This window comes from Achroia grisella, unplaced genomic scaffold (assembly GCF_030625045.1).
Source record: "Achroia grisella isolate CSIRO2021 unplaced genomic scaffold, CSIRO_AGI_Agris_v1 utg5968, whole genome shotgun sequence".
NCBI classification, from domain to species: domain Eukaryota; kingdom Metazoa; phylum Arthropoda; class Insecta; order Lepidoptera; family Pyralidae; genus Achroia; species Achroia grisella.
In genome coordinates this window covers 104,908-249,086 of record NW_026712957.1, presented here as the reverse complement: position 1 = coordinate 249,086, position 144,179 = coordinate 104,908, and the positions used below count along the sequence as shown (strand labels likewise).

Below are 144,179 nucleotides of genomic sequence, written 5' to 3'. Positions count from 1 at the left end.
TACTTAGATGAAAAAATATCGAATATATTCAAATAATCTGTGTGATTCAAAAATTATTTTTTACACGAATTATTTCGATATTTTCACACGGAATAAAAATTAGTCGTATTTTTTGGAATATTAACATATATTAGAATTTTGTAAGATTTAGAACATTTTATATTGAATAAATTATTTATATAGCAAACAATGAATCTTAATTTAAATAATATTATAAACGCTAAAGTTTGTGAGTTTTGTTTATTACTCCTTTACGCAAAAATTACTGAACGGATTTTGATGAAACTTTACAGTAATATAGCTCATGCATCAGAATAACATATAGGCTATAAATTTCACGGGGATGAAGCCGCGGGCACAGCTAGTAATTACATACATGAACATTCACTGATTTGAATAATAATATATTTTTTCTATTTCGTTTATTTATTCACATCCCTAAGTTTAATGTGAGTACATTGCGAATTTGTGATATCTCTGCTTAGTAGGACGGGCTCATATCATCTGGGACCGGCGCTGCGCTCGGTGAATAAGAAAAATAAAAAAAGAAAAAAAGAAGACTTTTAATTTCCCAAGACAGTAAAATATTGAATGCACTCCTTATAAATATTTATACATTGTTATATTATTTATAATACAATTGATTTGAATAAAGACATATGTGTATTAGACTTATGTGTACGTCATATTCGTGAACGAGCGCTGCTTGTAGGAACTGGTCTACGCTAATCACTACGACTTCAATAAATTCGATTTCGATTTACGATTATCGAATTATGATTCAATCTTATTGTGTATTTGTGTCGGTCTGGGTATTTTCTATGTATAATATGTATGTATTTACGAAAGAAAATCTATTTTTTGTATCAGTTATCTAGTATCCATAACACAAGCTTTATTTAGATTAATTTGGGACTACACGGCGCTGTATGAATTGTTCTAAGAATATAATTTTTATAATGTAAATGAAAACAGATTAAATAATTTAAAATTTAAAAATAAAACTATAAATTCCTACCAACTTACAGATCCTAAACACAATATATGAAAGTATATTAGTTCTATTTTTATATTTTGAATCGTTTAATCTGTTTTCATTTACATTACATCTAAATTATTCTAATAAAACATGTTAACATGAAAACAGAGTAAAACAATATCCAATCGAGTATGAATGAGAGTCCCATAGTAGGTTTGTGTAGCCCTTACTAGGCACTTAATGTTGAGAGCTTTATAAGATTCGGTGCGAATGACGCTGGAATATTCTTCTAAATGACATTTCTGTGACAGCAGAACATTTACGTTATTTCATTCTAATATTTAGTACTAGTCGCTCGGAGTGCTATAACGAGATTCGCTACTTGAGAGTACGATAGAATTTGCAACGAAAGTACAGAGTAGACGTAGAGAGTAGACTGCTTGGGTAACTCTTTGTCGTATGCTTCTACAACTAAGCAGCTCTCTTTGTAAGATATCGGTTGAAAGGTGAGACGTAGCATTGAAATCATGGATAACATATTATGATGTTGAAATGTTTACATTTGTAAAACTGTTTTATTATACTATGTTGACTATATCTTGCACATCTTTAAAACTACGCAACGCATTTTAATGCAGTTTAGCAATAGATAGAGTGATTCAAGAGGAAGGTTTATATGTATAATACATATACAACCGGAGCGGGTAGATAATATAATATAATTTTTGTATTATTTTGTTTCTATTCTATATGTTTCCTTGCTAACAAAATATCTATATCTTCTCTAAAAATATCTTTCCAAATTAACCAGCATATTACTCTCTTACTCTTTCATTTACAAATATGACTATGAAGAACAATTGCTAATTCGTTTGATTTATAAAACAGATCGTAAATATAACACGATAAATATGTATATAGCCAGTGTCATACACTTAAGTGTAGCGAAATAAAAACATAATTGTGTGTAGGGTTGGAGACGGGACCATAAACAACGATGACAGTTTTATTTTCATTTATTCGAGCAACACGTGCATATTATGGGACCACATTGTGTGATATTATACGTCGTTAGGAGACACAGTATTGTGTATACGTGCTATATGATATGAGATTACGGAATTTGCAAACGAAATTTAGGCGTTTTGCATACGGAGCGGCGTGGCTGCGCGGTAGCCGCTGTCGCTTGACCGCGCGAAACCATCTCAATTAATCACGGAATTCTTTCGTCGGTGGGCTGTAGGTAAAGAGAGAGAGGGACGAACTTATTAGTCAGAGTCCATCGAGCGACAGAGAGGGAAATTCCGACCAGTTCCCGGGACTTATGACTTAAGTTTCAGGAGCCACTTACCGACGTACGACAACTGGTCGAAAGGCTTTCCTTCACTGCTTGTGTTTCTCTCCTTGCCCAGCCAAATCTGGTAGGAGCCTGCTAGTGCAGTTTTAGATATACCTTCTAGTATAGAATGTAGTGAGGTTTCTAATACCTAGGCATAGGCGTAATATCAACATAGACACGGAAATTTGCTCTGGGAGTTACCTTCAGTTAGTTTCAGGTTCTGTCATGTACGGGAGGGATATTGGTAATTAGTTCTAGAAATTTCATGTAGACGGTATTATATTGAATATAATCAGTTTCAAACAAATTCAATCAGTTCAAAACAAATTGTTATGACTATTCAAAAGTGCTTAAATTAAGTTTATTTGAATAAATGATTTTCTATTCTATTCTATTCTATTCAGTTGATAATTACATAGTTACTAACATCTATAAGTAGAGTAATACTTATTACTCACTCATAGTGGGATGAGGCAGAACGAAAATCGTTGTGTGGGTCTATGATGAGAATTTGAAGAGTACTGGCAGAGGTTAGTGAAATACTCCGCATCGTATACCAACGCACCTCTTGATGTCCTCAGTGGTCTAGCGGTTGAACGCATGACTTTACTTCGACACACGCGGCTTCGATTGCTCGTATGTTGTAAACAATTGTATTCATGAGTATGATTGTTTGTATCTATAACATATAATATAATATGTATGTATTTATAAAAAAAATATCTATATATTTGTATCAGTTATCTAATACCTATAATAGAAGCTTTAGCTAGCTTAACTTGGGACTAGGTGGCGCTATATAACTTTGACGGTTCTTCGCGACAGAACGCGGTCGTTAGACGCGTCGTGTGCGAACAGCCTTATCTATATATTAAGCCCTATTATTAAGCTTCCGTGTTATTCGTATTAAAATGAAAGAGGTCGTCAACAGATAAACAACATCTGTTTATCTCTTGACGTTTTAGTCGTGGGGCAATGTTGTCTGGGTCCCTTCGTTTCTAATGCTTGCAGCGTTAATATAATATATATATATATATATATATGTACTATTTATTTCTCTATAATAATAATAATCCAGGACAATTTACACGCCGTCATCTAATCTCAAGTTAAGCAGAATTTGTGTTATGGGTACTAGTCAACTGATGTAGTAGTCTTGTACCGATAACGAAAGCTTTGCTTAGCTTGGGACTAGATGGCGTTATGTGAAATGTCCAAGAATATTATTATAATTAGGATAAATTCCCTATCGATGCCGAACAGTGCGATGGCAGATAGTAAATTGCCAAATAATTCCTCAGAACACAAACTGTTGTATATGCGGTAGAACATATAAGATTCTGAAGATAACCACAGTGAGTAAGTACAACCGCGCTATATAGTATAGTTTATAGCTATATAAATTGCTTTCAAGTATAAACTATGTAAGTGTATACAATACCCATCCTCTTCTCGCCATTCTCGCCGAGTGAAGTGAGTTTCAAAATCGATCACTGAACAATAAGCCCATATCCCACACTGGCATAACGGCTTGGGTCTTTGTTAGATCACGCGAGAAAGTTTTTTTATAGCCCGTTTAGAGCGCCTATTACACTATCATGTATAAAGGATTATATTAATACTAGCTGTGCCAACGGTTTCATCTGCGTGAATTTTATAGCCTATATGTTATTCTGATGTATAAGGTATATTACTGTATAAAAATCCGTTCTGTAGTTTTTGCCTGAAAGAGTAACAAACATCCATCCATACTCACAAATTTTCGCATTCATAATATTAATAAGATAGTAGTTAGTAAACAGCGACTTCGTATCCGTGGTAACTATAACTAAAATAGTTTATAACGTCTTTATATGTACAGTTAGAAAATATCACTGGATCTTACCACGTTTTATTTATTTTTATTGAGTTTCGGATATTTCAACAGTGTTTCAATCGCCATGATAACGGTTGTGCTATTTTAAACATTGCCGAATAGCCAATTGCTCTGCACAATTAATACAGCGCCATCTAGTCCCAACATAAGCAGAGTTTGTTTGTACTAGACAGCAGATATAAATACTAAGATATTTTTTGTAAAAACATAATATACATATAAAACATCCGATACAAACAATCATACTCATGAATACAAATATTTGTACCATGCGAGTCAAACCCGCGACCATGTATTATACATGTAAACCTAATTCATCACTCTATCAATTGCTAAAAACTGTATTAAAATCCGTTGCGTAGATTAAAAGATCTCAGCGAACAGACAGCGACTTTATTTTATACTATATAAAGTAAATAAATATATACTAATAGTGCAAAATATGAATATACAGGAGTACATCATATATTTTAAAATGCAATAGTAAAACAAGAAAAACACCTTTACGTAAAAGCGGGTAAAATAATTTAGTTGTTGCATCGTAACTGTAGCGCTCTAAACTACACTAAACCCCACGTTCAAGATTTGCAGTCACTGCATGTGTATACATTATTCATTGTAGCACAGCCGGCACCAGAATACACAATACATAGTTATACACAGTTCCAGGAAGTCGCCTGTCACTTGTTTATTTAGTTTTGACCTTTTCGGGCGGTCATTTTTGTTTATTTCTTTACTACATGTTCCGGTCAACTTTGTATCACTATTTTTTACTACAACGTACCTTCAACGACTAATAAATTTTGGTCAATTATTGATTTAGGTTGAAGTTGTAATAATTAAAAATAATCAAAAAAGTACCCCATAGCTAAGGCCATGTAATTAAATGACACTAGACATTCAAGATTTCATTAAAACATAGCCGGCACCAGAATACATAATTTTCGGAATCTGCATATCATTTTTTTACTTAGTTTTGTACTTTTCGAGTCGTTCATTTTTATTTATTCCTTCACTGGATATTCTGGTGAATTTTGTATCATGTACATACATTAATATATTTTAGTATAACCAAACTTTATTTCAACGCCTAATTAATATTGAATAATTATAATAGATTCAGGTTGAAGTCGTAATAATTAAAAACAATTTAAAAGCTAATGACAGTTTGATATATCGCCTGATAAGTCCACTCGACCCCGGAGAACAGTTAATTAAACAACACTACTACTAGACCTCAAGGTCAAGATTTCATTATAGCACAGTAGACACACGAATCCACAAGACATAGTTATACACAGTTTGCGAAAACTGCTTGATAAGTTGTGACTAAATTTGAAAATGTAATCTAATTTAATAACACAACATACCTACATTTATTGCAGCACAGCTGGCACCAGAATACACAATACATAGTTATACACAGTTTACTGCAGCTGCTTGTCACTTTTTAATTTAGGCTTTTATTATGTTTACTTTTTAATTTATTACTTTAAAACTAGAATAGAAAACTATATATTCATAAAAAATTATATTGAAGCAACTTTGAATAGTCATCACCTATTTTTCTATTTATATACTCATTCGGAAAGCTGTCTCATCATAAGAAGAACGAATATGATATGCGTGTTGTTCTTTTAAAAAAATTAGGCGTATCTTTACATTTTTAAGCTGAAATTTGAATACAAACTATTAACTGGCACTAGAAAGTTTCTACCGAGTAATAATAGTTTTCAAATAATAAAGATATATCAAAATTAGTTGTCATAGAATATGAGGTTACACATAAAAGACGGTTGAGTATAACATGACGCTCGAAACTAACTGAATAAAAAACATAATGCCTTAGTTTTAAAATTGGACAGTCGAGTTCTTTGTGACTTCATTTCGAGCACTCTAAGCACTGGATGTTTATTTGTTTGAAAGCCTGTTCGGTTCGCTTGAACGTTGGCAGCCATGACGCAACGGTACTTTGGTCAAATGAAATCCAATTTATAAAAAGCAATTCAAAGCGCCGTCATCTCCACATCTGCCTCTCGCGACCGTCAACTTTGATTCCATGTAACCAACCTGATGTTATAAACAACTTTCCTCTTTTTAATAATACAAAAACAAAACGAACAAACTCAATCTGGCTTTGGAAACGCTTTCCTTTGTAAAAAGGACTTTATCCCGTTATTGTGTTACGAACTCGAGTTTTGGGTTTAGGCGCTATACAAGAGGAATGAATTGAAGTTACATTCACTTATTAATACTTAATAAATAATATTTAAATGCAGGTTTTGTAGCATAATATTATAGTAATTTAGTCATCCTGTACAATTCACATATCGTTATCTAGTTCTAAGTTAAGCAGAACGTGTGTTATGGGTATCAAATAAGAAATAGATTACTCGGTTACGTTTTTCTAAATACGTACACAATGTACATACGAAACAGCCAACAAATAATTGAAGTAGGTATTTGAAACGTGTGAGGAATCGAACCCGTGACATAGGAAATAGGGCGGTGTGCTAAATCGCTAGACTACCGAGGATGTCATATGATAACGTAAAATCATTGGCTAGAGCAAAGTTTCAATTTGTTTAGTTTTGTGCTATTTACGAGTATATTTTCAAAAGTATTTTTTTTTTGTTAAAATATAGACTTTAAATGAAGAATTTTCAGTTGGAAAAGGTGTTATACAACTGGTCGTACTATGGTTGATTCCTCGAACAATTATTTTTTAGAAAACATCGAATTGCTCGTTAGGGGTTATTGTGTGGCAGAGATTTTAAAAATGGCGCCCGATAAACGTTTCGCACCAATACGCAATGTCAGTGAAAACCGTTCAAATTTCGAATACAAAAAAAAGAAACTTGTCAGAGTAAAATTTTGTGTGCAAACTTTTTTTTAAAAGCATTAATTAATTAATTTTTAAAAGTAATAAGTTATGAGAATAGAACCAAAATTTGGGTTCTATTCTCATAACTTATTACTTATATTATTCGTTATTTTATACTTGATCAGTGTTAACATAAGACATATTAAATAACACTGGACGATTCACACAGCGCCATCAAGTCCCAAGCTAAGCAGGACTTGTGTTGTTGGTATATGTAGGTGGATATAGACAACTGATATAAATATTTAGACAATTTCTTTGTAGATTTATACAGAATTAATACATAGAAAACATCCAGATCAATACAAAAAATTACAATAGTGTTCCTTTGTATAATATATTATTTTCTTATTAATATTATAAACGTGAAAGTTAGTGAGTATGGACGGATATTTTTTACTCTTTCACGCAAAAACTACTGAACGAATTTTGATGAAACTTTACAGTAATATAGCTTATACATCAGAATAACATATAGGCTATAAATTTTCCATGAGTGAAACCGTGAATTTAAAGCACAGCTAGTATACAGTATATGCATCTTACAATTACCTGGTTTCCCTTACCGCCCAGATTACATACCGCTTATATATTTTGATAATCATACCTGAATATAAGTCTTTGTACAACGTGAGGAATCGAACCCTTATACGTACTAAACCGTTACACTACCGAAGGCGTTAAACAGCTAAAGTTTTTGTTCATAAATATGAAATTTGGATTATCCATAGACAATAATATAATTCGTCAGCAATAATTTGTATGGATGGCAGAGTCTATGGTCGTACAATAAAGCCGTAACGACTGTAGGCAGCCGATCCGTCACGAAATGCCAGTCATGGTTACTTGTGGTCTGCAACAGTTTGCCAAGTAATTTACTTCGGGTGTTTCAGACCCACAAACCGCCTTTTTGTTATAAATTTGAAGTAATTTGAACCGACGATACGCATTATGAAATCAGACAGCCAATGAGGGTTTATAGACTTTTTTTGTTAATTAATAAGATATATTTTTGCAAATCATTGAAATTGATGTAGTAATTAGTTTTGTTTTATTTTTTTGGAGTGTTTACATAATATTTTGCTCTAGCGTAGAGATAGGGTTCGAGGATGTAAGTGTTGCATCTTATTATATTAGTGTATAGAAAATACTTTGTTTCACCAAAACCACGATACATCCTAGACACACCTCATTCAGCTCCAGGATTTAGGTATAAGAATTTGGTGAGTTCCTCCATAGTAAGGCCGGTAGAATATCTATTTATGTATAAATTTCTACTTTGTACAAGATATACAGACAATATAACATTGGCGCATGGTGTTGAGTCCGCCAAATGTACTTTAGTAAAGTACATTTGGCATAAATGTGTTTTGTATATTGTGTGTATTGAAGTTAAATAAATAAATAAATAAATAAAATAACGTGTTATACGTTTGAGTATTAAAAAAACTGACATATGAAAACGATACGATCATTTTCATATATCTTAATATAGCTTTTTTAATCTGTTGATGTAAAAGTTGATATTATATCTTACTTACTCTTATAATATTTATAAACGCGGAAGTTTCCGAGTGTAGACTGATGGATATTTGGAACTCTTTTACGTAAAAACTACTGAATGATTTTTAATGAAACTTTACAATAATATAGTTTATACATCTGAATAATATATCTTATATATAAAATTCTCGTGTCACAGTTTTCGTTCCCATACTCCTCTGAAACGGCTTGACCGATTCTCATGAAATTTTGTGAGCGTATTGAGTAGGCCTGAGAATCGGCCAACATCTATTTTTCATACCCCTAAATGTTAGGGGTAGCCCCTAATTTTTTTATTTTTATTTTAAGGCAAAACAACGTTTGCCGGGACAGCTAGTGGTGGAAATTGCAGGCAGTCGATTAGTCAGCAATATATTTTATAAGGGTGGAGCTTGTTACGCAAATGATAGGTACAACGTTTGAGTGTTACTGTCTTGTTTATAATAATCAATCCTTATATAATACTTACTTACTAATTATATATTCATCCTTACAATTTAATAGTACTTATACATGAATGTAGTCGATGTAGACTCAAATATTTAGTCGAATACGTAAACAAACATATAAATAACTCGTGTATCTGTGAAATATATCTTCCAAATACTATAAAAGTAATATTTGTCATATCATGGATGCTTTTTGATTTGATTTCGATTCGATTTCTGCAAAATTCCGCATGCAGTTTCATCCTTTTCCGTGATACTATATGGTATGGGAAATAGAAATGTAGGTACTGCAGACGGTAACGATTATACAACCGAATATTATAGTAAAATATCTCAGGACTAATAATAATAGGTACAACTCTAGACACTTCACACAGCGCAATCTAGTCCCAAGCTAAACATAGCTTGTGTTATGGGTACTAGACAACTGATATAAATACATAGATACATTTTTTTTGTAAATACATACATAATATATGGTAAACACTCAAGACCGATACAAACATTCATACTTAAGAATACAAATGTTTGTACCGTGCGAGGAATCGAACCCGCGACCATCAGAAGTAAGGTGGTGCTAAACCGCTAGACCACCGAGGCCGTCATAGTTTATGGATATTTGTTTTTTTTGGTAAAAAGGTTATACTAACTTTTTTATTGTCTCTACACTGATTGTTTAATATTATTAAGCAAAAATGTGAATATTTTTTTTAATTTTTTTTTTATTAATAATGGGATTGTGCTTGGTCTTACCTCATCATGATGATGGTAAATGATGGCAAGACCTAGGATGTAGCGCGCTTACCCAGAAGATATCTATTTACCATAGACTTGAAGAATCCGGGGTTGTATTTCTCCGGGAACACAAAAGCTGGTAGTGTGTAATTGTAAACTAGAAACGTTGTAAGAGGGCAGATAAATCTTTCTGATCGGATCTGCTGGGCGTTTCACTGCGAAATTAATGTTTCTATTATAACGTAATCCAATTTACCGGTGAGAGATTTGAGTACACTTGAAAGATATGTGAATATTCCGCATCGCACGCGATGTAGAATTTAGTTAATTTCTATACGATTACTTTCCACACTGCACTAACATACAACTCACAAACTTGCCAAATACAACCTTAAGTCAAAGCGTTAAAGTCGATTTTATCGTACCTGTAGATTTGTAGTTAATACAGTTTACTATTGAGCGTGCGAATCATAAAAACGTGCGCGAAGAAACTTATATTCAATATGTAACGTCAACAAAAGCGGCGGCTGACGTTTCGACGGGGGTAAGGTTGTGTGGTGAATTTTTCCGGCGACCTTATCTACCTTCCTTGTAGGGATGGCCTTTGAAAAGGGTGTGGTATCAGAAGAATAGATCTGAGTTAGGAGGCGAGCGGCGGCAAGTGATAAACTCAAGCGATCGCTTATTCCCCGCTAATGTATGTTTAGCTATATTGTTACTTATCATTGGAAGTTGGTCCTGTAAGGGATTGACGGCTTTTTTATTGGTAATACCTTAGATAAACGTAAAGTACGGGAATATTATTTGAATCTATAACTTTTTCTCTTCTTTAAGTTCTCTTTTTTCCACTTAACTCTCTTTAGTTCTGTGACTGTCAGACTATTTGGTATATATTTAAGTTTATTGTATATATATATTTATGTAATATATTATTACATCTCTTAGGTATATATATATATATATTGTATGTTTTTTGTTCTGTTTATATTTTGTTGCATATTGTTTACGTTTATCATTTTGCACCGCCAACAATCATTCTCTGCACCACCTATGGTTGCCTGGTAGAAAATGCCGCATGGTGTTAAGTCCGCCAAATGTACTGTACTATATATTGTATTGCGTGCATTAAAGTTAAATAAATAAATAAAATAAAGCCACCGTGAACACTAAATTATAAAGTTATGGTACGAGTTTACCATGCCACTCATTTCCGATTATTGTCGGTTCGATTCTAGCACGATACAAATATTTGTATTCCTAAGCAAGATTATTTGCATTGGCCAGACCGATACAAACAATATAAATTACCTAACAATATGTATATAAAAATACTAGGTGGAATTTATCAAAATCCTTTCTTAGCGGATGCCTACGTCATAACATCTACCTGCATGCCAAATTTCAGCCCGATCTATCCAGTGGTTTGGGCTGTGCGTTGATAGATCTCTATGTCAGTCACCCTCGAGTTATATATATTTAGATTTTGTAAGTTCTTAATTAGCCATAGTAAAAGCTTTGTTCAGTTTGGGATGGCGCTATGTGTATTGTCGTGGGCTAATTATTATATGTCTATAGTCGTGAGTTAATTATTATTTGGCTATAGTTAATTTGGTTTGCCTGTATCTGTGCTGTCACAATAGATCTACCATGTGAAACTTTCATCTGGTGGGCCGTTAGACTGTTTGCCAGTTTCGTTAAGAAAATGTGACATATTTACATATTGTCCTACTAGTTACCTCTATCGGCTTCACACAATATATTAATTAATATAAATTATGCGTAAAAAAACCTTAAAGAATTTTACTTTCCTAATTCTTCCTTAGAAATTATTATAATGAATACCTCATAATATCTGTCCAATAGTCTTTGTGATTATACTGTACAGACAGACGTCACGGTGGACTTTGTTTTATACTCAGTACATACACTGATAGTGTAATAATGACACCTTAATGATTATTTGTACCACTAATGTTATATAGCAGAGTGAGCAGTTTCCTTGGCTCCTCAAATCCGAGAGCGAGCTAAACGATGTAAACACTGGCCTCTTCAATTATTTACGAGTACACCCGCGATCTCGCCTCCTCGCCGTGATCTTAAACAAATCCCATTCTTGAATACAGTTTATTGACCTAATTCCGACTGGAATTAACGGTTTTAACTTTTAATTTATTTTTAAAGCATTACGCGTCTTAGAATTATTTATCACTGTTCCTCTCTTACGAGTAATTTAAGTTATAAATAGAATGAATTAGTCATTATCCGAGACAATATATACTTTCTCTATTTTCTTCTAGATTACATAATGCTGAACATTATTAATTTACAAAAAATACAAAATGCATGTTTTGTTTATTTTGAGAGCGTTATAACATAGAGAAAAGATTAAAACTAATGTATACAAAAAGTCTATTAGTCATTTTGTATACATTAGTTTTAATTTTCAAGGTGTTGAAATGAAAAAATTACAATGTATCTATGATATATCTTTAGTTAAATTTCATTAAGATTCGATCAACTTTTTAGTGTAATAGTGTAAATGTAACAAGCGGACAGATATACATCTTGTCGCATTTAAATTAATGCTATACAATAAAATATAGGTTCAATAATTAATTTTAGTTCAACATGTTTAAAATAGGACAAGTTTCTAAGAGAGGTAATTAATATTAGTATATTAGCTAGCAGAGCAAACACGTAAAAGCGCAGGAATATGGCATTAGAAAACAATCGGTATTTAAAAACAGAACGTCAAAATATAATATACACGAATTAAAAAAAAAAATATCAAAAAGGTTGCCTTCAACAACATAACGTATTATATCAATACTAAGGCATAAAGAAAAAAAGAGAAAAAAAAAACTAAAAAGGCAAAGGTAAACATCACGTCGAGCCTGACCAATCTCTATGAATACGACGCCATTGATCACCGTTCCCGCCAATTTTACCATCGAAGGTGCAACATGTCCGCAATAAATAAGTTACCAGACGTGGAGAAGCCTTTGGAATACTTGAAATGTAATTTCGTTCGAAATTCTTTTGCGTTACACATATGGACAATATATTTGTTTTTATTATTATATGTATTATAAAGATAGAGAGAGAGAGAGAGAGAGAGCGCGGATTTTGTTATGACGAAAGTAAACTTTGGAATCACCCTGGTTCAAAAATGATATCACTTATTTATTTATTATTTTTAAAAAGTAGATAGATAGATAGAATATACTTTATTTGCAACGTACAATAAAGAAGAAGCACAAACAATATAACAAAGGACACATGTATCGTTACAATAAGGCGGCAAAGTACTTTATTCTAGAGCGATATAAGGATATTATTTTAAAAACTCCTCTCGAAATCATTCCGACCTAACAGTAGATTTGACATATTATAAGAGTCTGTAAAAGAACTACATGAATAAATATATTTTGAATTTTAATTTGAAAATGAGTCTTCTTATACATTGTTTATTTTGTTATCAGGGTCTTAACACGAATAATTTTATGATAAATAAAGGTATTTACATCTCTCGATGTCTCGATTAGATTGCACTAGCAGTGGTCACGAGCTGACTGGAGTAACAGCGATGTCAATGTAGATATGTAGGTTAGCAGTATAGCAGTTTTCTCTTCTAGAGAGCAGTTTTCACTAGATTGTCTAACGAAAGTTCGCGAAACACAGCACTCACGGTATCCGTACACTTATTGACTGTTGATGCTACTAAACTTTGAATTTATTTATGACTGGATTCCACGCAGATTTCACGCCCAGAATTTAAGCCATCCTCTCTTTTGAGTCATCTTCTTCTTTGCACTATCCTACCATCTTTTCTAATTTTGTAGCGTCTGGAAAATCAGTCCTAGGTTTCGGTCGTGATGGCGAAAATTTGTGATAATAATACTATAATATATAAATAACTAAACAAAATCTATGTACATATATAATTTATGTCATGTTAAAGACTCATTTTGACGACTCAACAGGTAATTAAATATTCTAGAAGAATAACTACTAAAAGAAGTAAAAATTCGATCAATAGACGCTAGAGTAGATTTCATATGCTTAACCAGGCAGATCCTTTAGTACTCAAATAGTGACATATTTATTAATGTGGCAGAACGATTAATTTTCTATTACTGTTAGGGTACTAGAGGATATCCATTATGTACACGAGTAATAGGACTAATAGAATATTATTTCCATTCTCTCCTCCAACGACCTCCGCCGTTTCCACCTGTGAAAAGATTACTCGCACATTTTCTAAGGCCCTTTAAAATTTATCGTTTCGGAAGATTCGTTTCTATCGGGATTCCTTACGGATTTTTTTTTTATTTCTTTGAAATATCTTTATGCGAAGACGGTGTAAAATATAAATCATGGTAAAGCGGTCGAACACGCATATTTCGCGCCAAATACATGTTTGCCGCGACCGTCATATTGTTTAGTTATGAGCCATAAAGTGTCCCGCGGTGAAACGGAACGGTGGACCAATGCTCAGTCCTGTCACGTTGTATTTTATAGCGGAGATAATGATACTTATGTTTAAATAAATAGATGTCATATTTCAAGAGTTGCATATTACGTAAGCGAAATTTGGCGGGTAATTTTGTTTTTATTCTTTGACATACAACACATAGCGCCGTACTTAGAGACATCAAATGGTTACTGAAGCAGTTACTTAGTGTAGATTTAACATATCTTCTACTCTGAGATTGAAAATAGTTGATTAGTATCAGATAATAAACAAAAATATTATTAATAAAGTATGATAATTCCAAATAATTAATATTAAACGCCAATAAATTCGCCATATAGAGTGTGTATAGGTAACAATTAAGAAACTACTTATACATATGTATAAAAAAATATAGACATATAAGTATCAATATATGATAAATATCAATATCAGAAGCTTCTGAGATTCCCCTATGCCTATCAGATTTTTTGTCATTTTGGATTTACAAAAGACCGTTTCTTTACATCATTAGTTCCTATATCCGTCCTAATTACATGAAAGGGTACATTTCGAATTAGGTTTCTTTGTGGATATTGTTGTAGACAACACCGACATGTCGATGTTAGCAAAGATTTAACATCGATGTCAAAATATCGACAAAATTAGTTCGTCCCTATGTTAAGAATTCTTCATCCTTATGTTGAAAATCCTGATTGTTAGTTCCACCTTAATTGTTATATTCGGTTATTTGGTGGTTAGTTTTTTTTTATACTACTATGGTGGCAAACATGCATACGGCCCATCTGATGGTAAATTGTTACCGTAGCCTATGTACGCCTGAAACACCAGGGGTGTCACGTGCGCGTTACCGACCCTTAAGAAACAGTAATATACCCTTCTTGAAACACCCCATGCTGTAGTCTCGTGAGAAAACCTCGGCAAGAAGTTCATTCCACAACCTAAGTGTAGTGCGGGAGGAAGCTCCCTCTGAAACCGCACTGTCCGAGACCACTTAGGTTCCAGCGTGTGGGAATGAATTCGCTGTCGATGGGGAGCGGTGCGATGGTAAAAGGTGGCCGTAGGCATCATGTCGAACAATTCCTCAGAACACAGTCCGTTGTATAATAGTTAGTTATAACTTAATTTTTTGTTTTTCTTTTTTCTTTCAATTAATTCATTATTAAAGTGCACCGCCTTATTATCTCTGATCAACGCGACGGTTGACTGGTAGAGAATGCCATCAGGCATTAAGTCCGCCATGTATACATTTTTGTGTGCAAAAGAATAAATAAATAAATAAACTTAATTTTTCTTTTGATATATAGTTAGAAAATTTAAAACATTAAATAAGGACGAACGTAACATTTTAGATAGAGCAGAACAACCGCTATATTTTCTACAAAATCGATTGCTTTACGTTTATTTAAATATTCATATAAGCTATGGTACTCATTCATAATGAAGATTTTCATAAGTGAAACAATTTTTAAAATATGTATATTTTATGAAGTTGTTGAATATATATTATGTGTTTATGAAGTTATATATAAAGTGATTGAATTTCCATTTTTTTTAATATTTTAAAACTGTTGGCCGCAGATGGCCATAATAATTTAACCATTTCATTGTTGTTATATTGATAAAAAAGCGAAATCTTCTTAGAAAATGTATATTATTATATATTTCTTCCTTTTTTTATTATTTACTAGCTAGCTGCCCCGTCTTCGCCCCGGTGTACATGTATTATACATATAAACCTTCCTCATGAATCACTCTATTTATGACTAAAAACTGCATTAAAATCCGTTGCATTCTTTAAAAGATCTAACCAAGCAGACAGCGGAAATGACTTATTTTTGTACTGTATAAAGATACTCAAGAAAAATACATTAATTTGGAGATACAGGTATTTCTTATTTCTTTTTTTTCCATAGATCATTCATTCATTCATCAGATTTCAGATAGCCATTTAGACCCAAGTTAACCTAGTTAAAGCTCGTGTAATGGGTAATAGACAACTGATACAAATACATAGATACTTTTTTTGTAAATACATAAATTATACATAGAAAACACCCAGACTGATAGAAATAAGCATATTCATGAATACAAATGTTTGAATACAAATGTTTGTGCTGTGCGAGAAATCGAATCCGCGACCATCAAAAGCGGTGCTAGCTAACTGCTAGACCACCGAGGCTGTCAAAGGTATTGTGTTGGTATTTTTCCCGTCAAATTTATTCAATATTTCAATGTGGTCTCTATAATTGTAGACTCTCGTTATATGTAATAACTAGCTCTACCCGCGACTTCGTCCGCGTGGAATTTAACTTTATTTTTCTAAAATAAAAGTAGCCTAAGTTACTCCTTATTACATTACTACCTGCCAAAAAGTCGGTCCAGCCATTTCAGAGATTAAATTTAACTTTTTAACGCGAATAAAGGGTTGTAAGGGGTTGAAAAGGGAGATGAAGGGTTGTATGGAAGTATCATTTTTAAAACTAGGATTTTGAAATTTATTTTTAGGCTGTTCATTAAATAGTATAAATAAATATGACTATGTTTATAAAATTGTTACTTCAGGGGGTAAAAATAAGGGATGAAAGTTTGCATAGAAAATCGTCATTTTTGAATCTATAACGAGGAATCCTTTTTCATTACCTTTTTTGGGTTAGATTATAAAATATTTTTGCTATATTTGGTCAAGGTCACTATAACACGCGCATGAGGTCGCGGGCACAGCTAGTATATATATATATTGATATATAGGCATGATAACAATGACAGTCTGTACATAATAATATTGTTTACGAATCCTGTGAACGTCTCCTGACGTATGTATTGTATTTGTAAAACAATACGACCCATTGATATTTTGGGAGCACTGCGGACAGATACCCTATTCCAAATATAATATAATCTACAATATATACATATCTGCAGATACGATAAAAGCAGTTTTTGGAACTATTCTATTGAATAATATGACGTATACAACGAAATATCGATATATATGTATATATACTAGCTGTACCCGCGACTTCGTCCGCGTGGAATTTAACAAAAAAGTTAATACGAGAAATTTTCTAAAATAAAAGGAGTAACTTAGGCTAAGTTACTCCTTAGTACATCAGCTACTTGCCAATAAAAACTGGACTTTTATTGATTTCAGAGATTAGCCGGAACAAACAGATAGACAAAAATTGTAAAATATGTTATTTTGGTGTATGTACCGTATTTATATTCATTTAATCATAAATTTGACGGCCTCGGTGGTCTAGCAGTCTAGCACACTGCTTTACGTTCGATGGTCGCGGGTTCGAGTCCTCGCACGGGACAAATATTTGTATTCATGAGTATGATTGTTTGTGTCGGTCTGGGTGTTTTCTATGTATAATATCTATATATTTACGAAAAAAAAATCTATATATTTGTATCAGTTATCTAGTACCCATAACACGAGCTTTAGCTAGCTTAACTTGGGTCTAGATGGCGCTGTGTGAATTGTCCTGAGATTATTATTATTATAAATTAATATTTTCTTTAACAAACAATACAACAGAAATGATATTATTCCTTCAATTTGAAGGGAATTTCACTTCAATGTCATTTAATTGGTAGAACAAACGCACTTTGTTTTGGACAAAGTTTCCCGATGTCAGATTGTGAGATAGAAATGAATGCGCAGATTGTATACAAGATATCAGTCATTATATCTGGTGCCTTACAGGCGAATTATCAAACAAGACACCAAGAACAACAAAGTAATTAAAGTATTACGAACTGTGTTACCAGTCTAAAATAAAATTAATTGATGTTGAGAATTTTAATCTGGCAATTTTCTTTTAATAATACGGGTGTATATATGAAAGAGTTAATAACTTCACTCGTATGGTATAGTTTGTTTTATCTGTGAATTTCTAGAAGTGTAAATAGGCAGACATATAGGAAATATAAAAAAAAACAAAAAAATCAACTTGAACTATGTCTATAACGAACTATGTTACCACTCAAAAATAAATATAATTGATATTAAGAATTTTAATCTGGCAAGATTTGTTTTACTGATACGGATATTTTCAATAGAGTTACAAACTTCTCTTGTAGAGTAGAGTTTGATTTATGTTTATTTCTAAATTAGTACATATGCAGATAGACAGGAAGTTTCTGGAATATATGTTCAGTTTCGGAGCCATTCAAACAATCAAACCTTCCTTCGTTATAATATTAGTATAAGTTGGTAGTTCTGTCTGAAAGACAATCAACTTATGTCTCATTCTAAATATATAAAATGTTAATAAAAAAAATATTTAAATTTTTAAAACGTTATCTATAATATATAAAGCTGCATTACGGTGACTCACTCACTGATTGACATAGTTGTTCTCCCAGAAGGAGCGTCCGGGGGTCGAGACGATGTATGGGGGAAATGTTCCTTTGGCTAGGGTGACCACGAGAAAATTCCGAAATTTGGGAAAATCCAAGATGGCGGACAAAGATGGCGGCTAACTTTTACAGTTTCGCTCGGATCGATTCCGTTCAAAGAGTGATTTGGCACGTCTCGGCGGGACCCAGAATATGGCGTAAAAACAAAAAATTAAAATCCAAGATGGCGGCGAAAAAATTGCCAAAAACTGGTTGAAAATTTTCTACAGTTTCAAAAACCGAAATTCCCAGGGTAGTTGCGGGGGTGCTGGCGACTCCGGTTGTGGGGCATAGGAAACTCGAAGGACCCGACCTCTAGGGAAAATTATGAAATTTGGAAAATCCAAGATGGCCGCCGAGTTGGGGGCGTGTGAAATTGGTCCTAAAAATCCGGATTATTTTCAAAGTCATTTTTTAGGTACAGGGCAACCCCGCAGCGAGTCGGCTTCTATGGGGCGATGATGGGTCTCGGTAAGAAGTATTGCCAGCGCTAAAAAGAATTCCCGAATTTGGGGTAATTTGGGAGAAATGGTCCAAAAAGTGGGAAAAATTTTTTTCGACATTTTTGACAAAAGAGGCATCAAGCCCTATCGAGAAACATCCCCTAAAGGGTTTTAGATGTGTTTTGTTGGAATTTGCTGGCAACACCCATACATGGTTTGACCAAAATAGAAATTGGGGTGTCTCTCCAAAAACTGAAATTCCTAGGGTACTTGCGGGGATACTACCGATCCCTATTGTAGGCCATTGGGAGGCTGAAAAACCCGGCCTCTAGGGAAAATTATGAAATTTCAGAAATCCAAGATGGCGGCCAAGCTATGGGAGATTTAGTTTTTGGAAAAATTTTGGCTACAAATTTTCCCCGATATTTTCAATCGCGTTTTTGCTGCTCATGGCAACCCCGTAGCTAAACGCCACCTACTGACATGGGTAAGTCTCAGTAAGAAGATTTGCCAGGGCTAAAAATTTTCCCCGATTTTGGGTTAAATTTGGAGAAAAGTCCCATAAAGTGGGAAAAATTTTTTTCGACATTTCAAATGAAAAAGTCTTGTTGGTCTACCAAAAATCGTCCCCTGAAGGGTTTTAGGGGAATTTTGTCAGAATTCGCTGGCAACACCCATACATCATGGGACAAATATTGAAATTGAGGTCTAGCTTTAAAAACTGAAATTGATAGGGTACCTACGAGTGTGCTAGGTCAACGCACTGTGCGGCGTCGGATAGCCGAAGGACCCGGCATCTAGTGAAAATTATGAAATTTTAGAAATCCAAGATGGCGGCACAGATAGGGGAGTTTTGCTTTTCGGATAAAATTTGGGACATTTTTAAATGTTGTTTTAGGACACATGGCAACACCGCAGCGAGTCGACTTCTACGGAGAGATGATGTCTATTGACACAAAGTATTACCTGGTATGAAAATTTTCCCCGATTTTGGGGTATTTTTTGAGACAGGTCCTAAAAAGTGTAAAAATTTTTTTTCGACATTTCAAACTAAAGAATGATGAAAATCTGTCAAAAGTCATCCCCTTAAGGATTTTTGGTGGTTTTTGTCAAAATTATCTGGCAACACCTCAGATCAGTTTTCTTAGGGAATAGTACAAGAAGAAGTCACCGAGGCTCTACATAATGTATGGACGAAATGTTTCTGTTACTAAGGTGAATACGTCAAAAGTATTAAGAAGTAAAAATCCAAAATGGCGGCAGAGATAGGGGAGTTTTGCTTTTCGGAGAAAATTTGGGATATTTTTAAATGTAGTTTTAGGACACTTGCCAACCCCACAGCCAGTCGACTTCTATGGAGAGATGATGTGTCTCAATACAAAGTATTACCTGGTATAAAAATTTTCCCCAATTTTAGGGTAATTTTTGAGATAAGTCCTAAAAAGTGGGACAATAATTTTCGGACATTTCAAACAAAAGAATGATGAAAATCTGTCAAAAACAATCCCCCTATTGATTTTAGGTGGTTTTTGTCAGAATTATCTGGCAACACCTTACATCAGTTTTCTTAGAGAATAGTACTAGAAGGAGTCACTGAGGCTCTATACAATGTATGAACGAAATGTTTCTGTCACTAGGGTGAATACGTCAAAAGTATTAAAAAGTAAAAATCTAAGATGGCGGCCGAGTTAGGGTACTTAATTTATGTTGACATTTTTAGGGACTTTTAAAAATTCAATTTTGGGGTACCACTAAACGTTGCAGCGAGTTGACTTCTATAGAGCAATGGATATTCTCGGTGGGAAATATTACCTGGTCCAAAAAATTTTCCCGATTTTGGGGTAATTTCGAAGAAAAGTAAAAAAACGTGGAATTTTTTTTCGTCAATTTGAACAAAACAGTGATAAGCATTGGTCCAAAATTATCCCTCAAAGGGCCCTAGGTGGTTTTTGTCAAAATCTCCTGGCAACACCATACATCGATTTTCATAATAAACCGTACTAAGGAACTCTTAGGTGTATGTAACCTGGGCTCTGTACAATATATGGATGAAATGTTTCTATCACCAGTGTATATGTTAAAAGTATTTAAAAATAAAAAATCCAAGATGGCGGCCGAATTAGGATACTTTATCTATGATGACAATTTTAAGAACTTTTTAAAATTCAGTTCTGTGGCATCATCCCTGCAACGAATTGACTTGTATTGAGGAATGGAAACTCTCGGTGCGAAGTATTAACTAATTTTCATAGTAAACAGTACTAAGGAACTACTAGGAGTCACCTTAGCTCTGTACAATGTATGGACAAAATGTTTCAATCGCCAAAGTGGATAAGTTAAAAGTATTCAAAAAGGAAAAATCCAAGATGGCGGCCGAGTTCGAGTATTTTATCTCTGATGATAAATTTAGGACTACATTTTGGGGTACCTGGCTTCCCTGCAGCGAGTCGGCCTTTATTGAGCCATGGTAGATTTCGGTTTGAAATATTATCTAGGCTACAAATTTTCCCCGATTTTTAGGTAATTTTGCAAACCCAAAATGTGGGAATTTTTTTTTTCGACATTCTAACATAAGAGTGACGGGGATCTATAATAAATCTCATCTTAATAGTTTCATGCGATTTTTTTGTAAAATTAGGTGGCAACACTAAGCATACATTTCTGTATACTAATACAGAAAGGTAGGTAATGTGAGGTTTTGTATTGTGACCATTGCAATAAAAATTAAAGCCACAGAATAATATAGTAAACAAAAAGGTAGGTTAGGTTAGGTTTCGTATTATGATCTCTACATTAAAAACTTTGACCCTAGACTAATATAGTATACAGAACGGTAGGTTAGGTTAGGTTTTGTATTGTGACCATTACAATACAAAGTTTCGCCACAGGATGGTACACGTGAAACAAAAATTCACTGTTACAATAGGAAGTCACCTAATCGTATCAAAACAGACAACTCTACTTGCCAACCAAGTCTATTCGAAAAGAAAACCGTCTGCACAAAAAAAAATCAACGACAACGCCTCGCGGGCCTCTTGAGGCCCGCGCAAACACGCACCCTCTAGTTTATATATAAAAGTTTATGTTTGCGATCACAAACAGCCATATAATGTATTTAAAAATAAATTAACAAAATTTGAAAATAGAACGTCATGAATGGAACATTGGTATTGTTTTGTTTCTTTTTATGAACTTTCACTTTATCTCGAACATTCCGCGGCGTCACCATTAAATCCAGTGTACAATATATTTTTTAATAATAATACGAATATTCCTCCAAACAATCCATATATTTCATAACTTCACAAGTACATTAACAGAAGCTGGAGAGGATAGTGACAGATCTCGCATCCCAACAGTACGGACCGAACTTAACGAATACGTAATTGATAGGCGGGGGGCGGCGGGGGCGACGGGGAGGGTCACGTGAGGGAAACGGTTGAAAGGTGGAGCTGACACATTCGCTAATACTATTCGAAGGGTGGTGAATAGGTGAATGGCCGAGCGCTGGGTTTGGTGTGGACATGTCGTAACCAGTTCATAAGCATTTTCTCTTTAATATTGGATATTTTTTTTGTGAATGATAGTGGAATGGTGCACCCGCCTGCGCTAACGGTTTACGCTGGCGGGGCACCAGTGGAGGATGATAAGATGAACATGAGGTCAGGTCAGTTAGCCCATCGTGACAAATTCACCAGAAATTTATCTCGATGGTTTCCAGGGGAAACCGCGTGGAGGTCTACTAGTAATGGGGTTATAAGTCCACATTACTAGCAATCCCCATCCCCTAATATTGGATATTAAAGAGCCACTCTTCTAGAGTCAAAGTCCCCATATAATTAAGCTCGTATTTTGCATAGTGGTCTACAGTGAAATTATTGGCCTAGGGATATGATTCATAATTTCTTTTCTCGTTTGTTCAAGTGCGTGCGGTTCTGAGTGCCTTTACCTTCCCGAGATATTGTTCTTTAAGATTTATTTAATTTTTTCCACTCTTACAATGATGACGGCCGCTGTGGTTTAGCGGTTTAGCACAGCGTTTTATTTTTGTTAGTCGCGGATTTGATTCCTCGCACGAAAAAAGCGTTTATGTTTGTATCGTTTTGGATGTTTTCTATGTATATTCTGTATTTACAAAAAAATCTAAGTACTTACATCACTCGTCTAGTACTCATAACATAAACTCTACTTAGAACTAGATGGCGTTATGTGATTTGTCCAGGGTTTTTGTTATTACAACTATTTGCTATCTCTAACTACTTCTTTCTTATCCCATAGATATGTGCGAAGAATTTATTTAAAAAACTACAGAGTACTGAATATAGCTTAGCTTCTTGTCAGTTGTTCTCATCTCGAAATCATTCCGAACTGATGGTAGATTTGATATATCAAAAGAGTCTGTAGTAGACCTACATGAATAAAAATATTTTGAATTCTGAACCGATCGTACTACACCACTGGACCTCCGAGGTCACTGTCATCAGGAAGACAAATGTCATGTATCTATACCCTGTAATTTCACTGCCAATCTCATCTTCGAACTGAAACACAGCTAACGAAATGAGCCGATTGATGCCAGAATTAGACGAGATACGGAGAAGTCTATGTACAAAGACTATGTCGATATTAAAAATAAATAAGTAAAACTTTCATTTTAATTAAAAAAAAAGCAGTTACCACTCGTTATTTAAGACACTGGTAACATTTAGAGTTTTTTACCATAAATAAATAGAATTATTTTTTTCTCAGATAACTGCGTTCCCGTAAAAGAATTCTGTTGTGTTCCATAACTTTGTATCGCTAGAATTTCCCCGTAATAAAAATAATTTTGCCTTTTATTAATTGTCAAAGTTTTATGTGGAGGTATTTTAAAATTATTTATAGTCGACTTTGTGCCACTTTTTCTTTTATATTACCAAGTCTATATAAGACGATTTTATATCAGTTTAATAATTCTACAAATATGAAATTAGAAGAGTCATTAGAAGAGTCATCACATTTTTTTTTTTCAATCTACCGCTCAATTTTCATTTTTCGATAATTACTAAAAATAAATTGTTTTGGACAATTCATACATATTAGAAATGTTGACTAGGAGACTCATATTATACCATGTTAAGTTGACCTCCGTGTTGTTCCCCCTGGAAACAATGTGGTAAATTGCCATTGGTACAGACGGACTAACTGACCTAACTTCATGTTCATCTTATCATCCTCCACTGGTGCCCCGCCAGCGTAAACCATTAGTGCAGTTGGGTACATCATTCCATTATCATCCATAAAAAAAATACCACCTATTATTACCTATTTTAACATAGTATAAAAGGAAGTAGGGAGGGGACGCCCTAAGAAAAGATGGATGTCTGAAAGATGATATGAATAAAAGAAGTGTATGCTCAGATATGACGACCGATAGAGAGCAGTGGAAGAGAATGATATACTGCGCCGACCCCAAATAATGTGATAAAGGCAAGGCAATGATGATAAAAGGAAGTCGCTTCCGCTGTCTTTTAAACGAATAATAGACTTAGACCCGTGCGAAGTCGGGTAGTTAGTGTTATTAATGGGTATTACAATTTATAATAAGGTACCAAAGGATATGCTATAAGTTTAAAACATCTGTTAAATCATATTTATTGAGCAAAGCCTATTTATTACTCACTAAACGATTATTTGAATGACGAGCGTGCATTGCAATAATTGTTCATGCACGGGATTTTCATTTAATGTTACACATAGACACCTACATAAATACACATTGTAAATAAACTGGCTTTTAAAAAAAAGAACTACGCAACCGATTTTAGTGCAGTCTTAGCTAATATATAGAGATTTTCAAGAGGAAAGTTTATATGTATAATCACCGCCGTCTTAAACTAGGCTGGGGCCCTTGGGTACACAAGAATACGGGGCCCTTTTGGAAAGTAAAAAAAAACTCATTAGGTATAAGAACATTACTGATTTGTGATAAAAGTGTAGTGTGCCCGACAAAAATATTTTGAGAAAAATTGACAGTTCGGGGGGCCCCTGGGAAGGGGCCCCGTGTGCCTTTATGGTAAAGACGGTATTGTGTATAATACATGTATTATACCTTCCTACCATGCGAGGCCGGGGCGAGTAGCTAGTGAATCATAAATAGAGGACTATGTCCATTTGTTTCTAACATAAATCGAGATTTAGTAAATACGGATGATTGCAGAGCACGGCTGTGAATGTCTCATCGTGCCATAAGGACTTTTGTCACACTTGCTGTTTATCCTGTCCCTTTATCCGTCCGGTCCGCTACTTCTGTGCAGTGCTGTCATCCGCTTAGCGCAATTGTGAACGGATTTCATATGCTTGTCATAATACTGTGTTACAACATTTAAAATTTCTCTCAATATTCAAACTAAAGTTTATTTTTTAACTTTGGAAAGCATTTTTATAGTTATTATTATTATTATTTTTTTTTTATTCTTTATTGCACTATAAAGAGTGTACAAGAGGCGAGCTTAATGCCATATGGCATTCTCTACCAGCTAACCTTTGGGTAGAACTAGAAAGCGTTGTAGGGCAGTAATGGCAAAAATTTGTGATATTAATACTGTACTAAATAATTAGGCAAACAAAATCTATGTACATATATAATTTATGTTATATAAATATAATATATACTTTAAACATACACATATATATATATATTAAAATATATAAATTATAAAGAATAAATACATAAATACGCTAAATATAGTTGAAAGTACCTACTTAACTCAACGCCAAACAGTTAAAGCTCATTTTGACGACTCAACAGGTAATTAAATAGTTTCGTTTTAAAAATGGTCTTACTCGGTGCTCTACGCAGGTCTACAGGCATTATATTCCAGAGGTTAATTGCCGTAACTGTGAAGGAGTTTGACATAAAGCTTGTATGATGGGAAGGAGTAGAGAGAAGGAGGTTATGAACTGAACGGAGGTTACGTGAATGAGAGTCGCCAATGAACCGAAATCTATTTTTCAAATAAGTGGGAGATTATTATTTTATTCTATATTTATTATTAACATTTTATTAACTTTGGAAAGCATTTTTATAGTTATTATTATTTGATGTACATGGTGGACCGCGTCGGTTATTGTTATTTATTACTATCTGTGCTCGCAGTTTCACCCACATGTAATTTATAGCCTATATGTTATTCTGATGTATAAGCTATATTACTGTAAAGTTTCATCAAAAACCGTTCATTAGATTTTGCGTGAAAGAGTAACAAATATCCATAATTACAAACTTTCACGTTTCTAATACATATTATTAATATGTTGGTCCAATGGTTTAGCACACCATTTTACTTCACGATCGTGGGTACGATTCTCACACGATATAAACATTTATTCAGTATTATTATCATAGTATTGATCTGGATATTTTCTATGTACCTACCTATATCATTTATATGTATATATATAACTTTCTGTATGTAAGTATTTCTAACAATCATTTAGTACACCTATATCAAATTTATCTAGTTTGGGGATACAGGCGCTACTTAAATTATGATGACATATTAAAAAAAATTGTTGAAATATTACTTCCGAAGATCGCGGGTTCTATTCCTCGCACGGTGCAAAAATTTATAATATATAATTTGTGCTATAACAGCAATTAAAAAAAATGGTTGATAGAAAATCCATAATACATTTAATTTTAATGTACAAATACTTGTGAGATTGAACTTCTTATCTTAAGAAAACAAAGCAGTATTCTAAACCACTTAACCACTAAGGCAATCAATTAAATTATACAGATGTTGATTTTGAACTGATTACGAAGTTATGACGTAACAGTGAGTGATGGCCCGTGCCCGGGCATACCCCTGGTAACATTACGTCTATATCCCAGTCCCGAACTGAATCTCATTTGCAATTCATTAAGTTGTCCTGTGCAAATTGTGTTTTATTAAGGGCTTCTATGCACGACACGATTTACCATCCGATCGGTTGGTCGATATGTCGGATATTGAGAAATTACTTGTCATATACCCATGTGAATTAATCATCTTATGGAGAAGTGGGAGGGGAGTATTCTACATTCAAAAATCGTTATCAATCAATTTAAATGCGCAAATGACGGAAATATGTCTGTCTCTTTTTAATCAATTTGTCCTACTCACGTTTCCCTGGTTATGAGTGTTTGAATTTTTCACAAAATACTTTTTAATAATTGTTACATAAAAAATAAATAGTTATTTAATGATAGGCACGTCATACTCGACGGGTCCCAATGGGGAATGGAATTCATTATTATTTCTAATCTTACTCAATTAATAACTTCTATAAATATAAATATGAAAGTATTAGTAGTAGAATTTATTTCTTTCTGCACACTCTGTAATTAACCTGCTAAGGAACTTTGTATATGTACCTACATATATAATTATGTTATTATTGTTATTCTTTTTTACGTATTTTTATATAGCTATATATGTTAAAGTCAGATCCGTATCTTTAAAATCTATCTACTCATTTGTACAAAAGTTTTTGTTGTAATGATTATTATATTTTTGCATAACCCAATGTCACAGTTGTTCGAACATGAAACTAGACCAGTAATCACTGTCATAAATTCAGATAGCAATCAGTACGCGACATTAATCATCCACGGTCGAGATGTGGCATAAAAAGGAATAAGGTTTATCGCACAAAGCGAAACTATCGGTGCGTTAAACGAGGCGCCGACATGTTTCCTGGTCCCCATGCTGCGCCTTAATAATGACTTTATACGACCTCGTTGATTTCAATTGGGTATTTTTTTTTCTTAATATTTAAGACTCAGGAATAATCATATAGTGCCATCTAGTCCCAGACTAAGTAGAGCTTGTGTTATGGGTACGAGACAACCGTTAGAAATACTTAATAATAATAATAATAAAGTGTAAAAAACCAGCAAAATCTGAGAAAATGAGACAGTGAAAATAATAATAATCTCAGGACAATTCACATAGCGCCGGCTAGACCCAAGTTAACCTAGGTAAAGCTGTTGTTATGGGTCCTAGATAACTGATACAAAATACTTAGATTTTTTTGTGTAAATACATACGTAATATACATAGAAAATACCCAGACCGATAAAAACAATCATACTCATGAATTCAAATGTTTGCGCCGTGCGTGGAATCGAACGCGCCACCATCGGAAAATATGATATGATAATAATATTTATAGGTTTTATCATATATATAGACGACGGTAGCCACTTACCATCAACTAGAGTGTCAGTTTAGCATTACAATAAAAAAATTGTTCTGAAAAGAAAATCGATGAAGTAAGGTCTTTGGTGCTATAGATTAGATTACAAGTTATAGTCAATAAATTAATAAAATAATCTGTTTAAAAAAATAACTTACAACAACAACAACTTTAAACAATCAAGAAATAATTTTCTACTATAATGATGTAATTAAATTACCGCAATGAATCTGGATTATTCTACCACAATTCAAATATGGAAACTAAACATTCCTAATCTACCTATTTCAAAATAATTTATACAATGCTGTTGTATTCATTTTCCATTTAATGTAGTCGTAATCACATTAGTCGGGCTCAACGCAATTATTTCGTTCGAATTTTAAATATGGAAACGAAATATTCATAATGTATTCCAAAACTATTTATATAATGATCGTAGATATCCATGATAAATTTTCAAAGTGAAATTACTCTGTTTGAATTTTAAATATTGAAACAGAATGTTAGAATGTTGTTAGTGTTCGAATTTTGAAATTAATATAATTAAATTATTGGCATTCATCTCAACGTTTTTTATAGTATATTATGATATAAATGTGTTATGATGGTTAAAACATTCGAAGCGAAGCCGTAATAGAGTCGAGTGTGTTAAATACGCACGTATATTGTACGACGATTTTTAACACACTTGCGAGGGAATACAATACAAATTTTGATATTATTTTAAATTATTATGTAATATTAATGTGATACATAGTTTTTTTAATTGTTTTCATTATTAATGTAGATTTTTTTATTTTAAATAATCCTAACCATAAATCTTTGATGCAAACTGTTGCTTTCCCGCGGTTTTACTTTTTTTAAATAAGCGCACTGCCTACTGGCTGGCGCCGCGCGGCGGACAGTTCCAAATTTAAAAATAAGGAAATAGTGCGGTTATGGAATATAACTACACTATATGCATTTATAATGCAAGCGTGTTTTATGAGCTGCTTTATAGATCCACTTTCCGAGCAAGTATGTTGATAATTACAATGTTTTTGACTTTCGAATTTGGAAAATAAAGTAATTCAATTATCGGCATTAATCTCAATTACTTTGTTCTAATTTTAAATATTATTCTGTAATTAATTTATAACTTAATATAATTGAATTATCGGGATCCATCTAAATTACTTTGTTCGAATTTTAAATGTGTAAATAAAATGTTGATGACGTATTTTAACACATTTACATATTCTATAATGAATTTATAAATTAATATAATTAAATTACCGGGATCCATCTAAATTACTTCGTTCGAATTTTAAAATGTAATGTAAATAAAATGTTGATGAGACGTATTCTAACAAATTTACATATTCCGTAATGAATATATAAATTAGTATAATTAAAATACCGGGATCCATCTAAATTACTTCGTTCGAATTTTAAATGTGTAAACAAAATGTTCGTGACGTATTTTCATCGCACGTCCGATACTCCTAAACTTTATGATATATCGTTGCGGTAAGTGGACTGTATAAAAATAACAAAACATCCCCCGATCGGTCCCGTGGCCCGGCCCGTGTTCGCGTCATGGGCACGCGTTGTGTAATGTTACTACACAATGCCGTGTCAATAACACGTTTGTGTTACATCAATTTGTGTTATTGATGTTTTGTTTTGTTATTCAAATATATATCTAAGGAGGGCATTTGCTAGTCCATACCGAGACTGGTTTTCCTCCGCGCGATTTCGTAGTAAACGCGTGGTTAATTCGCTAAGATGGGTTAACTGACTATTACTTTATATGCATCCTATCATCCTCCATTGATACCCCGCCAGCGAATATCGTTTGCGCAGGCAGCTGCACTGTTATTAGTATTCCTACCTATTAAAAGAACAAAATTAGTAAGTTTAATTTTAACGGGTATAGTATTAGGTTAGGTTAGAATATAAATTCGAAATTTGAATGAAGATTATATAATTTAAATTCAATTAAAATTTAAATTGGCTAAACGTCAAATATTATTCTTTCTAATAAACAAGATTGTTTTTGTTGGGTTGACATGTATCCTACGTTTTTCTCTACTCTAATATGTTCACATAGTATATTCTAATATAGAGTGGAGAATATCTTTAGATATATATTAACTTTATATAGTATGACATGAAGTTGTTTCTGCTGTCTATTCGCTTAGATTTTTTAAAGTACGCAACGGATTTTAATGCAGTTTTTAGTAATAGATGGAGTGATTCAAGATAGTTTATATGCATAACACATGTACGTACGAAGTCGGGCGGCTAGCTAGTGCTATATATAATATAAAATTAATATTCAAGTTTAGTTAGGACTTGAAAATGTAAAAAATAACTTATATACTTGTATTATCAGTTAGATTACTAGTGAGATAATATATAGGCACCTCCCTTGATAATCTGTAGATAACGGACCAACAGTTTAATGATATGAAGGGAATAGGAGGTTAACTTGAATAATACATAAGGTTTGAGTTCACCAAGGCGAAATACGCTTGTCTCAACTTGGATAGATTCGAGACCCGCCCAGGGACTGTCCACGTTACCCAGTACTTTGTGGATTAACTAGTTTTAAATTATCTCAGTAATTAAGTTGTTATAGACAAATATTGAGACGACCTCGGTGGTATAGCGGTTTAGCATACTGCTTTATTTCGGGTGGTCGCGGGTTCGATTTCTCGCACGGTGCGAACATTTGTAGTGATGAATATCGTTGTTTGTATTGGTCTGGGTGTTTGCTATCTATATTACGTGTGTATGTACAAAAACATATCTATGTATTTATTTCAATAGTCTAGTACCAATAACATAAGCTCTGCTTCTGCTACCGTGGGACTAGATGGCGCTGTGTTAATTGACTACAGTTATTTATTTTATTTTAATTATTCAGAACTAATTCAATTAAATTTGAAAATACATGCTTATTCTTTCAGTGCGTAATATTAAGCATTTGTGCAGTGTTTTTATATGAATATTTTTTGGCAAGGGTTTAATCCTAAACAAATATAACAACCTACACTTCAATAATAATCAGGTGTAGGTTCATACTTACTGGACTAAATGAAAAAGAATAAAAGTAAAAAACAATGAATTACATTCACATGCAATTTTTTTTGCTTAATTTTGACTTGACATAATGATTTGTATATTACCGAAATTTATATTTAATGTAGTTTTTAATTAATTCTTAAAAACGATTCCAATAAATATATTTATCAATTTTAGCAAAGTCCTAACTCTGAAAAAGAGAAAAAAAAATGAACGAAACTAACTAATAACTTATACAAAAATGTACCGCTTTAGTTTTTTTATGCCAGTTCTTTTCAAATGAAGTAGCTAACTGTACTGGACGGTAGGGACAGTGAAAAAAATTATGACGTGCATAAGAGGCCGAAAAGTACTACAATAATAAAAAAAAATTGTTTAGATTTGTACAAATTTAAATATTGTATATATTTTATTCTGACTACTGCATTTTCTATATTAATAAAATAGTATATTTTTCAATTCTAGATGAATCTTTACGTTGAGTTGACTGTATATATCTCTCCATACATGTCTGCAATCGGTATTAAAGCTGTTACGGTAAACCGTAGCACGTGCTACGAGGCTACGAGCGTCAAGTCCCATTATAACAGTTTTACGATTCTCTGCGCGCTCCTCTCCAGGGAACAAATTATTTCTGTCTCCCTCTCCCATTACGCTTCATTGCGAAGTGGTTACAAGCGTAGGTACTTTGATATTATTTCTAGTTTAACCGCTACGTCGTAGCACTAAGTCGTAGCACTTGGCTACGATGGCTACGCTTGTCTACGGGCGATAGACGTAGTCCTTTGTTACAAGGAGGGATTACGCTGAGTTTTTCCCGTCACTGACTATTCTTTTGAGTTGCACGATTTAATAGCGATTCGTGCAATGTCATATTTATGTTAGATATTTGTGTCTTTGAATTGTTTTCTTGTTTTATATTGTTTTCTGTTTTGCGTTCTGGTATGCTAAATAAAGTCATCTCTTATGTAAAGTGATAATAGTTGGCTACATACATGAACAGCACCTAAAATATCATATCATGTTATGTAACGCCTGTATGCTTGTAGATACCTTAATCCTCAAGAACAATAAGTCATGAGTGATACATAATACGTTATTAAAGAAAAGTACCTAGCGGTTTCTATACTTATTGTAGCTCATCCTTGTTAGTGAGTACTTATTTAAAAACAACATTATTTGAAAGAGCTACATGCAAGTTTCTTGCACATTCTTCTTGGAACGTAGACTTACGTTCCAAATGAGTGGTAGAATAAAAAAATATATTTAAAAGTGCTTAAATTATTTGGATTACTATTATTATTATTTCTATTTCTACTATTCTTGAAGTTATATCGCATCGCATGTTACTGATCTAACCCATTCTTCAAACCAGAATTCTGCTTGGAAATAAACTGTTGATTGAAATAATTGAGATATGTAGAGAACTGTCCAAGCAGTTAAGAGTATTAGGTTTATATTAGCTGGTAGAAGTACGTCACAGAAAATGTTATTTATATATATATATATATAATATACATTTTTGAAATAATGTGTCTTACTAATATTATAAACGCGAAAACTTGTGAGTATAGATGGATAGTTTTTTTTTATTCTTTTACGCAAAAACTACTGAACGGTTTGATGAAACTTTACAGTAAAATAGTTTATACATCACACAGCACTGGCTGGCTATAATACAAATGAAACCGCGGGCATGGATAGTTATGATATACGCGTATTTAGGTCACATCGTATACGTAACAAAGGACAAGCGTATGAAGTCTTCCCAGTTTAGTATTTCCTTGACCATCTCTCTAAGACTCTAAAAAAACTTTTTAAAGATATCAAGATTTATTTACTATTTTATTTTTTACTAGCTGCCCCGTGTAACTTCGTGTGCATCGCACTTACTTAACGTTTATCATTATATTTCACCCAATTTACATAATATCTTTTTAAATTATAGCCTATGTATTATTTTGATGTATAACCTATATTACTGCAAAGTTTCAATAAAATCCGTTTGGTTGTTTTTGCGTGACAGAGTAACAAACATCCATCCATACTCATAAACTTTCATGTTTATAATAATAATAATAAGATGCAATCGGGTACTTATTCAAAGTCAAAACCATTTAGTCAGAAAATTTTTTTGGCATTTATATACCTTATCATTAAAATCTGATAGCTACTTCATTTGAGAACTGAATGAAACACCAGCAAGAGACTCAACTGATACATTTTGATTAGAACACATTCATCAATTTATTAAAACCATTCCATCCATTTCATCACCAACATTATTTCATGGTTTCATTTCCTTTTAGTGTTGATTAGTTTTCATCGATACTGGAGCAATTTCTCATAGTGCTGTGCAGTGCAGCGATATAAATTTATAGTATCACTTCATCATCTCACATTTTATTGATTAATTTATATATCCGTTTGAATATTATAAATTGTAACTTTTAGCAGAATTGAATAAAGATAAAATGGAATCGCTAAAAGTCTCGTTAAAACTCGAGAAGGGCTGAACCGATTTGGGTAATTTTAGTCTTGAAAAAAACTGTTACAAAATGTGTTAACTAAGTTTTTATACTCAGTAGGTGTCTGTAATGCGTGTGATGTAATGCGCGTATATAGGCGAAGATTTACAAGAAAAAATAAATAAATAAGAAAAATAGTTGCAATTAGAAAGATATAAAAATACTAAATATATATATATATATATAATGTTGTGTTATACAAAGTACATATAAGATATATCTTATATGTATATTATGTTTATGTGCATGTTACGACTTTAATTCCACTTACATTACCCGTTTAATCTGAACTTAGTTGTCAGATTAAACGAGCCAGATAACCTCCCGTCTAACGAGGTGGGTTTTAATTAATTAATTTTCAATACACTTTATATTTATAGGTGTGGTCTAGATTAGCTGGCAGATGAAACGGCGCGTCTGCTGAGCGCTCTACATTTATTATGCTTCAACCGGCGGTGTTGAATAGGGTATAGGGTTCATAAAAGTGCAATGAAAACGATATTACATTGTGCATTTTAGATTTCACTTCAGTTAATTTAAAACTGATAAATTTACATATTATAATTGAAATCGCAAAGATTTTTAATATTACCTGTGGCGTACAGGTAAATGATTTCAATCTTTGTAATAAAGTCTCCGCTGTTATACGCTTAAATCTTTTATACAATGTTTTTAATGCAGTTTTCAGCATTAGAGTGATTCAAGATGATGTTTTATATTCTATATATATATTTAATTTAAGAAATTCTAAAATATATATTTAATGCGAAATTTTTCCTCGTAAATTCTGTAAAAAGGGGACAATATTTTTGCTTCACATATTCATATAAAGATTACATGTATCTTACATGCATGTTATAGTAGAGAAAAGAAATTAAAAAAAATATATAATGCGTCCGTGTTAAATCGAGGCGAGAGCTGCTAGGAGCTTATATATATAAATAGTCCATAATAATTTATCAATATAGTTAACCAATTTTATTATAAGGAAAGTAAACTCAAAAGGATTTGAGAAATCCTTTTCTTTGTGTAAATACAGAACAGGTTAGACAACTTGTTTTTTGTTTGTAAGGTGAGATTTGTCAGTAGAATTAAAGGGACAGATTATTGCTACCTCCATCTTTGGAATTATATCATGGGCTGAAGTCATATGACCATGATAACGCGATATCCTTGGTCCTGTACTGTACATATAAGTAGGCGACTGTTATGATTTAGTTAATTTAGATCAGTTTCATTTCGGTTACATAAAAAAATATTTATAAAGTATCGGAAAGAAAATTAAAAAATAATAGGAATAAAAATAATCTTAATTCTAATAAACTCAACACAAGCACTTTTAAATACTCATAATTTTTTAATCTACCACTCATTCGGAACGCAGATTCATCACAAGAAGAATGAGCAAGAAACTTGTGTGTCACTCTTTTGAATAAATACTGGAAGTGATATACTTTTGAAGAAATAAACGTCAATACTGATTTTTGTCAGGATTAAAATTCGTAATTCAATATTCGAGCTAAAAGCTTCTGTATAGGTATCGTTTTACGATCTTTTTGCTACAATTTAATTACTTATCGACTATCTAGGCAGACGTTTCAGTCTAATTGGATCAGATTTCTAAGTAACAAAATCTTAACTCAGGTTTAATTGATTACAAATGCCGTCAACAATATTTATTGTCAAAGAAAATTAAACAAACCGACACGAAATCCTTTACTCTCCAATTACTATAAAGCGAGTTAATAGTTTACATTAGATGTATCCATACTAATATTTTAAATGCAAAGTCTATCTGTTTGTTTCTTGTTGACGATTTGTATATAACGGGGCATCCAGTGGAGGATGACAAAATAAGTACGAGATTAGATCAATTAACCCATGGTGACATCGTGACAAATTTAAGAAATTTATCACGATGGTTTCCAGGGGGAACCGCGTAGAAGTCAACCTGACAAGGTAGATTATTGATTGTTAGCAATTGTTAGCCCATTGTGACAAATTCACCAGGAATGTATCACGATGGTTGCCAGAGGGATCCGCGAGGAAGTCAACTTGACAAGGTAGATTGTTAATCATGAGATCGTTGGTTCAGATTGTTAAAAATCCCCCCACCCTTCTTATTGACAATTAAACTATAGTAATGTGAAGATAGCTTGTATCACAAGGACAGACATAGCTACAGACATTCAACCGTTAAATAAAAGATATTCCATCTTGTGTCTCAAAAATTAATGTAGAAGGGGTTGAAATAAGGGATGAAGGTCTGTAGCTAGTACTTATATAAAAAAATAGCGAAATGGATTTGTATTTCATTAACGTTGTACGAGATAACAACTGGACTTTAGCGTGGGAGAGCGAATTTCTCTCGTGGTAAATAACCGCAGCTGAAATCAAAGTAAAAAACATAGACTCCGGATTGTACGAGATTCGAGCTCCAGTTGGCAGCAATTTACGCGAAATACTATTGTTTTCCTCGTAGCTGCAAATCCGTTTGGTAAATGGCAACTTTTTGGAAGGGATAAGTGATTTAAAACATATCATTTAAACGATTCCTTGGCAAACTATCTATATTACATCATAATGATAACCCTGGTCAATTAACACAGCGCCATCTAGTCTATGAATTCATCATCATCATCATCATCATCATCATCGCAGTCCGGAAGACTGCTGGACATAGGCCTCCCCCAAAGATCTCCACGACGATCGGTCCTGCGCTGCTCGCATCCAATGCCTTCTAGCGATCTTAACCAGATCGTCGGTCCACCTTGCTGGAGGCCTTCCCACGCTGCGTCTTCCGGTCAGTGGTCGCCACTCGAGGACTTTACTGTCCCAACGGCCATCTGTCCTACGAGCTATGTGCCCTATCTAGTCTATGAATTATGTATAATTATAATAAAAGATATCTAAGTATTTATATCAATCATCTAGTAACCACAATGCACGATCAGCTTAGCCTGAGACTAGATGGCGCTGTGTGAATACTCAATATTTGTTGCTTTCCATAATGTTTATAGTTACAGATTTTAGCAACACAAATCGATCAATATAGACCCTTGTTATTTCAAACCAAGTATCGTCTATTATTCTCAATGATGCGGTTTAAATAGACCATTTATGGCAAAATCTAAAAACAAAATACACTAGATTATATTATTAGTGTTGAGAAACTCTTTTGATATTAATATATTTAAAGTTTTCTTGTATTCTTTAATCAAAATTATAAAAACAAAATTATATAATTGTTACTTCACTGTCTACCATTAAAACATTTTTCAAGTCATAAATAGTTTCATTACACATTTCTACAATAATTAGAAATTGCGTAAACCTATAGAAAACTTTTTATATTATGTCTATTTTTATACCATTTTTATTAAACTTCAATTCAAACGGACGAGTAGTTGTGACCGCTTCAGTATTATTACTGTCACACGGTAGCTCTGTAGGATTAAAACTTTATATCTACGTGATCCTGGCTAATCTAAGCCAGTTGAGACTTAGATAGTAGTTCTGTTACCAACTCCCAGTAATATTTATCCCTAAAGCTACACGCAAATTCCCTACAATCGCTCTATATGATTATAAAGCTTCTAAAAAGTAATATAACTCTGTCGGAATGGCAAATCATTATCATCAACTGCTTCTTCCTTATCACATTTATTTGGGGTCGGCGTAATATGTTTTCTCTTCCGTTAATCCCTGTTCACAGTCATTTCGTTATTTACTCCCATTCTTACCATATCATCTTTGATACAGAAGAAGAAGTAATGTAATGTAAGAATAGCAATTAATATATATTAATTAATGTAATAAATGTTATTCTATTCTATTCTATTCTAATTATCTCTCCATATACTTCGAAATCTTCCTAAAAAATCTGTAATAATAGTAAATACTGTATATTTACCTTATAAATTCGGAGATAAGTTCCCTAAGTTGTTGTAGTTCTTCAAAATACTAATAGCACGGACGTACTCTGAAATATAAAGTTTTAGTTCGGCGTCAAGTGCTTTTCCTTTTTTTAAATTGTTGAAAAATCTACCAAAGATTTTCCCGGCAAGTGAGGCAGCGATGGAGGTGGGTTGTGCGGGATTTTTGCGCACTAAAAAACCATACGATATGTTCCGATGTTGAATTATAGTCGAGGAGCTTGTGGAACCTGTAAATAACATTTCTTCTATAAGGATAGAATTTGTTAGGTGATGAGTCATAGTATGCTAATTGCTATTATCACTGTTAGACATCAGTTCTGGATGTCATCATTCCTTATCTGACTAATATTAAGTAAGGGAGTGAAAGTATTAAATTTGTGAGTATAGATGTAGGGATGTTTATTACTCTTTCACGCAAAAACTATTGAATGTATATTGATGAATCTTTACAGTAATATAGCTTATATATTAGAATAACACATAGGCTATAATTTAAACAGATATGATGTAAATTGTGCGAAATATAGTGAATATTTCGCCCAATTTATCTGTTTAAATTATAGCCTATGTGTGTGTAAATGTCAAGTAAGTGTGACGCATACGAAGTTGCGCGGGTAATATACATAGTTTATACTAAATTATAAAGTTGAAAACTTTATAATATTTTTAGTATAAACTATATTATAGTATGTCTGTTAGTTTGTTACCTAGTCATAGCTAAACCTCTGAACGGATCTTAATGAAATTTAATATGAAGATAGTTTGTAATACGAGGACAAACATAGGCTATCTTTTATGGTACGGTACGGTAGGGAAAAAAATAAAATTATAATGTAAAACTTGACATTCACATTATAATTTTAACAACATTAACTAATATATCCTAAAAGAATAAATGATTTTTGAATTTGAATTTGAATATGTCAAAAAGTATAATAAAGTTGCAGGCAACAATTCGTTTTAAAGATTAAAAAAAATATAAGGTTGTCGCTGAAAACTTGAAAGTTTTTATACGATTTACTACAGTATCATGACTTGAATTAGATTTATGAATCTCATCTGGTTGACTATTAATAAAGACCAGTTTAATACATTTCTGGTTTCCACTGTAATGTTTTTAATACACTGGATCGCAATCTAAAATAGGAAAGATAATTTACAGGTGATTTTGATGAGCACAACTAGATAGATCTGGCAATATGAAGATTTTAATATATTGTAAAAATGGATGCTTTTAAGACTATTAAGTATAGTTTTTTTAATGATGATGATCGGGTCACCAGTCCCTATATGTAATATTATCTTATCTCTGCTATTTGCCTTACGATTGTGCCTTACTGACGATGCTCCTCCCTCTAATCACAGTAGTTAGAACGTTAAGTTCGCTCTACCAGAAGTAGTCTACAACAGTTGCGCAATTAATGAATTCTAACTTCAATATTACTACAAGTATCTCCCATGTATGCAATGTAACAAGCTGCCAAGTTGAATTAAACCAAAGTTAAATCCAACAATAGGAGGCTGTTACAATGGTCTCAGTATAGATACTATATAACAAGATATTACAGGCGGGGAGAGATTGTACCTATTGTGGATTATTGGCTGCATTGTTAGCTATATACCAATTAGGTCGACCTTAATGTGGTTGCTTCTTCCTGAAAACCATTGGTTTTTATGTTTCATCAGATTTTATAGTGATTCTTCCATGTTTTATATCATTATTACACATAGAGTCACTTTCTAACACAGTTTCATGACTATTATACATACTAATGAGTATGTATAATATATGCAAAATTGGCTGTCAGTTTGTATGTATGTTACATTTTCATGTTTCTACTAAATCGATTCTAATGATAGAAGTGAGATAAATTGAATGCATTTTCCGGACATAGAATACTTTTTACACTTATACATATATGCAGACAATATCGAGGTATACCAGTTAATTTCAAATACTCATATACATAAAAAAAAATATTTTCGATTAGAACTGCTTTCTGAAACTTAAAAAACAAACGGTTAAACAAAAAAATATATATAATTATTCGTGTTATGACAACGTTAAATTTTTTTGATCCTAATGGTTATAGTGGCATTGACAGCTGTCGAGGGAATCAGATTTTAAATTTTGAATATAAATCCTTTACATAGTCACCAACAAAAAATACTTTTTACATATAAATTATTCGGGGAATTTCAAAATGTCCCCGGGGAATAGAATTATGAAATATTTCTGATAAAAAATAAAAAGAGTGCTTTTTTTTGTATTTTGTTTTTCGATATATTTTGATATATGCGTATTAATATGTGTATTAAATGCGACAGTATCTGTCCGTCTATATGTACGGATCTTAATAAAAATTTTCAATATATGTCATATTGAAAATTTTCATTAAGATTGATAGAGATATGCTATCTTTTAGTTTAAAATAATATAGTAGTGGTTAAAAATTATTGCAGATGAAGCCGCAGTTAAAATATAGTTCCTTTTTTTATAATAATGTCTTGCTACAATTTACACAGCGTCATCTAGTCTCACACTAAGCAAAGCTTTTGTTGTGGGTACTAGACAACTAATATAAATACATATACACATTTATTTGTAAATACATAATAAATAATATACCCAGACCAATACAAACAGTTCATGAATACAAAAGTTTGTATTATAAAGGGAATCGAACTTTTGACCTTCAGATGTACAGCAAAGTGCTAATCCGCTAGACCGCCAAGGCCGTCTAGTTACTTTACATATTAAGAGAGAAACTTATAAAGTAATAAAATAAATTAAGCAATATCATATACTGAATTCGAATATAAGTCAATGATGTTATTCGTCTGAGCCCAGTCGCTAGCTAGCAATCGCTCCGTCCTATCCCCTCGTATCTGGGGCAAAAATTGAGGTGGCCGGTTACTATGGCAACGCTCCCACTCACCCCCTTCGCACAGAGGCTGTTGCTTCGGCTGACAGATTTCACTCTTAAATAGATACTAGCTACTATTAATTGAATGGTTCATTTAATAATTGTCGAAAGCATATTTGTGTAGGTGTTAAATTTAAGATAAAACTTAAATAGTTGGTATTGTTTCAGTCTTTAGATACCTATTAGAGTTTATGACATTTATGTATTGTTCATATCACACTAAATGTTATAATATTAATTGTGTTTGACGGCCTCGGTAGTCTAGTTTAGCAGCCTGCCTTATCTCCGACGGTCGCGGGTTCAATTATACATAAACGGCACGGCATGAACATTTGTATTTATGAGTATGATTATTTGTATCCGTCTGGGTATTTTCTATGTATAATATTTATGTATGTACGAAAAAAAAATGTGTATTTGTATCGGTTATCTAGTATCCATCATACAAGCTATAGCTAGCCTACCTTGGAACTAGATGGCGCTGTGTGAATTGTCCTGAGATTATTATTATAATTGTAAGTTTAATATAAATAATCCTTGTTTATAAATGATATACATACCGACATTATAACAGCCTCGACGGCTTCGCGCTTTAACACGCTGCTTTATTTACGACCTTCTAGAGTTCAATTCCTCGCACAGTACAAGCGTTTCTATTCACGAGTATGATTGTTTGTATCGGTGTGTTTTCTATGTATTTACTAAAATAATTATCTACTTTTCATATTACTTGTGGACCTATAACACAAGTTTTGCTTAACTTGGGACTAGATGGCGCTGCGTGGATTATGATATATTATTATTATTACGCGAAAGTCTATTAGATACCTTTTCACAAACAAATAGCTAAATGGATTTTATTATTTTACTCCTTAAATGTAAGTTTAAAGTAAATAATTTTACTTATTTATAAATTAATCACATACGATGTAAGATGTATAAATAAATAAATGTATATATGTTCTACAAACGTTATTAAATCTACAGTTTACACATAGTTATATGTAACATAGTATGTATAAGTGGAAAAATACGAATCGAATTGGGTACGTCCCCTTAGAAGGTGATTTAGGATAGATGGTCGCGGTTTAATTATTGTACGTACCAACATATCTCCAAGCTGGTCATTAAAACACTTAGTGTTGCCAACTCAAAGTTTTAAGATACTTGAAATTAAACAAGAAATAAATAGATTTTCGCTATTATATGAATTAACTAGCTGACTCTGGGCGGAAAACATTTCCGACCAATTAATACAATAATTACAAATAATTTTTACAGTAGATCCAGAGATTACCACAAACTCACAAAGTTACCTCTTTATTATATTCTTATGGATATTAAATAATGTACTACATTTCTATTTGTATATCTACCCGCTATGAATACATTTTCAACGTTCCTTGTTACAATTCTTGTATTTTGTTTATAAACTTGGCGATAAATACTGCGAGGAAAGTATTGTATCAGTTGTCTAGTACGCAAAACAGAAGCTCTGCTTAGCTTTGGACTAGATGGCGTTGAATTGTTCAGAATGATTATTAGTATAAATTGTGGTATATCCTATAAAACCGTGAAATATGGCAACACAGGAGCTATTAAAAATAAGCATAACAGCGCCCAGCGGTGCGTCGAAACATGAAAAGCATAACGTGCACGTGGCAATAGCTACCCATTCATGTCCCGGGCCAGCCTCCCCGACACTCACACCCCTGGATTCACCCCCAACCTGTTTCAATCCCACGCCCTCATCCAAACTCACGTGAGGTCTCGAGAAATGTTGCTCAGAATTTCGTTGGGAGCGTCGAAAAATTCATACTGATTTTATTACTTACCCTGAACTAATGCGTAATGTGATTTCTCTCGTAATGTTTGTATTGGTATTGTTTATTTAAGTGTTATGTAATTTTAGTAATATTATACATGCGAAAACTTGTGAGTATGGATGGATGCTTGTTATTCTTGCACGCAAAGATTAATGACCGGTATATATCTTATATATCAGAATAACTATATCTTATACATAATAGATATATCTTATACATCAGAATAAAACGTAGACTAATTTTCACGAAGGTGAAACAATGGGTAGAGCTATTGTATGTAATCACAGAATTTTTAGTAATCATGTAAATATTTACCTAGATTAATACGTAAGCAAAATCTTAGTATACTTTTACGTTTGTAGTAATTTATGTTTGTGATGTTTGCTCTGGTCAGGTATTTCACAGGAATTTTATGTGCTCTTCAATGAAATTTGTATTTTATAGATTATAAAATTAATGTGTTATGCGAATAGAAGTATGACATCGATATCTTGAATTATGAAAAAAATAGGCTACGTGACGTCGAATCTGATTGTTGAATTGGAATGACTCAACGGTCACCCATCCATCAACGAGTCCCCGTCTCTTGCGCATTCGTAAATTGCGTGGATGGAGGATATACCATTTCGCACACTTATATGTAGTTTATAATAGAAAAGGAGTGCAGAACGATATTACTATTATTTAAGCTTTTGCTTCACGTATTGTTATATAGATATCATTTACAAAAATAATGATGTTTCTAACAGTTTCTTAGGACCCATAACGTGAACTCTGCTTAGCATAGAGCTAGATGGCGCTGTGAATTGTTCAGGGTAATTATTTATTTATGGCATAAATAATTTAAGATAGATATCCTAGCAAACTCTATTTAGATTGGAACTAGACGGCGATGTGTGAATTGTTCAGGGTAATTATTTATTTATGGCATAAATAATTTAAGATAGATATCCTAGCAAACTCTATTTAGATTGGAACTAGACGGTGATGTGTGAATTGTTCAGGGTAATTATTTATTTATGGCATATATAATTTAAGATAGATATCCTAGCAAACTCTATTTAGCTTGGGGCTAGAGTATGCTGTGTGAATTGTCCAAGGATTATTATTTATTTATGGCATAAATAATTTAAGATATATATATAGCAAACTTATTAAGTTTGGGGCTAGATGACGTTGTGTGGATTATCCAGGGTTATTATTTATGACATATATAACGTATGATACATATCCGGGTTTATGCCCCTGGGTATAACTATCTGTATTTGAACAGTGAATTGTCCAGGGATACTATTTATTTATGACATAGATAGGCCCGTATATGCCCTGGTAGTTCCACTGTCGGTGCATGAGGGCTGTGTTGAAATAAATCGATCATAAACAACTTATCGGCAAAATACACAGGTGTGAGATAAACTGCCGCGCGTCGCTAACACCGTCCTGTGAACTTATTTGACAGCCGTTAACCCATCCCCGGGGTAACATTTCATTCAGGCACCGTTACGGTGCGCAGTCAGCTATAAAAATTACTAGTTCTTATTTATTGAAGCATGAGGAAACGTGCCGCCTGTATGGGATTGACTCTCCTTATAATTTGACGAGCATCATTAGGAAGCCGGAAACTCTTGCTTTTTATGATGCCCTGGTCAAAAGTATTATTTTTAAGTTAAAATAGATCAACAATACATAAGTATACATTGTACACATACGTAAACTCAACTCTTAAATATTAAATCTATTATATATATATTAATATAATAATTGATATATAATAATATGTAATTATGAAAATATGTATAGTAATAGTAATAGTAACCCTGAACAAATTCACACAGCGCCATCTAGTTCCAAGCTAAGCAGAGCTTGTGTTATGGGTACTTGATAACTGATACATATACATAGATTTTTTTTGTAAATACATACATAATATACATAGAAAACACCCAGACCGATACAAACAATCATACTCATGAATACAAATGTTTATACCGTACGAGGAATCGAACCCATGACCATCGGATAGTAAAGTGGTGTGCTAAACCACTAGACCACCGAAGCTGTCACTGTTACGTATAACATAATATAATATATATATATCCTACAGTGAAAACTTTCGCTGTATTAAATCGCAGTGGGAGCCTAAGAATGTATAAATCTAAATATGTACATATTTACTAAAAAAGAAAACTGTGGAATAAATAAAAAAAAAGCGTATCGTTACTGGACTGCTACCTTTTGCCTTGCCGACTTTATATATACAAAGTTTTCAGCGTGAGCACTTTAGCAATGGTTGCTGTGTAAGATGTTTCGGTTGACGGGTGTTCTAGTGAATATTCATGAGTATGATTATTTGTATCTGTCTGGGTATTTTCTATGTATATTATGTATGTATTTAAAAAAATATATATGTATTTATATCAGTTGTTTAGTATCTATAAAATAAGCTCTGCTTAGCTTGGGAGTAGATAGCGCTGTGTGTCCTAAGAGGTATATACATGTGGTTTGGTTGGCGTGTTGATAACAGGAGTGAATAGTAATGAAAGATTTTATAAATGACGAGGTATATAATATCAGAATAATATATATAGAATAAAAATAACTAATAATAATTAATGTAACAACTTATTTTAAATCAGTCATTAACAAGCGAAACTATTTGACATTTTGACTATATACTTTTCAGTAAATGTATCTGTGTTATATGGCTAGTTAGTGCAGTGAGGTTGGTATCCTACATACATATAGTTTATTTATTTATCTAATTCGGGCTACTAATGACTCTTATTACAAATACCTTATAGACTAATATACGACATAATAATCTTATATATAAAATTCTCGTGTCACAGTTTTCGTTCCCATACTCCTCCGAAACGGCTTGACCGATTCTCATAAAATTTTGTGAGCGTATTGAGTAGGTCTGAGAATCGGCCAACATCTATTTTTCATCCCCCTAAATGTTAGGGGTAGTCCACCCCTAAATTTTTTTTTATTTTAAGGCAAAACAACGTTTGCCGGGACAGATAGTAAACTATAAATTGTCTCAGTGGTCATGGTACTGCCGACGGAAATATACCACGGTAACGCTGATACCCCTCTCTCCTTTGGCCAGTAGTCCTCCTTCATGAAGGTGGGCAGCATGTTAAATTACTAACTTAAAAATATACTTTCAGGCCCAGGACCTCTAATAGGCGAAAGACGGTCCTGATTACAATGATTGTTTTTTGTGATTGTATGTATTAATGTATTATTTTGTTAAATGTTGGATGTTGAGCAAATATGCTGTAAAAAAGAAATAAATAAAAGTGTATTTGAATAAATGATTTTATATTCTATTGGTATGTCTCTAGTTATGTGAGGCGTATTATAAGCGCATGTTTGTTTTGTCATAACGCTATTGCAGAAGTAAATGGGAAAAGTTTTTTCTTATTGCCTTATGGCACGTATTATGTGTATGGAAACAAATTCCGTTTGTATTCGGGCCCGTTTTTCACGGAACTTTATTATATAGCGTGTTATGGGAAGTGTAAGGGAATAACAATACGAAATTCAATGATGGAATTCGTGTAACTGACGTTTTTCTTCGCGGAATATCTAATATATAAAAGTACCATTTGTTATCAGTTACTTTATTTGCTTATTTACTAATAATATATAATATTATATATTGCTTATTACACTATTACATATATGGACCGTAGATTAATACGACTTGTCATTATTATCATCTGAAATAATAATAATAATCTCAGAACAATTCACACAGCGCCATCTATATATGGACCATAGGTTAATCCGACTTGTCATTATTATCTGAAATAATAATAATAATCTCAGGACAATTGACATACCGCCATCTAGGCCCAAGTTAAGCTAGCTAAAGCTCGTGTTATGGGTACTAGATAACTAATACAAAAACATAGATATTTTTTGTAAATACATACATATTATGTATAGAAAACACCCAAAAATACAAATATTTGTGCCGTGCGAGGAATCGAACCTGTTACCATGGAAGTAAGGGGGTATGCTAAACCGCTACCACCGAGGTCGTCATAAATGAAATAGTCCTAAATGAATAAAACAAAGATATTAAAAAAAAACATCTGTGTACAGATTAATAACACAAATAAGTAGTACAGTTCTTTGGATTTTTTTTTTAAATATTTATTAATTTAGTGACTTTTGTCAATTTTTGTTAGGTCAATCTCATCGTCCTTAATCTTTAAACAAACAAAAAAACAAAGTTACTTTATTTGCTTATTTCTATTACTTATTAGTCTTCCTTTGATGACGTCAAGTTTCATTACGATCCTTTATGTCGTGGTAATGGTAATGGCTTGGTATGGTAATGGCTTAATGGTAACAAACATATAGATAGACTTTTTTTAACATTTAATTAAACAAAATTACCAACATTTTGTTACGCAAAAAGCACTCAAGAAGTAAATACAAAAATAAATCTTGTAATTATCTCTTGCTTATAATTAAAGCGAAAGGATTAATTAAAATCAGTTGGAAGTTTTGGAAGGGTAATGAAATTACAGATAATGTGTTTAGAAATAAGATTGCATAAGAGGAATTTGGAACTGATCTGACTCATCCCGTCTTTCTGCATCCACTACACTGTATTTTTTTTATTGGATGATAATGGAATGGTACACACCTGCGGTAACGGTTTACGCTGGCGGGGCACCAGTGGGGGATAATAAGATGAGAATGAAGTTAGGTAAGTTAGCACGTTGTGACAAATTTACTAGAAACTTATCTCGTTGTTTTCCAGGGGGAAGTACGTGGAGGTCAATGTAACATGGTACATTGCTAGCTATTTGACTGCTTGGACTGGTAATAATCTTCTTTTACCTTCACATGGGCGGTATCATATGTGTATCATAGTTGTGGTATTATATCCATGGTGATCATCAGGTATAAACATGCTACTTACTGACAGACGGCCTCTGTGGTATAGCGGTTTAGGACACCGCCTTACTTCCAATGATCGCGGGTTCGATTCCTCGGACGCTACAAACATTTTGTGTTCATGAATATGATTGATTCTGCCAGTCTGGGTGTTTTATAAGTAATTACAAAAAAATATGTATATGCAAGAAATATATAAATATCAGTTATGGATACTAGATCCATTACACAAGCTCTGCTTAGTTTGGGACTAGATGGCTCTATGTAAATTTTCCTGAGATACAATTTTTGTAATTCTTGTTACATAAAAAATATATAAATATCGTGTATTATCTATGTCAATTTTGCAACGTCGCTTTGGCATCCCAGTGTAACACAATCAACGTCCTAGTTGAAGCCGCTGGCAGTAGAATGCCAGGCGAACGTTTTAATTAACCCCTTCTATTTCTGCGTCGGTTAAACTTGCTTTTTAATCATATGTGGTGGGCCGAGTTATGTTTGTATTCCCATTTATGTATTCTTTGTTATTTTATATTACCCTAGATTTCCTTTATAACTGTTAAGTATTGTTTCCTTGGCCTACATTTATTTGATGAAAAAAGAAAGGTGAATAAAAATGGCCGCTTCAAGTGACTAAGCTAATTATGCTTAATTAAACTAGTTACTAGTATTTTAGGCTGGAGTTTAGATGGTAATTTATAAAACTAAAAAAGGAAACTGTTAGTAGAGAAATTACAATGTGATCTACTTATCTAAACTAATTTAAACTTACCCAACTTAACCTTAGTATTTATAGGCTGTAATTGAGACATTAATTGATTCTGAAACTAAAAATGAAAGTGATAGTAGAGAAAATTCAATTTGATTTACTTATCTAAACTATTCTAAGTTAATTTATCTATTTAACCTTAACATTAATCTGTTTTATTTTATGACCTTACTATTTCTTTAGAAAAATATAGTTAATTAAAATTAAAAAAAGAAAATGACGTATTATTAATTATTAGTCAAATGAAGCATTGTAGCAAACCAGTCACGGTTAGATCAAATGTAATATTGTAATTTATAAACTACCATTTACCTGCCTCGGTTTCGCATGGTATGTACCTGTATTATAACTATGCTAATGATAATTTCAGGATAATTCACACAGCGCCATCGAGACCCAAGCTAAAGCTTGTGTTATGGGTACTACATAAGTGATACAAATACATAGATATTTTTTTCATAGACATCTATATTATACATAGAAAACACCCAGACCGATACAAACAATAATACTCATGAATACAAATGTCTGTGCCGTGCGAGGAATCGAACCCACGACCATCGGAAATAAGGCAGTATGTTAAACCGCTATACCATAGGAATATAATACTTTTCAGGGATACAAATCATAGAATTGTTAAGTTACCAACGTGTTTATTAAACAGACAATACGCTAACATGAGTGCGCCACTCTAGTCACTAATATTACTGCCGCAAACAGCCCCCTCCCCCCGGGCACTAGATTAGCTGCCATGATGAAACTTTATTGCTAGCCGTCGAGCAAATAGCACGATAAGCGGAAAACTGTTATTGTGTTTTTAATGTTTCGAAAAATATACTAAGACTACGACATCTACCTATATATTAACTATATACTGGAATTACCCATAAGTAAATTCAAAACATCTGTTAAATCATATTTATTGAGCAAAGCCTATTACTAAACGATTACTTGAATGACGAGCGTGCATGGCAATAATTACTCATGCACGGAATTTTCATTTAATGTTAGACATAGACACCTATGTAAATATACATTGTAAATAAACTGGCTTTCAAAAAAAAGTAATTCAATGGAGTTGTTTGCCAGTTCCTCTCAATTGGATCTATACACTGGACTGGACGGTAGGGCAAAAATATAATATAATAAACTTGACGTTCATAAGCGGCTAAAATTTCCTACATGAATAAATTATTTTTAAATTTGAATTTGAATCTATTGTTTCTATTGTACCATCATTAGCAAAGTACCAAGTTTGGTTGACCTCCATGCGTTCCTTCCTGGAAACTGGTTCATCGTGATAAATTCTTGGTGAATCTATCACGATGGGATGACCTAACCTCATGCTCACCACTGGTGCTCCGCCAGTGTAAACAAAAAGAACGAAATCAAATATAGAATAGCAAATGACATTTTGCTTCTATTGTTTTATAGTTACATTATACAATATCATTGTATAAATATTTCATGTTCGTTTACAGAAAGTAGGAATTCTGTAATGATATGGAACGTCATTCTCACACTTAATAGTAAATTGTATTAACATAGAAAACTTTAATTTCTACTTTATAGCTAAAACTAATAAAACAAATATTAAAATAAAAAGTTAGAGTTAATTTTCATATTATTTTTTAACCCTATTAACCAGTTTAGGTGACGAGCGTAAATTTTTGGAAAAATTGGTTATAAGAACTTTCTTATTTTTTTTAATCACTATCTTGATTTACTTATTGGAGAGTGTATATGTCTAATATTAGATTAAATATCGCAAACATAAACAATGAGTACCATGTGAGTTTGTTAATTATCTTAATGTTCATTTCCGTCAGAAAACCATAAACATTTTAAGCAAATTAAAATAATTACTCAACCTTGGCCCGCATGCATCTGAATACTTGGAAATACACATTTTGGGCAAGTAAAAATATTTCTCTTTTATTTTAAATTAGAGAAAGGGGAATATTAAAAGGGAAACAAAGAGTCTTGTCGACGCCGGCGTATATTCGCCGAATCGGTTGATAAGTTCAACAAATGTGCCCATTGTGGTATTCTTTGCATAATAACATTATTTCATTCCGCCGGTTTCCGACAATTGCTTTTATCTTATAACACAAGTATGCTTGCCGTGGGACTAGATGATGCTATGTTAATTGTCCAGAGATATTTATTATTATTTAAGTACGCAGTTAGTATATTTTTAAAAACATATGATAATGTCAAATATATAATAATAATAATAATAATATATAAAAACTAACAATTAAACAATTATTGTTATATAATAAAATACTATAATTATATTATATTTTTAATTAAAATACAGCCAACGAAATTTGCTAACAAAGAAGTTTTCTATAAGCAAAGTCACTGTCAACGAAACCGTTTATATATTTTTATATAACCATTACAAACAAAAAGAAATACTACAATAGTTATAAAGTTAGTTTAGTTTGTAATTTATTTTATTAATTTTTTTTAATATCTTTACGAATACATGCGTCAAACAAGAAAGAAACATAACCTGTTCTCAAAGGGCTTTGGTAACTTGTTGAATTGGGTACAGTGGTCTACAAATTTATGGTTTGCCTCGGGAATATATATTCATAGTTGTATTTTTGTCTATAAATTACTGCATAATACTTTAAAACCCTTATAGGCATGTAACGAGGGGTTTCAATAACATGGGTCATAGAAGGGCGCCGTTATTGAATCACTTAACATGATTTATTAAGGTTTAAACGTCGCGCACGGAAACGATTACCAATAGTAATTTGTCTACGAAATGGCTGACCATACATTGGTTAATATTATTGTTATACAATACCACAAATTGACGATTCTTTTTTAAATAACACTTGAATAACATTTTCTATAGTTAACTTTTCCAAAATAGTTATTTATATTTTGACGATCTCTGTGGTCTAGCGGTCTAGCAGACCGCTTTACGTCTGATGGTCGCGGGTTCGATTCCTGGCACGGCACAAACATTTTGTATTCATGAGTATGATTGTTTGTATCGGTCTGGGTATTTTCTGTATATAATATGTATGTATTTACGAAAAAAAATTATCTATGTACTTGTATCAGTTATAACACAAGCTTTAACTAGCTTAACTTGGGATTAGATGGCGCTGAGTGAATTGACCTGAGATTATTATTATTATATTAACTACTAGAAAGCCGACCCGGTTTCGCGCGGATGCATTGCAAATCCTTGAAATTATCGGCTTGATCTAACATGCATGTATTATACATATAAACCTTCCTCTTGAATCACTCTTTCTATTGCTGAAAACTGCATAAATTCCGTTGTGAAACTTAAAAGATATAAGCGATCAGATAGCGACGGCGAATTTGTTGTATACTATGTACAAATAGAAATAGAAAACAATTTTTCCTATTCATAATATTAGTCTAGATAATATTGTGGTTATTAGTTAAGGCTAATGATTGTATTATGGTTTATAGATCCTAAACGGTTAGAATGGAAAGAAATCCTCAGATATTAAGTTCCAATTATACATATATATGTAAAATGTACCTTTGTCAAATGTGTAAATGTATTTTTATATCAATAATGGTTGTCAATAAATGTTTTTCTTTCAATTAATAGCCACATATAGTAAATACGGAAATTATAAACATAATGTACTTATAATAATTACTATCAATTTCTTGTAAGTTTAGATATATACCACATAATTACTCGGAAACCTTGGTACTCGCGTCTGACTCTCATTTGCCGGTTTATTTAACGAACAAATAAAGAAAAACATAATTATTTCGGTAGCGGATCGTTAAAGAGAGTATTAAATCAATTTCATCTCTGCTATTAAATTTATGTAGATTTATGCAAATGAATTCTGCGGTTTATGCCTATAATAAACATTTGTGTTATTGAGACCGTACTGAAACTGAAATTCAGCAGTTCGCATTGAATAATCGCACAGAAGGAAACCGCACGAAGTTTGCACCGCACCGGGGTCTCACGTTAATCCTTACATAGATTAAGCGGGCACCTACAGGTCCCGGATAGGGTTGCCATGTCTTGGATCTAAGTCTTCTATCTAAATACGGGACAAAACGAACGGCCGAATACATCCGTCATACTCGTGAAAGGTTGCTGCTTGAGGGACTGTTCGGATTACGTTTACTGTTTGAATTATCTTTATTTAATGTGTTAATAGCATACTATTAAAACATAGTAATTCTCCATTAAATAAAGAAAATTCAAACAATGATGATGATGGTCACTGTGTCTTATAACGATGTACAATGACATGAGGTCAGAGTTTCTTATCAGTTCTTCATCGCTTGAACTAATTTTCTACCTCCTGAACTGACGGTGGATTTGACTTAATATCATCACTGTCTGTAATGTTTTCTGGAAGCCAGGAGTGCTTAATTTTTAGGGCTCAATCTTACCGGGAGATTCTCTGAATTCCGTGAGAGGTGGGAACCCTAGTACCTGACCGCACCACGAAACCCTTAATGATGGGGATTTACCTCCACTATTTCATCTAATGCTTTTAGTGTAACGATAAAATGTGTTTGGATTTTTTATAGGATCTTTAGTAGGTCGTTACTGGCGTCTTAACAAAAAGGGCTTAACAACCATTTTTTTTAAATTACGCAATTGCTTCATTATTACAGCAGTATAGGTTTACTATCACGTCTTAGATCAAAAGATCTGGCCGTATACCATTTTTTGTAAATTTATATTTTCGCTTGATAGATATTTCCTCCGGTGATAGACACATAACAAATCTAATTAATCCAAAGACGGAGGTAGACTTGTCTCCTGTTATATTTTATTCAACTATACCGAGCAAAGTATGGGCGTGTCAAGTGTTGTGTTTAACACATTATCGATAATTGATTGTACTGTCTAGGAAAACAGAAAGTGGTTATTATTTAGAATAAAGATGAGGCTTGTCGGGATCGAGATATTAAAAGATTTATAAAAGACACAAAATGCTATAAAAAGTATTCTTAAAGTAATGCTCCCAAAGTACTTCTCCACTATTGATGACACAAGAATTCTGTAATCTTATAAAATATTATCAACCTTCTTTAGCTATTCTCGGTAGTGTTTTATCTCTTTCCAGCATTCTAATCCCACGTACACCTGCGTAATATCCGTCACATTGTAACCTCAATACATCACATTCATGAGTGCGATCTAAGCCCCTAAAATGAGTGTTTATTGTTGGTCCTTCGTGCCGGACTCTTGTGAATTTTAGACAAATAGCATGAACCAAAATGGATTTTATGGCTTTGTATTAAGATCGGTTGTAAATCTAGGGGCCATTGTAGTTCAGGTGTGTGGATAAAGGTATTATCCAGTCGTTATTCATGAGATAGATGCGTAGTTTTCGAAGAGAGCCATGTGGATTTACCCAATTTGCTGTAAATAGTTTTTTGTTGTATTAATTCTTTATTTTATTTGGGGTCGTGCGCCATGGGATCTTATAACTTAGGTACGAGCCCCAAGGGGAAGTTATAAAATTGTAACGGTCCGAGAGTCCGGTCCGAGAGGTCCGAGGTCCTAACATTGTGTTTGATGTCCCCTCTGGGACCTGCTATTTTGTTGTAAACTGGTATAATTATTGTGTTTATATTGAGTGTACATTTGTTCTCCTTATGTCGATAATAGATAGTGTATTTAATGTGCTGTCAGTTCTGAACTGGACGTAGGGTTAAGAAAACATTTATTGTATTATTTCTGTTTTACGTGTGTAGTGCATTTCGGTCTTTACGTGCATCTAATACTTACATTATCGTGGAGATTAAAAAGATGTATATTGTGAAGTATTGGTTCAGATTAGTGATTGTTGATACGTATACATTATATAGTGATCGCATATTTTAGCAATTCTTCATTACCAGGTAATAATGGGTATTTATGATATTTCCTGATCATCCACATACACCTCAGCTCAGCTCTTATGATTAATAGTAATATAAATAATAGTATAAGACCTAAATTAGATAACCATGAATTATAGTTATATTTTTTTTCATTTTTTATATTAATATAAATGTGTATGTTGTAATAAAAACTACTATATATTATGTATATATTGTATTTGTTGTCTTTAACACGTTAAATACCGCATGCCCACCGGTGGGCCACTTCGCAATGAAAGTAAATTTACACGTTGCGACCGGGTTATCACCCGTGGGCACTTTAATTGAAATAAATCTAGGGGTTAAATAATGTTTACCTCAAATTATTGTACACTACAAAATAATATTCGTAATTAACAATTAAAAAAGCCGGTCCTTATGTGAGAAATAAGATTTCTCAATGCGGTTTTTAACGTGTTAATAATGTTAGTGATTTATAAATGCTATCCACGGAACCAAAAGAAATAAAACTACTCCACTATTTATAGGTACCTATATAAGAACTGTTTAATTCTCGGTTTCAAACGACAGTTATTACCATTTCAAACAGCTTGCCGTCTTAATTATGAATAATGTAAAAAGCTTTTATCGCTAATGGTATCGACAAACTAACCTGGGGTGCGTTTCGTTCCCACCTTTCTCGTTTCATCTCGTCTCGTTGAAGCGGGAAGTCTGGCACTTTTACATTATTCAGTGTTTGTCTTGCTAACTTTATACAGAGTTGTGAAGGTTGAGTTCGAATGCAAATTTCTATTGTTTTCAACAACGACCGCCCTTTCTCTGTTCTTCATACGGCCTGAATAGTGGATTAGTTTTTACGTTATCTACGTTACGTAGATGTAATGTTATTTAGTCTGTCTACCCATGGGATACTTAAACTATTTTGTTTAAGTAACCCCTTTTACAGAATAAACTGATAACTGAAACATTTATACTCAAATGACTTTAGAAGTGTTTAGTTGTTTTCCTATTTATATATATATATATATTATGAATGGAAGAGAAAAACATATTACGACGACCCCAAAGAAATGGGATAAAGAAGAAGCAGGTGATGATGATGATGATGATGATGATGATGATGATGATGATGATGAGTAATACATATCAATTTATAAACTCTAAGTTTGTGGTTAAGTGTGGCTATAATACACAAAAACATAAAATTCAGTAATTAATAATTAGTGTTTTGAACGTCCACTTTGAGATATTTAGGCTACCCCATAGATATGGTGTATTTGTTTTAGTGTCTATTTTCAATTGATTTCTTTATACCTGCTATTATTAGTATTGTGTAATCAAAACTTATACTATAATTTTCTATTCGTAGTGTCGGAGCAAGGTCCGCACGAGAAGCGACTGCTGAATTCGCTGCTCGCGTCCTACAACACGCTCGAGCGGCCGGTCGCGAACGAGAGCGAGCCTCTCGAGGTCAAGTTTGGACTCACGTTACAGCAGATCATTGACGTGGTGAGTCCTTATATTATTTATATATTTACCTTATAAGTGTTTAAATTAGGGTCACATTATGACTTTGGTATATCGAATCGGTATAGAAATATGCAGGTTCGATACTGAAGTGATATCAAATTTGGTAGTATGTACGAGGCTGGAGTGTCAACTAGAGTCAAGTTAAAAATATAACCATTTTTATATATGTTCCAACTTAATACCGTAGTAATTACGTAATAGTAATTCAGAAACAGAAACAGAATCAGCTTTTTAATGCATTGCGTAAAATATATAGTGATTATGTTGGTTATTTAGCAACACTAATTACAATTAATTATTCACTTACAAACATAAAAGTAAACATGGTTTATTCAAATCTTTTCGCTAATGGTCTTGATATTGATACTGTAGAATATATAATAAAAGAATTCACGATTGAATTGAGAATCTTTATTCTTTAAACTCGGTTGAAATGTATTTAAAAATGGAATTATTTGTAACTTGTCCATATAACAATTGCCAGACAATAATGTTTTATGAGACAGTGAATACTTATTTTACACTTTATGTCCAACAGTATATAATTGACATTTAAATTAATGAACAATGTCGTTTGAGCCCTTCATGGTACACGTATGTCACGCTGTAATCCGTACTTTAACCCTATATAGTACAATATTTTTAATAAATTCGTACACAGTATGTCTAAAAGGGTTTTATTTTGTGACTGTAATTAAATTTGTAATAAAAATAAATTACGTACTTTATAATTGGATTACAGCGGTATATATATGGGTATCATATATTTTACATATATATTGAATTGACATTTTGAATTACTTGATTGTGACAAGCATCGGCTATAAAACTAAAATTTTACAGCGAAATATATATATATTAAGTTAGCACGAAAAAAATAATATGAAATAAATAAAATATTTAGTTAAGCTTAGCTTTGTTGTGGTTTCATAGAGATTAGAGTTTGTTTAAAATATTAAAAGTAATTGAAAGTTATGAAGAGATTAATATAAAAGTAGGTGAAAATAGTGATCTTGTATTAAGTATATTATAATTAAACATTCTTAGTGTTTCCTTAAGTGAAAATGTTTAGTATGAGATACCGTGGGAGTGGTCCAGTAAGATTTATTTTTGAGAAAAAATAAAAAATGTTTTGTGAGAATTACTAATGTTTTTACAGTTTGTGTATTACAAAAAAATATATAAATTTAGATATAAATTTAGAGATTCTAATAGAAATTCTTCTAATAAAGTTTTCCTGTTTGTATATATCATTATAATATTAAATCTAAAACCCATGCAGGTAAATAAGATTTAAAACGGATTTTATAATGCTGAGCTATAACAGACAAGTATTCAGAATGTCACAGATAATTTTATGTTCAGAGAGATCATAGATATTATAATTAGTTTTAATTAATATACATGTATAATATATTTATTCTCCTAAGTCTACAGGAATAAAATATTTACTAAATATATATGTTCTCTCTGGATTTTGACTATTTCATATTACCAGTTTAATAGGTATACCAAAGTTTAAAGAAAGTAGTATTGCATATATTTTGGAAAAATAAATTTTTCCCGTATTTGTACATCCTAAAGCTACATCGAATACAAAACACTCGGTGTATCTAATCTATACAAATAAATAAAATTGCACTGTCTGTCTGTAATGTTATTTATAAAATAATTAATAAATTTATAAACTATCGGGGAAATATTTTATTCATAATTTGTTAAATAATCTTCTGTTAAACTGGACTTTATGAAATATATATTTCAATGTTTATTAAAGTGTTTGTGTTTGTGTCGGATCCAGGTGAAGGTAATATAATATATATATGTGGAAGGTAATTTATAAACAATAATTTGTAAGTGGTACACATTTTACCGGATTCCAAAATTTTTAAGAAGCTTGACTCCTTTATTCATAAATGTCAATTAACGAGAAAATTTATATACATTATTATTATTATATTATTTATTATCATTCATTTTGAATTTATTCTAAAGACATCTTCACCTTTAGTATTAATAATATCTATTTATAAATCTAAAACAAACTTGGTTTTTCTTTAAAATACATTTGTTACATGACATATATTTCTATTTTTAATACACATTGAATCATGCGGTACATAATTTAATATATTATTAAATGATATTATAATTGAATATCGTTAATATTAAAAATATATTATTTAATATTATTCAATAAAAGTTTGTTTCAGTTTATAAGGTTTATATCATTCAGTAAAACTATAGACAAATAATATTAAAGACGAACAATATTAATCTATCTCAATTAGATTCTTAATCTCAATTAGACCATAGACTTTAATAATAAACAAAAGAGTTCATATGCGTGTATGAAATACATGGTACTCTGTGTAATATTTTTTTATTATAATAATGTCTTTTTATGCATAAAAAAATATTCTTCTTTATATAAACCATAAGTGTGCGAAATTTCGTACTTCACTGTCCGCCCAATTTTCCTAAAAAAGGATACAAAGTTTTTGCTTCGCATATTATATGCAGATTATAAGTAAGTTAGGATTTTTTTAAGACTAAAGAGCTGTCTTCCCTTCATAAGGCACATTATGTATTTGAAGGTGCCATGAGTAACATTAATAACAGCCCAGCTGTTGTTAAATTGTTTAATTATTTATAGAAGGGTCTGATTTATAGGTTGTGAAGGCCAGTACAAATGACAGTCAATTCACCTCGAATGTTGGTATAAATAGCGTTCGGTGCAGATAACAGATTAAAATAACCATCCAATGGTTAGATCTAAGTAAATAAAACACAAAATGTGATTGGCCACAACTAATTTAGTATTTTGTATTAATTGTCGATGATTTGTTTGTTTTGGATATCGTTTATTGTTATTGTGCAAACTAGTGTAAATTGTTTTAGTAAATATTTACATAAAAGCTACCATCGAAGGGTTTTCTTTAACATTAGTAAATTAGTAGTGAATTGTATAAGTTGTAAATTAATAATAATAATAATCTCAGGTCAATTCACATTTCATATTTTACATTTTACAGCGCCATCTAGACCCAAGTAAACCTAACTAATGCATGTATTATGGGTAGTAAACAACTCGTACAAATAATAGATTTTTTTCGTAAATATACAAACAGTCATACTCATGAATACAAATGTTTGTGCCGTGCGAGGAATTGAACCCGCAACAATCGGAAGTAAGAAGGTGTGCTATATCACTATACTACCAAGACTTTAATTAAGTAATATTTACCAAATGGCACCTACAAAATTCAGTTGTAAAAATAACGAAACTTCGGTTACAAATAATAACTTGTACAACCTGTATAACCTTTAAAGTTCATTGTTAAATACGAATAAATCAAATATGTTAACTTTTCTTGGTAGAGTAAGAAAAGATTACTAATATTTATGTTCAATATAAATTAGTAACAAATCTCCGTTGATAATTGGCATAGTTATTGCTTTGTTTGAAATTTAAAGATGTTATAAAAAAATAACTCTTGATTGATTATAGTGAGGATGCGCAAATAATATATATTAAAAAAAGTGAAATGAAATCGAAAATCGAAAACAATCACGGTTTTACGTAAATACCATATATTATAAAAAAAAAATGTTTTTATTTCTTGTTTGCAACTTGATGTTTAAATAAAACACGGACTTGAAAATATAAAACTAATACTGTTTTTTTATCCGTACGATGTTCAATTATTTCGTTAGGTAATCCAGTCGCCGTCCCTCTCCAATTGATTGCGCTTGATTTGTTACTTATTTATCTCTCCGTTTAGGAACGCCTTCCTTATTTCCGGAAAGTGGCAATTTCGTAAAAACAACTCCATCTACGAATTAAAACCGCATCACGTAGTTCAGAAACGCCTCAGCGTTCCGCACGTATTCTCTGTACGTTCAAAAATGACGATAAAAATAAAGTTGAGACGAATCAACATTGACAGAGTCGATCGTCGAGTTTGAGAATTCGGTTAGCCACGATCGATAATTGTGAACGAGAATATCGTGAGTTTAGAACACATGAGCTACTTATGTTTTCCGTTCATTAAAATATATGGATAACTAAAATTTAAAAAAGCAACATCGATATGTGACGCTTGAGAATTCCAAAACGAGAATGAATGTTGTGAAACTACAAAAGACATATGAGCTACTTACGTTCGCCGTATATTAAAAATGACGATATAAATAGAGTAGAGTAGTAGTAGAGGAATCAGTATCAGAATCGGTACATTGCATTTGAGAATTCCGTTAGCTATGATCGAAAGTTGTGAACGAGAATATTATGAGAAGAAATATGAGCTACTTACAGTCTTCGTATTTTCCAAATGTGAATAAAAATAAAGTTCAAAGGAATCAACACTAACAGTATTGATCCTGATCATCTGAATGAATAGCGGTCCTCCACAGTGCGGTTTTGCTATAAACTTTTTGCCACGTACAACCACATTGTGGAATCACCTTCCAGCAATGGTATTTCCGAACCGGTACGATATTGAAATCTTCAAGAAAAGAGCTTATTCCTTTTTAAAAGGCCGGCAACGCACTTGCAATTCCCTTGGTATTACGGGTGCTCTAGGGCGGCGGTAATCTCTTAGGTAAGCCATAATATCGTTCATATTCATCATGTCCTCTTTTTTATTTATATGTCGAGTTCGAGAATTCGAAAGTTGTGAACGAGAATATTATGAGACTAGAAGAGATATGAGCTACTTGCGTTCTTCGTATATTCTAAATATCGATAAAAATAAAGTCAGAGAAATCGACATCGACAAAACTGTTACGTGAGTTTCAGAATTCGGTTAGCTACGATCGAAAGCTGTGAACGAGAATATTCTGCAACTAGAAGAGATGAGCTACTTATGTTCTTAGCATGTTCCAAATGGCGATGAATCGAAATTGTCGATAAAAATAAAGCTCACAGAAACAAGACATTGACAGAATAGGTACGTCGAGTTTCAGAATTTGGTTAGATGCGATCGAAAGTTGTGAATGAGAATATTATCAAACTAGAAGAGGCAACCTTATTGCAACTTTAATAATAACCCCTACCTACCAATATCTGAAATGAGTGGTTGACAAAGCGCTGTATGCCTTCTGTTGTGTAAGTGTAAATTTTATAATTATCATCTATGTATACCTATATAAATAAATATACATATGACGACCTCGGCGGTCTAGCAGTATAGCACACCTTACTTCCGACGGTCGCTGATTCGATTCGCAATGTATAACATTTGTATTCATCAGTACGATTGTTTGTATTAGTTTAGGTTTATTCTATGCATTTACAAAAAAAGTATGTATTTATATCAGTTGTCTAGTACTCATAATACAAGCTCTGCTTAACTTGAAAACAGGTGATCCTGATGGTGATATTATTGTTATCAAAATATAGAATAAGAAGGCCAGTTCTACTCATTTTTGTCTCTATGCTACCCTTAATCGAAGGTAATCGACCCCGTGAAATTGAATTTGCCTACTACATGACTCTGTATCTATGATAGCTTACTAATAATATTCTATGTTATCTTGTTACCCGAAATGTGTCTCATACTGGAATAATATATCATTTATTAACATAAAGTTATTAGGTACCTTTACACGTAAAAGTATACGTGTAAGGCATTCGCGCGCGCGATTCGACTTTACGCATGTAAATGTAGATAAAAAGATCCAGAAAGATCCGGTGCATGGTTTTGCATTCCCGCGTTTTCCAATTGTGAGTGCTTTAGCGCCTTTTTGAAATAATTAATTATCATTCCAAAATGACGGTCATCTGACTATGAAGCACAAATATAATTATAGAGTTATTGATAAATTAAATAAATAAATCTTAAACATGTATTTAGATAATAAAGTATTTCGAATATAGAAAAAAAAAATTAAAAGCATTTGTATTGTCATTTGTACACGCGTAACAGTGTGAACTCACAATATAGATAAAAATATGTAATTATTAGCGATTGCGCGCGTTAGTTTTCCCGTATTATTTTTTTTTCCAACTACTTTAATGCTGTTGGCCGATAGATCCAAGCCCGCGGAAGGACTTGCGGCTGTAGGCCCACTCTCGCCTGACGAATACGACTTTGGTCTGAGGGCACCACTAGAGGTTCGAACCTCGGTTTAGGCCGTCGTAATTTTGATCCCCTTTTGAATTGGACGGGGGATTGATCAGAGGGGGCCGCGCTAAACAGCGCGCAAATCCTGCTAATGGAAATTTTAAAGCTAAACTAAAAGTGATGATGATTAAGAAAGATGAATAGAATCAATAAAATCAAAGTCAATAGCATTTATTTGTCTAAACCAGTATTCCTCAACCTTTTTCAGTCACAGACCCCTGGGAAATCAATCATAATTTTCGGAGACAAGATTTCTTATAAAATCCTATTATGAATTGTTGGCATTTATTATTGTTAAATGACAGGAGTGAGCCATTAGTATATAATATTTTCAGTCTTAAGTATTTTTGACATCTGAAATATTAAATGTCAGAATGATTTAATGTAACGTTGGATCGCTTCAATTCTATTTAATTCAGTGGTCGAAAAAACGAGACTGGATGCAGAGAAACTAAGAACAAAGTGCAGGCATGCCCGCAAGCAACTCCGCCGGCGGTGCACTGTTCTTTCAGACATTGTGGTTTGAACAACTCTATTGAATACTAGCTGTACTCGTGACTTTGTCCGCGTGGAATTTAACTTTATTTTTCTAAAATAAAAGTAGCCTAAGTACTACTTATTACATCAGCTACCTGCCAATAAAGATCCCGTCAAAATTGATCCAGCCATTTCAGACACTATCCGGAAGAAACAAATAGTCTATCTATTTGTAGTGTATGTACCGTATTTATATTCATATGCATGTAGTAAAAAATGGTTATTTCATTATTACAAACAGACACTCCAATTTTATTTATATGTATAGATGTATAGATTATATATACTAGGTTGATGAAGTAGGTTTTGTAGCATATTCTACTTGGCAGTTTATTGTAGTAAATACAAAATAAAATACAATGAAATTTTCGAGTTCTAGTGCCTTATTCATTGAACTTACATCCAAAAGGATTAAGTCTGACCAACATAAAGAAAATACGTCAATTGATATTAACATTTTGCCTTACCTTTTAGGCTACATAATAAGGGCACTATAAATAAATCCAAAAACGTAAATAATTAAAAAGACGTTAAACATTCAATAGAAATGAATCTGTATTACAATCTTGAGCATTTAGTTCACATTTCTATTTTGAAAAATCATACTTAATCTTAGGAATATTATTATAGTCAAGGAGTTTTTTAATATAAACCAGTCAATTTCACGTAAGCACCGTTCAAACAAGATGTCGAAGAACTATAATTGGTTATAACAAAGTTCCACAATCTGCAATGAGATAGTAATAAATAAAGTTTACATGAATATAATAGTACCGTGTTCAGTATTGTTGGAGATGTTTGAAGAACATCATTAATAAGATAAGCTTCTTAACTTGGACATTACCCAAGGGTTCGTTATGAAAATGGATTTTTGATGACACGTATGGAGTTTGGAATATACTTGTTATCTCTCTAGACACAGACTCAAACGTTTGAACACATTGTGAACCTTTGACAATAATTAGGAAACAATTGAGTATATTTCTAGATTTTTCTATGGTTGTTTGCAGTTGTATGATCTCTCCGTTATAACCATCAAGGGTAATCTGATTAGTGATCTATAAAAACATAATTCCTTGATTAATTATCCAGTCCAAACAGTTCGTACAAACTTTGAACATATTGGGAACTCGTAAACACAAGTGCAATGTGTCATACATTAGAAATTTTACAGTTTTCTTTGCTCAAAACTAAAATGCTTGTACATGATCTGAAACTATAAATTTGACACATTAGACATTTTACATTTTTCTTCGCTCATATCGCTCTTCGTTCTTACATGATTTGAAGCTACATCTATAGGTATAGTAAATATATATATACTAGCTGTACCCGCGACTTCGTCCGCGTAAAATAGTGACCTTGAGCAAATAATAAAAAATATATATTATTAATCTAACCCAATAAAAAAGTTTCATCGTTCTAGCTTCAAAAATGAAATTTCCATACATAATTCCATACAATTCAATCAACAGCCAAAAACTAAGTTTCAAACTACTATCTTTAAAATGAAGATACTCCATACATACCATACATACATTACATCTCCCCTTTCAACCCCTTATAACCCTTTTTCTTGTTTTTTTTAATGCTACTTATATTAGTGTCATCATGTACCAATGATAAGTTGTCGCTATACTGTAACCATTTATGGCCGAGTCCTGTGGCGGTAGGTACTGATATTTTCTCAACAGACTAAAAAATGGGTTTCAAGTTTCTAGCTTTAAAAAATGACAATACATGCATACAACATTTTAACTCCCCTTTTGACCCTTACAACCCATTTTCGTTAATTATATTTAATCAATAGGCAAAGAAATATGATTGAAGCTTAAACTTTTAAAAAATTCCTCTTTCAGTCTCTTATAACCCTTTTTAGCATTAAAAAGTAACCTATGTCCTATCTCAAGATATAGACTTTAAATTTCATTTAAATCAGTTCAGAAGTTTTGGCTTTTAAGACAGACAGACAGAGTCACTTTCACTTTCATAATATTAGTAAGGTATTTATTAAATAAACTGACCCAAAAAAGCGTAAGAAAAAAGCTTCATCGTTCTAGCTTCAAATATGACGAATTTCCATAAAAACTTTTATCTGCTATTTTATTTTACCCCTTGAATGGTGACAATGTGATATTTACAAATTTAAATGTCATATTTATTTATATTTAATAAACAGTTTAAACATTTCTTTACATTCTTTTGAAAATTGGTGGTCCAGTTGGCCAATAACATAAAAAAATTTTGTTAAATCAAAATAATAGATGTGATATTCTAAATTGCAAACTATCCCTCTACTTGCGCGAACTATATCTCTGACTCTACTGGCCAGAATGGAGAAACGCGTATTCCGAACCTGAATAGCTCGGATGGAACGGTAGATGTTGTTTCTTCCAAGGAAATGTTGTTCATATTTATTGACAACATTTTTAATATTATATGTTGTTTTATTCTTCAAAAATATTAATAATATGTTCTTACGCTCTTGTCCAAGAGCAGGGTCATCAGTTATAGGCTATACCAGGATTATATTTATGTATTTATAAAATAAAATTGCAGAGCAAACGTTTATTCATTTAAATTCATAAGGAGACAACGGATTGACAATAATCAGTTGCGCGCGCAACGCAACGCATGCGCGCTGCTTATACAAATGACATATATGTTTATTTATGACATATGAGCGTTAATAAGTCGCATATCTAGTACAATACTGGTGTAATTCAGAAGTTAAAAATTTTTGAAAATAGACTTAATAACACAATTATAAAGTAGACTTTCCAAAATATCTAATTTTTTAGTTAAGCCATTATTATAATAAGTGTGTATTCAACCGCATAAAGATAACCTTGCATTACCATTTTCAACCCCTTACAACCCTTTTTTCGCATTAAAAAGTAGCCTATGTCCTTCCTCGGCGTCTAGACTATATAGGTACCAAATTTCATTTAAATCAGTTCAGTAGTTTTGGCGTGAAAGCGAGACAGACAGACAGACAGACAGACAGACAGACAGAGTTACTTTCGCATTTATAATATTAGTAAGGATATATATATATATATATATATATATATAGCCCTTTACTAGTAATAGATTTTGGGAAACATCTCTGTTACTCCATAGCTTGAGGAAGGTGACAAGCTGTTTAACATCACGCCACAGTTTTTAGGAGACGAGAAAAATAAAAGACAGTTGAAAGAAATACTAAGCAAAAACGAAGTAATAACACAAGAGCGGAAGTGATGCGCCGCTGGGTGTTAGGGAGCGAGGCGAACTGCCATTTTTTAAAAGTAGACTGCCAGCGAAATCACTGTATCCAGTTCTGTAATGAAAACAATTACGACGGAGATAGTTGCCATAACGAGTCACTTATCAATCGTTACATATAAATAAAATTGGAGCGTCTGTTTGTAATATTGAAATAACCGTTTTTTACTACATGCATATGAATATAAATACGGTACCTACACCAAAATAACATTTCTTACAATTTTTGCCTGTCTGTCTGTCTGTTTGTTCCGGCTAATCACTGAAATGGCTGGACCGATTTTACTTTTATTTTAGAAAAATAAAGTAAAATTCCACGCGGACGAAGTCGCGAGTGCAGCTAGTAAGAAATATACAATGAATATATTGTGACGATAGTTGCCCCAGATGGGGTAGTAAGAGGTATTGTCAACTGTCCATATTGTGGTAAACGTAACATGACTATTTATTCTTTGACTCAAAACGGGACATTGGTTTATTTATATCAATTAATAGACAGCCACTGAAAAATACAATTTTTTAAAGCTTTACTCAGAAAAAGTTAGCTTAAAAGTTAAGTATATCGGATAAACAAGTTTGCTTTTAGCTAGTGAAGCTTTTAAGTAAGACCACAGATAAGATATCATTATATAGTAATACTAAAAGTCTTGGCACGTTTTTTTTGTACCTATTTACTTCAATTATCAACAATAATCAACATCACAACCGGCCCGCTGGACCACGCAAATTTTCGCGAACTTACAAAAAACGGGACAATTTTACGTCTCAGAGTTCATTTTGGTTTTTGGGACTCGTAATTATAAAAAAGGGACAGTTTGTATAAAAAAGGGACGTTTAAAATGGGACGCCTGGTCACGTTAGGTAAATGCAATTGACATGCACAGTATATTTGAATCAATAAAAAGTAAAGAAACATACCTATTATATTAATATGGATTGAAGAAATCACAATTTTTCACGCCCGTGAATAATCGAGAAATGAAACTCGCTGAAAACCTGGGCAATCAGAATAACAATTTTGGAAAATTTATGCAAACATCACTGCCGTATAAATTGCATCTCTTTCTAGGAAGGAACCAATACTTGTTAGAAAGAGATGCAAGATTAAGTATTATCCATTTGCCTAATTGAACGGGCTTTCCTGCTTCCCCAACGTCGGTGACAGTCGACGAGAGTGAAATCACGAAAATCACGACGTAAAGTCACATTTAAGTTTGAAATATTTTCCGTAAGAGGTCATCCAGTCTCGAGGTTTTAAATGTAAATTATACCTCTAGTTACTTTGTCTAAAAATAGGTTATTTTATTGTCAAATAAAACAAAAATCATCTGAGTGAAGTATAGCCCCGGACACACAGCATCATCTAGTTCCAAGCTAAGCAAAGGTTGTGTTATGGATACAGATATACTAGACGACCGATATAAATACATAGATGTTTTTTTGTAAATACATATATAATGTATGTCCAAAGCAAACACCTCATACAAACAATCATACTTATGAATACAAATCTTTATAACGTGCGAGAAATCGAACCCGTGGTCATCGGAAGTAAAGCGATATGCTAAACCGCTTGACAACCGAGGCCCTCGTCATAATAGAAGGTACGTTTCAAAATACAGACAGGGTAGATGATTGAAAATGTCCTATAACAAATACATGACTGACAAATATTTTATTGAAGTCTAATTAATACAACAACATAAAATTATAATACAGTGTTACTTAAGACTATTAAGTTGCTTAATCTTCAGTGTTAATTAAGTATAGAAGAAAGACAGCATCCAAAACTTTTCTCTTTACCAGTTGAATAAACCGAGAGATAATCATCTACGAAGTTCCAGCTTACAAACTGTTAAAATGTTTTACAACAAAGGCGTCCAGCGGACGACAATAAATCCGAAAAAAAACCTCAGCTTAATTCTGAATGAGTACGTGAAAATAGGACTGCCGTTTTGACCGAAAAGAATTAAATTAAAATCAATAAACCCCACTGGAGTCGGCCAGAGGACCGTAATTCTGAGTGTTTGCTGAGTTTTCTTGTACGAAATGGGTTACGAAAGGTATTGGATTGAACTCTTTTCATATTTCATAGCGGTCGCTTCCTTCCCTGTTTTTTGTCGGAATTTCATAACCCGTAATGAGGGAGTATTCTAACGATTGATGCGTTCATAAGATTTCAAATTACGTTAACTGCTTGACATTATCTTATATCACTAAGTATGTTAAAAAGGTGAAAATATATATTTTAAATTGTAAACATATATGACTTTAATAATTGCGTGTAACAGTTGCAAAGTACAGTAATTAATATATAAATAAAATAAATTAAATTACTGAGAAGATATTTTAATATATTTCAATTTCATATGATTATATTCGTAAGTTAATGATATTTTATATTTATTTTAAACATTTTATATTCATAATAACATAAAGTAACATACTCGTATAAAGGTAAGTATGCTACATCATAAACGATGTAAATAAATATCTCCAAACTTCCACTTCTGCTACCATCTATTGCGCCCTGAAACTTTAAACATAATATTGGATAACTTAAGTCCCAGTAAATTTAATTTAAGATTTGCCACGGTCATATTTTAAAGTAAGCCTCGATTTCTCCGCGTTACGGCGCAATTAAGAACCTGCTTCCAAATGAAAGGCTTTATTAAATTGGACAGAGTTATCGCCCTCGCATTAGTTTCACTTAGAACAACTTTTTATTAAATAACAGATTTTGTACAACAATCGGAGGGTGTCACCTTTATAATTTGGTGCAGTGGCACTTTGGTATAGACAGATAATTTATAATCATTAACTTGAGCATTGTTTATTATTGTGGGGCAATAAATTAAAACAGTAATGGAGGAATGATTGTGGAATATTTTAATTAAATTATGTGGATATTTGACAATTTCTAGAAGTATAAATTACAATGTTTATACATCATTAGATTTAATTCAAGAGGTCTTTACTGATAATACTTCAGGTAGTTAGGACCTTAATTTTTAAAATATCATGTAGGTATATATTTTAATAGGATTTTATTACATTCTGTTACACTACATTGATCATCATGCTATTGTCTTCAGTTGTGTTACTTTATTCTTAATATTTAATATCTTTTGTTTAGTTATTATAATACCATGTGTTTATACTCGATGGTTTAATACATTTACGTCTAAAGGAGTCATGCTTCGCTCGTCTGCGTAATAAACTGTAATTAACAGTAGATATAGGTTATCCATAACGGTATTGTTTGTCCTGTGAAACACATTAGTCATTGCAAAGCTCTTGTTATTCGCAACAATATCTCTTTAATTACTTCTCCTTAATGACATTTCGGTGTAAAGCGGATTATTGCTTCGTCAGTAATATTATCGGAGTAAGAGATTAAAATGACTTTGTGGTTTCACAGAACAACCTCCCACATTTACAGAATATCAACGGGATTCTCAAATTTGATTATTGCTTTTGTTGGCTAAAATAACATACGGGTTAATTCTTATGCAACATTAATTGCTTAGTTAGTTTATAACAAATGAATTTTATATTGGGAACATGGGGGTTCGAATCCCTAATATTTTTTTAATGAAGCATTTCTAAGATACAGTATACGCTATGTATATACAGTGTACAATATCTGGAATTATTGACGGAGTGAAAACAGTGCCATCACGTTCTGATTTTCATTATCTTTTTTCGTTCCTTTCTTGCGTCGCCGTGCGTTCATTTATCAAAATAAGGATGAGAAAAATCAAATCCTGACCACGAACGTCTGGCTCAATTTGGTAAGTGGTAGGAGCCGAGCCTGGCGCCTTCGCCGTCCCGCCCCCGAACTGTCTGCGAACTTGATTCCCCACGGGGACAGTACGGCTATTAACTGCTACCGTGCTATCATACTCTCAAATATTTACCTCACCCACCAGCACTAGTTTTCTTGGAACGCACCGTATATATAAATGTAACGCTTTGCCACTTTACTGAGCACAATTTGAAGGTAACGGTTGCAGGTGGCGGGCGCGGCCAGAGGGCGCTACCATCGCGGCAGAATTGTCGCATGGAGAGTCGGTGTTAAATTGTTGTACACGTTTCGCATAATATCTATATATTAGATTGTGTGTAGGGCGACACGCGAACGTCTTTATCGCATGAGAGAACGGTCGCGCGTCGCCCCCAGCCCCAGTATTGTGTGTCCGGACCGCGTGGTTCAGAGTTGTCTAGACTATTATACTGACTGCGCCCTTTCTTTCTGTTTTTGTTGACATCATCTAACCCAATAGGACGAGAAGAATCAACTACTTATAACCAATATATGGCTGTCATTGGTAAGTGTGTTTAAACGACGAACCTAAATTAACACTTAATAAAACTTCTAATGTTTTGTTTCGTTTACTCTGTTTCTTTCTACTTTGATTTGGATTCGATTCGTGACTGATTCCTTCATTTATTTTACTCTGTTGTTGCGTTACTTCTATAATATTTCTCTTTGACTGTTATTTTTGAAAATTGCATAGCATTGTGGAATATGCGGCAGTTTTGCAATGTCTCCGCTATTATTGTATGAGATTTGTTTAGTGGATCTTCCTGAACATCCTCATTGCTGATCTTCAGCTCATGCTAGACTAGTTAGTAGCCTTTATCATTCATCTCATCATTAATTGTCATACATTAATTACATCCTTTCACTTTATCTTTTGGCTGGTCTATTAAGTCTAGTTTTAATGAATCATTAATAAACTTAATCGATGTTGGTACTTCAGGTGAGTACGCAGTAAAATTAAATATTGATAGTTAAATTTATGTAATGGAGAAACGGAAATTGAATATGAAACTGTACTCGTGGTTAACTGCCGTATACGCCGCAATGCAATTAACAATATGTACTAATGGTTGACACTAACTGACACATTTTTAATATACACTATAAAACAATTGAAGTCGAAGCCAAATTTGAAAATGGCTACTAAACTAACAATAAGTAAACGTGTAACGTATCTGTCAAAGAGGGTTCCGTATTAGGTTCGTCAATTGAAAGTAACATATTGGATGGACATGTATGTAAATGATTTGATATGCACAATAATAGCTGAGGTATTTAATGTCCACTGTAAATCAATTATGCACATCCTGGGTACCCGCTGTAATTTTATTTTGTTTGGCTACAGGAGAATTGTGGTTTTTTATACTATGCATGGCCATGGAATGTTCTATCGAGGGGAAGTTATAGGATCGGGTTTGGGAATGTGCCTCGGGGAATATGCTCCTCTTAGTTTGCCTGAAATGAAACCTCATTGAGACGACCTATAAAATAATTATATTTATAAACAGTATTTTAAATATTTTGTATGTTCTTTAGACGATTGTTTTCTATGCTACCCTTTAGGTGATACCAATTTTTATGATGTAATGTTATATTAACGTTGTGTGCACAAGTGCACACGGAACGTAATGTAAATATTTTATTTAAAAATAAATTAATCCGATATTATGTTCATTTTGGTTTCCTTTATTTTAATTAATAGCGAAAGTTGTGTTATCTTTAATTTATTTATTAAATAAAATGGAAATATTAAAAGATGATGCTTGATGCACATACTTTTCATGTTGGCTGTACATAAATTGCATTTGTATTAAAGGATCGTGTGCATATGGAATGATTGAGTTCGTATTTTTCCCTTCCAGCACCAAAGGTATGTTTATTGAGCGATTTAAATCATATATTTTAGCATTTACCAATACGGCAGCTTAGTCTACGAAGGTAGTGACCCCTTTATCCCTGGTTATGAAAGAAACATGCAAATTAAGAACGGTTTTTGTATATATTTCCTGCAACGAGTTTTTATAATAGAATTTTGGATACGCTTTAGTCATAATATTTTTTACATATTGTATATATTTATTTGTATTGAAATATTTAGGTGATTCCTTTAATTCTATGGCATGTATTTCTCAACTATTCACTATTGCATGTGTAGCTGCTTTTATATTCTATTTAATCTTTAAATGTAAGCTTCTTTTGACTCTCTTCGTATTTATATATTATAAAAAACTATAAACTCTACAATGTTTTCAATATTTGTGTTATATTTTTCTAGATATAATTTGTACTGTGTGAGTGTTGTTTCGTATTTAATGTGTCTTTTTTTATTTTAGACATTAATTTCACATGTTTACATGAATGTACAGCGTTTTACATTAAATTAAAATTATTAAACTCTTTTCATTTAGTTCTTGTACAAGGTTAGTTGTTGTTCAAAAGTTGCTTCAATAGACGGCTATTAAGTTAATTTCATATATAAGTGTGTCTATTAAATTTTTGTTAGAAGTACTTACTACTACAGCAGCAGTAGAGTAACTATAAAAGTTTCAAAGTATATTGTCTATGATGAATGAACAAAATACAAAAGCATTAATCCTATAAAATAGTACAAACTTAGATAATATTAGTAGATATTATGACAGTAATTCGTTGTACGTTCATGTTAAATATTTGGGTTTGAGTCCTTCTCAACCCGTATTTTATTATCAACTTATCGTTATTAATTTAATTAAAACCATTTGTTCTCTCTGGAAGGTATTATTAGACTTTGAGTATTTAGTTTGTATTCGACTATTTCCATAATAAAGACATCTGGTTATAGAGACAAGCATCTCAAACACACTTAGGTCCCGAACACTCGGGTTTGTTAACATATCATCCCATATTTCCTCTTAATTGGTGCTCTGATTACCCTTTAAGAGAGAACATTAAATAGAACGAGACGGATATATATCTATCACGTTCTGACACAATCACCGTACTGGCTATTAAGTTTTGTCAGTTCATACCACGACTCAGTTCTATGCCCTCACAAATACAAGATATTGCAAGTAACTTGAGAACTTTTGTAATATTACACGAGTTCGAAGTTTGTTATACACAAGTTGGGCTTGTGTTAGTGCTCTCTAAATAACGTCATTGGATATAACAGTGTATGGGTTGTTGGAATGTTACTATAGTCAGTATGGTGTCCTTTCGATTATATGGGGAACAATATTGCTTTTTTGTTGTTACAAACTCCTATATGAGACAACTTCGCGATTGCAATACAGAATTTTCAAATATAGTTATTAATTTTAATATATTTATTGATATAAATAATTACAATGAATCAATATTAGATTACTGTTACGAATAACTTATTAGTTTAATTCGTATATGAATTGAAACCTATTTTATATTTATTGTGGAATAATAATTAACATTACGTCAGGAAAGGGACGAAATTTCAGATTACCTATACACTAACTTGATTCCGAGCCATTTTAACTATAACTGTGTCAGATTATCTTTGAACATACCGTTTACATTGTACATTTATAATTTACTAGGATGATTTTATCTACATTTCAAGAAATAAAAGTTTAAATTTTAAAGTAAAATTTAGTCAAATTCAGTTACTTGTAGCTTTGAAAATGTACAAACAGACGGGTTGGCGTATTTTCGCATTTACAAATTTAATATGCATTATTTTGTATATAGAAATTAAAAATAGCAGATTGTAGTTTCAGAAAAATTAATAAAAAAGGCTGAGCAATATTATAATTTGCGATAAATAAAGAACAGTAAAATATCAGCGAAACTTCTGTAATCTGAAAACTGGCGGAGGTTGAATCAGATATTTGTAATGGAATAAATTAATATTTAATTTCAATATTGTTTCCCCAGTAAATCATAAATGAATTTTCTCTTCATTATATTGGTCTGGTTGTTTCCAACTACAGATTAAGTGGTTTTAATAATAATTTAAATCATATTGTCGAAAGTCCGCTGAATAATTATCAGAATATTCATATAATATTTAATATAAGTAGATTAATTAACGTTTCATTGAATATATGAAATGTAACGGAAATAATTATTTGTATTTATTGTATTAATTTTATTTCAGTATATTTATACTTAAAAAAAACTGAAATGCATACTTAATTAGATACATATATAACTGAAGTAATTGGGACACAGTAATGAATAATATTCCAGAGGTATAATGTACAAAATTGTATACGTAGGTACTTCTGCGTCACCAAATTTTACCGTTAGGAGCTTTGAAAGCTTCTCTTCGGTGACAAGGGTGAGATTTGGAGTCTGCCAGTCAAATTACACTGCAACACCTTACTCTTCAGGAATTTACACGCATTAGAAATTCCACCAGCGTCACAATTATTATAGACGTCTTAATTGCGACGATGATTACCATTTACCATCAGGTAGCCGATTTTTCCATACATACAAACTATTGTATAAAAAATAATTATGGTTAAATACAAACATTAGGTAAATATGAAATAACAGATTGCAAATGCCAGAGTATCATGCGTAAGTAAAAGTTGGTGAAAAGTTTCACGGCGGGTAGCATGTGCCGCCGTGTGGATGAGAATTTGTAGGAATACATACAAATAAATACTTTGCGATGTATTGTACATAAAATACACTTATTATATTATATTATACACTTGTTATATATGAAATTATGTTAAATTAGTATGTGTTACTTCTTGACTGGTCAAAAGTATATTGAATTGCTATGAGAATATCAAATGTTTTCTACAGTAGCTATTATGCTATTAGCTATTATACGTCAAAATAACCTTCAAGATATATTGCAATAAATTTCATAATAGTTGAATTAATGCTACATAAAAATTCGATTGTTCAAAAGGAATATACTTTTATGTCAAAATTGTGGTTAAACAACGTAAATGCGTCAGAAGTGTTTCCGTGAGAAATAATATTCCTTTATTGTAGGTACCAGTACCAGTAGGCACTGTCGTACTAATAATAACTTAAATACAAAAACAATATAAATTGAAAGTACTCGCAAGGTACTATAATATTTCTTTTAATAAAAAAAACACACGGAATTGCGTAGAAAATAACGCGCTGTAAAATTCCCACTGCGTGTTTATTCTAAGGAGGAAGGATATGAAGCCTATGAATGGGCTATAAGCGTTTCCTCGAGGAAAAGCGAACACTTGTAGTCCTGATAGTAAAATAGTCATGTAGGATAACGATAAAACACTCCTATGATCATTAGGTTTGATAGGCTTCCTTAGGGTTAATAGATATGTATGGGTTTCATACAATAGAATTATCAGATTAAGATAAAATACTCTCATGATCATTCGTTTTGAAAGGCTTTTTTAAGGTTAATATTTGTATATGTATGTGTTTCATACAAAAGAAATATCAGATTACGATAAAATACTCTTATGATCATTTGTTTTGAAAGGATTTTTTAAGGTTAATATATGTATATGTATGTGTTTCATACAATAGAAATATTAGATTATGATAAAATACTGCTGTGATCATTAGTTTTGATAGGCCTCGTTACGGTTAATAGATATGCATGGGTTTCATACAATAGAAATATAAAATTACGATAAAACACTTCTATGATTATTTGTTTTGATAGGTTTCCTTAGGGTTAATAGGTATGTATGGGTTTCATACAATAGATATATCAGATTACGATAAAATATCTATGATCATTCGTTTTGAAAGGCTATTTTAAGGTTAATATGTATGTATGGGTTTCATACAATAGAAATGTAAGATTATAATAAAACACTTCTGTGATCATTACTTTTGAAAGGCTTTTTAAGGTTAATACATATGTATGGGTTTTATACAACAGAAATATCTTACACTGAAATAGTTTTATGATTATTAGAAAGACTTCTTTAGGGTTAATACATATAGAGGTTGTTAGAATGTACAGTGTGTCTTTACCCTTATACAATGTGTTACGGTATAGTGTAGTGTGTCCTTAATCGTACAAAACTTGGATCCTATAAACCTCCTTATCTTAATACTATATAAGTTTATCTCCTTAACTTGTTGTGTTACTTCGTACAGTGTTGTTCGCTTATTTGTTTTCTAAACACTATAGTTTAGTATATGTACGTAACTATATACATTGTTTTCCCCGTCCATTATGTATCCTTTGTTATTCTCGTTCAAGTTCTTAAGAGCGTTAGCTGTAGAAGTCTAGCAACAAATGTATTGTATGCCAATTTTCAAAAGAACACACTTTTCAATATAGAACGACTAGCTGTGTGTCGCGGCGTCGCCTGAGTGAATTCGGGTAAACATTATGCTTATGTTGATTATGATTTCTCTGTGTTCTAAATATCATTATAATAAGTGTCTAATTATTATGTATGGATTAGGATATTATTTCGACAAAGGACCAAAAAGTTCATAAACTAAAATAGGATTATTACATGTTTGAGGTTATTAACTAATTAGGTATATTATTCTCATAGTTTGTTGCATTTATAATATTTTATTTCACGAAATGTTAGAATAACTATACTCTTTGTTACAGAGTAAATAAATTATTCCCTCTATATTCTAAGGGCAATAGACAATATGAAGTTTCAAAATTACGACCCGTAATTCAGTAGTTGGGGACGGCCATAAACATATCATAGACACGCGCACATTCTTGATGCTACCTTCCATCTCATTCACACCAATGATTATAACCGTATGTGTAACAGGAATGGAATGACTACAACCTCAGATGGAATGACACCGAGTATGGAGGTGTTAAAGACCTTCGGATCACACCAAACAAACTGTGGAAGCCGGACGTACTCATGTATAATAGGTGAGATGACCCAGCTTCCGGGCGAATGGGACAGGTTTTGTTTTATTACGAGACATGTAGGCAGTGGTGCCATATGAATAGTACTGTTATTATACTGCTTGTATACTATATTTTTTATACTGTGACAATAATATATGTGCTACCAAATTACGAAAGAAATTATAGAAAAGAAATACATTTTTTTTTCACTGCATGCAAATACTAATGTACGCAAAATTAACATGAACTGCTTTAGTTCATGTTAATTTTGCGTCATAATAATATATACGTAATGGAATATTTATATTTATAAAGGATATTTTGATTCGATGTAAAGCACATAATTTGGTAGCACCCGATATATTATAATAATTTACGTACGGTTTTTTACGTAATATCTGCGTAAAAAAGTACCATTTCATCATTTACGGTCACCAGGCTTTCATCCTTCATAGGTACTAAACTGTGAAGAATAAAAACCTGATAATGATGTGATTATCTCGACCATCGTGGTAAGTTTATCAGAGATTTGATTATGTAACTAAATTGCAATAGGTTTAAATTTAAAACAGATTAAAAATATTGAAATTTGATGGCGACAGTAGAAAGTTGGTGATAACTGTTGCCATTAGGCGTATGGGCTGAAATGAAAATAAATAATAAATTTAAATGTGTAAATATAAATTATATTTACAGCTGTATGTCTACTGAATATCAACACCAGTTACCAGTACGTAATCAAACTCGTGGAATTAACCGCGATGGTTTAAGTTTCTCATTGAGGTTGAACGGATAGAATACATCGCTGGCAATGTGGCTAATATATTACAGAATACAGAATCTGACTAACTTTAGTGTTAATTCTAATTACCTTACACTAACGTATTTTAATCGAATGGCGAGTAATTTAGTTTAAAATACTATTTAAGTATTCTATATTTGAATAATGATGAATAATAGAATACAGGCGATTAAAACTCATATTTTAACGAATTAGGTGACATTTTGCGGTACAATTCATTACTTAATGGATTTATATTATCTTATTTCACATGCAAAATAATAATATGAATGCTTTGCACAAAGATAACTCACTTTAAACAATCATGACCTGATATACCTGATAGACCTGATGTATGATATTATATATAATAGACCGTGGAGATAGTGATCTTACTAATATTCTAAACATGAGTTTATGAGTATCGATGGATAGATGGATGGATGGATCTCTTTCACGTAAAAACTACTGAACGATTTTAATGAAGTTTAGAGTAATATAGCTTATACAAAAGAATAATAAGAGTACAAATTTTATACGGATAAAACTGCAGGCACAGCTAATAAAACCATATGCCGTACACAAGAAGCCGAATGTTTCGATGTTAATAAATAATTGTGAGTTTGAGTTTAAAGTGAGTTATCTATAATCGATTATAGCAAGAACATGTTAATCGACTGAAATCACTTAAGTCGATAAATAATCTGTTTAGCTGTAAATATACTCGACATTTGATTAAATTACTACTTTAGTGCTGTATAAAATGTACCTATAAATCTATAAATTATGTTGCTATTAATAAGTGCGAGTGACTTCCGTCCCATGCAAATGCAATGCGTAAATACCCGTTTTATTGAGTAAATATTAATAGCGAATCGTGAATACAGCTGACACAATAACCCCGCAGGCCATACAACTGTATCGCATAATATCTTGTCTCTTCAAATGAAATTACATTCGCAATTGCGTATTATTGCTGCCAAGCGTCAGATTGTACACATTTACATTTTAGCAATTTGCGTCGATACCCATTTGTATGTTTTTCACACTTGTATTGCAATATCATATTAATCCGATTAATTGTAGATAACTTTCAAGAATATTTGAACATTATTTTATACTTGTATTGCAATATCATATTAATCGGATTAATTGTAGGTTATCTTTCCAGAATATTTGGAAGATTATTTCATACTTGTATTGCAACATCATCTTAATCGGATTAATTCTAGATTATCTTTCCAGAATATTTGGAAGATTGTTTCATACTTGTATAGCAATATCGTTTTAATCGGAATAATTCTAGATTATTTTTCTAGAATGTTTGGAACATTATTTCAAACCTGTTTTGCAATACCATATTAATCGGATTCATTGTAGATTAATTTTCTACAATATTTGAACGATATTTCATACTTGTATTGTATTGATTAATACTATAGTATTAATCGGATTAATTCTAGATTATCTTTCCATAATATTTGGAAGATTATTTCATACTTGTATTTCAATATCGTATCAATCGGATTAATTCTACATTATTTTTGTAGACTATTTTTGATGGCCTCGGTGGTTTATCGGTTAAGCATACCGCCTTACTTTGGCGATACCGATGTCCGCGTGTTCGATTTCTCTCACAGTACAAACTTTTGTATTCATGATCCTACAAAAGTTTATACCATGAGAATGTATTCTTGTGTCGGTCTAGGTATTTTCTATACATAATTTGTATGTATCTATAAAATAAAAATTATCTATATATTCATATCAGTTGTCTAGAACCCATAACACAAGCTTCGCTTAGCGTGATACTAGATGGCACTATGTGAATTGTCATATCATTATTATTAGAAGTAATATATGAAACATTTATTATATAAATAATGAATGTAGATAATAATGTTGTTATGTCTGACTCGTAATGTGAAATCCTCTTAGCTACAATCCTAGCCAATTGAGACGATATGATTGGCCAATTAAGTGAGCGTGGATAGATACTTGAATTGCTTTATTATTGCGTTGTTATTTGTTAATACAATGAAATATTTGTGAAGTTGATCAATTATATTAATTAATATGCCTCTTATGTACATATACACAAAATACAAGTGGATTGAGAACAATCACAATTAAGTATTTATGATGACTAGATTTTTTTTATTCTTAAAGTAATTAAGACATATATCATAATATGATAACGCCAGTCCCATCGTACCTTATTCCTAAGCTTATCATCTATCTACATCATCTACATATATCTATGTACTATATAATTAAAATAAATTAATTTATTATATATTTTATTTATTGATACAGCTTAAGCTAATATATCAACATCATTAGCTAGTGATTGTGCTATAAGTAGGGAAAAAATAAAAATATAATTTAAAACTTGACGTTCATAAGCGGCTAAAATGTCCTACATGAATAAATGATTTTTGTATTTAAATTTGAATTTAAGTGTGAAACTTGTATCATTTATATATATACAAACAAATGTTATCAAATAAACTTCAGAAACTGAGATATTTAAACAACAAATGAAACGATAAAACTTTAAAGCCACAATAGTAGAAACATAATGACTGTTACAGAGATTTTGTAGATATTATTTCATAGTTGATAGTAAATGACATGGAAAAGAAAAAAAATACCTATATTAAATTCTTTAAAATACAAACATGTGAATTATTAAATCTTTTTTAAGTTATTTAAAGTAATCACTCTAGAAAATACAAATCTGCAGTCTATGAAGAATTTGTTGCAATAAATTAACGATGTTGCATATTTCATGTCGATTTTAGAAAATACAAACTAATATTAACTCAATTTACGAATTGTTTTGTATCTCATAAAAGAAAACTAATGCTTATTAAGCCCTTTATGAAGTATGCTGAAACGGTGATAAGAGACTTACTGAAAAGCTAATTACAGAGTTTCAGAAGTGCTTCATGAAGGCAAATGACTTGAAACTTTGTTCGTTTGCTTGTAATATGTTTTAAGAGCTACCTAACTTATGAGACCGTCATCATTTTTTTGTGCATTTAGAACTACGGTTCTACGTTGAACATCTTATTATTTTTAGATTTAAAAAAGAACTTTACCATCTTCTCTAAGAAAACTTACTTTATAAAAAAAGGATTGGAGAAACTCCACCTTATGAATGAATACTACGGAATGGATAACTGTATATATATATATATATATACTTTCAAGAAAATATAATATAATGAAAATAGAAATGGGAGGCGTTATCAATTTAATTAAAAAAATTCCAAATCCATTTTCAGATACACATTATATTTCTTAGTAATTTTTTAATATTATCTAATTAAAAAAATACATTTTTTAATACAAAATATAAAGCATTTCTTAGCTTAAAGTAAAATAGTCGTTAAAGCTATTGTTATTGTTATGGACTAATATATCAATAAGCGGATGCAGAAACCAACTAAAAACATCGCATATAATATACAAAAAAACCATTGAATCGACGATCTGCTTTTGACAGTTGAAAATAAAGTTTTTAACCAACTGCTTTCGTTTCGAGCTAAAATTGAAACTAGTTTTACTCAACTCCGCATCGTTAAACGTAATTTATTCGCAAACGAGTTGTTGTTATAGCTCCGCAGACATTATATTGGCAACAAATTTCCTCAACAAGTTGAGTGGAACACAAAATTGTAAGGTAACATCCGTTGGCGGTCGCCCAAGTGATTAGTCCTTTGTTATGATAGCTGTTAAAGCGTTTTCAGATAATACGATACTGTATCCGATTATTAGATCCATATTATCGCGTAGATATGTTCTCTGGACATATTTTGCCTTCAACCGCTCATCTAATTTACAGCTTGTCTATTTTGTTAGTCCAATCTTTAAAAATTAATCGCAATGATTAAATTTATCTAACTAATGTATAATAATAATAATAATAATATTTCAGGACAATTCACACAGCGCCATCTAGTCCCAAGCTAAGCAGAGCTTGTGTTATGGGTACTAGACAACTGATATAAATACATGGATACATTTTTTTTTGTACATACATATTATACATAGAAAACACCCAGACCGATACAAACAATCATACTCATGAAATACAAATGTTTGTACCGTGCGAGGAATCGAACCTACGACCATCGGATAGTAAAGCGGTGTGCTAAACCACTAGACCACCGAGGCTGTCAATACCTAAATAATTAGGAACCTTTAATTAATCTGCCAATTTAGCAAGTTATATCCCTTTACAAGCACTTTTCTTCAATTGTAATTTAGTAGTTTTTATGTATATTATATATTAAAACAAAACGTACATCTATCAGTCGTGTAATATCTTATACAAGCATTGATCAGTTTTGGACTAAACTATTATAGAATAATAATAATAATCTTTATTTAAATAAACTTAATATAAGCACTTTTGTATAGTCACCCAAGTAGACTTCGCAAAGAGAGTCTACGTGAGTAACTATAGTCTTAGCTGTTTTATCCGTTAAATTATATTCCTCAGAATCGGATCGCATGCCAAATCGTGTCGTGTATGGACCCTTTAAGGAAAGGGCATGAACTCTGAAATTATTTGAAATATGAACACTGCATTTGGTTACCTGGCGAAAAGCCAGCTTGTATGTAAACTTGTTATACCAATGTCCAACAATGCTATTGTACAGGAAAATAGTGGTACGGCTTAGTAATTCAGTGAAATCTGAGCACAGTAATATTATAAGGGTGAGGGTGAATTGCGCGTTTGTTTGTACAAATATGTAGTGTAATTTTAGCAATAAAGGTAAAGTTGGGATTGGGATATATGTAAAGTTCTTTACCACTTCAATCCTCTCTGAGTCTCGTCAGACTGTCTTGGTGTTCTGGGGATTTATTGCACCGCCTTTAATTCCAATGGTCGAAACATGAGCTGTTTTTTTGTTCATGTAACTTCTTAATATTCCATAGATTGACCGTGCGAGAACCGGATCTATCGTGTGGTAGAGAGGGAAACTCCGAGGAATTCCCGGGTCTTGTACCCGGGCCGGGTATAAGTTTAAAGGGGCCTCTTTGACGACATACGTCAACACTCACCTTCACCGTTCGTATTTCTCTCGCTGCCCCGCCCAATTTGGTAGAAGCTGCTATTACAGCTTTAGATACACGTTCTAGTATAGATCTTACTGCAGTTCTAGAGAGACAAAGAAGATTGTAGAGAGATTTCGCTGGTATACTACTTGCTCCTACATCGACTGCATATAAATTAACTACATAGCTATATTTCATTAATTCATTAATTAGTTCATAATGTTTATTTATTTCTATTTGTTCGTAATATTTATGTATAAAGAAACAAAATACGTAAATGTGATGCTGAAAAGGTTAGTAGGGAAGGTCCTAATTTAAGATAGGATAACTTAAGTAACGCTATCGATCTGCCTGCATTAAAGGGTTTACATGGGAATTATTTTGGGTCGAATGAGGCGCAGTGACGGATAGTGTTCTCGTATATTTTGGGTTGGATTATTTAGAGTGTCTATCTATTAACCACGTTAGATTTCTTACGGGATAGACATAGAGAACCGATTGCCGTTGACTCTTATTCTAACACACGGCTCTCACTAATTGATGACAATTATCAATTTGAATGATCTTAGTTCCCAATTTCTGGCATTTTTGCTACAGAACGAGCGATATAACGATATGTTACGAAAAAAGAAGAATAACATGAATACCTAATTTTTCTTTTTTTTTTAATTATTTCATGACGCCATCTTGTTGTATTTTCATATATCTAATACATGTAATCATATGTTACAAAAAAATATAAAAAACACGTGGCACAGCGTTTATTATCGAATTCATGCGGAACGGTATGACCGATTTTTATGAAAATTATGATGTATATTTGGTAGGACTAAGAATAGGCCGGCTATTTTTTATATCCCTAGGTAATAAGGGTGGCCGTATCCAGAAATAAATTATATGACAAAACAACGTTAGCCGGGTCAGCTATTAATATCTAATAACAACAAGTTGCGAAGGTAACATATTTACTTGTTATGCGGTGAAGCGAGGACCATGTCTTAAGGAAAGGATGTGATAGTTCATGAACATAGACGGATGGATGGGTGAGGACGAACAAAAAAAATTGAATGGAGTTAATGAAAAGTTGCAGGGGCGGATCGTGAATTTATGGGGCCCTGGGCTAAATATACTTAGGGGCCCTACCTAATTATATTATTCAACTAAAAAAATACACCGACCAAAAACAAGCGACCAGAAATTCCCCGTTCCTTTGGATAGATGCGCACTTGCATCAGTTGATTGAGCCCAGGGTTGCCAATCTTATGATAGGTTCTTTAATACTTATGTTCTAAGTATCGTTTCAGTAGGGACTGCGGGCCCTTTGTATCCTCGGGGCCCTGGGCTGACCCAAAAAGCCCTTAGTTAGATCCGCGCCTGATGGATTGAGTGAAAGATAATGTGTATAAAAGGAGAGTAAGCTCAGATATGACGGCTGATGGATGGATCATTGAAAGAAGAGGACATGATCATGATGATAAACAACAATTCCAGTACATCCACTGGTTTGCTTTTTCATCATCATCATCATCATCATCATCATCATCTCGTCCCGTTTATTTGAGGTCGGGATAATATGTTTTTCTCTTCCTTTCATCCCTGTTCGCAGTCATCTGTTTATTTACTCCCTTTCTTACCATATCATCTTTGACACAGTCCATCCAGCTCTGTTTCGGCTTTCCTCTGCCATAACCATCTACTTTCATGTGTAATACTTTCCTTAAAATATTATCTCCATTCCTACGTTACTACATTACATGCCCATACCACGACGACGATTACTTTTTAACCTCTTCTGGCGCCACTTTCATACTTCCTATAATGTATTAATTCTTTACTTTTATATTCAGTTTTATAATCGTAGTAAATAAATTGAAGCTGAATATAAGAATTTATTATAATATTACTTTATGATGAAGTTAAATTAATAAGTTACAGCACAAACAGTGAATTATAAATTCATTTAATTAAAACAGTGGATAATATTTAATACAGAAATAGAATACGGTAGCGACAGAAATTCTCGTTTGTAAACAGTTTATTATATAGTTTACAAGATTCAAATTAATTTACCTAATGTTTGTTGGGAAGTTGGCGCAAAACGGCTATCAGGCTGGACGGGAGCCAAGTTAAAACTTTTAACGTGCGGGTTATTCAACTTACTGTTCTGTTAATGTGTTGTTAGATAAAGGTGGATTTACACCAACTGAGGGAATAGAGGGATATGCTTGTTCACTTGCAAACTTAATTTAAGTTTTATGTGATTATAAGATTAAATTCGATTTCGATTCGCACTTCAGATGGAAACTTAAAATATAAATAATAATAAATAAATGACATTGGACAATTAACACAGCGCCATCTAGTCCCACGGTAAGCAGTGCTTGTGTTATAGATACTAGACAACTGATATAAATTCTTAGACCGACACAAACAATCATACTCATGAATACAAATGTTTGCACCGTAAATATGAACTATATTATTAAAATAAATGTAGAATGTGTGAAGATTATGGAAGTCTATTATACTTGTAGATAATCTGTCTAATTAGTGGAATAGTTAGATAAAAAAAAATTATATAAAAATTTATCACGAAAAACAGATAAAACAATTGCAGCAGATTCTAAAGTAATTTGACTTCATATTTGTAATAAATGACTATAACAATAATTCCCGGGGTCGGTGGTCTAGCGGTTTAGTATACCGCTTTATTTCCGATGGTCGTGGCTTTGAATCTTCGCACGGTATAAACATTTATATTCATGAGTATAATCTTATGTATCAGTTTGTGTATTTTCTATGTTTATTATGTATGTATATAAAAAAAAAGTCTATGTATTCAAATCAGTTGTCTAGTAACCATAATACAAGCTCACCTTAGCTTAGGACTAAATGGCGCTATTGAATCCTCCAAGGATATTCTTATTCTTTTTGTAAAGTAATTTGTCTGCATATTTGTCATTACATAGTATAAAACAAAGTCGCTGTCGCTGTCTGTCCGTCCCTATGTATGCTTAAATCTTTAAAACTACGCAACGGATTTTGAATCGGTTTTTTCAATAGATAGAGTGATACTAGAGGACGGTTTATATGTATAATACATGTACACCCGGGCAAAGCCGGGGCAAGTACCTAGTAAACAATAAATGACTATAAGTGACTGATGTACTGACGATATTTACGAGTACAACTGATAAAAACATGCATATACATAAAGAGGAGATTTTCACGTTCTATTTTTAGAATAAAAGAAATATTTGGTAGGTCGTATAAGAAAAAGTAATTGGAAAAGATAAAAGTGTCCAATCGTGGAAGGACCCTACCAGTACCTGAGTTATAACGGGAATGAAACGTAAATATTGTGTCATACCTCTATCCACACTCAAAATGTTTACTCCCACTGTCTTCTTCGTACAGAAACTATGATAATATTTATCTGAAACTCGACACAAATTTTATTTATTGGTCCTATATTTCGACTAACCTAACGATCCAGGTTTCGCACATGTGCAAATAATGTGTCCATCGATCTTTACTATTTTGAAAATACAGTACAGTCACTAGATAATGAAAATGTAGTTTTCTATTGGGAAAACCAAATCAAAAGTAATTTTGCATTTATAATCAAGCACGATATTAACCGCTTATGAATGTCAGTTATTTTCTATTAAATTTTTTTGCCTACCTACCTAATATTTCATTATAATCATCAGTCCACTGCTGGACATGGCCTCTGCCAAGGTAATCCACTGGGTACGATCAGCGTACCTTCTTGTCCAATTGTTACCCGCAGCGCTAGGTATGTCATTGCTCTATTTAGATGCGGGGCGTCCTACGATACGTTTGCCAATCCTATGATTTACTAATATTGTTTCTTATCGATAGACTAGACTAGTGACTCGCCCTAGTTTTGCACGTATGTGGTCGTCGTTATAATTGAGCTCTTACTACTTCTCAAGATCATCCAGCAATTTCTTGAAATGTTAATAGTACATAACTTTGGTCTTCATGTGCCTTCATATACCTATAACACATACAATACAATGGAAAAACTAACCTAACAAATACAATGGAAAATCAGACCAAGGCCTATGCCTTTGAATTTTTGTATAGATTATTATGTTTGACGTCTAAAAACCAAAATTTGAATTATTCGAAATTTCAAAAAGGTCTAATATTAATTGAGATTAGAAATATTACCAATATTACAAAGAAAAAATTAAGAGAGTCTTCATTCAAACTAAATAGAACTTTCCCCAATCAAAAGTTGTCATAACGTTTTATAGAAACATATATTTTGTTCGAACAAAATATTTACGTCCGGTTTTTCTTGTTATAGTTTATTGCAGACCACAGTCCGTATCTTATCTCTTTTGTAATTCTCTGCTCTCTCCATTATTGCGCTTCCATTCGGATCCTTTCATTTGTTTTCCCTATATTCATATATCTTTCTATCAACGCCCGTCTCGTTTCACATACTTTTAATTTGGCCTCCCTTAGTATTCTCGACGTTTCATTCCAACCATTTTTTATTTTTGTCTCTTTTATAAGTCTGATTCGCTTTGCTATTAATATAATTTCGTTGAAATTAAATTTTATTATTGTGTTTGTAATTAACCGATTTTCATATTCATGTAGTTATTTTAATTAACATAATCGAGATACTATACCAAGTGTAATACTTCATGTATTTCATACGCTAATTTCTTAACATTTATTGTTTAAGAAATATTAATCAGATTATTATTTAATACTTCGTTTATTGATATAAATGTTAAATACTATAAATGTATGATAATGACTGTAACAGTATATACGTAGTTAAACAAATATATAAGATCTTCAAAGTATTTATAAAAATTTAATAAAAGATAATACACTATGTGCGATGTATTTTGGTGTACGTACATATAGTGACTAAATATCTTTCGTAGCTCTCTGTAGGTAATAAAAAAATCATTTTTTATTAAATATTTACGAATTGCTGCACCCGCCCCTCCTAATGGTATACGCTGGTGTGGTACCAGTGGAAGGTGATAGAATGGGTATAAGACCACCAAAATTACCAAGAACTATCCACGAGTTTCCAAGGTAGACCGCTTTTAGGTGGTCATGTTGTGGTACATTGATACCAATGGAGGCTACTAGCCATCTAGAGGCCACTTGCCATTTAATTCCTTAACTCGCTTCTCCCCTCTTCGATGTCAAAAGGTATTACAGTAATACTATAGGCTATAACATTTTTTTTACTACAAATAATGTATTCAAAACAACCTTTAACATAATTCCTGAAAATGCCTATCCAAAAGATTCAACCCTGTGGTACAATCCTTCGATATCCAAAATTGTTTACATCCATTTGCTAAATTGGCCAAGCTCTTGCCAATGTTAGCGCCAAGCAAGGATGCCAACCGTACGAGGTTGTCGTACAAATACGGTCCTCGTACGAGATTTTTATGTATAAAAATCAAAATATAGTTAAAATACTATGATGTACGAGGTTATAGAGTCTAATGGCAATAAAAAGATCCTTAGACAATTAAAACAAAATATGATTGTAAGGTAAGAGAGCAAAACAATACCTAATTATAATATGTCAGGATAATTCAGATACCGCCATCCAGTCCCAAGCTAAGCAGAGCTTGTGTTATGGGTATTTAGACAACTGATATACATATTTACATATTTTGTTATTAATATATAGATAACACCCAGACCAATACAAACAATCTCATGAATATAAATGTTTGTATTGTGCGAGGAATCGAACTAGTCTCTAACAGAAATAAAGTGTGCTAAACCGCTAGATAGCTGAAGCAGTCGCCAATGGATCCAATATTCGAGATTTTATTGAATTTTTGATTTCTACAAGGGAGGTTGAGTGTTAAAGGTGGCAACCCTGGCGCCAAGCTTGGCGTGGATCCAAAGCGAACACCGCCCGAACAACATTCGATTATGAAAGCTTTTAAATCACTTACGGGGCCGTATAATACTGTGCTGTTTACTGTGTCTCCCAGGAATTGGCCGTCGTCGGTCTCAAGCAGGCTTAATGTTACACCGTTTCGTTTTTGGACCACATTATTCATAATGTTTTACGAAGTTTATTTTTATTCTTTTTATTTTATTTATTATACGTCTCTTTGGAATTCATATAGAGTATATTAATATATAAATTAGCTTGATATTGGTATATATCACGGTATATTATCTGAACCTGTATCATCGCCAACATAATTTTTGTTTTCATTATACAGAAGATATGATTAGTAATAAGATACGATGGGACTGTCATTATCATATTATGATAAAAGTCCCTAAATAAATCTAAGATTAAAGAAATAATGTTAGTGGCCATATTTCTTCGAAACGTCTTCACTATTTCATGAAATTTTATATGTATACTCGGTATGTCCGAGAATAGGTTATTATCTATTTTTATACTCCTAAGTGATAGCCTCCTAAGGGGTGGCCCACCCCAGAAATAGTGTTTTATTTATTTTCTGCGCATCTATTTAATTATTTTTGATGTGGCATTAAAATATATGAAAAGATAGGAGTGTTTCCCAAATTTTCATCTTTTTACCACGAATCCACATTTCTTAATAGCGATATTAATTTATTTGACAAATCAACGTTTGTCGGCTCAGCTAGTAGAATATAGTATGTAAAATTGTAAGACTCCAAATTTTTTACATTATAGATTTTAAAAGAAACAACATTATTTGGGGGGAGGGTGGAGGTCTTTATTATAGCAATAGAATCCAAAATGTTCTATGACTATCTGTTTGTTTATAAATGCAAAATCTACTGCGTGTATCGAATGCAGTTGTTTACCGATGTATTGCTAGATGTCTAACTCAATACGTAAGCTATATTTTACTCCAACAAAGAATAGAATACAATAGAAAATCATTTATTCAAATAAACTTACATTGAAGCACTTTTGAATAGTCATTACATTTTTTTTAATCTACCGCTCGTTCGGAAAGCCGTCTCATCACAAGAAGAACGAGCAAGAAACCTGCGTGTTGCTCTTTTAAATAATTTTATTATTACTTTAAAATTTTAAGTGTATAGTTTAAAGTTTAAGTGTATGAATACAAACCACCAATTATCACTAATTCAATTAAATACTCAAATAGAAAAAATATTGAATATATAATCAACTGGTTAAACAATTAATAAGAGGAAATCAGTCATAGTGATTAGAAAATATCTTAATATCAAAATATCTTATTGCAGGCAAGTAAGGGCGGGTCGCAGTTAAAAATAGAATTTTAATTTTAATGTCAAAGGAAGAATAAATCGTCTTCTCGCGAAACAGATCATTTTTCATTTATCCGTTTTATTTTATATATATTTTAATATTACGCTTTATATTTGCAGATATTATTTTATTATACATATTTTATTTATTTTAGGCGTCGTAATCTTATTATTCATAACTTAATAGTGTAATGAAATGAATAAAAAAGCACAAGACAAATCACAGAACGACTAATCTAAGCAGATATAAACTAGTACTAGTACTAGTAGATATAATAGTACCTATGGATAGATAGATAGGCACATTCAAATTTCAATTTACCTTATTTCTAATTTTGTAATGATTTAAAATATTTTTGAGATGGAGAAAAACATCACATAGTTTTATCTCTTAAAAACTTAAAATTCATAGTGTTGACAAATATTCTGATTAAACAAAGAATGAGTGTGTATCGGTTTCTATGTTGATTACCGCATGCCTTCTACTCGTTAGCAACATGCAAGATTCTTGTCCGTTCTTCTTGTGATGAGTGCGTTCCGAATGATGGTAGAATTAAAAAAATGTGACTATTCAAAAGTGCTTATATTAAGTTTATTTGTCTAAAGATTCTATATCTATTTTTCGGTAATTCATCGCCATATGGATGAAGTCGCAGGGAAAGGCATTTTGTAAAATATATTGGGCATTTTTCCCTCTATTTCTGTGTACCATACACATTTGTGCGTTGTTTATGACAGTTACAAAAAGTTTACCAAATTGAAACGCTAGCCAAGAAAGTTATGCGATACACACTTCGGTGTCAGCGAGCTACCCGCAGGTAACAAATCCGCTGGCGTCCCGCCAACTAACGGAGTGCTTAAAACCTCACCTATACGTTCATGAATACTACATTCAATAAGGGTGTCAGTGTTGCTATCTTACTAATTTCACCATGACTTCTCAGAGCTCGGGCGTTGAATTATTTTTAACAAAAAAAATTATTGATACCAAATTAAAGACACACAATAAGCTACTTAATGGAAAAGGTTATTAAATACTAAACTTCACTAATAGAAAGTCTACTATTACTACTATATAATTAAACTAAATATGAACTGAATAATTTTTAGTGCAAATTTATAATATTGTGGTGGTCGTAGCGAAGATTGCGTTCAGTTAGTGGACTTCGTAAAAGTGGCAACACTTAGCCCAAATATATACAGAGCATGGTCCCAATTCTTAGCTTAGCAACATCGCTACGACCCTAGTCGGGCCTGGCTGACAAACTCAATAAATAGCACTTTTGTACAAACTCGCACATGACTCTCGTAACTGCTGTTGGGATTTGTTTTCAGGATCCGAAGCAATTCTTTTGATATATCACTTTTTTCTCTACACTCTTTACGAAATACTTTCTTAATGTGATTTGTGTTGGCTACTATGAAATGCGCAATTTACTTGTTAGTTTCTCAGATGAAAATAATACATTTTACTCTTTTATATTCAATTTCAGAAACTAATATTATAAACAGAAAAGTTTAGATTTTTTCCTTTGAGTCCTTTTACATACATATTTCGTATTTGAGATAAAATAATAAAATAAAATATGTGGTTATTCCCTAAGAATATGGACATATCTATGGCTTGCTTAATAAATATTATACATGTATTTAAATGTTTTTGTAATATACATAATTGTATAATAAATCCGCCAAGTTTCCGCACTGAATATTTGTGAACTCACATATGCTAATTCTAGTGACATTAGACAAAATAATATAAATACATTATTTTGTACTTGATTATTAATTTATTTTGCCACAACCTATTCACTAACATCGGTCACTATAATGTCAAATTTTGTGAAGGAATACAAATATTTACGACTATACATGTTTCGGGTATTGGAGTGTTTTGTACGTATTGAGGTAAGTTGGGCAACTCTACCGAAAATGTCGTTGAGTCGACTTTATGGGTACTTTATTTAAACTTTATGGATTGAATTTCCACTTTACTCACCCGTTTATGTGTCCACACCCCTATAATTTTAAGACAAGCCAGTGATTTTGGGCGCACAACTTGTATCGTAAACATCGGTATGCTTTGAAAGCGGCGACGCTGTGACGTCACTTCCGCTTGTTACAATAGAATAGTGTATTGGATTGTGCTATATTCAGATCTCGTTAAACTATGTATGTATATATTTTATATGTGTATTGGGTCATACTTTTATCTACATTTTTATCATATAATATATATAAAATATTGAAGAGATTCTAGGTCCAGTGATTTAACAATTATTTAAAAGAGCACCACCCAAATTGTCTTCCTCGTTCCTCTTGTGATGAGACAGCTTTCTGAATGAGCGGTAGATTAAAAAAAAAACTATGACTACTGAAAATTGCTTAAATGAAGTTTACTGGAATAAAGAATTTTCTATTCTATTTTTTACGTAAACAGCAAAGGTAGTGAGATCGAATTTGGCCGTGTCTAAAAAACTTGTCAATTAGAAAATTAATTTAAAGCAACGGCGGACATTTTGGATTTAAATCTAAGTGTCATTTATTGTTTTATTTTGGCCAATGTATTTAGTTTTAAAAATTATAACTTTTTTTGAAAACTAACTACCGTCTGGACTGTAAATTGTGTGAGCAAACGCGCAAAACTTCGGGCTTATTCGAACTTACCTTTTGCACCTGACCCGGTCAAAAAACCGACAACAGTTGCTCTTAAGCAGATCACTCATGCTTTCTTTATTATTTAATTATTCTTGAATAGTCTAGAATAATCCACAAACACAACTCATTTCTATCAATAGATAAATATTAAAAATATTACGAGAACGAAAAACGCGCCAACTTTACGAACGACAAAATGGCAATGAACCACGAACTATTTTTTTTTTACTATTTAAAGTAGCAGTGTTGCCAACTGATAAACCAAAATATATTATTCCAGGGTCCTATATTATTTTAAAGTAGATTTTACGTTAAACATTAAGAAACCTTCACATACACATCCAGACACACTTTTACGTTTATAATATTAGCGGCAAGTGTAGCCTTAAGTTTGTTCCAGCAAGTTCCACTGTGTAGCTGTGGCGGTGCAATAATCTAGATCTACATTTAGACTTTGAGCCAGACTGGAGGGCAGACAGCGAGACAGCGTCAGACAAATTGCTGTTTAACTGTGGTTTACAGTACTTGCCGTTAAATGCGCTGTTTCTGTAACTGTCTAGCGTGCTATTTAGAAAACTAAGATTGTATATAGTTATATTATAAAAAGGAAAAATTTAATTTCGTGATTGTTCCACGGTTTAAAGTTAAATATATGTTCAGTTTTGTTTTATATTTGCTCTGTTAGATAATATCAATATGTACATGTACATCATTATATATGAAAGATGATATGGTAAGAAAGGGAGTAAAAAACGAGATGACTGGGAACAGTGACGAATGGAAGAGAAAAACGTATTATGCCGACCACAAATAAATGGGATAAGGAATGAGTATGTATATGTACATAATGGTATAATGCAGTTATTGTAAATGCTATTGATTATAACTGCAAATTAAGTTATGATTAAAAAAATATTGCGTATTTTGGTGCCTTTGCGTTCATTCATGCATAGCGTAAAATCAAATTAAATAGTTTTTAATTTATGTAACAGTATTAAAATTTACATTAAATTGTTAAATTTTAATGTTTAAATCTGTTTAATAGTTCTTATAACTTCTAATTAAAAATACTTCTACTTCTTTATTTCATTCTCTTCTGTTATATTGCATTTCTCTAAAAATAACCCATAATTTTTTTCAGTATACAGTGACAACAAAGTAGGAGATAAATCCGAATATGACGATTGGTACTTACTAGTACGGCCATTTTAATATACCCGTTTTGAGGACAGGATAAAATTATAATTCTATAATGCGAAAGACAGAGATAACAATAAATTTTACAGTAATTTGGGTTCTGTCAAAACGAGTGTTTTAACATGGCTTCATTATATGTCTTCATTCTTTTTTAAAAAGTAACAATCGTCTGCGTTGAGTCTAACCGTCTCCTACTCATTGTTGCCACACCTAAAAACAAAACATAACCGTATGTGGTGAGCTAGTCGCTGATTTGAGCCACCACGGTCATCGTTTCGCTTGTCAGACCATTATAATAACAGCACAGTGAAATCGTCCTTTTACAGTTTCGAAGGAAGCGATGGAAGAACGATTGATGTGTTTTTTGTGGCCTGGTGAAGCGCGAGGATGATTTCTGTCGTTGTCAATGATAAATGAATACTTTTTGTTGTTTAATTCGCTTTATCACTGACAGCGCAGACTTTTAAATGGTACCCGTTGAATCCATCGCACTATAAACGCTTAAATAAACCTGACTATAACAAAATATTTCTTCTATTTTCTATTTAATTTTAACGCTGCTTCCTTTCCTTAAAAATATTAAATAAATATAAAATATTTGTACAGATAAAAATTAGTATTACGATAAATAATTTTATACCCTTTACAACAGATAAAATAGTACTAACTATTAATTTTTCTGTTTTTATTTTACTAAATTTAGTGGAGACATATTGAAAATGTTTTATACGGCTGTATTAGAGAGAACGTTTAATTTGTTCGCAGCTTATATTAAAACACTTTTAAGAATTAATAACGCCGAATTTGTAACAACTTGTGATGTCTTGGGTACATTCTCTGAAAACTTCAAAGGAACTTTTTAATGAAATTTTAAGGCTTGTTATTGATCAAAGATGCCTCCAGTGAGGTTTGTTTGCAAAGCGAAAGGGACTTGATTAGGGTCAGTAAATTAAAATGACGTAAATATTCTTAATAACATTATTAATATAAATTAAAAAAATAAAATAAAAATGTTTACAAAATTAACCTATGTGAATTATAAACGATATTGAATAAAAATTCCGATAATTAATACAGTATCAGGGCTATAAAAAGCCAGTTGGAATATAGCGTATACTGATTGTAACAACAAGCAGTGACGTATCTTTCTCATTGACATCATAGTGCTGACGAGGGTTTTGACGGGACCTACCAGACCAACGTGGTGGTCAGAAACAACGGCAGTTGCCTGTACGTGCCTCCGGGCATTTTCAAGAGCACATGCAAGATAGACATCACTTGGTTCCCCTTCGACGACCAACACTGTGATATGAAGTTCGGTAGCTGGACCTATGACGGCAACCAGGTACAGCGTACACTCTGCGATAATTTGCTGATTTGAACCAACAAGTCTTACATTACTTCCGCCAGATTTATCTCGTACAAAACGTTGCTTTTGAGGCTAATATGTGTCGTTAACAATAATTGGTTGTGAACTAAGTAATTTGCATTCGAAATTAGTGACTACCATTAGTTTTACGGTTTACTTGGTAATAGTGACGGATGCTTACAAAGTGTGCTATTTAATGGGATCCGCTATAATTCTGGGATTTCAACATGTCATGTAATATGTTCTACAAGTTATCTCATGATAATTTCTGGCTTAAATTCTTAAGTTCCTAATGTTATCTGTAGGTATAGGGTTAGGATTTAGGAGTATAAGGGAACCATGTGAGAAACTCAAAGGATATTATATATCCAAAGTGTTTTGTATGTACTATTTTGCATGGAGCAAACGACTATATCATCTGATACATAAAATGTAAAAATATGGAACGGATTTCGTACTGCCATACGGATACGTGAAAAGTAACGTGTAAGATAAATGATAACAGCTTTACACAATGTTATGATGAGTGAGATTTTATGAGGCGTAATATCTTGCTTTGGTAATCATGAGAATAATAAAATAAGATATTGTTTTAATACATTCACTTATATTTACAATTGACTCAATGCCAAATGTTTATGTACATTCAAATATACATAATCTTGGAAACAACTTAAGTATTTAAAACTAGATTTTGTTTAAAAGGTTCGTGTACATTATTCATGATATTAATATCAGTGTTGTTGGACTTTACAAAATTATATTAACATTATGTAAAGCTTTTATGTTTAATTAGTTTGCATGCGCATGATATTTGTCGTAACTACTGCTGTGTTATCGTTAGAAGTTTCAACAAAATAACTAAATATTTCCAAAATGTAGTTATTTTAGTTGCAGTTCTAAGTTTATAATCTCTCCCTAGTTTTTAACTTATTATGTTTTGTGTGTTGCTAACAAGTATTTTAATCTAACTTTGTCCTGTATATGAATATAAAGTTCAGTGTATTGTTGAACATTTTCACTTTTTATGTAGAAAGTAAGATAATATTTGCTTCGTCCATCCTAAATAGAAATTATATTCATACATAAATCAATAACATTTGATTATGAATTTATTACTATATATCCAAGATAAATATTGAGGTCAAATTGAGATTCAAAAGAAAATTAAGTGTAAATTTTTAATTACTCTTTTTTGATGTTGTGAAATATAAACAATACAAAATAATATAAAGTTTTCATAATTTAATGTTTTACTTTTATATGTAATGCATGTGTAACCCTAATTATTATATGTTGTCTTTTGTAATTAGGAATTCTTCTAATTTATTTTATTAATTTGTCTGTAACATTAAAATTAAGGTAGTAATAGTTCGGTTTGATATCCTTAATTGTGAATTGTGGCTGTTTTCAAATTATAACAAATTCTTTGTTTTTATAAATTCTTGTTGAAATTTTAAAATAATATTGCATTTCATTTTATATTTTATTATTTTCTGTATATGTTTGTCTTTAATATGGGACAATATTGTTATAATATATTATTATTATTATAAGCTTAGTACTTGTAAAAGTATGCTGTATTTCCAGAAACCTATAGATAACTATCTTAAATTTATGTCCGTATATGCAATTATAGTGATTAGGATCACTATAATTGCATCTTTAGAAAAAACTCTTCATGTCACAATTTCAGATGCCAATATCGTTCAATTTGAAGCAGTAAGTAGTTAAGTTAAATGTGATATTGTAATTAAAAGAATAAGTAGCGTAACGTATGGCGGTAATTTTATATTTTACTCATGATTATTAATGCTTGTTACTGCATCTAACCAATAGTTTAGCATTGTGTTTTAGGTTCTCACATTTCCCTTTAATTACCATAGACTATTAGGATAAATCCATTTTCATTTAAATCAACAGCATGAAAAAGAATTTGCATGTTTTGTTCCCTAATTATTTTACATCGTTTGTGTGTTTGACGTAGTTATAAGTTGTTGATTTTCTAACAGTTGGATCTCGTGCTAAAAGACGAAGCGGGCGGTGATTTGTCTGACTTCATCACGAATGGAGAATGGTATTTGATAGGTAAGTCCTCTAGTATGTAGTTCTTCTTTTTGGTCATTTTTTTTATTGTATACGTATATTTTATTTGATCAAAAATGGATTAGAATCATATAATTAGATATATTTATATCATTACCTTGTTTGTCAAATGGTATTTGATAGGTAAGTTCTCCATCATGCAGTTCTTCTTTTTGGTCATTTTTTATTGTATACGTATATTTTATTTGATCAAAAATGGATTAGAATCATATAATTAGATCTATTTATATAATTACTTTGTTTATCAAGTACATATTTTTTATCTGCATATGTATTACTACATATTATCGTTAAAAAAATATAATATTACCATAGATATCTATATAGATTAAATTGTAAACTGTGTTTAGGTTGTAGGATGTAGATTAGGCAGAAAATTACTGGATAGAAGTCATGTGACCTCAACCCTCTGGAATGATAAAACATGAGTGGTATTGAGGGTGTCACATGATAACGTGATATTTATATATATAGACGATAGTTACCACTTACCATCATGTAGACTATCTGCTTGTATGCCATTCCCACTACATGAAAAAAATATAATGCAAAAAAAAATATGTATTATTTCATCAAGACTTTGAATGAAATATATAAAATAAGTGACTTTATTACGAAAATAAAATTTTGAAGGTAATTGTTTATTTGTTTACTTTACAATAGGAATGCCTGGAAAAAAGAACACCATAACGTACGCATGTTGCCCGGAGCCGTACGTCGACGTGACCTTCACCATTATGATTAGGAGACGAACTCTTTATTACTTCTTCAACTTGATAGTGCCATGTGTTCTCATCTCTTCTATGGCGCTATTGGGCTTCACTTTACCTCCTGACTCGGGGGAGAAACTTACATTAGGTAAGTAATATTTATATACATTTGTTAAGAATTGTAATTCATAAAATTTCAAATTATACATTTTTATATAATGAATAATTAAATGTTGATATACCTGGCGAAAGAACGTGTGAAAATGTACTAAAAATAGAAGCCTGAGATGATATAGGACTAAAAAATAATGTTGTAAATAATAAAAACCAGCGTGGTATACATATATTCGCTGGTGTCAACAGGTGTGACGATATTATTGTCGTTAACCGTGTTTCTCAACCTGGTGGCAGAAAAGATGCCCTCGACATCGGACGCAGTTCCTCTTATAGGTATTGCATTGTAGGAGACACCAGTGATACTAAAGATGCACGATGCTTCCTGCAGAATAAAAACAACAAAAAGTTGAATGCCAAAATTTTCAACGTTTAATTTCTTACTGGTGACTGAAATCTTGACTACATAACAGCAGTATTGTATCGTTCTTAAACTAAATATTACATCTGATACATGCAAGAACAAATTTTAAATTTCCGATAACAAGTTTTTGATCGTCAATTCAATGGATCTAGCTGAGAACTTGTAATACATGATTAAATATTTTTACACGAGGTGGGAAGCAACGTGCATTTAAAATGAATATTAGATTGTCTCTAGAGTGTGGTATGACTGTCTGTATCCGTGTTAGTACACCCTCGACGTTGCAGAGTCAGAGTATGTATATACATCGGTAAGTATTATATGGAGTAGACACCACACAGTGTGATATATTCCAAATTCATCATCATTCATTAAAAAATTACAACCGTACTTATTTTTGAGATTATTACAAAGAAAAATTTAGAACGTTTGGAGAGTTGTGTAAAATTGCTACACGGAATAGTACGCGGTTGATCTGAAAAGAGGAGAAGCATCGCCAGGGTGTTAACAATGTGTTTGATTGCAGGAGTCACTATTCTTCTCTCGCTGACGGTGTTCCTCAACCTGGTAGCCGAGACCCTGCCGCAGGTCTCCGACGCAATCCCCTTGTTAGGTACACTACCCAAACCTCTCCCTACTTTTAAAGTTTCATCCTCTAATCCCATGTTATTTTTATTTGGAATCACATTCTTATTGTTTATTTTATTTTACTTTTATGTATTGTTTTCTTCAGCTCTCATTATTGTTTATTTATAAAATAAATTTAAATTACAAGTTATTTTAAAACATTACAAGGAGTAAATTATGTACGTTAAATATTTTAGCTTTAAATGGTTGTAAGCTTAAATGTCATTAATCGTATAATATTATTTTGTCAGTATCAACAAGTTATTGGGAGTTAATAGATTTTATTAATCGAATCATGCTTTTTGCTTTTTACATAATTGTAATTATAATTTTTGATCGTAAATATGAGATTCAAGCATTTCATCGAAAGCAAAATGATGTGGAATATTCATAGAAGAAAGAATTTTCTTTTGCCGTATTTTTCCATATCTTGGAGTCGATTTCGCGGTTCTTGGTTCAAGCTTCGTTGCTACATTATCAACTAATTTTCGAGGAATTTAAATATTACCGTTTCTTCTAATGGTACCGCAAATGTTTACACGAGGAGTGGCATGGCGCATGATTTCATAATATAACTTTGACGATTATTTTCCTTAAGAACACTGGATTGAAAAGGTAAGTTAATATTTTATACATATCAGTGTTACTTCTTCTCGATGTTTCACGATTGTATTTACTTTATCTGTCACTTTGTTATCACTGTAACGCGTAATCGATTCCACGGTGTGTAAAATTTCTTTGTACATTTTTTTGTTTTCAGTGTTGTTAATAAATTATTAATATTCCATTCTATCATGAAGTTCAACCATAATACTGTGGCTGTCACGGTATAGATACTTGGAGGGTGGTGTAAGATATAAAAGTTTTAACAAATCAACCCCTCTGTTACTAACACTAACTTTAATAATTTATTGTAACTAAATAATTAAAAACTGCATAAAACCCTCTCTTAAATAGTGTATGCATGACTACTTGGTTTTGTTTTGTTTATGATTTGACTTGAGCCCCTGATACCGACTCAGCACACTAACAGGAGATGAGGTCTTGTATTACTCGTATGAAAGTACTCGTATCATTTTCATTACTGGATGGGACACGAACTATGCTTATAGGTTTTGTGGATAACGTTGTAAATAGAACATTTTATTTTTTATAGAATATGATATTGATCTTTGCAGGTGTTACAATTCTCCTGTCGCAAACTGTTTTCTCCCTATTGGTGGGGCACGTCATCACAAAAACCTCAGAGGCGATCCCCCTAATAGGTGAGAAACGTCCACGCGTTCACTGCCAAAATTTTTCTTAATCTAAACGATTGTTAAAATAAACAAATGAATTGATAATAAAAATAGATTCTTTCTTAAAACAAATAAATAAGAATGTGTTGCGAGGAATATTTACTGTTCAACCTGTTACAGGATTCTGGACAAAGTAAACGTGGATTTTGTTTCTAGTATATTCCTCTGCACATTCTTGAAACACCAATTTAACAAAGATCTAAATAGAATGCTACCGTATGCTTGAAATATCTAAAACTAAAAAGAAACGTATATTCTTACTTTTCCTAACTTCAACTTGCATTTAGAGCCTCCGTATTTCTGGAGATTATTCTATGCTTTTACAGGGTTCTTGCCAGCTCTCGACACCTGATATAGAGTTATTGCACTTTCCGTACAAGCTAGAAAAATATTAGCTGTACTATTAGAGATATGAAATCATCATATAAAAAGGATCTCTTCGAAAAGTTTTTCGAATCCAGGCATCCGATCTTCTTGTAATGTATTAAAATAATTTAACATCTTTGTGTCAACACTTGCCTCTATTGTCCATACATTCAAATTTCTTTTCATGTGTTTCCTATTTTACTTTATTCTACATTCTATTCCGATTGGCCTATTGAGTAATGTAGAGGTCATTTATGCGACTGCTGACGTCACGTTTTGATATTGAGCATGTAATTTTTCTGAGCTAACTATGACAGAGTCTAAATGCACAACTCTCCTGTTAAAACTAAATGTAAATACGCTTATAAATATGTAGGTTTGATTTGCTTGTAGCAGTTTAAAAGCAGGATATAAAGTTAAACAGCGGTTTATAGCAACAAAGTGGATGCGGGTAAAGAGGGTCCAGCCTCCAAGTATCTCGCGAACATCGGCTCTTGCAACTTTGTCTGGTCTGTTCCTCACTATAATTGACTGTTAATAAACTTACTGTCATATTGACAAAGGGATTAACTGGAGATAACAAGCAGAATTCCTTTATCAATTTCAGGGTAACTCTTATAGCACAAGTTGTTTAAACAATCAAATTAACTTCTGAATTATTAAAATATGCTTATGCTATAGGAGTGTTAAATCATTTTGAAAAGGCTAGTGTTATTTAATTAAATATATTTAATAAATCTAACAAAGTATAATGACATAATAGATACCAAAGTTTGCAAAAGAAATAATTAAAACACTAGCCTATTCAACGGGACAGTTAAATAAGGTGAACATCAAAACTACATGTATATATTGTTTTGTGATTATTCGTCGCATTTTAAATTTTATCATAGTAATTTATGAGCATTATCATTCATTTTGTAACTTAATACGAGTAGATTAAGTGTGCAAAATACTTAGTAATGAGCCATTCGCTGATGTGACCTGCAAAAGCTTAACCTCACAACCGTAGTAAACTACGCATGTTCAACTAAAATGCATGAATTTTATTGTTTCTGTGCCATTGTATGTTATTAAAAATAAATTATAAACGTTTATAAATCTTCAATTTGTTATAACATAAACTATACGTAAACGATAAAACATAAATATGAATTAAATACTTAAATTAACGTTGAAGTACTTAATTTTCTCCTTAAAGTTTTTATTTATTTCAATATTAATTTTGATGACCTCGTTTTTTTCTTATTATGGTAATGTTAAGGAATTATTGTTGGTAATCCACGAAGCTCAGATGCACTATAATAAATTTTTCAATGTATGTATGTATCTTGTAGATGTATATGAAAAGTTTGATCATTAAAATATTTATTTTAAAATTTTCAAACAATTATATCATGTTTATGATTCCTTTTATAATATTTTTCTTATTGTTGCGTGTAACAGGAACGTATTTCAACTGCATCATGTTCATGGTGGCATCATCTGTGGTATTGACTGTGGTGGTATTAAATTACCACCATCGAACAGCTGATATACATGAGATGCCACAGTGGGTAAGTTATTCATTTTTAAAACAAATATTTCTTTAATTCCATACAATGTATTTCTTGTACCAAAAATGTATTCATGTTGATAATAGTGTTCGACTTTAACTTCACAAATGTTAATATCGGCAGTCTCATCTAGCGAGTATAAAAAAAAACAATGAGTTTGATTTAAATTAAATTTTATTTAAAAAACTACATTGTTACTACCTAAAACTATAACTACAATATGTGTGACATCGTTCAAAGTTCGAACGAATGTACCTCAGAAATCGTAACGCAAACCACAGTTGCTACAAGAAAATAGTCAACGATTCAGAAATTTGATATGAAATTAACAATATTTCGATTAAAACTGTCCAACTACTATATTTAAATTGGGACATTGCACTTTCATTCATTCTTCGGCGCATGCAAGTTCTGCTCTTCGACACTTTTTAATAGGGCTGTGTTGTATATGTAACACGGTAGTCCATATAATAATATTAATAATTATATTACAACGTACATTAAAAAAAACAATAAATGCATATCATACTCTTTTGAAGTCGGAAATGCGAACAATAAAGAGGAAAGTAGTCACACAGTTAGGTACGAAGAGAATGGAAGATTTTACCAGGTTTCTGAAAGAGGGTACGGATATATTGTAATAATCTCCCAAAAAAACGCCGAACAAATTGTAAAAATAGACGCGTTACTGTCCGGACCATTGTACTCCTAAATGTTTGCGAGCTCCTTTTATTTTTCAATGTGGTTTTGTTTTTCGTTACGAATATCTCGTGACATTGTTTCCACATTCAGAGCATTGAGAGCTTTGTATGGATAATACAAAGATCGTAATTGTATATTTACGAACATTTTGTACAATTAATTATCTACCTCTCTAGATATACAGTATACATATATAAGATTTTTGATAATGGAATATTGCCACCCGCCTGCGCTGACGGTTTACACTGGCGGGGCACCAGTGCAGGTTGATAAACTGAACATGAAGTTAGGTCAGTTAGCTGATCGTGATATATTCACCAGGAATTTAACACGATGGTTTACAGGGACTGCGTGGAGATCAACTTGACTATGCAATACTTGCTAGCAATGGGGTCAACAGCCCACACAACACTCCCCCCTGGGAATGAGATGAGATGTTTCCAATATGAGATACTTCTGAAGCAGTCATGTTTCCTAAAGGCATCGACCACGTATAGAAATTAACGAATAATTGCACTAAAATACTAGTTGTTTCTTGTGGGTTTGCACAACTCATTTTAAGTTATTAATCAGTTAGTTGAAATTTTCTAAAATCCTTTGTCAGCAGATTATTTTTAATATAATCTTACTGAACTATCGAGACATATATGTTTTGATAGTTCATTATATAAGTATACTAGACTCGCCCTGGAATGCACTCATGCATTAAAATGAAGTTATGACTTTTTAGTACTATAATATGCATGTATTATACATATACATCTTTTTCTTGTATGACTCGTTCTATTTACGAATACTAAATTAAATATAATACATAAGGTTGCATAATTTTGAAGATATTAGCTTATAGACAGCGGCGGCGACTTGTTTTATACTATGTAAAATATTAACAATACGTTCCATCGAACAGATAAAAACAGTGTTCCTGCAATGGTTGCCATGGATACTGCGCATGTCCAGGCCAGGGAAGAAGATAACGCGGAAGACAATCATGATGTCCAATAGAATGCGTGAACTGGAGCTTAAAGAACGTTCATCTAAGTCCCTGTTGGCCAATGTGTTGGATATCGATGATGATTTTAGACATGCCCCGCCACCGCCTAATAGTACGGCATCTACAGGGAATTTGGGGCCAGGGTAAGTGAATATTGCTAGCCTGGATTTTTTTTTTGTATGTGATAATGGAATGGTGCATCCGCCTGCGCTAACGGTTTACGCTGGCGGGGCACCAGTGGAGGGTGATAATATGAGCATGAGGTCAGGTCAGTTAGCCCATCGTGACAAATTCACCAGGAATTTAACACGATGGTTTCCAGGGGGAACCGCGTGGAGGTCAACCTGATATGGTACATTGCTAGTAATGGGTTCATTAGTCCACATTACTAACAATCCCATTTCCCCCCTGCTAGCCTGGATTGTGGAATGAACTTCCTGCCGAGGTTTTCTCTAGAGACTACAGCAAGGGAGTTTTCTATGATATATTAAGGTTTCTAAAGGATCAGGAAGGCGCAAGTGACGCTGCTGGTGTTTCAGGCATACATTCATTGATGTTTCTCGTAAATACATCCAGCCTTCCTACTACACCCCACTACGGCAGTGCATTTGAAATCGTCCCTCCAGTCACTCATTATAGCATTACTTCTGAATTTTTGGTTACCTTAATAATGGGCAGTTAGGTCAACATTTGCTTGAAGTTTTATTTAAAATTCAAGCAAATTTTGTACCTAACTGCCCACACAGACTACGGATGGTAGTAATTAAGTATATAAATGGGCCGCATGATTGATTGTCCGTAGAAATAATTCAGAATAGTGTTCACAGAGTTGTAACGGAATTTACATATTCGCGACGAGTCTAACGTTTTGGTATTAAAATAGTTACTCAAATATAATAAACTAACGCAACGCATATGGTCATATTTTCCCCGTTTTTGTAATAATTTTTCATTGTAGTTCGTCCCCTATCGTAGCGTGATATATAGCTTAGAACATTGCTCAATGAATGGGCTATATAAGTACGTATTTTTAAAACCTGATCAGTACATATTGCTAGCCTAGATTGTGGAATGAACTTTCTGCCGAGGCCTGCCTACAGTATATATATATGCTCGTATTATTTTAGAGTACGTAGATAAAAGCTGAGAGCGTTATGTTAATAACGAAATTTACCAAAAATTATATTTCCTCTAATACACAGTTTCAGTACTGACGTACGAAAATCGAATCACTATGATATTCTTAAAAATCATAATTCATCAATATATCTCTTTCTTTACTTATTGCTAGCTATGGTAATTCATAAATTCTGAACAACATTTATCTAAAGTTAAGTAGGCGGGATAGACAGGCTGACAAATTAACTGTCTCTAAACAAATAATTGTTATTTATTATTAAATTAATAAAGATGACTCCTAAAGCCTATTAACAAAAAAGCAAAGCATATTACTCACTTGTATTGATTACTTAAATGACAAACGTGTATGAAAATAGCGCTACATGTACGGGATTTTCATTGAACCTTAGACATAGACACCTATATAAGTAAACAAGGAAAATAAACTGACTTTTAAATACAGTTGAGTTTCTTGCCAGTTGTTCGCAATTGAATCTGTATACTGAACTGGACGGCAGGGAAAAATATTAATACAGAACACTTGACGTTCATAAGCGACTAACATGCATTCTACATGAATAAATTATTTTTGATTTGGATTTCATTTGATTTAAATAACTGTTTTAATTTAGTATGCATAGCTATGTATCAATTAAATTTGCGAACATCTGATTACTTGTTGCCTAAAATTCTAGATTGAAGCCCTGTCTTAGAGTTGCTGCCTCATTCCTTAATACCTACACCACATTTGCTATGGGAGTGATTGATGACTTTAATTATATAGCTTGGTCTCCAGTCCAAACGATTACAGCACTGTAATTATTTTCATTTGTGTCATTTTGGATTTAGTGCTTGGAAAAATTTGGTGATTCTTTTACTTTTATTTAAATTTATTTATTTACACTCTTTATGGATATTGAGAACAAAATAATAAGTGTTCATAAACTAAAACAAAAGGAGGTCTTATCGTTAAACTATCTCTTCTATATTACCGTATATGTACTATTATGTTATCAGTGCTTACAGTATTTATATCTTTAGACTTTAGGACTTTTAGAAATCTTATGTTTTTTTCGTCTCGTTTCGTTTTCGTTCGTTTTAAATTAGCAACTTGATGCTGTATAGTTTAAGAAAATGTAACACAGTTTTTGGGTATTTTTTTTTCTTTAATTAGCAATTGCAGGTCGTAAAATTAATTGACTAGAATGTTTCATGTTCTAAGAGACACATTTTTGTATGACTTTAATGCCAATCAAGCTTTCGGCCAATTGCAGGTAGGGGGCGACCGAGGGACGGTCTCGGTGGTCTATGGGTTTAGTTCTCTTAGAGATTACGGTGAACAATGTTGACATTATATAATGAGTAATTCCAACAGGTGTTCAATATTTCGCACGGATTTCCGGCGGTCGTTCGTGCGGCCGTCGACCATGGAGGATGTGGGAGGTGGACTCGGTAGCCACCACAGGGAGCTCCACCTCATCCTCAGGGAGCTGCAGTTCATCACAGCGAGGATGAAAAAGGCCGACGAAGAGGCCGAGCTCATCAGCGACTGGAAATTCGCTGCGATGGTTGTTGACAGGTACCGACTTGTTATTGAGTTGTAAGCTTAGTCCATTAAAATACGAAAGTCTTATCTAAATGTTTTCAGATTTCTAGAATTTTTAAATTTATCATCGCTTTCTTATATCTAGTTGTCGTTCAGAAATCGAAATACGACCGTGATTAATTTAAATTAGAAGTTTGAACATTATTAGGTATAATATTAAAGACAAAAAATTATACATATAGTATATATGCGTATATGTGTCATATATATGTGAATGTAATGTTTTTATAATTAGTTTAATGTATTTTATATGCAAAAGTAAAAAATATTTGTATTCTGCACGCCTTCTTCCGCCCACGCAATCTTCGTAAGAAGTGGTGAAAATATTTGCCTTACGTATTAATATATTATAGACTAGCTGTTCCCGCGACTTCGTCCGCGTGGAATTTAACTTTATTTTTTCTAAAATAAAAGTAGTCTAAGTTACTCCTTATTACCTACTTGCCAAAACAAGTCCCGTCAAAATCGGTTCAACCATTTCAAAGATTAGCCGGAACAAATAGACAGACAGACAAAAATTGTTAAAAATGTTATTTTGGTGTATGTTCCGTATTTATATTCATATGCATGTAGTAAAAAACGGTTATTTCAATATTACAAACAGACACTCCAATTTTATTTATATGTATAGTTATATTATAGATTTTAAACAAGCAAAGAATATAATTTGTATATTTTAGAATTGAATACTTGTTGACCTATTTCCTAAAGAATTTAACGCGAATCTGTGAGAAACAATAGAATACAATAAAAAAATAGTGCATAAAGAAATAAAGCCAAAGATTCTGCATTCTTCATAGGTTCATACATTTTTGTAATATTGTAACGTTGTCGAGAGTTTTTATTGATATACTTTTATTTCCTCTTTTCATTGCTTGTAATATTTTATCTTATTCTCTTTTTAACTGAGAAAAATACAAATCAAGTGATCGTAATAACAATTTTTTTTCTGAAAAAGAAAGTTTCCTTTAAATTTTTCTACAACGATTTAACTAATATTACAAATTTGTAATTTTTTACAGAAAGGAAAACTTTTGTATTTAACAATTCCTAAAGTTAGAGGTGTGAATTTCAGTCCAGTTTTAGCACGTGCTTATTGAACTCCGAACCCTTTTCAAATACTGCTTTTATTACTTTACTTTTTGGTCTTTGAGACCTGAATATTTGATAATTGTATTGAGCACGTAGCTACATATAAAGCCTTTATTGCTATAGAAGTAACTTCTATATACATCAGTTCAAACAAGAAGCGAATAAATAATAACAATATTAACTGTAAATAACAATGTAAGAGTTTCTAACTATAATAAACAAAAACAAGCATACCATACCAGATGGGGTAGTTAGAAGCATTGTCAACCGACTGTGAATGTTGCGGTGAAAGCAACACTTGACATGTCCACATTTCGCTCGGTATATTTTGAAATGGCGGTGTGCCCGCCACCTGCCACTTGGGCAAGTAGTGGGCCTATTGCGGTCTCGCGAATTAATTTGATTTGATATCGCTGCTTCCTTCATTGGAGAGTCAGAAATATAAATTGACACACAAGTTTTTTACGGCGTCAGGCCGTTTTGAATTTTTGACCTCTTGAGCGTTATTCTGGGTATTAAACCAGAAACGCTACGACCTCTCATTTTCTAGTCTGTTTGATCTTGATGTTTAGATGGCATTAGTGTACTTACTATCAGTATAGTAAATAATAAATAGGGGAAAAAGGAGAAAATATTGTTGGAAAACATAATAATCTCTTCAATGTGAATACAATTTGATCTTGATTTGATGTCGTTAATATTCTTTATGTATTTATTTTCTATACAGTGTTTATTAGTATTAATTAGGATATGCTTGTCACCAGGTTTTGCCTGTTCGTGTTCACTCTATTCACAATTATCGCAACGGTGGCCGTGCTGTTGTCGGCGCCGCATATCATCGTGCAGTAATCCACGTCGCCCACCGGTGACCCCCGCCAGTGCCCGCTGGCCCCAACTACGAGAGAACTAATCTTAGACTTCGCCGAACGATGTAATTATAATTATGTATAATACTATAACTAAATACGTGGTTGAAACGCACACGTCTCCATTAACTAAGTCGAAAGACGGTAAATATAAATACCTTAATACGTTAAATAGCGTAGTTAAGTCCAGCATATTATTAAACGATTGTGATGTTAACTAGAATGTTATACAGATTAATGTTGACGAGTATAATTTGTTAAATTATATAATTATATTTCTAATTAATACGGATAAAGAGGTTATAAATGAAGTTTTAGTTAATGGGACAGATGGAATGTGTTGCCCAGGTATGAACATTGATGCACTTTGGTTGACAGATGTGCTGCAAGCGTCAAAGATCGTACTGATATTCAATTTAATATGTTAATGGAAGCATTTGGGAAGTTGTTTGAAATATATTTTGTACCAAAGTAAGAAATGGAAGAATTAATAGGATAAATGAAGCAGAACTCGTTTCCATAAGGTAGATTATAAACAAAGTGGTGACTGTATCCTCTATAGTAACAATTGAGGGATCACAGACGATGACATTACCCTAGGGTATTAAGTAACTTGTACATAACATAATGGATCAAGTAAAGGTAGAATTGAGACACAGTAGCCTACATTAGATTATGTTGTAAGAGTATTGCATCTAGGAACAGTGAGAAATGTTATATGTGACCTTAAAATTGATTTCTTGCGAGTGTCTACCTAATATCAGGAATTTACAGCAATGGAATTGATAAATGCAGTGATTAAAAGAACCAAAGTAATGGTAGATTAGTGAGATAGTAAGACACAGATAATGATGAATTTAAAAGATATCAGTCTGAAATAAATAATAAACACTTTGAAAGATTGATTTCATTTAAACGAAATTAAATTTTGTTTTATAGATATTGTAGTCACAAATATTGCATATTAGAAGAATGAAAAGTATATAATGAATATAGAATGTAAAGGATTTGTTCTGTTTATGTTTTTGCAATGTTTAATAGTGTTAGTATACACGCAGACATAGAAAAAATGTTGGCAGTACGTTCAATAGCTTACGTTATATTAAGTGTATCCGATAGCGCTACAATATCACTAATCACCAGTTATCAGTAATTGTATATATTATTAAATATATCACGATGTGTATTTTGTACATAAAATATAGAAAATGCGGAAAAAGACTAGTAAAATATTTTACCGATTAGGACGTCTGTCAGTATGTCTTTTTGGGTAATACGATCTCTGCACACAGGCACTGAAAATGAAATCTCCAATAAAAGCTCAAAGAGACATCAAGCGCCGCGGTGTACGAATTTTCGTGGTGTTTTCTAAGGACCCTTTATTGAGTTATCCAGCCAAGTAGAAAATGCCTTGTTTCGGTATTGAATCACACAATTTATTAAACATTAATGTTTTTCTATCAAGCAATTTGTCAATCGCTCATTTTAGTTTTGTCAGGCACTTGCTTGATTTTGCGGGTTATTTCAACGGAAGACGACCTTTGTGTTTTTTGCATATTGTTTTATTTTCTTAGGTTACGGGTTCGAACCCCGCACAATATAAACATTTGTATTGACGAATATATACGCTTGTACGTTCTGGGTTTCAAAAATAAACTATTTAAGTATTTACAGCTCTGCTTTGTTTAGTTGACTGGCTGACGCTATATGAGTTTTCCAGGGTTATTTCTCTGCTACAAATGAAATCTATTTCTTTATTAAACATAACAAAAATTCGTGACACTGCTCTATTAGTATCCTTAGTGCATACCGTAGTATCTATATCGTAACATAGGCATATTTTTAACAAGTAATTCACAACTTTATCTATGTCCGTTCCTCGATTTCACTCTTATAGATGTCGTGATAGCCTAGTATTTGTCGTGTCCCGTTAGGGTAAAGTAATTTAAAGTGACGTGTGTATATTATGAGGCTCACTTACTAGTGAAGTAATTATTTAATACGCGTCTTGATGTGTTATTTATAATAAATTTTCGAATATAGGCATTTTGTTATAAATATATATATATATATATCATCGAACTGTTATGTGCGATTGTATGTGTGAAGTCATTTTGTGTACCGTTTGTGTTTATTAAAAATTGAATGACCCAATTTAAACGTATGTTATTTATTATTTCAATATAAAACTGTTTTGTTTTAGAAATTTGTGCACATTATATTGGTTAGGTTTTACTTGGATTTTATCATTGAAAATATTGTGACAGAATTATAATTGCATATATATGTTATGATTGAAAAAGAATTTATTATGATCCTGTTTTATTGAATATGCCGAGTGGTGCTCAAATAATATCATGAACTATATATATTTTAGTCCGGCATTTGATTTTATTAGAAAATCCTATTGCGTGTATTGTTAATTTAAATTATTACATATTCTATATGAAACTCATATTATTATCATTATACATGTATAATACGTTTTATTATATAATTATTATATGTAAATTAACATCGGAAAGTGTTGATGAGGTGTAATGAACATGTAAAATTAATATCTAATTAGATTTGTTAGTGCCAAAGCATAGGATTTATAAAAGTCGACGTTAAGTTGGGTTATAGGTTTATAAATAAAGGATAAAAGTTGAGAATATTATTGTAAAAATAAAACGAACTAGGGTTTTTCTTAACATGTAATTTAACGTAAATGTTGCCTCTGCTGGGTCGCAGTTGGGGGCCAATCAGCCATTTTAAAAGCTTATTTTGTTTAAAAAAATAAATGAAAGGTTGTGACATGTTTGCACGGCGTCCAGCTGTGGCCCGGTAGTATATAAATTTAAATATACAATATATAACACGTGTAGAATGTTCTACATATAAAAGAAATGAATAAACGCCTGCTCGGGACCGGGTAGATATAAATAAACGTACAAATGAACTGACGCCGCATCTGCGAGTAGCAACTATCTTTGTGTATTGCATACGCATTATTTTCATATCTCTACGATTTTAAATTGATCAGCTTCATTTTGATAGTAGCTGTGCGCCTACGAAAATAAACTCCTACGAATTTTATATATATAATTCAATTTAAATTTATATAATGAATTTAATGCACGAGTATAATTGAACTGTTTTTTCCATTTATTTAATTAAATTAATATTTATAATAAACAGCGAAAATATTGTTATATTTATGTTTATTTAATTTTGCGAGATATATTTGTTAGGTGTTTATTTTTGGGGGCACAGTTTATTTTTACTATCAACTCTATATATTTTTGTTACACAATTTTAACTTATTGATAAACATTTGAACTTACACCCTATCAAATATGTTTAAAACTAATATATGTATATATAATTTTATCCATGGCATGTGATGAATATAAATTATATATTGTTATATGTATAGTTATTGGTATTATATTTACAAGTTTCATGGTTTGTTTAATTAATATTTATTTGTTTTATTTTACTTGATTGTGATAATTTTTGTTACCTTACATACAATTTATACTCGGACCGTATAATATAATATTTCAATATCATTTATTATTATTAAATTGCTACAATATTCATCAGATGCCACAATATATTATACTGCACAACAGAAACTTAATGCTTTAATCGTGAAACAGGTATTTTGGACTTTCATGTATATTCTTAAAAAAAAACTATTTCAGAGCGCCGTAGTTTAATATTTCAATTTTAATACACATATTCTTACCACCATACATATGTACTATTGTATAATTTTACAACACTATAAATATAAATAGTATTTAAGATATTATTTTTATTGTTTAATTTATTTCCGGTGACTGGGTAAATCAAATTTTTTTTTATGTTTGATCATCACTACAGAATTGGACCATTTAAAATCTTTTCACAATTATTTTGCCAGTATGTAAAATGATATATTAAAATATAACTGGAAAAAAATATCAAATAACAAGATTTTGTAATGGATTTGTATTTTACAAACTTTCATCTATTCCATTAACCACTGAAAAAACTATAATCATATTTTTCCATATTAAAAAAACGTTTAAAAACTATTTTGATAAACTGTTCTATTAACATATATATCAACTATAATATATATTATATATTATTTACGCAGTCACTGGATAATAGTATATTGATCACTCGCTACTCAGTCACTGGCGCCAATTAGGCATTGTAGACATGATATTACACATCTCTTGGGTACTAGCTTATTATCGACTCATTACAGTCTTAATCATGCATTACATCACTATTATATCGCAAAATCCATTCATAGGGGAAGAATTTATATTTCGAACAATGCAGTTTCTCGATTAAAAAGAAAACTAATGCGTTCATTCCATTAATTATTTACAATTTCAAAAAAGGAACGTGAAGTTGTCCGAAAGTGTTTCTCATAATCTATGATTCGAATACATTATTGTATAAATCGATATAAAAAAGTCACGAATCGACCGACCCTCGGAACCGTAATCCCAAGCTTGGCGAAACTTTCGGGTCCCGCCCGTTGGGAGACACCCCGTTTTCGTTAAATTTCCCTATGGATCGATGGTGGGTTAACTATAAATATATTGACCAACATTGCTTTCTCTTCTCACTCATAATTCTCCACATTGTGTTCCTTTGGCTTAACCATAGTCGATTAAAATTAAATTAAATATTAATACGACTGCAGTAAGTTGATTAAATGCAAACGTGTGTAATATAAGTTTATAATGAAAAGCCCCTATGGAGGTTTTTATAATAAATGACAAAATAAATGATACAAAGGTAAATTTGTAAAATAAACTCAACGGGTAAAATGTTTATTCGTTAAATTGACTATCGTAAGTAGTATTCGATTTGTATAAAACTAAAATAAATTAAAGCAATCTGATTTATACTATGTTGTTGTTTTATTTTCATTAACAGTAAATACCTGATATATGATACGCTAGAACGAACATTTATTTAGGGGAAATAATAATTAATTAGTATAATTATTCTATATATATATATATATGTAACTTAAAGGTAACTGACGTAGTGATCTACATATCAACGCACAGCCCAAACCACTAGACGGATCGGGCTGAAATTTGGCATGCAGGTAGATGTTATGACGTAGTCATCCGCTAAGACAAGATTTTGATTAATTCTACCCCCAAGGGGATAAAATAGGGGATAAAATTTTATATGAAACTTTTTCAATTTCAAACCGATCGGGCTGAGACTTTGCATGCAAAAAGCTACTATGACGTAGGTATGCCTATGAAAGGATTTTGATGAATTCTACCCCTAAGAGGATATATTGACGCGAGCGATGCAGCGGGCAAAAGCTAGTTAGATTATATGTCCAATGATTGTTTGTAAACTGTACTACAGATTTCTTTTATATATCTATTACACGGGACTTCAAGGTCCCTTTGGATTGGCCGCCATTTTATGGCATTAGTTTGCTCTTAGAAATATCACGAGAGGTACTACAGATTATTAATACTACTTCCATACAATCTATCAAGATTTCTATAAAAAATATATATATTCAGTTATGTACTGTAAGTGTGTTTGTCACTTATCTTCAAAACGGCTGGACAGATTTGTATAAAATTTTGTATGATTATTATAATGGTTGTTTTGCATAATGGGAGGCTAAATGCGGTGAATAGAATCTATAATATATTACATTACATTATAAAGTCTTGAATGGTTTGTACAATACAACTGGATCCAGAGGATGGCGCTGCTTTTCGGGACAATGTTGTCTGCTTTTACTCAAGCTACTACTTTCGGCTACTCAAGAAGATATTATTAAGGAGTCCGGAAGAGATTACAAGTATTGTAAACAAAAGCAATATTTTATACGTTCGTTCTTTTAAACATATCACTAAAAACACTACACACATATTAGTCACTGAATACTTGATCTAGGAGCAGTTCATCTATTTGGAAACTTATAACTTATTTGGTACTTATTATTAAAATTTTTGAAATAGGTAAGTGTAAGTTTTGGAGATTACATTTCATACAAAATTCGCTAACTTCAACTGACAACTAAATGAAAATGACAAGGCGGTCTCTGTAGTCCAAGGCTAAGCATACCGCCTTAATTCAGTAGCGGGATCGATTCCTCGCATGGTACAAATGTTTGTGTTCATAAATATGGTTGTTTGTATTGGTCTGGATGTTTTCTATGTATTTGTAAAAGATATATTTGAGTATCAGTAATGCGTAGGAACGAGGATAATATTTTAAGAAAGATGTTACAAATGAATGTGGATGGTTATAAGGGCAGAGGAAGGCCAAAAAAGAGATGGATGGACTGTGTGAAAGATGATATGGTAAGAAAGGAAGTAAATAACGCGATGACTGCGAACAGGGATGAATGGAAGCGAAAAACATATTACGCCGACCCCAAATAAATGGGATAAGGATGAAGCAGATGATGATGATGTTTGAGTATCAGTTGTCTAGTACTCATAACACAAGCTCCGCTTAACTTGGGTTTAAATCATGCTGTGTGATTTGTGTAGGGTAATTATTATTAAAATTATGTATTTAAGTAGATCTATCAAATGTCCAGTATCCATAACGTAAGCTTTGCTTATCTTGGAACTCAATGGCGCTGTGTGAATTATCCTGGGTATTATTATTATGTTCTTAAACATTATAGTATATATTAAGGGTATATTAAGATTTCTTAAGGGTCAGTAACACCCCTGGTGTTTCAGGCGTCCATAGGCTACGGTAAGCATTTGCCATCAGACGGGCCGTATGCTTGTTTGCCACCATAGTAGTATAAAAACAACTAAATTAGGTATATTTAAAGAAGGTAAGGTTAGGTATATTTACAGTTGATAATTGATAAAATTAATACAATGAACAAAAAAAATCTATGCACTATTTCTGCCTGAAACTCTCGCTGTTCGAGTGCGATTCACACTTCGCCGATTTTTATAGTAATTTAAAATCTATAAAGTACCTTCTAGCCATTACTACTTGTGACGCTACTCCGTAGTTTACATATGTCTTTGTGATACAATATATTTTCACGTATAATTTTGTTACGATCCATACAGATATTTAGTTTTGAAAATGTAGCAAATAGACAGATGGTTAGACGAATAGTAATACATTCCCTCATTTACAATATCAGTATGCATAATGCATTCAATATGGGAAGTTGAAGAACGAGTGTAACATGAAATATAAGTATATATTTATTTATAGCTTAGGGGACAACCGAGCTTGCGGCTCATCTGATGGTAAGTGATTACCGCCGCCCATAAGCATCCGCTATATCAGGTGAATTGCTAGTATGTTGCTGGCCTTTTAAGAAGAAATAAGATCTTCTATTGTAGGTTTCAATACCTATTCAGAAATACCATTGCTGGAATATGATTCCACAATGCGGTTTCACACAAAAAGTTTCTGGAAAATCATCCATTGTTCATCCAGATGATCAGTATGCTATTTTAGTTCCTATTCCTGGGTAGTCTTACGGTAAAATATAAATATATTTTTACATAGTAATAAAGTCACTTCTGCTATCTGTTCGATTAGATCTTAAACTACGCAACGGATTTTAATGCAGTTTTCAGTAATAGATAGAGTGATTCAAGAGGAAAGATTATAACATGCGTATTATAGTATAAAACAACCCGAGAAATTCAAAGATTTGTAATGGATCCGTTCGAAGCCGGGGAGGCTAGTATGTATTAATATTATATATATTAAACTAGACACGCGATCGTGTAAACATTAAAGCAAGCGTAAAACTCAATATATTTCGTCCAAATCTCTATTCCTGTCTGAAATTTCCCTTTCCTCACTAGAACGTCTGAACTCATAGATTTTATCGTTTTCTGGGAACTTTTGATGCGACAGGCGGCAGGTGCGAAGATATTGCTTATCTGACACCGGGGCAGGGGAGGGCGGAGTATCGATCCCTGGGCCCTTCAAATGATACGACGTTTTTCTGAAAATCACTAAAAGGTGACAATGAAAGGTGTTTAAGACACTGAGCCGACCCTTATTTGCCTTTTTTCGGCAGTTCTGACAATTCCGTTTGCTGAACGCTTATTGAGAACTCAGTAAGGATATCGTTCAACGTTATTAACTGTTGCCCAGTTGGCTCTCTTGAATGGTAACAATTTTGTCGGAATTTGAGAAAGGATTCAATAATGAGAAAGACGTGATTGAGATGTTAAAAATACACAGTTGCACACTTTAATTATGTATATATACTTTTTAAATTTGACGCGATCATTATTTATAAGTAAAATTAAGAAAATCGCGGGATCTTTACACGTTTCATCAATTATTAATGAGTTTCCGATATTTCGACAGTATTACAACCGCCATGGTCGCTGGTAAACAATTATGTAATTATAGTATAAAACTGTCAAAGTAACTGAATTTTTAGCATCTCATTTTGTCATTATTAGGTAGCATTTAGTAAGAAAATTAAATTAAAAAATATATATTCATGTAGATCTATTATAACTTATGATAATATACCATATTGATACCTAACTTCAGTTCGAAATGTAGTTAAAAGCTAGAAGAACTGCTTCTACTCTGTCATAGAAGTCAAGTTATACATAATAGTAATTTATTTATTTGCTTGCTACATGGTACAGTTTTGGATTATACTAAATAATAGAAGTACAAGATATGTAGCACCCCGTAGGGGCATGCGAATATTGAAAATGAAATCATAATTAATTAAATATAAAATTATGTTTCGCTCGTACCAACCGATTTGCATCATCTTTTCTTATGCGAGCAATTAAGCAGTAGATCCCTTCTCTCATCTTTCCTTAGCTAAGGAGTGGAACTCTGTCTCAAAGTCTGTGTTTCCTGCCTCTTACAATATTGAATCTTTGAAGTCAAGAGTGAATAGGCACTATGTAAGATTGCGTGGAACAGCTTTGACCGCATCATCACTTACCATCAGGTGATATTGCGGTCAAACGTGCTCAAATTTAGAAATAATAATTAAAAACATTTCTAAATATCACTGTACTACATTGATTATTTTCAAAGGGTTGTAACTGGAGCGCAATGCAACGACTATTAATAAAAATCTTTAATAATTATAATTAATATATATATTTCCCAAGAGGGCTCACAGCGAATAAGTAACAAATAGTCAAAAGTGACATATAAAAAAAAGATATCAAAGTTTATAAAAAGAATAGTTGTCTACTATTCTTTTTATATGCCAGCTATATGCTGCCAGCAACAGTTTGTACAAGGTCAGTGCCAACATATAGTGTATGATTAATCCGAATTATTTCACAAATATAACGTTTAAGAGTACCCTCTTCGAATAGCTTTGATTCTATTAAACCTGACCTATTGTTGTACTTGATACAATACACACAGTTTCTGATAAATTTCCATTCTAACAAAGTAAACAACAAATAATTGGGTTCACGAACCACGTACAGTTTCCATATCGTTCTGTCCATTTCGCAGAACTAACTAGTTTCTTGTCGAGCATTAAACTATGCAAATCTGACGTTCGCTGCACGGATGAATGGACAAAAAGCTGATGCGATTCGCTATAGCAATGGCCGACTGTAACTGGCTTTTACGGTCGAAATCGTAACAGACTTGAAACTTATATTCAAACATAAGTTGAAATTCTGTTTCCATTTAGGTCTGTTTTTGGATTGCAATGAAAATTAGTTAAAATTTATTTTTATTATGCAGTTTTTATGTATGAATTTGAAGTCTTTTCACACAGCGCCATCTAGTTCCAAGTTAAGCTAGCTAAAGCTTGTATCATGGTTATTAGATAGTTATCTAGATACTCATACAAATACATAGATATCTTTTTTTCGTAAATACATACATATTATACATAGAAAAACATCCAGACCGTACAAACAATCATACTCAAGAATACAAACGTTTGTGCCCTGCGAATCGAACCCGCGACCATCGGAAGTAAGGCAGTGTGAATGGTTACATACAATACAACATTATTAAACCTACCGATACATATATATATATATATCATGTAACGGAAGTGTGTAATGTGATAAAATCAGCGTTGCCATGGCAACAACTCGAGTACCTACTTACTTGGTACGTTATTGAATCTGGTTACATTAGAAATAACGTACGTGATTCGACTTATTACAGCCAGCTTGCATAATATGACATTGTCATAATACTTCGTGCAGATGTCACACTGAAAATATATACTATACTATAATAATAGTAGAAAATATATCTTGTATATGTTTTCTACTATTATTATTACTCTAGTATATATAATATTATCAGTGTGACATATGTACGAGTATGTTGCGTGTGTGTGTGTGTATGTTCGAAGTATTTCTGTACTAAAATTGGATTAGTAGTAGTAATAGATTAATTTCTATATTAAATTATATATAATACTAGCTACTCGCCCCGGCTTCGCCCGGGTGTACATGTATTATATATATAAACCTTCCTCTTGAATCACTCTATCTATTTAAAAAAACCGCTTAAAAATCCGTTCCGTAGTTTTAAAGATTTAAGCATACATAGGGACGGACAGACAGCGACATCGACTTTATTTTATACTATGTAATGATGTATGTATTTACGAAAAAAATATATCTATGTATTTGTATCAGTTATCTAGCACCTATAACACAAGCTTTAGCTAGCATAACTTGGGTCTAGATGGCGCTGCGTAAATTGTCTTGAGATTATTATTATTTAGTTTTACAGAAAGATTTCTAGAATTGAATCGACTGAAGACTAAGGTCGGATTTCACCAATCATAGTTTAAACACGTTCAACGGAAACGGAGTTCAGCGTGAACTCGAAAAAAATAACGACGTTGATCTCGTTTTACTTTCAATGGAATTCACCAACATTATACAGATCGCGTTTACCAAAATGAAGTTTAGGTTTTCATTCGTTCACAGTGTTACACGCTCATAAAATAATAATTGATGCAATGGGTAATTTAAATAAAATAATTCTAAGAAATATTTATAATTCAATCATGTGATAATTAGGATAAGTTTTTAAATTTTACCGTCGACTACAAAGTATAAAACAACAACCTTTACCTATAAACTAGTAAAAAATATTTTATTGAGTTTAGGATTTATAAACGTGTTTAGCGAAATTTGTAGTGGTGAAATGCAAAATGAAGCTTTGAACACGTTAAAACATTTTAATGGCGTTCAGTACGAACTAAACGTGATCAGTTTCTTTGGTGAAATCCGACCTAAGTTGATACGTCCAACTTAAACTTGATTAAGTTGGAACACCCATTTGATGGGGTCGTAAGATGACCGTCCCCTAATATAGCCCGCTAGTGGGTATTCGCAAGATGAATGACTGTTATCACTCAGTACGTCGCGAAGGAAATATGCGGTTTTTCATGCAACCGACAGTTCTGAAGATCATTTGTGTTAGGTCAACTGTGAGACTAAAATTTTATATAATAACTAGCCGAGCTCGCGACTTCGTCCGCGTGGCATAGTTGGAGTTAGTTACCTTGGAGAGCATAAAACATTTGGTAATGTAACCCAAAAAAAAACAAAGACAGTATTATCGTTCTAGTTTCAAAATTGACGAATTTTCGTATATTTATACGAAAATTCGTCAATTTTGATAATTAAACTAGGGGATGAATATTTATTCATCCCCTAGTTTATTATATCCCCTTGAGGGTAAAAATTTTAGAAACTTTGACTTACATATTAATTTATATACAATGAACAGCCTAATAAGTTCAAGCTTCTAGATTTAAAAATGACGATATTTCCTTCCGATTTTCCTATAGAACCTTTCATCTCCCCTTTCAACCCTTTAAAATCCCTTTTTCGCTTTAAAAAACAGTACCTACAGTCTAGACGCTTTCTCGGGGTCTAATGTATGTGTACCAAATTTCATTCAAATCGGTTTAGCAGTTCCAACCTGAAAACTAGACAGACTGCCAGAAAGATAGAATTACTTTTTCAATTATAAAATTGATAAGATAAGAAGTAGTGGTCGCCCGGTGGTCGAATTTAGACCATAATTAATTTAAATTACAAGTTTGAACAACTTATTAAGGTTTTATTATCAATGACTATATTTCTAAACATGTGTCTAATAGGTATGTAATATGGTAGTGTCTATAATATTTTTTTTATTGATTTAATGTATTTTTATGCATAATCTAAAAAAATATTAGTACGTTAGTCCTACTCTATATAAATTATGAGAGTGTGAAATTTCATACTCGTCCCCACTCGTCCACGCAATCTTCGTCAACAGTATGTAGTTTATGCGTATCACGTATTATAATTTCCTAGGACAATTAACACAGCGCCCTCTAGTTCTAAAGGGCGCTGTGTGAATTGTCGCAACTTCGTCATCAACTGAAACTGCGGGCACAGCTAGTTCGTAAATATAGGTTAGTCTGCGGCAGACCTAATGTCGAGAAACGTATTGTATGTAATCGATACTTGTAGAATATTGAGGGCAGATGGACTAGTGGTGAATAAAACATTGCTCATCATTCCACTAAAGTGATATTGGATGAGTTCATAAGATCTTTAGTCTATGACTCGCCCAATATGTACCATTGACAAATCGCTACTAATCTGTAATAGACTTCAAGCCTATATATTACTAGTTGATCCGGCAAATATTGTTTTATCATATATATTAATATCGCTATTAAAAAGTAGGGTTTCATGGTAGAAGGGTGAAAATTTAGGATTGTATGTATTTAATAATGAAAGATAGAAGAAGATAAAATAAAATTATAAAAAAAATATTGAATAATTATCTTTATATCTTTACTGTAGGCGACCAGCCGTCGCAACCTCATTTGATATTTTTATTATTCACTCATTGTCTTTTAGATAGTTCGCAATTGTGAAAAATAATTTCAATATTTATATAATATTATATTATTATAAACTACATGTTTTCATAATTTAAACACCCATACAATCCACCGATCCATTACACTTACTAGTATAAAACAAGGACGCGCTGTCCGCTGTCTGTACGATTTACATAAGAAAAAAACTTTCAGCAATAAGGCCGCTATATTGTATTTATACGGATTTGTTTAGTTTACTAATTAAATGGACCTGTCTTTTATCATTGATGATACATGATAAATATAAAATATATTCTATCTATTTATCCTAATCTTATGAATATTACAAAAGTATAATATTACGGAAGTGTGTGAGTATGGATTCATCCATACTCACAAACTTCCATAACGTTACTCTTTCATGCAAAAACTACTGAACGCATTTTGATGAAACTTTACAATAATATAGCTTATACATTAGAATAACATATAGGCTAAAAATTTCATGCTGTTGAAACCGCGGGGACAGATAGTAAACAATATAAAAATCGTAGGCAAACTTCACTATTTTGATATGGATAGCTAAAAAATCATGTTAAAAGTTACAATCTATATCCACTGGTCTGCAGAATGGACAAAGTTTATTTTACGGCAGATTTCGTACGACTATATCAAGGATCCGGATGATCTCCGGGCCAGGACAAATCCAGGAAAATGTGACGGCCCGGGGCGGTATTACGTCTTGTAAAATAATAGGCCCCTGTTATTGTATCGATCGGTTTCTAACCGGGACAGAGAACAACGTTATTGATATGCCTACTTTACAATAAGTAGTTATTTTTATTTTATTACAGCAAATAACATTAGAATACTTAAAGAAATCATCGACATTTGCATCATTTTCCTGGCAAACAGTGTATGGTGATGCTAAACTACGACAGGTTTACTGCCGGATATCCGGATATCCTTCAGTAAACGTTTTGTAGGTTTCCGTAGACCGCTATTACCATTCGAAATAATTTAGATAGTACTAAGTTAGTATCATTTATATGACGGTCACGATGATGACTTTATTTCCAATGGTCGCGGGTTCGAATTCACGAGTATAAGTGTTTGTATTGGTCTGGATGTTTTCTTTTTTTATTATGTATACATTTGATAAAAAATATTTAAGTATTCAGATCAGTTGCTTAGTACTCATAATAGAAGCTCCTTTTAGCTTGGGGCTAGGTGGTGGTGTATTTTTTTTTTATTTTTATTATATCTCCTACGTGCAATTTTTTTTTTAATAAATAAATGGAATTAGATAGTTGGATGACGGTGACAACAGGCCAAAATAGGTTTCCACCTTATAAGTATATATTATGACCCGATTAACTATATTAATAATATTTGTATAGTAAACCTGTCTATCTTACTCTGAATAAATGGAGTAAGAAAGTGACAAGATGGTATCACAGGGAAGGAAAAAGGAAAAGAGGCAGACAAACAAGATGGGATGATAGTATAGGGTAGTGGCAGGAGTAATGTGGAACAGAGTGGCTCGAGAAAGAGGAGAATGAAAACGATCAGAAGCCTTTGCCATTATGGCAAAAAGATCTGCAGAAATTACAAAAGATCCAAATACTAGAATATTTTTTGTTTTTAAGTTTTTAAAGTTTTAATGTTTGTTTTAAATAATGTATAAATTGATCTGAATAAAGGCTATAATAATAATAATAAACCAGTCTATAGTAGTACAGTATCATATGTACTGTGACGATATTATATACTTTACATAAATAATTAAGTAAAAACAAAATTTGAATATTTCATTACTTTTTTTCAAATGTATATTATTCAGTGGTATTACTAACATTCTGCGATGAGAGTAACACTTGGCTCACATCTCGCTCAGAATATTTGAATTCAACACGGCAGAGCGAGCTTACCGCCGAAATAAAATATAAAATTTATAAATGATAAAAGTAAATAAAAATAAATTGCATTCAAATAAAGTACAGCGCCAACGCAGCGGCGGGCAGGTTCTTTTAAATTACGTACAATAGCCGCGGAATTTAGTTATAAATTTATTCAAAAAAGGAACGAGGTACTTCCTTACTGTTGTTAGAAACGTTAGAACTTTGACACGATAACAAGCCTTCCTGTAGCATTATTATAAGGGGTGATACTCACGTTATGCGGTATATAATACTAGCTGTCAATAATATAATACTAGCTGTTAACTCTTAAAGATATTAACATTGCTGTACAGCTATGACGCGCTCGTCATTCTACTGCGGCTGCGCGCCGTGCAATATTCTGCATCTGTGGCGCATTCCGTTTGCGCGGGAAAATAAAAGAATACAAAATGGCCTCTTCTGCAGACATACTGATAAACTTTTTTTTTTTAATAATAATATATTTTATTGACACCAATTTAAGTAGTTATAGTTATTCTTCTTATAAACTATTACATTTTTGTTAAATACACATCATACATATAATTTACCAGTAGCATCTATACGAGGCCGAGCCTGTATCATAGATACTATCTTCTTCCAGCGACAAATAGGTAAAAATTTTAAAATGCTGCAATTACAGGAGTACAATACAAACTGTTGTACTCCTGATTCCTACTTATTTTATACTGTTTTACATAACTTTATATGTCTGCAATTTACTTTTATTTCAATATACTACAATTATTGACAACAAACCGACTATAAATACAGCCCCTAGTAACATACCTAACACTAGCTGATCCCCGCAACTTCGTCTGCGGCAGATTTTCCCCGTTTTTGTAACATTTTTCATTGCTGCTCCTAGTAAATGTAACGTTATTTTATACAGTTTTTTTAGTCTATTTTTCGATAAATGGGCTCTCTAAGTCTAAAACAAGTTTCAAAATTCGGTCACTAGTACCGGAATATACAGACTTACGAACTACTTCTTTTTAATATTGTGTATATTTACCTATACATATATGTACATATACATATAAAGGCTAACCGAAATAGTGCTGTGTCATATAATGATCTCAAATAGAAAATGATTCCAGTTTTATATGGAACATGTCTGAAAATGTAATATTAACGTTACTTAATAATTATGACTACTAATTGAAGAGTTAATTTGTATTTCAATTACCAGCTTGAGAGCTATCTAGAATATTTCTGGAATCTTGCAGAATACTATGTACAAATACGGAATGGAGACAGCAAGATTAACCGACCGGATAGATTTGCTGACTATTTGAGAGCAATGGGTGCATCCTTTGCTTTTGACTACAAGTGATATAGGATAGCACAGGTCATGTGACTTTAGACTCTCTTGTAAATACACATATAGCTTATAATGCTATCTATATAAACTCAGTTGTTATAGGCAGGTATAACATTAATATATATTTTACCAGCTAGCCACCCCGGCTTCGCACGGGTGTACATGTATTATATATATAAACTTCCTCTTGAATCACTCTATCTATTAATAAAAAACGCTTCATAAACCGTTGCGTAATTTGAAAGATTTAAGCATACATATGGACAGACAGATTGCGACTGCGACTTTGTTTTATACTATGTAATGATGACAATGATAACAACGGATGGCGCGAAAATTTGAATTTGGAACGAACGAATGAATGAATGAAATAATAATTTTAGGGATTTGGAAAGAATATTATAACTTTTATAGTATATTTTTATTTTTAATTGTTTCATTTATAGAGGTATAGATATATACTATATATAATACGAAGATGTAAATTTTGTGAGATTGTAGGGTAGGATTTGTAACTATAATATTTGGATTTACTGAACCGATTTTGAAAATTCTTTTACTCAAACTTAGTCCATTTATCATGGAATGTTATAGGTCGTATAACATTAAGCTACGACCAAAAAGAGCTGTAATGATAGTGAAAATGTGATACAGACGAGGTTGTCTTAGTATATCTTAATAATATTATGAACGCTAAAGTATGTGGGTATGGATGTTTGTTACTCTTTCACGTAAGAACTACTGAACGAATTATGATGAAACTTTAGTAATATAGCTTATGCATCAGACTAACATATAGGCTATATTTTTTATTAAAATTTATGTATTGAAATTTAACGCGGGTGAAATCGTGAGCACAGCTAGTAATTGAATAATTTTGACTGTCAAATAAAGCGATACGAAATTTCTGATTATGTACTAATCTATCTATTCTAATTTCCAAAACTATATATATATATATGTTATAAAAACCGTGTACGCACGCCCTAAAATTGAATGTGAACATTTCAACTTTTTGCGTAAACTCGAAGATACTTGAGCCATAAGGGCAAAATATTAGCGGCGACTTAATCATCTTCCGCGATTTAAACTTTGAAGGGCGCAAGGTTGAGCAAATTAGCGATTTAATTATTAAAAGTGAAATCCGTCGGTGTAGGCGCAGCAATAACTCGGGGGTGACAAAAGCGGGTCATTAAATTTAATATTTTACCGGCTGCCGCTAGTTCCCACTCTCGACCCGGTTACCGCTTCGAATAAACTACGCGCCGCTACAATAAATGTGGATTGTTTCCGCATATATGTTTTACTAGCTGGGCCCGCGGTTTCACCCGCTGAAATTTATAACCACACGTAGGCTATAAATTTCATGTGGGTTATGGCGGTCGTGTATGTATGTATGTTTACCATCAGAAAAAAAATCAATCATTAGTTAGGCCATTTATTTGTGAAAAGGTAGCAAACATGCACGAGGAGAGAGAGTGAGAAAAAGTATTATTTTTAGACTAACTGACTCGCACAACATCGTTTTCATTACAACTTACATACTTAACATTTAATATAAATTATAGCCTATGTATTATTCTCATATATAAGCTATATTACAGTAAAATGGTATCAATATCCAGTTGTTAAAATTTTATCAAAATCCATTTAGTTGGTTTTGTGTGAAAGAGTAACAACTATCACGCCATCCATAATAGGATTAAATTTCACGCAGTCTCCCACTAGTAAATGTGGATCTATTTTCTTACACGACACCGTCCTCGCCGACAAAAACGACGACCTCAGACCACGCTGTCCAACGCTGATTGCGTTCTACCGGGCGTCTGCGCGCGTCTGGCGCTGGAAATTATGACGGATTGTACCGAGATTACAATCTCTATAGGTTCCTTCAGACTAAAGTAGTGTCCATCTGGCAGGAGTTGGCCTATAGCCGCTCCATAAGTCTTTCCGCGGATTTGGAGTGCCATCTACACTCGCCCCCTATCATTTGGTGAAGTTGTAAAGGCCCTCTGTGAAAAAACTATATTTTTGTTAAAAATTTAATGCTATTGGTAAAATATAATTTGGTAATAACAAATTTATAACCTCGTAACCTACAAGAGTATACAAAATAGTAAATGAATGATAAATGGGAAAACTTTGCACTGTCTTTGTGTAACTGTATAACTAGTTAATATGACCCTTACCAGCTTTACATAATTTTGGAGTTAAGTACAGGAAGTTTGTTCAGCGTCATGAATTTCATTTTTATATTATTTGCCAGTTAGTTATTATCTTTCTATATTAATTTAGGAATTTAAGTCAATTCTGTTATATTAGTCCCATTGTACCTAATATCTGTAATGCACATAATAAAAAAAGTGATCAATGTTATAAAAGGTAATGTTTGAGAAGAATTAAATTATTTGTCTATGCCAGACATGAGACACAAAATTATTTTTTTATGAATAGAATTTAATGCAACCTTTAAAGAATCTAAAAAAATACTTTAAAAGCTACATTTAACTGTATATATCAACCCCATGGCCCTTCATGACGTACTGTTAAATATAGCAAATAGACATTGTAATAATTTAAAATAACTAGTCGGCCTCGGTGGTCTAGCGGTTTAACACACCGCCTTACCTCCTATGGTCGCGGGTTCGATTCCTCGAACGGCACAAACATTTGTATTCATGAGTATAATTGTTTGTTACTGGGTGTTTTCTATGTATGTTTTTAACGAAAAAAAATCTATGTATTTGTATTAGTTATCTAGTACCCATAACACAAGCTTTAGCTAGCTTAACTTGGGTCTAGATGGCGCTGTGGGAATTGTCTTGAGATTATTATTATTGTAATAATATTGTTTGAAAGGATTTTAAATCTAAATCTAAATCTAAAAAGGATTTTAATGAAACTTTACAATAATATTATTGTAAAGTTTCATTAAAATCCTTTTTAGCTTTTAATTTTGATGAATTTTAGTTTATACATCAGAATTAACACATAGACTATTAATTTCACGCGGTGAAATCACTGGAATAGCTAATTTATATTATCATGTACATGGATTATTTGAACTACAAAAACAAATGCCACTATTTTTGTACACGCTTGCACGGTAATATAATTTTTAGTTCTCGGTAGTAGCTTAGCTATAATTTCGTGCACAAAACTGGTGTAATGTAAAAACTGAGTCCAAATTAAACTCTATAAACAGTTCGTCTCTCAGCAAAGAAATTAGACTCTAAATCATTCAATGAATAAAATATAATAATAATATGAATAATTGAATATATCTTATGTATTATATTATAACGGTATCTACTAATTATATTTATTCTATACTGTTCTTTGTATTTGGCTCTGACCTGTGTAACTGTATTAGATAAGGTTATGAAATACAGTTTAATATTCAGAGAATTCTTGAGGTATCTATTATTGGCTTTACTATGTAAAACTAGGGGGAAGGGGATTGTAATGTGGACTTATGACCTCATTGCTAGCAATGTACCATGTTAGGTCGACATCCACGCGGTTCCCCCTGGAAACCATCGTGGTTAATTCCTGGTTATTGAATCACGATGGGCTAACTGACCTGACCTCATGCTCATCTTGTCATCTTCCACTGATGCCCCGCCAGCGTAAACCGTTAGTGCAGGCGGGTGCACCATTCCATTATCATCGATTAAAAAAAACTATGTAAAACTATATATCGTGTATAAATTGTAAATAAGCTGTTGATTACTTAAAATAAATAAATAATGATATGGTGCCAGTGTATATGTGAGTTCAACTTTGAGGGAACTTTAAGGGCCATAACCTAATGGAGACTTTCAGTGGATCTACAGCAGTAAATATAATTTAATCTTGATTTCATTTTAATGTAAGACATAACTATACTACTATACTACTCAGCAATAAGAACAGTAATTTTTGTTGTAACTGGCTTATCAGATATGCATTTTATATTCTAAATTAGTATTTGAATTTTTTTTTTATTTTATTTCTTCACTAGCTTTTGCCCGCGGCTTCGCTCGCGTTTATTTTGCCCCTTAGGGGTGGAATTTACCAAAATCCTTTCTTAGGGGATGCCTACGTCATAGTAGCTTTATGCATGCAAAGTCTCAGCCCGATCGGTTTAAAATTGTCAAATTTTCATACAAACTTTCATACCCTATTCTATCCCCTTGGGGATAGAATTAATCAAAATTCTTTCTTATCGGGTGCCTATGTCACATCTACCTGCATGTTAAATTTCAGCCCGATCCGTCCAGTGGTTTGGGCTGTGCGTTGATAGATCACTATGTCAGTCACCTTTGAGTTTTATATATTTAGATTCTTGTTTTAGACACATCATTCTGTTGTCAATAGTCATTCTAAATATATTTTCTGAGTATACCAAATCTTTTTCTTTTGCCTATACATGAATAAAATAAAACTACAACAATTTAAATGTGATTTTTATTCTACAATCAATGTGCGTAATATGGATTCTCAATCCATTACAGTTAATACACTCTACGTTTAAATAATATACGTAATATTAAATAATAGTAGAAAAAAACATGTCCAAAATTAAATCTAATAAAATACTAATCTATACATATAAATAAATTTGAAGTGTCTGTTTGTAATATTGAAATAACCGTTTTTTACTAAATGCATATGAATATAAATACGGTACATACACCAAAATAACATTTTTTACAATTTTTGTCTGTCTGTCTGTTTGTTCCGGCTAATCTCAGAAACGGCTGGATCGATTTTGACGGGACTTTTGGCAGGTAGCTGATGTAAAGGAGTAAGTTAGGCTACTTTTATTAAATAGAAAAATTCTTTTATTTTTGAAAAATAAAGTTAGTAATAAACGAAGTCGCGTGTGATGCAAGTTACTAATTATAATTGGACCTATGCCATATTCAACGTGACTAATAAAGTTTAACACTTAAATATTAATAGTTTTTGATATAAGACTTTGTAAGGTGCTATGGTATACCTCGGTCTGGTGTCTTGATATATTGAAACGTAAAATATCAAACTAAATATGAGTGCTTTATTATTATTATATTTATTTATTTCAGGATTAATAGCCCATACTACAAATGCCTTATAAACTAACATACACATGCGTTAATATAATAATCTTATATATAAAATTCTCGTGTCCAATGCTAGTTAACATACTCCTTCGAAACGGCTTGTCTGATTTTATTAAATTTTATATGTAGGTATACTAGCTGTCCCGGCAAACGTTGTTTTGCCTTGAAAAAAAAAAAAATTAGGGATGGACTACCCCTAACATTTAGGGGGATGAAAAATAATAATAATAATAATCTTTATTTACTGCTCACAAGGAAACTTACAATATTGACAAAGTAACAAAAGTATGTATTTAATCTTACAAGCTATTCCTTGTGAGAGCCTGGAGTCTGAACTAAGTCGAAACCTGTACTACAGATCTCCAGGCTCTCTCCGAAAAAAAAAATAGATGTTGGCCGATTCTCGGACCTATTCAATTTATATTCAATACGCTCCCAAAATTTCATGAGAATCGGTCAAGCCGTTTCGGAGGAGTATGGGAACTAAAACTGTGACACGAGAATTTTATATATAAGATTTAGTAGGTCTGAGAATCGACTACTATCTAGTTTTCATATCACGTGTCAACATTTTTTTTAATTTTTTTTTGTAGTGTCCATAATAATTCATACAACCCTAAATTTTAACCGTTCTATGACCAACCCCTATTTTTAATAGCGATTTTAATTTATATGGCAAAACAACGTTTACGGAATCAGCTAGTTTTTTTGGACTACAGCTGGCCTTTACAGCTTCACCGGACGATAGGGGGCGAGTACAGATGGAACTCCAAACCCGCGGAAGGACTTCTTGAACGGCTGAAGGCCAACTTCCGATTGATGGTTACGACCTTAGTCTGAGGGCACCGCTAGGGGTTCGAACCTCGGCTAAGGCGTTCGTAATTTCGATCCCCGTTTGAATTGAACGGGGGATCGATCGGAGGGGGGTCAGCTAGTACTAATATAAAATTGTTTTTGTGGTGACGGCACTAACACTTCTCCCGTTTAATATGTAGGCATTATTTAAATTCGATACCTTCTGCGGAATCGAGTGGGTGGCTGCCACTCGAATAAATAATCGTTAACTCTCGTCTCGTGCGAGCTTTCCAGTTCTTGAGTCGCATACTAAAACAATTAATTATTCCCCTGATTGTAGAGAGAAAGAGGGGGGGAGGGCGAGAGAGGGTGGGGGGATTCTTATGTGTGTGCTAATTCGAATTTTGTAGGCAAAGCGTATCGTATATTGAGTACTACTTTGTACGAATTTGGTTCTCGTGGAGGGTTCTTTTTTCTACGTAACTCTGATTTCACTGACCCAGACCACCTGTAAAGCTAAACAAGCTGTAAAGCTGAGTGGAGGCATTCCCGTGCCTATATGTATGTATATATTTTTTATAATTTTTGTACATTTTATTTTATCTTTTTTTTTTTTGGTTTCTTTTTAAGTTTGATAATAAGTGTACTTACTTATCGTCCATTAAGCTGACGGTGAAATAGCAGTGGGTCCAGCATATCAGCCGAGTCAGCCAACAGTGGATCTGTCCACTAACAGGCTAAAACAATAACGATGAATAATATGTTAGATCACCATCTAACATATTATTCATCGATGATGATGACAAGTAATCACGATGAATTTTCATACATACAATTCTGAAATTTTTCCGAGCAAGTTTTCAATGATATATTAAATTTTTTTTACAGAAATGGAAGACGCCAAAGAAAATAGGGCAAACAGCCTGTATAAAATAATCTTGTTTGCTGAAATTTCATTTCAATTTGAGCTCCAACTGCCTAACCACGTGGGCTGACTCAATTTCCCAAATTGCAAGTAGGTGGGCGGCACCGGGAACTTATAATCATTTTAGTCTTTTAAAGTACTCCGCATGTACTGGATACAATAAAGACGGAGGTATGTAACAATTGCATATCATATACCCACAGCGTTACAATTTAAATTCTTATTATCTACACTTTAAGGCTGAAAATGGTTCAACTTGACTTCCAACCGCGGAGAACTTGGTATGATATTAACAAAATTCAGTGGGTCGGTATGCCTAATATAAAAATATTCCTTTGTCTACGCTCAAGCACTCTGTATTTCATTATACATTCGTTGAATAAATGTAAATATACGTAATACCGAGGTGCTCACTCTGGTTCCTTTAATTCCATCGTCATGTAAGTTTATGTGGATGAACATACAGCTTGTGGTTCTGAAACTATGTATATAATATATAGTATAACAGACACAACGTGTAAAGATAAATATATATATATTTACTAGCTGTCCCTGCAAATGTTGTTTTGCCTTAAATTAAAAAAAAAATTTAGGGGTAGACTACCCCTAACATTTAGGGGGATGAAAAATAGATGCTGGCCGATTCTCAGACCTACTCAATACGCTCACAAAATTTCATGAGAATCGGTCAAGCCGTTTCGGAGGAGTATGGGAACGAAAACTGTGACACGAGAATTTTATATATAAGACAGCTATAAGGTACATCTGCGTATTTTGTTTTAATATTGATTATAATGGAATGGTGCACCCGCCTGCGCTAACGGTATATGCTGGCGGGGCACCAGTGGAAGATGATAAGATGAGCATGAAGTCAGATCAGTTAGCCCAACATGACAAATTTACCGGGAATGTAATACCATGGTTTCCAGGGGGAACCGAGTGGAGGTCAACCTGACATTGTACATTGCTAGCATCAATAGCTGGGGTTATCAATCCACATTACTAACAATCCCCTTTCCCCCCTACTACTACATAGTTGTGCCCGCGACTGCATCCATGTGTTCCATACAATGACCAAATAAACAAAAAATATTCAATAATCTAACCCAAATAAGTCTAAAAAAAGTTTAATAAAACTTCGGCCTAACAATTCGCATTAAAAAAATATTTTCTCAGGGTCTAGACTATCTATGTATTTAATAGTTGTAGCGTGAAAGTTAGACAGACAGAATTACTCTCGCATTTATAATATTACTAAGGATAACTGTATCTCATATGTAGATGAAATCAGCTCATTAAGAAATAAAAATGCGTCAAAATCGGTTCAACTGTTTGAGAGCTATCATGCTATAGTTGATACATAGACAGACATGCTAAACTTACTAACAGAACAGTTCTTCCTTGGGCGATGAGAGGGAATCTTGCATTGTTGGGAATATCACATTTTATCATTGTGATCAATAGTTTTGGAAAAAATAATTCATTATTTAGAATAATAATTACAAAATTACCCGAAAATTCACACAACGCCAGATAGTCTCAAGGTAAGCAGAGCTTGTGTTATGGGTACTAGACAACGTTTCATTATGTAAATACATACTTAATATACATAGAAAACACCTAGACTGATACAATCAATCATACTCATGACTAGAAATGTTTGCATTGTGCGCTATGGAATCCACGACCATTGGTAGAAAGGTCGTGTGCTTTACCGCCAGACTACCGAGGACGTCGTCGATTCATTCATTCATAATGGTTTAGTGATTTAACCCCATCTCTGTTAGCTAACCTAATATCCATTCAGCGGATTCATTACCTTAAAATCATATTGGCTCGAAAACATAATTCAATTAGTATGAAAAATGCTTTGAAAACAGCCCCATCGCAGGCTATGTGCCAATTAGCTTAATGTACAATATTTTAGAGTACCTTTTCGATAATCCACGGCATCAATAATGTGAACTGCAGATATAGAAATAATTTCATGGTACCGCGGCGTGATTGGTAAACCAATCGAATCAAAATATTTTTGTTCATGTAGGTCTATCATTAAAATAAAAAAAAATATTTCTATATGTAGCTCTCTTATCATAGGAGAGTGTGTCTTTATGATATGTCAAATCTGGATAGAGTCAGTTCGGAGCGTTTCGAGTTAAGAAGAATTGACGAGAAACTCTTTCTATTCTTTTCTAATGAGCTTGTAAATGATTACAAATGTACAGATTTATTTTCAAATTCAATTAGGGAGAATGTAGTGACCACTAGCATGTGCTATTGCATTTTCGTCAAAAGGAAATAATCCAATCAATGGCCGTAACCCGAACAGACCAGTCTCCATAAGCAGCACCCGTTCCCTAGTATGACGTAAACAGATAAATTGTCATCAAACCAAAGTATCGGTTTTATAAAATAATTCCGTGTATGATCCATGAATAAACCAACTTCAATGCTACTATTATGAAAATTTCGAAAACCGGTAATTTAGATTGTGAAAATATTGCACCATTCAATAACTCCCAAATAAAAAGGATTATAAATCAAATCTATGGATAAAGTAAAAAGTTATAATATATTACATATAAGAAAATATACAATCGTTAGAATAGAATATATTTTTTTTTTATTCCAATAAATTAAATTTTAAGCACTTTTGAATAGACATAATTATTTTTTAAACCTAATGATCATTCGAGAAGCTCTCTCATCACAAGAAGTAAGAGCAAGAAACTGGCGTATTACGCGTTTAGAAGTTTTAAGTTGACATGTGTGAATACAAACTAGCACTATTTCATTAGAGTTAAAATATTAATTAATTAAACAACCAACTGGTTGAGCTAACTAAAAGTAAATGAATCAGGGTGATTAGAGACAAGCAGTAACTAAATAAGAGTAAATTAGTCCTAGTGATTAGAGCAGACCAGTTCCAGCTGCTTGTAGCAACACTCGTTCATGACAATGACAGATGACTCGGCCATCACTATTTTAGGGAGTCTAATGACCCGGCCCACCACGCCGCCACATGGACACGCTGGACATTTCAATGAACATGACTTTTCAAGGCACTCGACCGCGTCGCGTGCCCAATTTACACTCAGCCCGAGTGGGCAGGGAAGTGAGCGCGAGAGTGGAAACACTACCCATGCCATTGCCACATTTGCCATGCGCTGCCACTCGCGCTACCCGGTGCTCCCTCGATTGTCGGATTTTCGTGCGCGAGTCAAAGGACTGGCAGCGCGAGTGGCAGCGTGTTTTTATATTCAGCCCTCTCGCTCAGTTGTCACCCGGCAATATTTCTGGAAGCGCGAGTGGCAGGGGAAGCGGCTGAATGTAAAAGTAGCATAATGCTACGTTTTGTAGTCGATTGAAAATGAACGTGGAATGCAAGACTCGACACCGAAGGACGATAGTATGAAGTTGTCTGTTAGTACATTTTGTTACTTAAATTATTCTGACTGAGAATCCAATATTTTGTGAGCACAGTGAAGCTTGCTACTGCATTATGCATGTTGATATTATCTATATTTATTTATATGTAACGGTAAAATATTCAGAAAGCATTGGAAAATTAATTTGCATATAGATTCAACATTAGGTTTTTATTAGTAAAGAAGTAATAGAGAAGGCGAATAGTTTTTTTATATAACTTTAATGACAAACAAGCTGATGGCCCAATTCATGTTAAGTGGTAACCGTCTATATAGATTAACAGCATGATGAAAATCACGTCATCATGTAATGAGTCGTTGTACCAATCATGCGTTCCCATCCCAAAGGACAAAGATGTCACGTCTCATGTCGTGCTTTGAAATTCAACTGCCATATCTTACCTTCCCAACAAAATACAGCTTACAAAGCTGCTTTGTGGCTAGCTGAAATTGCTGAAACAGAGGTACTAAGTACAAAGTACCAGAGAGCAGCACAAACTTATCTGAGACGGTAATAGCGTCACTGCTTTTACGTTAAATCAACTTGTTTGTCTGGACATCTCTAAGAGATTACAGGTGGGGACCTCGAGGCCCCTTTGTCGCACCTTCGGTTTACTAGATTATAAGCACTGCGCTGGCACTTTTTTTAAGCAGATTGGGACCTAGGGGACCCTTTTTCCCCGACTTCATCTCCAGTGGAAACAACCTCGGGTTATTACATTCGGAGTTAGCAAACTCGATAGGTCTTCTTCTTGAATTTATTAAGTACTACAGACTACAAAGTATAAAGTAAATTAAGATTTGTCGCAACTTACGATCTTGTGCTATATTTGGGGTGTTACGTTTTATGTTTTTAATAATATATGTTGTTGTGTCCTGCCTAACAGAATTTACATGATTATGACATTTCAAAATGGTGACATTAGTTCAAGTTTCGGCCACCGGGATAAATAAGTTAGTGGCACTGTAGACAGTTTTATAAGAAACTAGCTTTTGCCCGCGGCTTCGCTCGCGTTAATTTATTCCCTTGGGGGTAAAATTAATCAAAATCCTTTCTTAGCGGATGCCTATGTCATAACATCTACCTGCATGCCATTTGGGCTGTGCGTTGATGGATCACTATGTCAGTCACCTTTGAGTTATATATATAGATTTACTTATAAAAATGTAGCTATATAAGCTTGTATAAAGCAACCAGGCAAAATAGAGCAACAGTATGAATAATCAATAAATCAAAACTGACGTACGATTTATACGGAATACCTGACAAATAAAAGAAGATCTTCATTGACTTGATTCAAACGAAAGCGAGATATTTGAGAGCACCGCCTACATCTCTTTGCTTTTCGTTTAATAACACGATTTCAATACTTTTGTCGTGTTTGTAATCGAATTCCGCGAGCGTTTCGCTTCAAGCTATTAATTTTATATATTCAGAAGATTATCGATATGAAGTAAACAAATATAGAAATGTCAAACTTAATGGTTATGAATTATTTATATACTACGCTAATATAATATATAATAAAATACTAATTGTTTATTACTACTACCTTGCCGAGCCGGCTTCGAACGTGCGTACATATATTATACATATAGCCCTATAACCCTTCCTTTTGAATCACTCTATCTATTGCTAAAAACCACATTAAAATCCATTGCGTAGTTTAAAAGATCTAACTAACAGACCAGAAGCTTTATTTTATATTATTTAAAGATGTATATGTTAGCTGACCCGGTAAACGTTATTTTGCCATACAGATTAATATCGCTATTAAAAAATATGTATTTATGTATTGATCGTTACTTTAGTATATAATACTAAAGTAACGATCAATAGAATAATGATACTAAAGTAACGATCGAAGTATAATAATACTAATATAACGATCAGTAGAATAATATTACTAATGTGACGATCAATAAAATATACTTGCTGTGCCTGCGTGAAAATTATAGTATTTGTATTATTCTAAATATAGCTACATTACTGTGAAGTTTCATCAAAATCTGTTCATTAGTTTTTGCGTGAAAGAGTAACAAACATCCATCCAACTATCCATAGTCAGAAACTTTCGCGTTTATAATATTAGTAAGCTGAAGTGGACTGTGGCGCACTAATTTTACGATGTCCATATTGGGTTCCGATATTTCACTGAGCACATTTCACTCAGATTAATGAAGTTTGTTAATTGTGTTTGCCACCGCGCCCCCAGCATTTCAATACGATAGACAGGAACTTTGCTAATACTCCCCCAAGATGAACTTTCACAGATTCACTAGAATACCTAGAACGGAACAATTCGGGATTACGACCATTATGTATCTGAAGACCTCAGTGGTCTAGAGGTTTAGCACACTGCCTTAATTCCGATGGTCATGGGTTCGATTTCTGGCACAGTACAAATATTAGGTACATCCATGAGTGTGATTGTTTGTATCGGTCTGGGTGTTTTCTATGTATGTATCTATGTATAAAAAAAATATAGTATAAAATTTGTGCAAATACATTTGATTGTACTGAGTTAACTAATAAGCTGTGCTACGTGGTGCCAACCAGTGTGCACCGTCGTTCGGTAAGGGTACGCCGTGTATTCTTCACCCCAACCTATCGGACGTACGCCGGTGCACGAGCGCCTCTTCACCATATTGTTGATGTATTTAACACCAAATTTCCTGATTTAGATAGATATTTAAGAAAACCCTATTAGACATATTAGTTAGAAACCAGTAAATAAATAATGTATATAATAATAAGAATAACATAACATAAGTATTAACCCGTGGATATCTGTATTGGTTTTACTATTATTAAATCATATCTATGTACATACATACTACATTGTGAAACTGTTTGTATCCCAAATAAAATAAAATAAAATAAAAAAAATGTATCTATGTATTTATTAGTTGTCTGGTATCAATAACACATGCTTTCTTAGCTAGGTATTAGATGGCGTTATTTTCTATATATATTAACTATATATGCATTTAGAAACAAAAATGTATTTATGTATTTAGAATAGTTATCTAGTATCCATAATACTAACCCTGCTTAGCTTGAAACTAGATGGCGTTGTGTGAATTGTCCAGAGATGTTCATGTTTATTAGCGAAATTTGTCACTCACCATCACGTGGGCCATTAGTTTGTTTACCATTAGAATCATATAAAACAAAACTATTTTTTAATTAAAGAATCGTTCTATAGAATAACAATGAATAACATATAAAACAAAAATATTTTTTTAATTAAAAAATAGTTCTTAATATTATTATATTACTAGATGAAAACCCGGCTTCGCTCGGGTGAAATGTGAGTAGATATTTCTGTAGTCATCGGTCCTCATGGAATATTAAAAGTAAGAAAGGCATAGATTTGCAAAGCTTCATTCATTGTGTTTAATAAATATAGTAAATAAATATGTGCAAAATATAGAAAAGTGCAAAAGTTTTTATACAAATTATTTTTATTTTTTTGTAAAACTAAGTTGGGCTAGAAAGAACTTGTATCCAGAGCCGTGAAACAAATTAATAAAAAAAAATTGACAAATTTGTTTCGCAATCGGCCAGTTTCAGGTTTAAAGAAAAAACACATACTCTTTTATCATAAAAAAGTGTCAAAAACAATATTTTCGCGAAACGTCAACGACCGAAGAAAATGCTAGTGAAATGAAAATATGGCGACTGCGGTTTGTTTGTCAGTGTCATTAGAATTTAACGAAATACTCCATAATCCGAATTTTGCGGATATATGTAGTCGACTTGAAATCATTATTTTTTCATGTTTTGTTATTCACATAAGGTTTCGTTCGAGTCTACCGTAACCCTTTGGCGAAATTATTAATATCGATTAATTGTTATATACTGAATAATGATATTATTCAGAATTATTTGAAATTAGAAACTCTTTGGTAAATATATCAAAGGCAATCTGAGACAGTGATATGATTTATTCTGATCTTAGACTCAGTCAAAAGGTAGTGGTTACTTGTTCAGTGGATTCAGTGAACGTAAAATTGTATTATTGTTCGTCTAAATAAATCAGTCACAAGTTTTGAATATTGTAAAACGCTGGTTATTTGCTCACTGGAATATTGTTTATTATTTGTCAAAACTGACATATAATACGGACTTTGTAGCTCTTTGACGTTCCATTTTTAGACTAGCTGTACACGCGACTTCGTCCGCGTGATTTTAAACTTTATTTTTCTAAAATAAATGATTTTTAAATAAAAGAAGCCTAAGTTACTTCTTATTACATTAGCTATCTGCCAATAAAAGTCCCGCCAAAATCGGTCCAGCCATTTCAGAGATTAGCCGGAACAAACAGACAGACAGACAGACAAAAATTGTAAAAAATATTATTTACGTGCATACACCAAATGAATATAAACACAGTATATGTACTGTGTTTATATTCATTTGATGTATGCATATAGTAAAAAACGATTACTTCAATATTACAAACAGACACTCCAATTTTATTTATATGTATAGATTATTTTTATTATTTTTTACGTCCTTAGCATAAATAGAAATAGAAATAATCTTTATTCAATATTGTCGTATGACCAATATGTTAGCACATGAAACCTCTTTTTGTATAAAAGCCATAAAATAATTGTAATTAAAAATAAAATAAAAACTTCTTTTCTTTCTGTCAACACGGTCTATCATTTATTATTAATTTTATTGATTTTAAATGCATTATAAATAGATCACAGTGAGAAACACTAACAAATATAAAATAAATACAAATAAATAAACTCATTACAAGCACTTTTGAATAGTCATATTTTGATTCTTCTACATAGTAAGTAAAATAATTAAGTAGAAGTAACTATATATACTGCCAGTATCTAACAATATAAGATTGTATTAGACTTGGTTTTTAAAGTCATATATTTAAAAGTAGTTTTTCTCTAATTACGTATATATTCAAAATACCTAAGAGAATAAAGCTTCCTGATGACATTATACATTTTAAATTTATTTTGAAGAAATATTTATTGGACAAGAATTATTATAGCATAAATGAATTTCTGGATGACGAAAATTTTTACGCGTAATTGCAGAAGATAGTGAAACTTCTATCTATTTCTTAAGACCTTTGTAACCTGTACTTCACAAATAAAGTATTTGAATTTGAATTTAGATTATCAATTCATTACTGCCAGTAACTTTATAATACTTCTTTTTTTAATCTACGTAGGTGTCAGACAAGCAAATGGGTCATCTGATGGTAAACGGTTACTGTAGCCTATGGACGCCTGAAACACCAGCATTACGTGCGCGTTGCCGACCCTTAAGAGGTTTCTTAATATACCCTTTTCGAAAAACCCCATGTTGTAGTCTCTCGAGAAAACCTCAGCAGGTAGTTCATTCCACAATCTAAGTGTACGCGGAAGGAAGCTTATCTGAAACTGCACCGTCCGTAACCACTTAGGTTTTAGCGTGTGGGGATGAATTTCCTGTCGATAGCGAGCGTTGTGATGCTTAAAGTTAGCCGTTGGCGTCATGTCGGACAATTCTTCAGAACACACTCCATTTTATATTCGCTAGAACACACAAAGCGATGCAAATATTAAAACTATTCAAATGATAATTATAATTAAATTAATTATTGCAATGATGGCTGGCTCATCCATCATACTCGTGAACGGGTGCTGCTTGTGGGGACTGGTCTGTTCAGGTTGCGAACACTGATTAGATTTTTTGATTTTTTTTATATAGCATATGCTGGTGGTCACTCTATTCTCCCAAATTTGAATTTTAATGACTGTATTATTGTAAACATGTACAACATTTATTTGAAAAGAATACGATCTGAGTTTCTTGTCAGTTCTTCTCATCTCGAAATCATTCCGAACTGACGGTAGATTTGACATATCATAAGAGTCTGTAATAGACCTACATGAATAAAGATATTTTGAATTTGAATTTGAATTTGAATTCATTTATTTTTTATGTATGTGTAATGTATAGCAAAGAAAACATGTCATAGTTCATATAAGAAGATAAGCAAGCTGGTGGAAAGCGTCTTAATACGTGCGCTATTTATCTGGCAGCCCTCTTTGTTGGTTTGTTTTATTGCTTTGCAGATATACGCATAGTTTTTCACGAGCTTGCCGCTGTTGAGTGTTTCCAAGTGGCTTTGTTGGTTATATCTGCACTATTTGTATTACTTATATTATATATAGCACCACCTACATTATGTTGGAAGTTTCTTAATCTTGTTTACGTGGGTTTCAGAACCGCAAAGGTCGTGACTTCGAATTTCGGCGTATGAATTTTGTGTAATAAGTTTTCTGCCTGACTTTCTGGAAATAATAATGTAAGACGAGTAACTGCAGTAGGTTTGTTCTCAGCCAGATCAGATTCAATTATATTATCGATGTGGATGCTCAATTATTTCGTTCACTACGCTATAGACTGCCAGTGATTCGTCTGACTACCCCATGTAGAACACTAGTAGATGGTTTCATTCATTCATAAAAATAAAGCAAAGTCTACTGCGAAAAAGACTATATAAAGTCCGACGCGTGGATAACTCTGTCTCCTTCATTCCAGCTCGTTGCAAAGCAGTTTCATTATGAGTAGAGTTTCTGGAAGGTTCAGTATGGCAATGATATTATGGGATACCGAGTCATGATCGTATGTCCTCAAGAATATAAACGCATGAGGATAAAACGCTTCTATATTGTTCACGCTTACCAGAAATGGGTCAACAGCTTATTTGAGTATCCAGTTACATAAAAAAATAAAGACGGACAAAATTTCCCTTGTCTATGTCAATCATTACGGCTCAGGTGCAACACGAGAATAGTTGGCGTGAAAAAGGAAGAGCTCGTTTGAAAAATTATGATACCCGCATGCTCGTGGAGCGTTGGCTATTTTTCTGAGCGTCTAGTTTTACAAACGTCCATTTGTAAAAGTCGTCAACGGTTGTTTATTAAAACTTGAAACTCTTGAAGCAATTTTCTCGACTTCTGTGTGCATTAGTAAAACATTTGCATGGACAATCACCATTTGCCAGTGTCAAGTGTTCAACGTTTAATGTTGGATTGGAACACGCAAATGCCTACAAAACATGCATTGTTATTTCAACTTAGTGCATGTTTTTTAATTTTGTTTATGGTAAGTAGTAATTGTAGTCTATGTATATGAAAAGTAGCACAGACAAGACAAAATACATACGCTTTATTCAGTCCTTCATTGAAATATGTGTGTAGTTTTCAATTGTATTAATAAGTATTTGGTTTATCCTGTTTTAAAATAAATCCTGAGGTCAACATGACATGTTAAATTGCTACAATAGATTCAATAATCCTCATTGTTGTCAGTCACCTCCACCCCCGGCCTGAGGTCATAAATAAAAAGTTTAGTGAACTGAGCCTGATGAGGTGAAGAGGTTGTTTAGTCCACATTACTAACAATCGACTTCACCCCGGGCTCAGTTCTTAAACTATAGTTCCGCTTCAAGAAAAGAGTTTATTCGTTCTTAAATCGCCGGCAACGCACTTGCGATTCCCCTGGGGTTGCGGGTGCTCATGGGCGGCTGTAATTACTTACTGCTATGCTATAAAAATGATTGGATATCTTGAAGCGACGTTACAGATATATATTATTTATAAATTGACCAGTCTAGACCAGTCAGGCGTTATTAATTCTGAACGCAACGATTTCAATGAATATCGAGAAAATTGAAATTCTTGGGTGTACTCCCAAACTTAATTCTTAAGAGATGAGCGTTTTATTAATTTATATAACTTTATTAAACACGGTACAATATGTAATATATATAATATAATATAATATAATATAATATAAGTTATTATATTATATTAATAATATAAATTTGGCGAATTTAACAACATGCCGTAATTTCTACCAGCGTAAAACCTGAATAATTCGTTAAATATATTAAAGGGATGTATAGTATGCAATATATGTAGTTAAATACATACCAAATAATCTGACAAACCGCAGAAAATAAAAAGAAAAAATAAGAGGTAAAAAGAAAAGAAAGAAAAATAATAGAAGCCTTGTAGGCTTCTATTTTATTTAGATAGTATCGGGAGTACTTTATATTAAAAAGAAAATTTACTCGTGGCGGTATTAATACCGAGATAATTTAATCTATTTAATCAATATTTCATTCGTTCATTCATCCATTCATTCATTTCCCAGTTAGCAGTACAAGTGGTTGGAAATATGGTTAGATCTTGTGGAAATAGTGCACATAACTTATTCTTAACCACACGTCTCGCGTTGGTTGCTACAAATATTTTAAAATGTATTTATTCAAAACACTCCCAATATATTCCGTTTACAGTCAAAATAGCACCAACTACTAAGTTGGTCCGAGTTAATACTGACACGTGTTGTAAATATATAAATAAATAGATTAGCCTAGCCTATTGCCTTATTTCGCATACGTTTTCACCTGTTATTGCTATTTCTATCACTACGAGTTAGTCACAAATATGAATTAACACAAAGTTTTTGTTTTGTTCAGATGTTAACTACGATCCAGATGCATGTATGCGTTGTACTTGCGAGGCTTTTATAAAGTTAAAAACAATAAAATCTACTTTTATCTGTTATTGATATTCATATCAATCACTGAGAGTCAGCCATAAATATAAATAGGCACAAAGTTTTTTTCTTTTGTTGAGATGCAGACTACGAATACTCGGTACTCGCGACGCTCTTATAAAGTTAAGAAGAATAAAACCCAAAAAAATATTCATTCATTCATTCAAATATACCAACATTATGACTGACTATTCGTTTGTTGGAGTAAACGACTGAACGGTTCTCTAATTAATTTGAAGATAAACTATATCAGCAGGTCACTTATCTTCTTTTCAAAAAATGCAAATAAAATCGAATGAAACAAAAATGATAATTGACTAAGTGAACGTTATGGCTTGAGAAGCCGCGTATATTCGCTGATCGCTTATAACTTGTACCATCAAATTCAATAATAATCGCTAATAATGGTAATCGCTGATCGCTTATAACTTGTACCATCAAATTCAATAATAATCGCTAATAATGGTAATCACTGATCGCTTATAACTTGTACCATCAAATTCAATAATAATCGCTAATAATGGTAATCACTGATCGCTTATAACTTGTACCATCAAATTCAATAATAATCGCTAATAATGGTAATCGCTGATCGCTTATAACTTGTACCATCGTGTCGATATTCAATACACCGCATGTTAATGGTTATTTATGGGAACTTGTAATTGGTTTACGTTATTTGAAGTGGCTGCTAATAATGTCGCCATTACTGTAAGCTTCCTGTAAAATAATCATCAGTGAGCGTTGAACGGTATTTGGTTAATCGAATTATCGATTATCGCTACTTGAAAACTCATATGCGGATAAACTTAATTAATAAGCATAATAGAGTCTATTATGCTTTACAATGAGTCATGACCTAGTCAATTCATATTTAATTAAAACATTTTATTTATAATTGTAAAACGCTAAAGTTTGTAAGTATGGATGTTTGTTACTCTTTCACGTAAAAACTACTGAACAGATTTTGATGAAATTTTGCAGTAATATAGCTTATGCATCAGAATAATATTTAGGCTATATGT

The 144,179-nt window shown here is 32.5% G+C and overlaps 1 protein-coding gene across 1 annotated transcript; it reads left to right on the top strand.

The window, feature by feature from the left end:
• The first annotated feature begins 54,225 nt into the window (after positions 1-54,225).
• On the top strand, positions 54,226-109,841 carry LOC131848828 (neuronal acetylcholine receptor subunit alpha-7). The gene is made up of 12 exons (XM_059198772.1): positions 54,226-54,229; positions 55,571-55,710; positions 69,950-69,994; positions 76,218-76,327; positions 94,443-94,623; positions 96,660-96,735; positions 97,417-97,611; positions 98,528-98,614; positions 101,739-101,848; positions 103,461-103,687; positions 106,039-106,242; positions 108,126-109,841. Exons 1-12 carry the CDS (start codon positions 54,226-54,228, stop codon positions 108,208-108,210), a joined length of 1,464 nt encoding a protein of 487 aa, XP_059054755.1. The 3' UTR covers positions 108,211-109,841.
• Positions 109,842-144,179: the final 34,338 nt, after the last annotated feature.

Bases quoted from the DNA above. Each gene is read 5' to 3' on its own strand.
- LOC131848828 (XM_059198772.1), top strand. The intron at 94,624-96,659 runs GTACAGCGTACA...ATTTTCTAACAG, and splicing joins GGACCTATGACGGCAACCAG to TTGGATCTCGTGCTAAAAGA. The intron at 97,612-98,527 runs GTAAGTAATATT...GTTTGATTGCAG, and splicing joins GGGGGAGAAACTTACATTAG to GAGTCACTATTCTTCTCTCG.